This window comes from Puma concolor, chromosome A2 (assembly GCF_028749965.1).
Source record: "Puma concolor isolate L17-30 chromosome A2, mPumCon1.1.hap2, whole genome shotgun sequence".
NCBI lineage: Eukaryota > Metazoa > Chordata > Mammalia > Carnivora > Felidae > Puma > Puma concolor.
The window spans coordinates 113,794,465-113,903,162 of NC_141668.1; the positions used below are offsets into that span (position 1 = coordinate 113,794,465).

The 108,698-nt window shown below is 46.4% G+C and overlaps 3 protein-coding genes, 2 long non-coding RNA genes and 1 other non-coding gene across 8 annotated transcripts; 3 read left to right on the top strand and 3 right to left on the bottom strand.

Moving 5' to 3' along the window:
* Nucleotides 1-3,005: 3,005 nt before the first annotated feature.
* H1-10 (H1.10 linker histone) lies at nt 3,006-4,512 on the top strand. Its single transcript, XM_086697298.1, has one exon. It carries the CDS (start codon nt 3,370-3,372, stop codon nt 4,009-4,011), a length of 642 nt encoding a protein of 213 aa, XP_086553424.1. The 5' UTR covers nt 3,006-3,369; the 3' UTR covers nt 4,012-4,512.
* A 10,352-nt stretch (nt 4,513-14,864) lies between these two features.
* On the bottom strand, nt 14,865-33,786 carry HMCES (5-hydroxymethylcytosine binding, ES cell specific). 2 transcript variants are annotated; one of them, XM_086697302.1, is made up of 7 exons: nt 33,680-33,786; nt 32,991-33,196; nt 26,393-26,536; nt 25,776-25,901; nt 19,077-19,258; nt 17,597-17,789; nt 14,865-15,483 (listed from the first exon to the last, which is right to left on the bottom strand). In XM_086697302.1, the coding sequence occupies exons 2-7, from the start codon at nt 33,171-33,173 to the stop codon at nt 15,256-15,258; spliced, it is 1,056 nt and encodes a 351-aa protein (XP_086553428.1). In that variant the 5' UTR covers nt 33,174-33,196; nt 33,680-33,786; the 3' UTR covers nt 14,865-15,255. The 2 variants fall into 2 exon arrangements, with proteins under 2 accessions (XP_086553428.1, XP_086553427.1); XM_086697301.1 differs by having other exon boundaries at nt 33,634-33,782.
* Nucleotides 33,787-34,757: 971 nt separating this feature from the next.
* COPG1 (coat protein complex I subunit gamma 1) lies at nt 34,758-58,472 on the bottom strand. 2 transcript variants are annotated; one of them, XM_086697299.1, is made up of 24 exons: nt 58,317-58,472; nt 57,348-57,400; nt 56,839-56,919; nt 56,506-56,577; nt 56,318-56,397; nt 54,733-54,808; nt 54,366-54,458; nt 53,873-53,959; nt 52,429-52,586; nt 52,204-52,337; nt 51,036-51,103; nt 50,608-50,796; nt 49,579-49,674; nt 48,230-48,473; nt 47,337-47,412; nt 44,831-44,934; nt 44,248-44,373; nt 43,866-43,934; nt 40,778-40,920; nt 40,297-40,468; nt 39,492-39,589; nt 38,373-38,511; nt 37,701-37,799; nt 34,758-35,260 (listed from the first exon to the last, which is right to left on the bottom strand). In XM_086697299.1, exons 1-24 carry the CDS (start codon nt 58,351-58,353, stop codon nt 35,130-35,132), a joined length of 2,625 nt encoding a protein of 874 aa, XP_086553425.1. In that variant the 5' UTR covers nt 58,354-58,472; the 3' UTR covers nt 34,758-35,129. The 2 variants fall into 2 exon arrangements, with proteins under 2 accessions (XP_086553425.1, XP_086553426.1); XM_086697300.1 differs by lacking the exons at nt 57,348-57,400; nt 58,317-58,472 and adding an exon at nt 57,174-57,305.
* LOC112859519 (U6 spliceosomal RNA) lies at nt 55,459-55,565 on the bottom strand. The gene has a single exon (XR_003223524.1). It is a non-coding gene; the product is annotated as a U6 spliceosomal RNA (small nuclear RNA).
* Nucleotides 58,473-58,558: 86 nt separating the features above from the next.
* On the top strand, nt 58,559-61,682 carry LOC147583454 (uncharacterized). Its single transcript, XR_015248216.1, has 2 exons — nt 58,559-58,709; nt 59,031-61,682. It is a non-coding gene; the product is annotated as an uncharacterized LOC147583454 (long non-coding RNA).
* A 243-nt stretch (nt 61,683-61,925) lies between these two features.
* On the top strand, nt 61,926-64,235 carry LOC147583455 (uncharacterized). The gene is made up of 2 exons (XR_015248215.1): nt 61,926-62,141; nt 62,362-64,235. It is a non-coding gene; the product is annotated as an uncharacterized LOC147583455 (long non-coding RNA).
* Nucleotides 64,236-108,698: the final 44,463 nt, after the last annotated feature.

The following is a 108,698-nucleotide window of genomic DNA, read 5'->3' on the forward strand; positions in this document are numbered from 1 at the left end:
GGCTGGCAGCACCACAGGCCTAGAATCCTGGCTAACTGGACATCCAGTTAGCCCCAGGCCTCAGTTTCCTCATCTGTATAACGAGGCCAGTGGGATGAAACCACTTGCGTCTCTGGCAGTTCCCAAAGCCCTAGAATTATTAGTCTCCCAGAGCCCTGGTCTACAGGTCCACAGGCAGTGCTCCCCTCCCCCACACAAGCACCTGCTCCACCAGCAGGCCAAGGAGCCCACTAGGGCCGGTGTGGACTCTGAGCCGCGCCTTCTGCACCCTCCCCACCGCCTGGGCCACACTGCCCTGCCTGTACGAATTCACTCCCTCCACTGGTTCCTTCTCCCCTCCAACCCTGGCCAGGCCTCCCCCAGGGCTGGAGAACCTTCCCTCTGCCCCACACTGGCCACACTCCCTAAACTGACCAGGTGTTGGGGGTCTAGCCCATCTAGCAGAAAAACTGTTAACTCAGGCCCTGTTCTTTCTGCCCCCACCCAGGGTGAGTCCTCAGATTTTTTGAAGGGAAAGCTGAAGTCTGGACACATTTTTACCCGAAATCACCTGATTTTTTTAATCCTGGTGTTTTAAAAACCACGGGGCAAACCAGGCAGATTCCAGCCAGGGGGTCTCAAGGGCCGGAAGCTCGCCCGTCCATTCTGATAGACTGATCCACTTTCTGAAGGGGCTGCACGGTGACCGACCAGCCCTTGTTTCTTGAAACTCTCTCTTCCTTAGCTTCCGTGACACCTGCCGCACCTGGTTTCCTCCTCCCTCTCTGACCGTTCTTCCTCTGTCTCCAGTGGAGCACCCCTCTCTTTCCTACCATTTCCACATCCTCCTTTTCCCTGCGCGATGACCCTAGGGAAGGCACCCCTGACCCAGCCTGCTCCAGATTCACATTTCCAGCAACCTTCTCTCCCGGAATGGCTGGGCAAATTTCAGTCTGAGGATGTCCCTGCGGCCCATGCCGGGGTTCCACCAGGGGCGTCACCCTCTGCTCTTGCTCTGACCTTTAGAGCCCCAAGCTCGAGCCTCTCTAGGCCAGGCACCTGGCTACCCCCCTCCACCTGATTTCCCTGGGCCGGCTCTCTTTCCGGTGTCCCTGTTCCTGCCCCATCTCCATGTACCCTGGGCCACCGGGTAGGGCCGCCATGCCCACCTCCCCCGGCGTGCCCTCTGCTCATTCTTGGATGGCTCCTGTTCCTGGACAGACACTCCTCAGGGGGCCGCAGCAGCTCCGTCTTCCTGCTTCTCGGTCACCACACTGCATCCTCCAAGCAGCCCAGCCTGCACACACTTTGCATTTCCGGAACCTGTGGTTTTTGTGCTCAAGTCACGTGCAGTTTCTGCAAGACATTTGCACGACCACCCCAGCAAGACCTTTCTGCTCCCCAGGGCCACCCCCAGGGCTCTGCTCTGTGGCACTTTCAGAAGCCCCTCTCAGTCAGGAAATTCCTGGGGGTCTTTTCTCACTTTGGCTGAGGTCTCAGGCCCCAAGGTTTTCCTGGCCCTTGACAGACAGTCCACTCAGGGGGCTCCTCATTCCTGGAAGAGGGGCTTGGCCTTCTTTGCGGGGACCTGTGATTATCTCGCCTCCCCTAAGGGCCATACTCACTGCCCTGGGAGTGAAGCCCTTCCTGGCTCCCAGCGACTGACACCCCCCGCCCCCCTCAAAACCACTCCCCGTCTCACCTTTTCCTAGCTTCAATTTCTTCCTCTCCTGGACCTTATTCACTAGCTTGTCAGAGGGCAAACGGGGTCTGTGCTTGGGGGTGCGCGCCAACAAGAGGGGACTCTTGGGGCAGAAGGCCCAGAACACCCCCACCCTGCTTTTCCGGACTTGAGGGCCTCCAGCTCTCTCCACCCTGAAACCCCAATTTTCTACGTCCCGTCCCACCCACCCACCCCTCCATGCTCAGGCCTAAAATCACTTACCCCAAAGGGATCAGCTCTCCTCTCTGGGTGTCTCCCCATGGTCTCAGCTTCCCCAAGCAGAGGCTTCTTTGGCTTCAAGAAAGACCGTCCGGTGCCGCCTCCGCACCCGCGACACTGGACCCCGCCCAGCTCAGGGCCGCCAGACTTGCACGAGCCTCTGCGGAGGACTTCGCCTGTACCAGGAGAAAGGAGCCGGGCGAGCGGTCTCCAGGACCCGCTCTCAATCGCACTCTCCCGACGAGAATGGGAGGGGTGTGGCCGGAGCAACTCCCCTCCCCCATCCTGTCCGAGAACTCCTCCGGGGGTCGCACCCCGACATTTCGGTCAACCTGCTCCACCGTGGAGCCGACATTTGGCTTTGGGGGGGCGGGGGGAACCGTGGCGGCTACTCGCGCACCACAAAATGGGGCACTTGGAGCATCAGCGCCAGTGGGGGTGGGGGGCTAAGAAATGTCCTCAGAGAGACACCTGCGGTCGTCCCCCACGTCCTCCCGGGCGGTGCCCGGGCCCCTTAGGCCTAACAAGACCCCGGGCGCACAGCTGGAGGGCGCCTCCAGCCGCCGTCCCCTCGGACTCGGGTGGAGACCCCCCTCGAAGATGTCCTAGCACACTTCACATTGCCCCAGCCGACCACGTGAGGGCGTGCCCTGTGTTAGTTCGGACAAATTAAAGCTCGTCCTGCGGGCAGGCCTGGGGCCTCCTGGACGCGCTCGGGGCTTAGGTGGCCGCGGCGCACTCTTGGCTGCCGGCCGCAAAGCTCCGCGCCGCGCGGCCTCCCCCGGGGCCCGCGCTATTCGCCTCCAAACCGGGTGCCCCCCTCCACTCGCGCTCCCGCAGCCTAGGGTGCACCCCTCCGTTCCCCTTTGTCGAGCCCTTCCCGGGCGCAGGCCGCTTCTCCGCTGCGCCGCAGGCTCGGGCCCTGTCCGGGGCGCTCGGCGGTGGGCTCGGTGGCGCCCGGGAGGCGCTGCCCGGGAAGCCAGAGGCCGAGGAAGGGGCTCCAAGAAGCACAAGTTGGCGCTGGCTCCAGACCAGGCTGTTGTTGTTCTCAACGTGGTCCGCCACGGAGCTATAAAGGCGGAGCGGAGCGCCCTCCTCACCAGAGCGCAGCGCGCACGCCCAGCGAGCTCCGGCGGCAACGGTGGTAGCGGCAGCAGCGGCGCTTCCTCGGCCGATTTCCTCGTTCCTGCAGGGTCCCGGCTCCGGCCCCCTCCGCCCCAGCCCCTCCGCTCCGGCTCCGGCCCCGGCCCCGGCCCAGGACCCCCGATCCGGCCGGCCCGGCCCCCACCCCAGCCCTGCCGCCCGGCCCCAGGCCCGGCCGCGGCCGCTCCCGCCTGGAGCCGCCGCGCGCCCCCAGTCCCCCGGCGCCCCCTCGGCCCCTCGCCTTCCTCTTCCCGGCGCGGCCCCCGGGCTTCCGCGCCCCGCCCGCCACCAACCCGCTCGCCACCATGTCTGTGGAGCTCGAGGAGGCCCTGCCGCTGACGACCGCCGAGGGGGCGGCCAAGAAGGCGGCCAAGGCTGGCGGCTCGGCAGCGCTGTCCCCGTCCAAGAAGAAGAAGAACAACAAGAAGAAGAACCAGCCGGGCAAGTACAGCCAGCTGGTGGTGGAGACCATCCGCAGGCTGGGCGAGCGCAACGGCTCGTCGCTGGCCAAGATCTACACGGAGGCCAAGAAGGTGGCGTGGTTCGACCAGCAGAACGGGCGCACCTACCTCAAGTACTCCATCAAGGCGCTGGTGCAGAACGACACGCTCCTGCAGGTGAAGGGCACCGGCGCCAACGGCTCCTTCAAGCTCAACCGCAAGAAGCTGGAGGGCGGCGGCGAGCGGCGCGGAGCCACAGCGGCCGCCACCGCCCCGGCGCCCGCCGCGCACAAGGCCAAGAAGGCGGCCCCGGGCGCGGCCGCCCCCCGGCGCGCGGACAAGAAGCCGGCCAAGGGCCAGAAGCCCGAGAAGCGCTCGCACAAGAAGGGCGCCGCCTCCAAGAAGGACAAAGGCAGCAAGGCTAAGAAGGCGGCGGCCGCCGGGGGCAAGAAGGTGAAGAAGGCGGCCAAGCCCAGCGTCCCCAAGGTGCCCAAGGGCCGCAAGTGAGCTCGCCGGCCTGCCGCCGGGTCTTTCCGGTGTTCGGTTTTTCTACCCCAAGTGTATGTAGGTTTTTGTACGGTTGCCCAGCCAGGCCACCGCCGCCCCTGCTCTGAGCCGCACGGAGGGCCCGGGGCTCCCTCCATCCCCTTTCCTGCCCCCCCTCCCCCGCCGCCGTAGCGGTTTTTTGTTGTTGTTTTTGCTTTAGATTTTTGAAACGGCCAGGCGACGCCCCTATTGGCTCTCGCCCTTGGCAACGGCTGTCTCCATGGTAACCGGCCCCTAGGCGCCAATGGCCGAGGCCGCGCCTGCCTGCCAGGGCGGGGGCCGCGGGTTGGCCGGGCCCTGGTGCGCTGAGACGCCGCCGCCGCGCCGCCGTTCCCCACTCCCCACCCTCCGCCTTTGGGTGCGCGACAAACAATCGCTCGGGGCGCGGGGCGCGGGGCCGCGCGGCCTTCCTTTCCTCCCGTTGGCCTTTTTGGGGCACAATAAATTGTTTAAACCTTTGAACCGCTCTCGTTTTCTTCCGAGTGGAGTAGGGATGGGTGCGGTCGGCGAGCAGCTTGGGTTGGATGGTGGGTCCCAAGGGTCTTGGGTACCCCGGATGTTAGCTAGGTAGGCCTGGAGTTCTCCGTGAGGGGTGGAAACTGCGGGGAGGGGGCGCCTGGCTGTTGCCGGAAGGAGCCTCAAGGGACTGATCTCTAGTGTGCGGAGGTGGAAACATGCTGGAGATAGGCTGGTCCGGTCCCCCACAGGGGGTGGGGAGAGGGGGAGGGGACAGCCATGGCTTTTTGGGCTTACTGGTCAGGGCCCCTCAGCACGTACGAGGCCCCACCAGGCTGAGCCTTGGCAGAGGTTAGTTATTCCGAATTCACTGAGACTTTGTGTTGATGTGAGAGGGATATTGGAAATGTGGAGGCCTCGGGCTCTGGCACACTGAGCACAACCCGAGGTGTGGCCTGAGCAAGGCACGGATCCTCAGCTTGTTGGTTCATCTGGAGTGCACACGCGGGACCCCGGAGGATTCCTGGACAAGTTGGAAAGTGTGACCCTGAGCCCTGGGACACTCTGGTGTCCAGCATATGGAATAGGTCTTAAGGCCATTTGAGCCTTTGACAGACGTTCCTATGAGGACAACCCTGCCAAAGGAGGGCTCTGGAAGCTAGGGAATGTTCTAGAACAGTGCGTGTGTACATGTACCAAACTGGGTAAGCCTGGGCTGGGGGTAGGTGAAAGATGGAGATGATCTCTGTGTTAGTGTTAGAGACTAGGAGAGGGGATGGGGCGCCTGGGTGGCGCAGTTGGTTAAGCGTCCTACTTCAGCCAGGTCACGATCTCGCGGTCCGGGAGTTCGAGCCCCGCGTCAGGCTCTGGGCTGATGGCTCAGAGCCTGGAGCCTGTTTCCGATTCTGTGTCTCCCTCTCTCTCTGCCCCTCCCCCGTTCATGCTCTGTCTCTCTCTCTCCCAAAAATAAATAAACGTTGGAAAAAAAAAAAATTAAAAAAAAAAAAAAAGAGACTAGGAGAGGGGAGGGAGCATCACTGGAGAAGCGCCCCTGGCCTGCTGGTATCCCGGAGCAGGGCTTGGCAGCCACTACCCTCCCCTTGCACACAGAGTGGGGGGTCACAGAGCAAACACTTCAGCCATCTGTCACCCTGCAGATCCTTCCACGCAGGGTGAGTGGCCACTCCACTTGCTCTTTCAGTGTCTTAAAGTCGGTGGGGGCTCCTCCCTGCTACCTCCTGCCTCAGGGACAAGTCCCAGACACGTCCCTTGGCACATCATTGCTCTCTAGGCAGAAGGTTTGAGGACAAGGTGCCCCTCCACCTACTAGCCTGGCTGTGACTGTTATGATTCTGGGGAACTGGGGGTGTCCAGGAGGGAGGAAGGAGGCCTGGGTTGGGACCTATGTGGGACTATGGTGGGCCAGGGCTGACCATTCACTCACCCTGCCAGCCCATGCCCTGGCCACTTGCCTTTCAGTAATGGCTTCATCCATTTTGCAGCTTTGACTGGGGGGTGGCACGGCCAGTGCCTTGCTACAGGATCATTGAGCCAGCCCAGCTCCTGTCCCATACTGCCTGCAGGGCCACCTGAGAGGCTGCCAGCAGCTAGAGGCCAGGACAGGCCCCGGCCTACCCAGGATTCTGGGGGGGGGGATGGTTCTCCTGACCAGCTGAATGTGATCTCTGATTCCACACCCATTCCCTAGACCAGAAACCCAAGCCCAGATGCCACCTGGCCTCACCCCAGTTATCCAAGAATCAGTCTGAGGCCAGGGCCTGGGACTTAGCTTTTCGATCAGCTCCCAGGTAACAGGTTCTGAGACGGTTCAGAAGGGCTGCTACAGGGGCCACGGGCAAGGGGACACTGTACCTTCCCGTGCAACAATTCACACTGAGCTCCATCCCTTCTGAGTCCTTCCTAACCAAAGCCCCCCCACCCCCAACAGTCTATCCTTTACAGACATCATGGGAACTCCAGGGCCCCAAAATGCCCTTCAGGTCCTTTTTATTCAACACCTCCTTTCCGTGTTTCCCACCCAAACCCACCCTCTGTTGCTCATACCATCTGGCTCCCCCAGTGGCCTCCTGCTTTGATGCTGCCGCCCCACCTCTGTCCTGTCTCCTGTCTCCATTCCATGAACACTTGGGCCCCTGGCTGTCCTCTCCATCCTAAGGCCTGCCTTATAGCCCATGGACCAGCCCTCCGTGGGGCAGGCCTCCCACTCTATTAAAGGACATTGTAATATTTTTCTGATGACCCAAACCCCCCTACTTTCAGGCCACATGGCTCTGGATTTCTCCATGAGGGTCATGTGACTGAGGACCTGGCCAATGAAGAGCATTCCATTATTCACTTTGCTACAGCCACTGGGTCAGAAATAGTTTCTTGAAGGCAGTGAGTTGAATGAGTGTCAATCCTGGCACTCTTCCCAGAGCTACTGAAAAAGAGGTGCTCCCTCCCCCAGGTAGGGACAGGAGGCCAGAGTTACCAGTAGCCATTTTTGTCAGTACACAGGGAGAGCCCATGTGACAAAGGAACCCCAACTGAGAAAGTTGGAACCACAAGATGGAGACAGATAATCTGAGGACATTAACGGAGCCTCTGGATCCAGCCATGCCTGAAGCTAGTTAGATCTGACTGCCACGTGAACTGATACATTGCTTTCTACGTAAGCTCATTTGAATTGTTTTTTTGTCGCTTGCAATCTGGTCTCTCACTCCTTTGACCCACTTTACCCTCCCATGCTCACATCCTGGACACCTTGTCATCCCTTTAAATTGTTCTTCTGAAAGGACTTTCCCAGTGTCCCACCGTCTACCCACAGGCCCTTCCCCTCCTCTCTTCTCGGGGTGCTCACTCAGACCCTTCAAGCTGAGCTGCACCTTGGGGTGGGGCCCACATCTCTGACCTGCACCCCAAGTTGAAGAATGGATGGCCGTAAGCAGCCCCATGTGAACACTCTGTATGTGGCCAGCACTAAGGCAAGCTGCACAGGTCTCCTCTCAGCCTTGTGACAGCCCCAGCGAGGGGAGTGTTCAAAAGCTTGTCGTGTGGGTTTGGAGCTGAGACTGGGAAGGCTGTATTTCCTGCCCTGACACCACACTCAGCTCCTGCATGGGACTGAGGAGCCCGGGACCCAGCATTTACCTACTGTGTCTTTTAGACCTCACTTCAAAGACTCTCAATTCCAGGTGAACCTTGGAGGCTCATGACACTGGGAGGCTCTGGAGGAGGGCTTCCTGGGGCAAGTGACCCTGGTGCAGTGAGGAAGCAAGGGACCAGGTGTATTTGCTTATCTGCAAAATACGGGCTTAGCAATGGCCCCAGCCTGGTCTCCTCTCTGCACCCTTTGATAGGGATGGGGGTTGGGTGGGACCAGGTCCCTGGAGGCTGAGGCCAGCTTTCTGGATCTGGTCCACCATGTCTTTTGTTCTGGGCAAGACTGTTCTCCCCATTCCTCAGTTTCCTTGTCTCTAAATGGAACCAAGAAAGATTTCTTTTACTCACCCATCTGTTAACCAGGGGGTCCAAACACACTGCCTATGGCCGGGGTCTCCAGGATTTCCCTCCCTTCTTCCTCTCGTGGGGCTGGGACCTGCCTCCCTTTGATCTCCTCAGGCGGAGGGGGTGGTACTCAGGTCTGCCTTCTGGGTCCCTAGATGCAACTTCTCCCTGGGCCCAGGACAGCCTTGAAGACACTGGAAAGGCCCCTTTGCAGGCAGTGCGGGCCTTAGTGACCACAGGATGGGGTCTCCACTGACTGAACAACCTAGCTGAATCTGTCCCTCTGCCAGGGCAAGGCTTAGTACTGAGCACAGAACCTGATGGGGGTGAGGGGCTTGAGCACTCAGCACAAGGTCGGGGGTGGAGGGGTGCTGCCATCCCTCTGTCCCAGGCATCAGACTTTGGGTGATACAGCCAGAGGGCCCATTAGCTGTACTAGCAGCTCCATTAGTCCTGAGGCAACAAAGAGGCCCTGGGGTCTTTCGTATGGCCTAGTCCATGGTCACTCATTGAGCACACACTGGCTGAGGAGGCAGGGATCTGCTTCCTGTTCTTGAGGAGGATGCACAGGACACACAAACCGGCAGCTCTGGGGGATCGACAGTCCAGGCGGGAGCAGCAATGACACAGGCCCCCAGTGTGACAAAAGCTCCTGAGTCTGGGGAACGGTGAAAGCAGCAGGTACACTGACAGGCATGAGGCAGGAGTCAGCAGGGCTTCAGGGTCCCCGCTCAGTCAGAGTTCGGTGGGGAAGCAGAACCGGAGGGCTAGTGGCACTGACACACCCATACACTGGATCGGTTACAGGGAACTGGCTTGCACACTTGCGGGGCCGATGAAACAGTTTCCAGGAGGCTGGATCACTGTGACAGAGGCTGGAGCCGGAGGTGCCCAGGCAGGAGGGGAAGCTCGCGAGCAGGCTGAATCCGCACAAGCTGGAACGCCAGGACAGACCAACTTGTTGTGTTGGTTCCCGGTGCCTCTGACCTTGGCGATGATGGTACCCTGTGGAAGCTGAGACCCTTTGTCAGAGTTAACCATGCACACCCCTGAGTCAGCAAGACCGAAGGAGAATCCAGGGAAAGTCGTCATTGGTGCTGCCTCACACCAAGGAGGTAAATCAGCAGATCGGCAACCACAACGATGGCTTCCTTCCAAATCTGGCCAGAATCCACCTTGCGGCCCACCCTACAGGAAACACACAGAGAAGGGAATTGTGGGAAATGTAGTTCGGCCTAGCCCAGTCGGACACAATACAAAGCCATCGCAGTTCCCCATTACAAACTGGGCATGCATGGAAGGCGGGTGAGGAGGGACGAGACCAGGGGGTCTCTAACACAGATGTGCATGGGCACCAGGCCAGGCAGGGCGGTCTGGCCAACTGGAGGACACAGACCCCACCTGAAGACAGGCAGTGACGACCAGTTCTGCTGACTGCTGCCCATTTTCTCAGACCGTGTTAGAAGCACCTCCTGACAATGTGTCTGAAGATGCGGCTTGGGCCATCCAGGGGGCTTGGGAGGGTGCCTCAACCTGCCAGTGGTCCCACAGGGGGCTAAGTCATCAGAAGCACCTGCTGAGAATTTTTTATGTAGAAACTATGCACTTTTTGGATGTGAAACCTCCCGCTTGTGAAATGTGGTTTTAACCAAAAGAAATACTCCAAATGCCCAACCATCAAGACGACTACTTAAAAAAAAAAAAAAAAAAAAAAAAAAGGTGGGCGAGAATGTGCAGAAATTGGAACCCTTGGACACGGTCAGTGGGATTGTGAGATGGGTGTAGCTGCTGAGGACAACAGTATGGAGGTCCCTCAAAAAAATTACATGTACCATCGTCATATCATCCAGCAATTTTACTTCTGGGTATAGGCCTGAAAGAATTGAAAGTATCAGCTCAAAGAGATGTGTACAGCCACGTTCACAGCATTTTGTCCACCACAGCCAAGAGGTGGAATTCACACAAGCGCCCACCGCCTGGCGAATGGATAAGTAGAATGTGGCGTATCCATCCAACGGAGTGTTACCCCACTTTCGCGAGGGAGGAGATTCTGACACAGGCTACGACGTGGATGAAGCTTGAGGACATTATGCGAAATATAGTAACCCAGTCACAAGAAAGACAAGTTCTGTATGAGTCCACTTACATGAAATATGGTCAAAACCACAGAGACAGGAAATTGAGTGGTGGTTGCCAGGGACCGGACAGTGGACAGAAAAGGGAGTTGTTTACCGGTCACAAAAGTTTAGTTTTGCGAGATGCAAACGTTGCGGAGATCGGTTGCGCGACAACGTGAATACACGTAGTGCTACCAAAATGGTTAAGATGGCAAATTTTATGTTACGTGTATGTTACCACAATTGAGAACAAATAGATGCGAGATGGGCCAAACAAAATCACATGTGAGCTCAGGGGGCCCACGATTCCCCGCCTTTTGAGATCATCCAACTTGATCTTCTGTGAGGGCCCCTTCTGGCTGCTTCACAAGACAAGAAGTAATGAATGGTGGTGCCGTGATGGAAACTAAGCCAAAGGAAGCTATAAAGTGGTGAAAGCCAGAGACCCAGCCTGCCCCCACCGCAAGTCTGCACCAGGGGTTACGCCCTCTCCATACAGGATTGGCATTAGGATTCCAGAGCCTCGTGCAATGCACCGTGCAGACACATGCTTCCAGAGGCCCTTTTTCTTCCCCACCTCCTCTTACCTCTCCCAGTGCCTGTCTTCTGGCTACCTCCATTAGGGGCCAGGAGTGTGGCTTTGGGGCCCTGCCCCAGCTTGACCGCCCTTGAAAACTTTTCGTGTTGTTCAGCTTAATCGTCCAACCCCTTTCACTGATGCCCCAAGCTCCTCCAAATAGTCCTTCCTCTAGCTTCTGCAGCCCACCAGGTGTTGCCTGGGAAGTCTGCAGCATGCCTCTCCTCCCTGGAGTCCTGGATGCAAAGGGAGATTCTCATCTTTCTCTACATGAGGGGCTCCAGCCCAGGGGTAGGTTCTGGTCTCCCAACAAACAGCATCTGTTGCTCTGGGCTCCTAGCAGTTCAACTGTGAGTACCCACTCTCCTGATTCACAGATGGGCAAATGAAGTCTCTGAGGAGCCAAAGGACTTTGTCAATTTTTTAAAACATTTTTTAACGTTTATTTATTTTCAAGAGACAGAGAGACAGAGCGTGAGTGGGGAAGGGGCAGAGGGATGGAGACACAGAATCTGAAGCAGGCTCCAGGCTCCGAGCTGTCAGCACAGAACCTGACGTGGGGCTTGAACTCACAAACTGCAAGATCATGACCTGAGCCAAAGTCGGACGCTCAACCAACGTAGCCACCCGGCGCCACTGTCAATTTTTTTTAAACATCTTTTTTTTTTGTTTACTTATGTTGAGAGAGAGAGAGAGAGAGCGTGTGCGCACAAGTGGGGGAGGGCCAGAGAGAGAGGAGAAAGAATCCCAGGCAGGCTCCATGCCGTCAGCACAGTGCCCAATGTGGGGCTTGAACCCACAAAACTGTGAGACCATGACCTGAGCTGAGACCAAGATTCAGACACTTAACTAAGCTACACAGACACCCCTGGACTTTGTCAATTTTTCACTGGGCCCCCCCCTATACAGCCTAAGGCAAAGTTCCTTTCCCCAAGGAATGACCTCCCACCCTTCCCACCACTTGCTTCTCACTCTGGCTGCGAAGGGGGAGGGAGGGTATACAGGCCGAATGAGGATCTAGGAGTCTGAGGCCACCCATTACTATCTCTGGTTCCCATCACCAATCCATCCTCCGGGTGTTTGCAGCAGCAAACAGGAGCTTGTCCAGACTCTCTAAGTTTGAACACCTCTCCCAGGTCAGGAGCCCCTTGGATATGTCCTCAACTTAACCTATGCCTAGCTATGTGTTCTTGACCAAGCCCTTCCCTTGCCCTAGTCTGTTCTACCTCTACATGAAGCACGTTGGGCTTTAGGAACACAGGCTTTGTACTAGGAGATGGATCTAGATGGATTGCAGATGCGGGCAGATACCTGTCTATTAGGACCTGGAGTACTAGGGACCCTCTGCCTCTTCTAAGGCTACAAGAGGAGGGAAGAATCCCCTAAGGCCCTGACCCAGGCCCGGTCACTGCACAGGTAAAGCAGGGGTAAGGGGAGCTGCCATTGGGGGGCCCAGCCAAGGGGCCAGACAGAATTTAGGGCTGTCCCACCTGCCCCAGGAAACAGCTGGGGCCCTGGCCTGACTTGGCCACATCAACTGGGAGGTGAAGGCTGCCCTCTTTGTCCCTCAGATTTATTCTTTAAAAGCAAAGGACAAGAAGAGGTGTTCCACTGCTGTAAGTAAGCAAGGTAAGTATTGGCAAAAGGTGGGATTCATATGTCCCTGAAATAAGTGAAAATCTGTGGAGAGCAATTTGGCAATACCTATGAAGGCTGTTGACCCAGCCAAGAAAAAAAAAATTTGCAGAACGAAATGCCCAAGAAGATAACCATTTTTGAAAACCTGAAAATCACAAAATATGTTATCAGGTACATGAATGTGCTTTTAACATCACATTTATTTGCAAGTAAACCTGAGTGAAAAGGATACATGCGCCTGAGGACATTCTGTCATCTGACTTCAGCTCTGGTCATGATCTCTGGTGGGTTCAAACCCTGCATTGGGCTCTGTGCTGACAGCTCAGAACCTGGAGCCTGCTTTGGATTCTGTGATTCCATGTCTCTCTCTCTCTCTCGCCCTACCCCGCTCCTTCTCTCTCCCTCAAAACTAAAAATTAAAAAAGAAAAAAGAAAAAAAGAAGAGTCCCCACCACAGTGATTTCCAACACTGACAAGTAGTGGAGATGGTAATAAAAAAGGGAATTTCATTTTTGTTGCTTATTAAATTTGAAGCAAATATGACAAAATAGTCGTAACAGTCAATCTCTGGTTAGTTACATGTATTTTTAAATTTCTTGGTAATACTAACAACCAAAAGCCCACGCAAATCAGCCCAAACAAAACGAGGTCACAGTGAAAACGCCCCCGCCTGCAGGGTGCAGGAAGCCGGAGCGCTAACCACCCAGGGCCAACTCCGCCCCCTCAGCCGGAAGGGAGGCCGCTCCAAAGAGGAATTTGGAGAGCGGGGGAAGGCGGGCCTCCGCTGTTGTCCGGGTTCCGAGACAACCGACTAGCCCGTACCCCGCCCCCGCGCAGCTCCCCGCCCCCACCCCAACTCGAAGGCGTGCCGCGCGCTCTCATTAGCAGGAACAGCGCCGGAGCTCCCCTCTGATTGGTGAGAATTGCGATCCTTGATTTGCATAGGGCTTGGAGCCAGCGCCCCCGCCTCTCGCGGGCTGCGTCTGCGCGGTGGTCCAATCGTACAGGGCAGCCTGCCACCCGCGGAGCGCGATGGGTCCGCCCCGCCCTTCCTCCTCCTCTCGTCGGCCCACTTCCGTGCAAAGCCCAGCGCAGCGTTTTGTGCTCCTGGTCTCCCTGATGCCCCATAGGGGAAGTAGCGGAGCGGCCCTAGCGCTCCTGGAGATTCTTCTGTGCCCCATCCTGTAGGAGGGCCTCTCCTGTCTCACCAGCGCCCCGCGCTTGTTCTCCATGGTCCGTGCACCCTCTTCTTCCCCGGAGGTTTGCTGGAGACCCCACTGACAGTGGCCCTCTGGCTTTTCCAGTCCCTTGGATATAGGCGCTAGGCGCGCGCGCACACCCATACCCACACCCACAATTGCCAGGTGTGGTGGTTATCTAATGCCTGCCGCTTCTTGCCCAGGGTGGGGCATGTAGTAAGTGCTCACATTCACCTAACAAGTACTTAAATACCTACCATTAACACTGGGAGAAAATAACGGTGAAAAAGCGGCCCCTGCTTTCAGAGAACTAATGATCTGGGTGGGGAGAGGTTAATAGATAACCATTCTAAATAATTATAAAGAAGGTTCACTGCCAAGGAGGAGTCTGCAGAGTACATCACAGGGACTCTGACCAGGCCGGGGCGGATGGTCAGCCCGGCTCCGGTCCCCAAGTCCATGTCACCCTCGTACCCTGCTCTGCTCTGAGGCTGGGAATCTGGATAGGGCTTGGTGGGCTGTGATGGGGTATTCTCCTCAACCAGATCCTATGCTCCTTGTGGTTAGGACAGAGTTTTGGCCTCTACAGCATTCTCCCCCTAGTCCCCTGTGTTCGGCAAGCACCCAGGTTGGTTTTAAGCTAAAGGATTCACAGGGGTGCCTGGGTGGCTCAGTTGGTTTAAGCGTCCCAACTCTGGCCCAGGTCATGATCTCACAACTGGTGGGTTTGAGCCCCGCATCAGGTTCTGCTGACAGCTCAGAGCCTGGAGCCTGCTAAGGATTCTGTATCTCCCTCTCTCTCTAACCCTCCCCTGCTCATGCTCGGTCTCAAAAATAAATAAAAAACCATTAAAAATTTTTAAGCTAAAGGATTCACAAAACTTACAAGTATTAAGAATAAACAGACTCGGGGCGCCTGGGTGGCGCAGTCGGTTAAGCGTCCGACTTCAGCCAGGTCACGATCTCGCGGTCCGTGAGTTCGAGCCCCGCGTCGGGCTCTGGGCTGATGGCTCAGAGCCTGGAGCCTGTTTCCGATTCTGTGTCTCCCTCTCTCTCTGCCCCTCCCCTGTTCATGCTCTGTCTCTCTCTGTCCCAAAAAAATAAATAAACGTTGAAAAAAAAAAAAAAAGAATAAACAGACTCAATAAAGAACATTCCCTAACCCCCACTGAACCTTCTTACTATTTCCAAGAAAGCAGTTTTATCCACAGAAAGCCCCAGTGCTCCATATTTGTGACAAAGTCCATTCCCTAGGACTGATCCTAGGAGAAAACAGTAAGATCCAGAACTTCCCCTAACAGCAGCATTTTCTGGAATGTAGACAGTTTATCAAATATAATTTATTCAGAAAAAAAGACAACGTCTTAAGAACTTAATTCCAAAAGCTGGCAGAAAACAGCCTTTTGTAAGCAGTACCAGGTCAGGGCTGAGAATTGCCAGCAGGGTCCACCAGTCAAACCAGCAGAGGGCAACAGCCATAAAGCCCCTTATGCCCTGATGGTGGTGGCCCCTCCTCTTTCTAGGCTGCCCATTTGCCCCCCTGTGGGTTCATGGTGCAGGCAGGATAGCTACTCATTCATAAACCCACAACTGTCAACTACTACTGTGCTACCGCATCCCAAAGCAAATCCACAAACATACAACGCAAGCACCTGTCACTAGCAACAATATTTAATGCAGCAAATTGTGGCAGTAGTCTCTGAAAGTCCTGTTACTGGTTGTGCGGCCGCTTGGCCACGGGCTCCTCTTGCTTCAGCCATCGCTCCAAGAGTCCTGTGGCACCTCTCTTGGTGGGCAGTGGGCTCTTCTGCAGGAACTGGTTGGACCACTGGGGCACATCTGACTCTGTCTTTTGGGGTGTTTTGGGGTCTTCCTTTTTGGGTGACTTTGTGGCCAGCCATTGCATCATCTTCTGGCTACTACGACTTGCCTTGGGCTCCTAGGACAAAGAACACTCAAACCACCCAGCTCTAGCTTTTAGGAAAACACCAACTCCAAGGGAAGAAACAGGGGTAGAGGCATTAGGTACTGACCCAGGCTTAGAAAATGTTATTAAGAGCCAGATGGGGATGACTGGTCAGGAGTGAGGGGAAGGAAGGAGCAACTGAGTATGCTCCAAGGGGTACAAACAGGCAGGGACCAGCTCTCAGAGCAAGCTTCACATATAAGGTGCGTGGGACTGGTCAGAAAAGAGAGTTGATGAGCATTTCAAACAGGTGCAGAGAAAGAAGCTTTCTTAGGGAAGAGGATATAGTTCAGTGAGAGCAGGCTGAGCGCGGGGAAATGACACTGGAGAGGTATGGCTTTGAAGAGTCACCATGAGGGGCGCCTGGGTGGCGCAGTCGGTTAAGCGTCCGACTTCAGCCAGGTCACGATCTCGCGGTCCGTGAGTTCGAGCCCCGCGTCAGGCTCTGGGCTGATGGCTCAGAGCCTGGAGCCGGTTTCCGATTCTGTGTCTCCCTCTCTCTCTGCCCCTCCCCCGTTCATGCTCTGTCTCTCTCTGTCCCAATAAACGTTGAAAAAAAAAAAATTAAAAAAAAAAAAAAAATGAAGAGTCACCATGATTAAGGATTCAGCTAAGGCTGAACAGGCTGACTTGTTTCCCCGCTGGGCAGCCTCTCCTTGACCAGCCTGCTCCCTCCTGCTCTCTCACACCTGCACCCCAACGCTGAACTGAAGGTTCTGAATTTGCATAATGCCACCTCTCCAAAATGGGAGTTCTTCAGGAGTAAAGACCATGACAGAAATGGGGCAGAGTCTAGTACAAAATGAATGCGTATCATTACATTTTTAGAGACAGCTAAGAAATAAAAGATCAGGGTTGCAGGAGTTAGCAAAGAACTGCAACAAACGAAAAAGATGACACAGAGTATGGAAAACGTAGAAACCTGAATAAAAATGGGGGGGGGGGAGCTGTTTTGTAATCATTGTCCTTAACACTTCTCAGGCATTCTAAGATGTCTATTCTTGGAACACTCAGCCATGTCCTACTTTTTTTTTTTTTTACGTTTTTTTTTTAAATTTATTTTTGAGACAGAGAGAGAGCATGAACGGGGGAGGGTCAGAGAGAGAGGGAGACACAGAATCTGAAATGGGCTCCAGGCTCTGAGCCGTCAGCACAGAGCCCGATGCGGGGCTCGAACTCACAGACTGCGAGATCATGACCTGAGCCGAAGTCGGACGCCCAACTGACTGAGCCACCCAGGCACCCAGCCATGTCCTACTTAAGTCCCTCTGTGCCACCTGGAAACAGTTGCTACTCCTAAATCTTCATCACCAAATATTGGCAAAAGCCAGTTTTTTGCTCTGGAACTTCTGTTCCCACTGGAGGCCTTTGGTCTGCTCACCTTCCCTTGAAAATACAACTGGATCCTTGCCAATTCTAAAAAGTTAAAGTTCAGGGCAGGAATGTTCTCAAATCCTCCTAAAGGAGTACAAGGATTGGAACTCCTCCAACTTGTAGTTGGGAAAGCAGATACAGAAAAGAGAAAAAAAACTACACAGCTGGGAGGCAAAGACACAATTATGGACAAGGATTCCTTTGTCTTTCTTATAATCACCCTCTAGATTAGGAATCTTCAAACTTGGCTTATCAGACTTACTTAAGAAGCTTCTTAAAGACACAGAAGCCCAAGCCCAGCCTTGAACACTGACTCAATAGGTCTAGGTAGGATCCAGCATTTACATTTTGAAAGAGCTCTCCTGAGGAGTCTGAGTCACAGCCAGCTTGGAGAATCACTGCTCTGTTCAACCTTGCCATACCCAAGGAAATGTGAGCATTGGGTGTTTTAAATTAGAGCTAATTGTTGTGTGCCTGGGTGGCACAGTCGGTTAAGCATCTGACTTCGGCTTAGGTTTGTGAGTTCGAGCCCTGCTTCGGGTGAGCCCCACTGTTCTCTCTCTCTCTCAAAAAAATAAATAAAAATAAATAAATAAATAAATAAGTTAAAAAAACATAAAGCTAATTGGGAAAGGCCGTATCCTAAAAGAAAAAGATATCTTGACAGAAGACAGAAAGCTCAGAAAGGACTGTCAGAATCACAGGCCCCTACCTTTTTGACCAGTAGGCTGATAGGAGTCACACATTCAGGAGTGTTGTTCCCGGAGTCGTTCACCACGGAAGAGACTGCATGGAAGGTGATATTCTCTGTGGGGTGGATTAACTTCAGAGCTTCCTGAGTTGAGACCTCACCAAAGTCAAGCCATTTAGAGACTTCCTCCTCTCCATCTAATATGGCAGGCATCCTAGCCAGTGAGGTAGAGACATTAGTTGGCAGGTAGAGTAGAGTGAGGGTAGGGACAGAAGGGAGACTTGAGTCAGTACAAATCATCCTAAGGAGAAGCTCGTCCTTCCTCTGCACCTCACATGCTGATTGTTGCCATGTGCTCCTTGACCACAACTTGACAGGGCACGAAATTCACCACGAGGAGAACGAGCTTACACAGTTTTATGGCAAAGACAGTGAACGGTGCTATGACTGGATCCAGAGCACTCCAGTGTACATGCTAACCAACTGGTAAACTTCCCACGATGCCTCAGCCAAGAATTAAAGGGAAATTAAAGGGAAAACTTTTATAATATTAATCTCTAAATTTACAGTAAGAAAGAGTTATTCCCATAATTGTGAACTATGCCTATGCCTCAGAAGGCAAAATGGCTGCCTAAGATGCCTCCTGGGACCCAGAAGATGTTAGGAATAATTTTCTCAGCAGTGATACAGAAGTTAATTGCAGGAGGAGGCTATACGTTGGATCAAATTGTTCAATTCTGATTAAATACATACTTATTATAAATCCATGTCTTGAAGGAACAACACTTCAAAGGCAGAAAGACATGCCCAGGATTTAAGACCGCAAAAGATCATAAATTTTAAATAATCTTCCTTTCATTTCATAATAGCTCATAAGCTACAACTTTTCCAACACTCATTTCCAGAAGCAAATTTTTCTAAGGTAAAGTGCCATATTTAATGTAATATCTACATAGACAACAATAGTACTGTTTTTAATATACAGATCCCTATTATTTCTTCATGTGTTCCTGACCAATTTTTAGGTGTTGCCCCTTAAAACCCCACTTTTCTCATAAGTTCTTGGGTATACACTGTACAGTTTTGCATAGTGTGACTTTTAGGAACACATGTCATAGCGAAACTGACTATAACTGTATTTTGCAAAACAACTGCTACTCTCTAAATTTGTGCATACAGGGGCGCCTGGGTGGCTCAGTCAGTTGGGCGTCCGACTTCGGCTCAGGTCACGATCTCACTGTCTGTGGGTTCGAGCCCCGTGTCGGGCTCTGTGCTGACTGCTCAGAGCCTGGAGCCTGCTTCAGATTCTGTGTCTCCCTCTCTCTCTGACCCTCCCCCGTTCATGCTCTGTCTCTCTCTGTCTCAAAAATAAAGAAATGTTAAAAAAAAAAAAAAAATTTGTGCATACAGAAACACTGAATCCAAAAGCTACCTATCTAAAAGCAGGAAACAAATCTTCCTCTGAATCCTTTTGGACCCAGGGATAAGATCTGTGACTTGCCTAGGGTGAATGTCATTCAAGCTTTTGCAGGAATCTACTGTGATGATGGTGTAGGAATACAGAAGGTCTCCTCCTTCTGGGGGCTCCCAGCAGTCAAAGATCCCCGCCATTGTCAGCAGCCTCCAGTTGTCCCAGACTTTCTTCCAGTGCTCAGGACTCTCTGCAACATCAGTGCTACCTGACTGGAAGCAAAATATGTGGACAGATTAGATATTCAGCAGCCCCCTCCTACACACAGTTGGGTACTACTATAGACTTAACATGACAATGTTTAGAGGTACTTCAGCCCATGTGTTATTAACTGTTCTTGATCCACTGTTGCCAAAAGAAAGAGGTTTGGTGGTAAGTACCCACTGAAGCTATGGATTTATGGCTCCTTAATGCTTTCAGAATACAAACCCATACCATCAGTAGGCATTCAGGTTTTCCAGGATCTAGCCTGTCATTCCCCTCCACCCTAACAATAAGAAAAAAAGCTAGGAGAGGCACCTGGGTGGCTCAGTCAGTGATCTCACGGTTTTGTGAGTTTGAGCCTCATGTTTGGGCTCTGTGCTGACAGATCAGAGCCTGGAGCCTGCTTTGGATTCTGTGTTTTCCTCTCTCTCTGCCCCTCCCCCACTCACACTCTGTCTCTCTTTCTTTCAAAAATAAATAAACATGAAAAAAAAAAAAAAAGCTAGGAGTACCTGGGTGGCTCAGTCAGTTAAGCATCCAACTTTGGCTGAGATCCTGATCTCAGGGCTTGTGAGTTCGAGCCCCACATCAGGCCCTATGCTGACAGCTCAGAGCCTGGAGCCTGCTTCGGATTCTGTGTCTCCCTCTCTCTCTGCCCCTCCCGTTTGTGCGCTTGCTTTCTCTCTCTCTCTCTCTCAAAAATTAACATTAGAAGAAAAAAATATATATAAAAAAAGAAAAAAGCTAGATAATCTACAAAAATCATAACTTCAAAAAAAATTCATCAGAAAACTGAGGTCACTGGGCAACAAACTGGCCTGAACTTTACGGAAAGACAGGGGCCTCCAAGGGAAGACAAGACATAAGTACTGGCTTACTGATGGCAATAGGAGGAAGACAAGGCCTTCATTCAGACAAAATTATCACCAAATTGTTTAAAAGCACTGTGTGGGCTAGCCTGTGAGTCTAGAACCCGTGGGAGCTGCAGACATCAGGGGACTTTGCATCAGCTTGCAGACTCTTCTCCATGAACCTTCCTAGCTGCTCACAAGAAAGATGGAGGCAGAGCAGGAGACTAGAGAAAGCCTTCCTTGCTGGTATGCGCCTAGAGGAGGGGAGCTCTCCTGCATCAGGAAAGGCGTGAAGTCTCACCCAGTCATTTCTCCTCTAAGGAGCAAAAGCCTTAAGGGGCCAGAGTATGGGTTATAAACCCTATTGACCATAAGATACAGGTAAAGACCCACTGAGTCTGGGGAAGGGTGAAAGAAAAATCCCTCTACTCTCCTGGGGAAAGAGCAGGATCCCTGAGAAAGCCTGAGCCTGACAGTTCTGAGATTTGAGGCTGTATGAAGACAATAAAGAATGCTCTCCCACCCTTTAGATCAGCAAGCACCACATGGACAGCAACAGCAGCCTAATTCTGGGGAAGCAGCAAGAGCACAGACAGAGCCTCTCCACAGCACAGGCTCAAAGGGAAGTACTACAGCGGAAGGAAGCAGGGCTACTGAGAAAAACTCTCTGGAAAATCACCTTACCATGAACACAAAACGGCACAGAGAAATTTAAAACCTGTAATAAACAAAGGTAATCGTATCAACGAAACCAGTTCAGCTCCTGATAAGATCAACTCAACCTCACACATTACCCTATTAGAAGGATAAGTGTATACATTTCCAGGCAAAAATTTATCTCAGCCTGTATGTCTGGCAATCAATCAAAAATTACAAGATCGGGGGTGCCTGGGTGGCTCAGTCAGTTGAGCATCTGACTTCGGCTCAGGTCATGATCTCGCCTTTGTGAGTTCGAGTCCCACGTCGGGCTCTGTGCTGACAGTGCACAGCCTGGAGCCTGCTTCAGAATCTGTCTCCCTCTCTCTCTGCCCTTCCCCTGCTCACACTCTGTCTCTCTGCCTCTCAAAAATAAATAAACATTAAAAAAAAATTTTTTTTAATTACAAGATGGGGTGCCTGGGTGGCTCAGTCAGTTGAGCATCCGACTCTTGATTTGGGATCAGATCATGATCCCTGGGGTTGTGAGATCGAGCCCTACACTGGGGTCCGTGCTAAGTGTAGAACCTGCTTAAGATTTTCTCTCTCTCCCTCTGCCCCTCTCCCCTGCTTGAATTCTCTCTCAAATTAAAAAAAAAAAAAAAAAAAAAAAAAAAAGCCAGAAAACAAAATGAACTGTCAAGGGATATAGAGATCAACAGAACCAGACTCAAGATACCACTTTCCCCAAATGCTCAACTATCAGAGGGAATTTAAAATAAGTTTAATTAGGGGCCCCTGGGTGGGCTCAGTCAGCAGGCATCTGACTTCAGCTCAGGTCATGATTTCATGGTTTTTGAGTTCGTGCCCCGTGTCAGGCTCTGTACTGACCGCTCAGAGCCTGGAGCCTGCTTGCTTCAGATTTTGTGTCTCCCTCATCTGCCTCTTCCCTGTTCACGCTTTGTCTGTGTCTCTCTCTCAGAAATAAACATTAAAAAATGTTTAGTTAATATGTTAAAGGTTCTTGGGGCACCTGGGTGGCTTAGGCATCTGACTCTTAATCTCAGCTCAGGTCATGATCTTGGCGTCATGAGCTCACATCCCGTGTTGGGTGTGAAGTCTACTTAAAAAAAAATGTTAAAGGCTCTTATAGAAAAGGTGAACAGCGTACATTAAACAGTTAAGATGGGGCGCCTGGGTGGCGCAGTCGGTTAAGCGTCCGACTTCAGCCAGGTCACGATCTCGCGGTCCGTGAGTTCGAGCCCCGCGTCGGGCTCTGGGCTGATGGCTCAGAGCCTGGAGCCTGTTTCCGATTCTGTGTCTCCCTCTCTCTCTGCCCTTCCCCCGTTCATGCTCTGTCTCTCTCTGTCCCAAAAATAAATAAACGTTGAAAAAAAAAAATTAAAAAAAAAAAACAGTTAAGAAATGTTGGCAAAATAAGAAAATATCAGTGCACTTAAAAACTTGACAGTAAAAACTACCCAAACTAAAACACAGAGATAAAATAAAATACACAGAACACTGAAGAACTATGGGACAATATCAAATGGTCTAACGTGCAATTAGAATCACAGAATGTGAAGAGAAATGAGTAAGAAGAAATATCTGAATATACAATGGCTGAAAATTTACCAAAAATTATGAGAGACATCAAACCACAGACAGGAGGAAGCTCAGTGAACATGCCAAACATACAAATGCACAAAACCACACACATCATATTAAAACTGCTAAAAACCAATGGGAAATGTTGAAGGCATTAGGGAAAGAGGAGTGATAGAAACACATTACAAATGGAAGAAAAAAGACAAAAATTAGAGTAGACTTCTCAAAAAAACCCTAGAAGAGCCAGAGCCTATGGAGTACTTTCTTTAAGTGCTGGAAAAAAACCAAAAGACTGCCAACCCAGAATTCTATACACAGTGAAAACACCGTTCAAAAATGGAAATTAGTGGGGGTACCTGGGTGGCTCAGTCGGTTAAGCATTTGACTCTTGATTTTGGCTCAGGTCATGATCTTACGGTTGGTGGGTTCAAGTTCCGGGTCGGGCTCTGTGCTCATAGCTTAGAGCCTGGAGCCTGCTTCAGATTCTGTGTGTGTGTCTCTCTGCCCATCCCCTACTTGTGCTCTGTCTCTCTCTCTTTCTCTCAAAAAAAATGTAAAAAAAATGTGTATTACAGAATAGCTACCAAAAGCATTTTTATTCTATTTTTGTTTTTTTAACTAAACAAAGCTTCTTTTTATATTTTATCTTATTTATTTATTTTTAAATTTTATTATTTTTTAAATTTTTTTTTTTAACGTTTATTTATTTTTGGGACAGAGAGAGACAGAGCATGAACAGGGAAGGGGCAGAGAGAGAGGGAGACACAGAATCGGAAGCAGGCTCCAGGCTCTGAGCCATCAGCCCAGAGCCGACGCGGGGCTCGAACCCACGGACCGCGAGATCGTGACCTGAGCTGAAGTCGGACGCTTAACCGACTGAGCCACCCAGGCGCCCCTATTATTTTATTTTTGAGAGCGCATGTGTGTAAGCAAGCAGGGGAGGGGCAGGGAGAGAGGGGAAGAAAGAATCTTTTTTTTAATGTTTATTTATTTTGAGAGTGAGAGAGAGCTTAAGTGGGGGAGGAGCAGAGGGAGGGGGAGAGAGAGAGAATCCCAGGCAGACTCTGCATTGTCAGTGAGGAACCCAATGTGGGGCTCGAACCCATGAACCATGAGGTCACGACCTGAGCTGAAGTTGGATGTTTAACCGACTGGACACCCACCCAGGTGACCCACAAAAACTTTACTTATTTATTTAAAATTTTTTTGAGAGAGAGCAGGGGATGGGGTAGAGGGAGAAAGAGAGAGTATCAAGTAGGGTCTGCATTGTTAGCACAGAGCTTGTCACAGGGCTTGATTCCACGACCCTGGGATCATGACCTGAGCTGAATTTTAAGAGTTGTATGCTTGACCAACTGAGCCACCTGGATGCCCTCCAAAAACAATTTTTAAAAAATTTTTAAATATTTATTTAAATTTGAGAGAGAGAGCGAGCGTGTGCACAAGCAGGGGAAGGGCAGAGAGAGAGAGGGAGACAGAATCCAAAGCAGGCTTCAGGGCTCAAAACCACAAACTGTGAGGTCACGACCTGAGCCGAAGTCAGATACCTAACCGACTTAACATTTTTAAAAGTAAAAGTAAGCAGCCAACAGTGGAGACGAAATGGAATCATAAAAAGTACTGAATCCAAAAGCAGCCGGGAAAAACATGAGAAAAGGAAAAACGAGCTAATGAAAACAACTAGCAAACTAGCAGAATGCTGAATTTTTAACCCCACCAGATTGCTAACTACATCAAGTGCAAATCTTCTAAACGTTACAAAGTTCCCTCCTCTGGGAAGCCTTCTGAGTCGCCCCAGTCTCAGTTACGTGCTGTCTTCTGTGCCGCCATAACCTCACAAGCATGCCTTCAGTGAGCATTCACCGCTGACCTGCAACTGTTGACTTGTGTGTGTCTTGGTAATCGAGTATCAAGGACAGAAATCCTGTCTCACTGAACTTCCAGGAGACTAGTAGCAGGACCATATACAATCGTATGTGGTTAATGAAAGTCCAGTGAACAGATACATTTTTATAGGTAAGGAAAACTGTATAGGACTGAAGGAAGTCCCATCCTAATCCACACAAATGCCTCGTAGTCTCTCAAGAAGAGTGTCCGAGGAAATTGCAATTTTAAGATAGGAAATTCCTAAAGATGGAAAAGCTAAGCACTAGGAATCTTTTGGAGTGGATTCCTCTAGAGAGCCCCAGAATTCTGACTTACTAGTAATTCAATTTAATTAATTTATTTATTTATTTTTAAAGGTTTTATTTTTAAGGAATCTCTATACCCAATGTGGGGCTTGAACTCGCAACCCTCAGATTGAGTCACATGCTCCACTGACTGAGCCAGCCAGGCGCCCCCCCATAATTTGCAATTTTAACAAAGCAAACTGCAGTGAGAACGCAAAGGCTTTAGCAGTATTAGAGCAGTAAATCTGATTAAAATGAAAACATGATGTTGGCACATCTGATTTGTTTTCAATCTCCTCATAATGTTATGTGAACAGGCTAAATTTACCATTTGTCTTAAAATGAAAGTTCTAGGGGCGCCTGGGTGGCTCAGTTGGTTAAACGTCCGACTTCAGTCAGGTCATGATCTCAGTTTGTGAGTTCGAGCCCCACATTGGGCTCTGTGCTGTCGGTTCGGAGCCTGGAGCCTGCTTCGGATTCTGTGTCTCCTTCTCTCTCCACCCTTCCCCTGCTCATGCTCCGTCTCTCTCTGCCTCTCAAAAAATGAATAAACATTAAAAAAAAAAAAAAAAAAATGAAAGTTCTACGAGGAAAATGTGAAGTATAGAGTTACCATGTGACCTGGCCAATTCACCCCTAGGTATAAACTTGAGAAATTAAAACATACCCATGTAACAACTTGTACACGAATGTCCATAGCAGCCTTATTTATAACCATGAAAAGTAGAAACAACCCAAGTGTCCATCAACTGGTGAATGAATAAACAAAATGTGGCCTTTCCATATAATGGACTATTACTCAGCCATAAACAAGTAATTAAATAGTGACACATTCTATCACATGGATCAACCTTGAAAACCTTATACTGAGTAAAACAAGCCAGATACAAAAGACCATATATTATACGACTCCAAATATATTAAATGTCCAATTAGGCAAATCTATAGCGACTGAAAGATTCGTGGTTGCCAGGACTGGGAAGAATAGGGAATGGACAGTGACAGATAACAGATATGGAATTTCTTTTGGGGGTAATGAAAATGTAATATTAGACAGCAGTGATGGTTGCACAACTTTGACTATACTACAAAAACCGCTGACTTGCATCCTTTAAAAAGGTGAATTTTATGGTGAATTATAGCTCAATGAAGCAGTTATGTCAAAAAAAATAACCCACAACTCTATGAGGAAAGATACAAAATGTCCTTTTTTGCATCGGTTTCTCTGTCCCTTTCCAAACTGTGAATGCTGTTGACAATACCTCTTCTGTTTTGGCTTGGGGAAAATAGATGAAGTACGGCTGCTTGTGGCTTGTTCCCTGACGTCTCTGCCACTCGTAGAATCCATCTGCTAAGACGACACAGCGTCTTCCCTTTCCAAGAGGGACCTGAGGAAAAACGTGAGCAAGATACAGTCTTGGTGACAGAATGTTTCATGTGCTTGAGCGAAAAATCTCACATCCACCAATGTGTGACCTTAATTATTTAATGTCTGTGTGCCTCACTTTCCTTACGCATAACTTCCTTATGCAGATGTTGAAAAGATTAAATAATGTACTCCAGCCCCAGCTGTCATTTGATTATAAGTGCATGAAAACCTCCAAGTGAAAACTGTCTAGTTGTCATTCTCTCTCTCTCTCTCTCTCTCTCTCAACCTAGTCAACCTACAAAATATGAGAAGTAATAGTTTTGTTTTAAACCACTATGTGTTGGCATGATTTATCATGCAGTAATATGCATAACCACCCTCAACATTATTCGCGACTGGGAACACACTTTCCAGGAGATCCTTATTTTATTTCTCAGGTGTATAAGATACTAACAACTCTGTCGGAAAACAGAACAGAATATGTGCCTTTTCTCTAGACCAGCTACCTACCTTGAAGGACCGTTTCTCCATTATGGTATCACTACGACAGTTGGTAGTGTTGAACTGAAGTTTGGAAGGATCATCCTCTTTGAACCAAGATGGGACCAAGCCCCATCGCATGGGAGCAATGATACGCTCAGATGGGTCTGCACCCTGCCATGGGAAAAGGTTAAGATCCAGTGAGTACAGCATAATGAAATTTACAAAACCAAATTTGGCACATGCATTATGTTACTATTAATATCAAAATACAAAAAGTACAGAGAAGAACACTAAAAGGGAAAGATCTATTTGAAAAACAATTTTAATGATTTATCTATCATGATGTGAGTAACTTGAACTCTTCAGCAATTGATGTTCTTTAGTATTTATTAGAATGTAAGACATACTGCTTGGGTAGGGTGGGGGATACAAAGAAGTTTAGTCCCTGTAAACCTTGAATTAGTGCCTGCTATGAGAGAGAGAGAGTGCTAGGCCTAGCAGTTCATGTGGTTCCAGCTCTTAAAAAGAACATACTACAGAGGAGCTGGGGTGGCTTGGTTGGTTGAGTGTCCAACTCTTGATTTTGGCTCAGATCATGATCCCAGGATTGTGGGATCGAGCCCCACGTTGGGTTCGGCACTGAGCATGGAGCCACTTAAAGCTCCTCACTCTCTCTCTCCTTCTCTACACCATTCACACTCTCTCTCTAAAATAAAAATAAATAAATAAGTCAGCACATGTTACAGACAACGATAATACAATGAGGGACATGCTAGGATGAGGGATGTTCAGGGTGCTGTGGGGGCACATAGAAGAGTGCTTAACTTCAAAGGACTTGCACGATGACATATGAGGCCACAAAGACATAAAAACATTAATAATATAATATACAACAAAACATTAATAATGTAAGATACAATAGGCTAAGGGCCATAGAAGTGGTACATACAAGGGGCGCCTGGGTGGCTCAGTCGGTTGAGCGTCCGACTTCGGCTCAGGTCATGATCTCACAGCTCGTGGGTTCGAGCCCCGTGTCAGGCTCTGTGCTGACAGCTCAGAGCCTGGAGCCTGCTTCCGATTCTGTCTCCCTCTCTCTCTGCCCCTAACCCACTCTCATTCTGTCTCTGTGTCTCTCAAAAATAAATAAACATTTTTTAAAAATTAAAAAAAAAAAAAAAGAAGTGGTACATACAAGGAGTCACAAAGGAGTTCAGCAGAGAGTGATCCGTGAGAGATGGAATGGAAAAGTATCAGCTCCTTAGAGGAGGCAGAAAGGACAGGGGTGGGGTAGTTCTTAAATTGGATCCCACAAGGGGTACAAAATGCAGACAAAGAAGAGAATGGGAGGGAAGACCAGATATGAAATTAAACGAACATGGGTGCCTGGCTGGCTCAGTTGGAGGAGTGTGCAACTCTTGATCTTGGGGTCATGAATTCCAGCCCTACACTGGTTGTAGAGATTACTAAAAAAAGTAACTAAACTTAAAAAAAAATTAAATGAACAAAGAGGCAATGTCAAGAATGTGTAGGAAGTGGTTTTGTGCAGAAAAGTTATAGCAAGTCCAAGGATGCTATTTTCAGGAAGGCCTGCTTACAAGGTTGGCCCTTAGCATCTGGGACCTTGGATTTTGAGTGTTCCCCTTTTCCTAACAGATACAGGATGGTTCACTGTACCTAGTCTGTACAAAAATGAGGTTTATGCTGAACATCTGCTTTCCTTTTGAGACTCTGGAATTTAGGTACTTGCTAGGCAGAGTACCTAATAAAAACCCTGGGCTTTTAGTTTCTAATGGATTGCCCCAGGCAGAAACACCACACATTACTGTATTTTTCATTGCTGGAGAAGGATATTTCCTGGTATATCTCCTCACAGGAAGAAGAGAACCTAAGGAAGCCTATGCATGGATTTTTTTCCAGACTCCTACTTATGTCTCTTTCCCTTGCTAATGCTATTGCATATCTTTTCACTGTAATAAACCTGAGCCTTATACGCTAAGTCCTTCTAACCGAATCTCCAAATGTGGGGGTACTCTTAGGGGCCTCTGACACATAGTCGTTACACTTTATTGGGGTAATTGGCCCCTTGAGACTTTGATGAAATCTACAGATTAAAATGCACGCGCGCGCACACACACACACACACACACACACTATTCTATGTGGTGTGGTACAATACAGGTTGGAAGAGACCATGAGCAGAGAGTGAATTCTATTACTCAGCCATAAACAAGCAATGAAGTAGTGACACATTCTATCAAATGGATCAACCTTGAAAACATTACACTGAGTAAAATAAGCCAGATATCTGACAACTCAAAGCCTGGAGCCTGCTTCAGATCTTGTGTCTCCCTCTCTCTCTGCTCCTCCTGCTCATGCTCTCTTTCTCTCTCTTTCTCAAAAATAAATAAACATTTAAATAAGTAAGTAAGTAAATAAAATACTAGCCAGCACTCTAGCACTACGCTTGGGAGCAATTTTTTTTTAATTTATTTATTTTGAAAGAGAGAGAAAAAGTCCAAGTGGGTGGAGAGAGAGAGAGAGAAAGAGAGAATCCCAAGCAGGCTCTGCACTGTCAGCTCAGAGCCCCATGGGGGACTCAAACTCAGAAACCATGAGATCATGAGATCATAACCTGAGCCAAAGTCAGACACTCTGAGCCACCCAGGTGCCCAGCTTGGGGGCAATTTCAAACCGTGAAATCACCAACGAAATGCAGAGAAATGCAAGAAATAGCACTAAATCAACTCCAAGAAGAGTACTTGTTTACAATGTAAGAGCTGAAACAAGAAGGTAGAGTTTTGCCTTACTCAACCTCAGCTGGGAATGTGTACTTTGGGTAATTCAAAATTTCTTCCTGTCTATATGTCTGTGAAAGACTTCAAAAGCGACATGAGTATTATTTTGGGGAATATACACAATTTTAGCAAGCAGACACATTTGCAAACATGAAATCTACAAATAATGAGTTTCAACTGTGCGTGTGTGTATACATACGCACACGTGTGTATATTTTCCCGCTTAAAGACAGAGGCAGTCTGGGTATATTGTATGCCAAGAGGCAGGAAAAACAAAAGCAACCGATGAGCGTGCAACGTAACTAAGGAAAAGACTACCCTAGAAGAAATGGTAGTATAACTGAACTAACAGTTGACTACGCTCCTTGGTGAGTTCCACATAGAAACTATACCAGGTGGAGTCACACAAAGGAAACTATTTGCAGCAAATAAGACGGGAGGAGGGAGTAAGATGGGGGAAGTGGAGATGGGGGTGGTGGTGACTGGGTTTATTTTAGGGTTAGGATGAACATTCAGAAAGGGGAGCTTTGTCACTGCATGTGAAAGTGGACATAAGGCTGCACAGATGTACTTAGAGCACGTGCCTATACATGCAACCTATATTACATTAAAGAAGCCTGGGCTCCTTATAAGGAAGCAGAGGTAACTGTAGGACAAGGGGAAAGGGGTTAAGGGCAGGCTCAGGGACAGCAGTGTGTGAACTGCATGGGGCTTGGGCTCATTATTTCAGGTAAGGAATGCTGGACCTTGTTTACTTTTGAAACAGCACTGGGAGTTTTACCACTGGTATGGTTAGGCTACTTCCTGGACTGGTAGAGAGTGTTAGTTTTTGCATTCCCTTTTTTCCCTTAAAATCCTTAACTACAGGAGGTTTTTGTATTTCTTTGTAATTCTGACACCTCCTTTTGAAATTCTGCAAGAAGTGTGCTTAAGGCAAGTGGAGCCAGTAGGGCGTAGATCACGGAAAATAGGTGGGGGCCTAAAATGACTTCTCTTGTGTCACCAAAGCTATGTCTCATCTTTCTTTTTCTGGGGGCCCCTCATTCCTTCTGTTTACAGTAGGGTAGACAATGAAAATCTAAGTGTTAATCTCATCTGAGATAGGAAGAGAAAGAAAGTATGAAAACAGAGCTTTTGTAAGTCCTCTTTTCCAGAATCAAACGTGCCTTCCAAGCCCCCTACCCAAAGCATAAATGAGAGAACATTATACAATGGTCAACTAAATGGATTCTCATCAGGAATCTGCAAGACAACAATACTCTAAATTTGAGATTCGCAACATGTGGCAAGTGTGACAATCCTTCCCCACCACCAAGATCTAGGGGGTAGAAATCTGGCGGGTAGAGGCCAGCAAAGCTGCTAAACATTCTGCAGTGCACAGGACAGCTTCCCACCACAAAGAATCTGGTGGTTAGAGGCCAGTAATGCTACTGGCATCTGGTAGGTAGAGGCCAGCAATGCTGATAAACATGCTGCAATGCACAGGACAGCTTTTCACAGCAAAGACTTTTCCCACCCAAAATGTTGATACTGCTTAGGTTGAGAAATCCTACTTTTACAAATCCCACTGATCACCTTTAATGCTAGTGTGTTCACTGGACGATTGAAAACTACACCTAAACATGAGGCTGCCCCCTACTGGGAACAAGAAATAAAAGGTGGCTGAGAAGCCAAAATACTGAAAATATTGCTCAATATTAGTCATCTTTTTCCTCTACCCTTTTGGACTTGTGACCAGAACAGCTGGTAGAGCTGGGGTAGATAAATGAAAGAGGAAGTAATCTGCAAATCAGTGGTTTCAAATGCAAATATTGCAATCTGTACACGTGTTGGCCGTTGATGATAAGGTTTAATGAACAGCTGAAATGATTCTAATTTTGTTTTACAATTTACAGGTTTGAGACAAATGGAACCTCAAATTTTATCAAAATTAGGAAACCCCAGCAATCTTAACAAAATTTATTAGAGATGTGGAATCAAAACACTACATCAGCAAATTCATACCACTGATGGAAAGAGAGGGCTACTTTTGCTAGAGGCTCCACCTTCCCCATTCCTAGTTCCGGGAAGCATCCACTGGAGTGGGGAAAGTGGTCTGGACCTCAGTCCCAGCTCTGTCCCTCATTTGCTGGGTAACCTAGGACAAGTCACAATATGTCTACACTTCTTTACATCTGCTAAAACAAATATTTTCTTCCAGCTGACATTCATTCTATAATTTTAAAGAGGTGATATAAAGAGAACCAAGGCTAAAAAAGAATAAGGACCACACATTTAATCTGTCTCTCTTTTCACTTGAAATTAGGTCTTCCTCTGAGACATGTTTAATTCTTTCCTTTCCAAGTTAAGATCCCCCATGATATTTATTTTGATTTCCTTCTCATAAAAAAAAATTTTTTTTTTTAGTTTCAACAGGGAGGTATGCACCCAGTAAAAATGGCTCAAGAATAAGCCATTTTCTATTTCATTCAACAAAAAAGATCAATGTTATTTAGTATGCTTATTTCTTCTAAATATTATATTTTTGAGAGAGAGAGAGAGAGAGGTGCAACAGAGTGTGAGCAGGCGTGGAGCAGAAAGAGAAGGAGACACAGAATCTGAAGCAGATTCCAGGCTCTAAGCTGTCAGCACAGAGCCCGATGTAGGGCTCGAACTCAAGAACCACGAGATCATGACCTGAGCCAAAGTCGGATGCCTTAACGGACTGAGCCACCTGGGGGCCCACTTATTTCAAGTAATATAGAAATGAATCTTGACTACAATATTATCACAAGAGTTCTGAAGAGTAAGTAGCAAGGGTATAATTGACTTTATAAAGTGATTTAAGCATTATGGATCCAATAGAATAAACACCCATGATGGAAAACAATCATAATTTTTCATAACCTCTCAAGTGCATTTAAAATGCTTAAGACATGGAGAAACCAACCATTCATTTCTAGAATTAAGCATTTTATTTACTACATGCTAGCACTGGCACACAGTTGCACGCACACACCTGAACACACACATTCAGGAAATAAAGCAAAGAACCAAAACATGATTATGAATTATTGGTCACTCCAACACTACATGGATAAATACTGTAGAAACAATGAGGTGGAATTAAACTTCAGATAACCAAACCAAATGCATCTGTTCCTAGTTTCAATAAAAGACAAAACGTAAACCGACTGAAAACACAAGCAGAAAAAAATAGAAACTTCAACATTCAAGAAGCACCACAAGTGTTTCACATTAGCTAGCCTTAATCCTGCCCTAGGCCTAGAGATTCTGGTTCAACTGGGCTGGTAAAGGGGCATGGAAATCTTTTTTTTTTTTTTTTCCAAAGGTACTCAAATGACCTTGATGATCAGTGAGGTTTGAAAGATGTGATCTTAAAAAACCTTCGAGGGGCGCCTGGGTGGCTCAGTCATTAAGCGCGGGGCTCTGGCTCAGGTCACGATCTCAAGGTTAGTGAGTTCCAGCCCCATATTGCGCTCTGCGCTGACGTTCGGAGCCTGCCTGGGATTGTCTCTCTCTCAAAATAAATAAAAACATTAAAAAAAAAAAAAAAGTACTCAAATGGGGGGGGGGCGTGTTCAAATAAATTTGGCATGTATTATGACTAGCCTTCAACTGAGCCTGAAGAATAAATACGGAATCCTCTTCTAAGGTAAGAAGAAAGCGATAAAACTTCTTGCAGTGAGGTCCAGAGTGGTTCTCAACTGGGGATCAGACTATATGAGCAACGGCTGGTTTTCAAGTTCAATGTCAGGGGCTGAGCAGCCGCCAAACCCTACAGAAGCGGATGGGCCGGAAGCTGGTGTGGCGCAGAGACCCGCGGTTACCTTCTCAAAGTGCAGACGTGACAAGAGCACGGGGCTGTTCGACTGAGGGCTCGTGTTGTAAGAGGGGCAGTACTTGTCGGGGTCCTTCCACTCGGGGAGCCGCTCCCGGCCCTGCCGGTCCCGATAGGCACACGCTCTCGCGAGCACCTCTATGGGCAGGTGACAGGAGGTTCGGCCGCACATCCTCCGGCGGGGCCCCGCACACCCTGAAGACGAGAGCACACCGGGGGCGGGTCGCACTCGCGTATTCACGGCCCTCTCTCCACGCCGCGCGGGCACCCATGCGCGGGGAGGCGGCCCGCTCCGAGGTGCTATTCTTGCAGCTCAGCGGTGCGGCCAAGAAACACACGAGGCGGGGGGAGGGGGGGGACGGGTACGGTCACAGCTGGAGCCACTTCCTCTGCGTGACCCTCCCCGGCCCCGCTCCTCCTCTCCCCTCAGGGCACCGACTGGGGCCTCCCGCCCGCTAAAGCTCCAGGACTGCAGCCGGTGCCGCCAGGGGGCCGGCCCTCCCGGAGAAGAGGTCCGGGGCCCCCGCGACCCCGCCCGCTCCACCTCGCGGCTCCGCGCCCGGGCCGCGGGCCGCCTCGGCCGGCCGCCCCGCCTCTCCTCCATTCGGCCCCGCAGTCCCGCCTCGCCTCACCTCGTCTCACTTCGCCTCACGTCCACCTCCGCCCGCCTAGCCTCACCTCACGTTCACCTCCTCTAGGCCGCCCGCGACGCTCTTCCCCCGCGGGCGCTCTGGCTCGGCTGGCCTGCGCTCCCGGTTCCAGGCCCCACCCCCAGCCAGGTCAGCCCCGCCCCCAGCGACGGCGCCTAGCCCCGCCCCCACGCGCCTGGAGGTTCCCGTGGCGTCCAGCTATCTGAAAGTAGGGGGGGGGGGGGGGGGGAAGACTACCACTGGCTTTGGGGACTCCCCGGTTCTCGAAGCTCAGCTCTCCTCCGTAAAGGCCCACTCCCTGCCGTAGGAATGGGGTGGGGCCCAGGGAGCGTGAGGTGTCCTGGTCTGTACAGTGGGAGCCGGAATTAGAGCACTGGGTCGTCGTAGGGATGATAACGGAACATTTGATTTACTTCGCAGTGAAGCTAACTGCCTCAGAGTTTGGGACAAACGTTGAGAAACCATCAGGAAAACTTACGTGAATCATACAAGTCACTCTTAAACTTCAGTGGGCACCAGAATGTGACTTTCCAGGCCTTTGGCTACCTCCCCAACCCCAAATCTGAATTCCTAAGAGTCAGGCCTAGATTTTAGAAAACAGGCTTTGCAGGCCTGTTTCAGCCATGAAATTATCAAAGCCGCCTGGCTTGAGTTTAAAAGGGCAGGCCTCCGAGCCTGCTGCCTTGGGTCGTGAACCAAGGATTTCTGCATCTTCAGCCAATAGAGTGCTCTCTAAGGCCTGTCTGTTCTCTGTGCATTCACTGAACTGGGAGCAGGGAAACCCCAATACACACTCCACCTCAAACCTCATGCTAGGTAATACCCAAGTGATCCACCCAAACCCTCTGCAGCCTCCATTCACCACCTAGAGCAGGAGGGTGGTGGTGAGGATGCCAAGGGCAGGTTCATGACCTCAGTGCCTGCTGTCATACCCTCAGCTCTTGTTCCTGGGGCTTGGATGGGGATGAGTGAGAGCAATCTGGCCTCAAGGTAAGTGCAGCAGCCAAAAGGCTGTGGAAGTGAAGGGGATAGAAGTGTTCTCAGTGGGGAGGCTCAGAAGGGGGAAAAGGGAACCCTTAAGCATGAGTCTACAGAAGTAGTAGTCATTCAATAAATACATGCGGATTTATTTATAGGGATAAGATGGTTTCCTTGGGGATAATTTCAGGAGGAGGTGCGTTTTATTCATCTGCCATGTCCCTACCGTGACAGACAGGGCAGCAGGTTCTAGGACAAGCTAAAATCATCCCCTATTTTAAAAAAGAAAAAAAAGTTACCCCCTAGTCGTCCTGGGGCAGGGGTTAAATTAAAAAAAAATTTTTTTTTCAGTGATTCCTAATTGTTTTTGAATACAGAGACTTAGGATGGAGTTTCCACTGCGTTCAGGATGAAGGTGTGACTTCTGCGTAGTGTTGGCGGGGGGCGGGGGGGGGGGGGGGGAGAAGAGGGTAGGAGTAGGGCCCATGCAGGCTGGCCTCTTAGCCCACAGACGCCAAGATCATGTCTACTGGCAGCTCCTCCGAACTTCTGGCTGTCACCTGCATTGTTACTGTGTCCAAAAGCAGAAGTCGGGAGCGCACCAGGATGTCATGATTTCCCCGGAACACACCTAGAGGGAAGAGAGGAGTACAAGTGTGTAAGGCAGAAGTGAGCTGCAGAGGCTAGGCTGAGGGTGGCAGCTGCAGCAACTGATCAAGGCAGCTGTGGTACAGTGAAATGGAAGGGGTCTGGGAACTGGGGAGCTGGGCTGAAATCCCTCTGAGCCACAGTATTGCCAATTACAAAGTAGAGGAGATACTAACCATTGTTTAAGCTTCTGCCAGGTACAAATGAATTAACGGACACACAAGGCTTCTACCTGGCACGGGAGAGGCTCTCATGCATGTTGGCTAAATCTAAGAGCACTGAAGGAGGGACAGCCCCTCTATGACAAAACCGCACAGCAGGTGTCTGCCAGACCCAGGGGACTGAGTTGCTTCAGTGTGGCCAGAAATTATTTGCTTGGGGTCCATCAGCTGTGAGCAGGGCACTGAAGCGGAGCTGCCTCCCAACCCTGATTATAAATACTCAGAAAGAAAACAAAAAAATCTCTGACTTCCTTTTGTTCACAGTTCTCGGTGTGACGACTGTGTTGCCCCCACCCCTTTAATTAATTAATTAATTAATTAAAATGTTTATCATTTTCGAGAGTGAGCAAGCAAGAGAGCGCATATACACGCACCCTCTAGGGCAGAGGAGGGGCAGAAGGAGAGAGGGAGACAGAGGATCCAAAGTGGCTCCGCACTGACAGCAGGGGAGCCCCATGTGGGGGTTCAAGTTCACAAACCTTGAGATCATGACCTGACCTGAAGTCGGATGTTTAACTAAGTCAAGCAGGCACTCCCTTCCCCACCCCTTTAAACAAAGACTTTAGAGACATCCAGATCTAGAGATATTTACATACAAAATGCTGTATCTGGAATTTTCTTTAAAATAACCCAGGGCGGGGAGTAGAATGAGTGGCGGTATAGATGCTGTTAGTTGTTGAAGCTGGAAGATGAGCACACGAGGGTTCATTATACCATTCAGTTTTTGTGTGTATCTGAAAATTTCCATGTTGACTTAAAATTCCATTCCTGTTAGAGAAGACCAACCAACCCAGTAGAAAAGTAGAGAAAGGATATGGAAATAATTCACAGAAAAAGAAATACAAATGGCACACACGTTTCAGATGCTTAACTTCATCCAATATGTACGAAATGTGAAATAAAAACGACACTAAGATCCCATTTTTCACCCAGACTGTGAAAAATCATTTGCTAATGATTTGATAATATGCTGTGTATATTACTGATAATACATACTGTGTTGTCCACAGTGTGGGAGGAAAGGCAAACAGTTCCTATGGAAGGCAACTAGAAATTTTTACCAAAATGAGAAATGCACTTTAACCTGGTAATGCCTTGGGAAATTTTTCCTATAGACATCCTTAGGGCACACATACAAAATAAAGTATGTGTGAATGTATGTATGTATGTGGTTATTCACTACAGCATTGTTTATAATAGCAAAAGCCTGGAACACTCTAAATGTTCATCAATACAGGCTAATTCTATAAAATATGGCACAACCATAAAATGGAATATGAGGAAGCTACAAAAAAGTGTGAGTATTCACTTTGGGATAATAAAAAAGTCCTGGAGACAGATGGTGTTGATAACCACACAATAATACGGATATACTTAATGCCACTGAACTGCACACCTAAAGTTAAAATGGTAAATTTTACTTTATGTAGATTTTACCACAATTAAAAAAAGAAAAAGAGGAAACTCTATTTTTAATCTAATCTCCACCCCCAACGTGGGGCTCCAACTCATGACCCTGACATAAAGAGTCGCATGCTCTACCAACCAAGCCAGCTAGGCACCCAAGAAAACTCCATGTATTGACAAGATAGATCTGTCAAGTGAAAAGCAAAGTGCAGAACAATGTATATACCATATACACATAAATATCTGAGTTAAAATAGGGAAATGTATACATCCTAGCTTTCATATCCGTAAAATGACTGGAAGGGTATAGTAGCATTGTTTGTAATAACAGTGCTTCGGTGCCTGTTGCAAGGAACTGGATGAGAGGCAGATGAGAGGGTCAGAGGGCATTTCACTACTGGTCTTTTTTTATTATTTAAAAAAATTTTTTTTAAATATCTTTTAAATTTTTTTATGTTTATTTTTGAGAGGGAGAGGGAGAGACAGCATGAGCAGGGGAGGGGCAGAGAGACAGGGAGACAGAATCTGAAGCAGGCTTCAGGCTCTGAGCTGTCAGCACAGAGCCCAACACAGGGCTTGAACCCACAAAGCGTGAGATCGTGACCTGAGCTGAAGTCAGATGCTCAACCGACTTGAGCCTACCCAGGCGCCCCACTGCTGGTCTTTTTAACTCTGTAAATTTTCAATGCTACGAATTTGAATCCTCATGTTCCCAGTGGGAGCCCTCAGCCCAGGATGCAGTGGCATCCAGGCTGTGAGCTACCCAGGCACTTCCCATCTAGAAATGTTGCTTACCAGCCAGGAGCAATGTGTGGGTATTCTTGTTATCTGGCACTTTGTCTGACCTCTCACAAGGGTGCATTCCCAGGAATTTCACAATATTGCCCACAGCCTCTGTAGGGAGAAATCGCAGCATCATTAAGCCACACCTCATTTCCCTTTTGTGTCACCACTACTACTCCATCCCCAAAGCCTGCTCTTAAGGGCTTTTTTTTTTTTTTAAGTTTATTTTTTTATTTTGAAAGAGAGAGAGAATGCGGAGGGGCAGAGAGAGAGGGGGACAGAGGATCTGAAGCAGGCTCTGAGCTGACAGCAGAGACCCTGATGTGGGACTTGAATTCACGAACCATGAGATTATGACTTGAGCTGAAGTCAGATGCTTAACCAACTGAACCACCCACGGGTGCTCCTCCCCGCACCCCCCACCCCCCCAACCCCCACCGCCTTTTTTGAGTTAGTTTGTTTGTTTAGTTAGTAATCTACACCCAACATGGGGCTCAAACTCACAACCCCAGGATTAAGAGATGCATACTCTTCTGACTGAGCCAGCCAGGTGCCCCTCTAAGAGGCTTTTAATGAAGTGGCATCTGAAGTATATGCTCTAGACATGGCCTTGGATCCCTGGGGAACAAAAGTTGGGAGGAGTGAAAGGGGAGGACACATTTCAACAGTAGCCAAGGATTTTACCTTCAAGTGTCTTGATGGTAGACAAGGTGAATGTCTCCTCCTTCTCAAACTCATCTCCTAACTGATCCCAGGCTGCTTCAAAGTTCAGCATCATGACCTTTTGGATGTGATCAGCGACAGTGACTTCCAGATCTTCCAGCTGGGGAGATGGAGGTGGAAGTTAGGCACATACCTCCAGGGGAGTGAGTTCCTGCTCTGTACACCTCTGGGCCCCTGCTCTGAACTCATTCCCCCCCCCCCTTTTTTAATGTTTGTTTATTTTTGGGGTGCCTGGGTGGCTCAGTTGGTGAAGCATCTGACTTCGGCTCAGGTCATGATCTCACGGTTCATGAGTTCGAGCCCCGGGTCGGGCTCTGTGCTGACAGCTCAGAGCCTGGAGACTGCTTTGGATTCTGTGTCTCTCCCGCTCTCTGCTTCTCCCTAACTCGTGCTCTGTCTCTCAAAAATAAATAAACATTAAAAAAAATTTTAAATAAGGGTGGTAGGGGAAAGCTATGTACTAATTCAGAAAGAGCTCTAAAATATAGTACGTGAAAAAATACAACAGCTTTAAAAAATAAAATAAATAATAAATGTTTGTTTATTTTTGAGAGAGAGAGAGAGAGAGAGAACGTAAGCAGGGAAGCAGGAGAGGGGCAGAGAGAGAGAGGATCTGAAGTGGGCTCTGTGCCAACAGGGCTCGAACCCATTAACTGCAAGATCATGACCCGAGCTGAAGGCGGACGCTCAAACCAATTGAGTTCAACCAATGAACTCATGACACCACGATCAAGAGTCACATGCTCCTCAGACTGAGCCAGCCAGGTGCCCCTACACTATGGTTTTAAGTGGAAACTGGAAGGTGTGTGATGTACACAGTGACCTTTATTATGTAACTCCTGCCTACTCCTCCAAATAACTCCCAAGGACCATGAGTAATGTTTTCCTGTTTGTTCATCCTTGGTTTTTACACTTCCCAAGTTTTCTTTTCTTAAAGCATGAATTCTTTTGAATTTAAAAACGGTTTCTTTCAAAGAGCCAAAACAGCAAGAAAAACGTTAAGTCTAGTTGTTAGCTCCTGGACAGGGTTGCTCTGCAGCCTCTGGCACAAAATTGAGCCTCCCGACATTAGCTTCTTACCACATATTCATCTTCATAGCCTTCATCGTCGGTCTCCCCAGTGGTGGGGTCACAATCCTTGACAGTGAACTTCATCATGCAGCTGAATGTGCAGGCCACTGCAAGGAAGAAAGGCTGGATGGTCAGGATGACCCCAACCACAGCGGGGGAGGAGTTCCTCCATAGGGCAGGTGGCCTCACCCTGCTCCCCAGGCCTCTATTACATTATCAGTAGCGGCAACCCCACAGATAGCCATCTGACTCCACAAATCTGGACAGAAGGTACCTTGGGAAAGGGCAAAACAGTCAAGTCATGGGTCTGGGAGTCCCCTCATAGGAAAGGAAGAAAGAGGAAAGCAGGGGTGCTGCAGGATGGCTAAGCCCATGCCACAGTCACGTGTCCATTGTCCACGGCCTGGAAAAAGAAGCTGGTGGGTTCCTTGGAAGGAGTGGAGCTGGGATGTTTCTGTGCTTGTTCATGGTAAAATGAAAGAGTACAGGCTGAGGACCAGATAGGCCCAGGTTCTGCCTCTTACCAGCCCCGTGAACTTAGGGGAGTCATTTAACCTGAGTCTCAGTTTCCTTAGAATTTCCTAGTCCTAGGAGTAAGAGCAGTACTCATCCCCATAGGTCTTCTATGAGGGTGAAATGGGATGACATAGGACAAGTTCCCAGGACTCAGCCTTTCTTCTTTAACCTTTCTCAAGGTTAAAATCAAGGAGTTGAGGCTCTCATAGGAGACAAATGGTTGGTGCACAACTGGCCCACCCCATCTGGATCCCAAGGCCTCCCAGAAGACCAGGGTGGGGTCAGGAGAAGGGCTCACCAGCTGTGGGGTCTTCCTTGGGCAGTGCCACCAGCGTGTAGCAGGTCCCAGGCTGGTTGTAGGGTAGGCTTCGGGCAGGCACGTAACAGAGCACTTCATAAGCTTCAGTGGGCTCCATCTGGACTGTGACATTCTCCAGAGTCTGGTCATTGAGTGTGTTTGTGCAGTCAAACTGGACCAGGGAGGAGAGGGATTGCTTAGACACTGCTCTAGGTCAAAGCCCTGCTGCAAAGGAAGAGCCCAGAGGTCCTAACTCACCCCATGGGCCAAACTGACTCCTATCCCGGGTGCCCCCGCACAGGGTCCCTGACCCCACGTTGACACACAGGAGCCAGAGAGGTCCTGGGTCAAGGCTGCAAGACACATACCAGCCGGTGACAAAACCCAGCATCAAGTTGGGCTCCCGACCTATAAGACCCGTCACACTTGGGACCACTCCCTGGGCCCAAGCCTCAGCAGGGCCTCAGCCCTCCCCACTCACCTGGAACACCATGTGGTCAGTGAAGGTGTGTTTGGTACAGCGGATGACATACTCTGTCTCTGACTCAGTGAGGGCCACAGGCTCAGGCGAGGACTTGAAGAGGAGCCCCAGCCCGTGGAACTCTGGCACTGCCGCCAACTGTTCTGAAAGCCACAGGCCACACGTTTACTCAGCCTTTCAATTCTCAGACCAACCTGTGATGGTTTCTAATAAATGCTCATGGCCAATTCTCCAGGGCTTTTACCCTACTGAGATGGATAGATATGTATATACGATGACAGGTTACTCGCTATATCCCAAATATACCGATCATTTTCTCCTCTCGCTAACTTTCCTCAAGCTGTACCACGCCCCATGAATACTCTCTTCCCCTCTGTCTCACAAAAGACCTCAGCCGCAGAACACTGACTGGGAGATCCCCAATGGCCTAGGCCTAATCCATCTGGAGACTCCCACAACTTTAGAAGCTCAGCAAGGATTCTTAGAAAGTAGAGATTAGGAAGATTCTAAGGATGAGATGAATGCTGTTATCGCCCCAGAATCAGGCAAAAGAACGAACTGATCCTACACATTTGTCAGTTAAGACAAAAGGCCAGTACTAGGAGATGTTTCAGATTCAGACTTGCCAAAAACCCCACTTCAGGTGGTATGTGAGTACCTGGGAAGGCCCATCTGTACACCTCAAAGCCAGGTTCCAGCAGTGGGCTGGATCCAGTAGCCCACAGGCCGCCAACGTGGCCCGTCCAGGTGAAGGAGACATCTGATAGCTGCCTGCACACAATGTCTACCTATGACGGCCTGCGGCTACTGCTCTCTTTCCTATTCTATGGCAGGGGCGGTGTTCCTCAATGGATCACTAGTGTCAGAATTACCTGGGGGTCGGGGCTTATTAAAAACTCAGATTCCGGGCCCATCCTAAATACAGTCTATCAGAATCTTTGGGTTTGGGACTCAGGAATCTGCATTTTTTTTTTTTTTTTTTTTTTTTAGGAATCTACATTCTTAAGAAATTTTGCCAGCTGATTCTGATGTAAGCTGATATCTGAAGACCACTGCTCTAACATTTTTAACTTGTCTTCTCAAATCAATTGAACTCTATAAGGACAGAAAATGTGCCCTGAGACCAGGGATCTGGTATTTTGCCCTGAACTTAGAAGGTACTTCATTCATGTTTCATGGATAGAGACAGAAAGTAGGCATTATTATTATTATTATTTGGCTTTCTCCCCCCACAAAGAGTCAGGCTCTGTGACTGCTTCAGCCCTCTGCCGCCTGAAGGATTATATTTGATGAATGTGCAGGCAGTGAAAAGCCCAGAAAGAGCCAGCTTAGAAATCAGGAGGCACTTTTGGGCCATTGTGATCATCAGCCACCAGAGTGCTTTTCTGTGGGCATTGATTTCACTGGGATATCAAGTTTCTAGACCTGACACTTAACTACCCCGGGGGATTCTGCTAGAAGCTATCAGTTAATGCCTCTGAGTTTCCAACTCTTCACCGATAAAATCGATACAATAATCTTGCTCACAGGATTGTTGTGAAGATAAATGAGGCAAAAAATGTCACGATCTAGCAAACCTTCTAGAACCGAAAAGGTGATCAATAAACGTTAGGTTTCGGAAGACTGCTTAAAGATGAAATTGATACCCTCTAAGAGGCTTAAAAAGAGTCTTCCTTTGAAGCTGGGGCAGAATGGTAGCCTCAAGATACGCACAAGCTAATTCCCAGAACTTTTACCCACATGGTAAAAGGGACTTCGCAGATATGATTAAATTGGATCTTGAGACTGGGAGAGTATCCTGGATTATCCGAATGGGCCCAGTGTCCTTATAAGAAGGAGGCAGAAGGCTCAGAGTCAGATTTGAAGAGGCCATGCTGCTAGCTGTGAAGGCGGAGGAAGGGGTCACCAGGAGAGGAAAGGAGTCCTCCAGAAACTTGAAAAAGCAGAGACCTAATTCTCCCCTGGAGCCTAGAGAGGAAGCTCAGCGCTGCCAATACAATGAAACCCATTTTGGACTTCTACCCTCAGAATTGTAAGATAACTGTGCTGCGCTAAGGCAATAACTTTGTGGTGATTTGCAAGAACAGCAAAGGGGAAGTAATACAGAAGGGAAAGTTTTGGGTGAGGGTGATCCCAGTTACCTCAGGATTCAGATTTTGCTCAATCTGAAAGATGTGTTGATAGAAGACAGGATTCTCAAATGGAATGGGGGCGGGGGAGGATTTAATTAATTAACTAATTTTTATAGTTTATTCTCATGAACCATGAGATCATGACCTGAGCCGAAATCAAGAATCTGATGCTTAACCAACTGAGTCATCCAGGTGCCCCAGCAGGGGTGGTGGTGGAGGATTTAATTTAATTCAACAATCATTGGGAGCTCACTGTGAGAAGGAAGGCACTGTGCTAAGTACTACGATGGAGAATATAAAGGACAGAACCTACAAAGAACCACACAGAACTACTTGAGGGAAGGCGGAAGACTGGGAGTAGAAGTGATGAGCACAGGAGATTCTTCATGAAGGAAGAGGGACACATGTCAGTCCTTCATGGTGGGATTCAGTAGATAATATGGTCTGTCGCTTAGACACACAGCCTCTGCCCTTAAAAAGATGCTAGACCAGAGGGACACCCAAACAAAACCTTACCAAACAATGTGGACTGAAGGCCTCTGGAACCCAAGAAAAAGTCTTAGCGTCTTTGGACCCCAACTGTGCTGAATCTGACATCAGGTACCAGCTTGGACTCCAGGGACCTGAGCCCTCAGAACCAAGGCCAAGGGGCAGCTTTGAGCCAGTTTGATGTGGATCTTAATTCCAGCCCCTGCACTTTCTTGCAGTGCAGCCTTAGGCATATCACTTTCTCTCTCTGAACTTCCAATTCCTCCAATACCAAATGGACCCGATAACTGCCACCTGAGGGTCAAATGTGTTGACTAAAGTACTCTCAGGACCCAGAACTCAAGGGTAAGAACTGTCGTTGATTAGGTCTCTCCTAATTCCCCTGAGGAAAGCAATGACACCCCCCACCCCCAAAGCTGAGGAGACCAAGCCCAGTCCTGAGCGCCCCACCAAGCACCGCTACTCACCCTGGAAGATGTCTTCTCGAGTGGCTGCCACTTTCTCCGCCTGCTTGGCAGCTGTGATGGGGGTGCTTTCTGCAGGAGCAAACACACATGGTGACCAACAACTCCAGTAATGGGGCAAGTGTGGGGCTGACCACAGAGCTGTTCCTTAGGGATTATAACTTCCAACCCCCTGAGAGAGTGTGAGTACATGAGAGAGCAAGTGTTTGTGTGCATGTGTCTCCAATCCTGGAGTCAGCCATAGAAAGGATTAGAAAGGACTGTTCCATCCTCTTGGTACAAGCCCCCCAATCCTGGCTAGGTTTAGTGGCTTCACGGCCCATGCAGACCCTCCAACAGAGGCCTGGACCTGAAAGCCTCTAAAAGGAGCACAGACATTACTTACCTGTTCTCTGCTCTGCCATGGGCGTGGTGGCCAGGGGCACAGACTTGAGGTCAAAAGGTTTTTCCGATGGTTCTAGAGTGTACTGCTGCAGAGCTCTCTCCAGACCAGGGATGGAAACGGTCAGACCTAGAAGCCAGTGGGAGCGAGGCACTGCCTGAAGGCATGACAGAATGAGCAGCCGGAATCCCCCATGGAAGCCTGTGGCCCTGGGGTCTAAGTTGTATGACTGTAGACCACTGAGAAAACCACTTAACACTTTCTGGGCTTCCACTTTCTCATCTGGATCCTCCTTCACAGGGCTGGTATGGTGATAAATGTATACAAGAGTGACTTACATAAAGGACTATGGGAAGAGAGGTTTTTTTCAATGACTAGTGTTTCAGTTCACTGAGCTACTGCCACCCACACTGGTGTGAACTGCAAGATTCGCAGTCTCCTGAGGTCACAGTGATGCCATGAAAGTCCAGCCCAAAGCGTCTTGCCTCAGACTTCCCTACCCAGAGAGGGTGTGCCTGCTCTGGAGTGGGGAGGAGGGCCACAGCTCTGGGAGGGGGCCTAGTCGAAGATAGCCAGGGAGACTCACCATTTAGGATATAGCCTGCGTTGAGGGCCTTCTGCTTCTGCTCCAGGACATTGAGATAGAAAGTGGCTCGGTCCCTTACTTCATTGTCATCGTCCATCACGCACCTGCAGCCAGAAAACATAGTAAGCTGTTTTTTGTTTTGTTTTTTTTTAAATGTTCGTTCATTTTTGGGAGAGAGAGAGGGAGGGAGAGAGCGAGTGCCCACAAGTGGGGGAAGAGCAGAGAGAGACGGGGGACAGAGGATTCCAAGCAGGCTCTGTGCTTTCATCACAGAGCCTGACACAGAGCCTGATGTGGGGCTTGAACCCACGAACTGCAAGATCATGATCTGAGCCAAATCCGGATGCTTAACTGGCTGAGCCACCCAGGCGCCTTGGGAACCCACGGTAGTCTTGACTGTGGCCCCACAGGGGTGGCAGGGGGACACTGCAGGGTTTCATCAGACGGTAGTAAGGGGAAGCAAGTCCCCAGATGAACATGCCTGTGGGATCCAGGCATCAAACACACGGAGGGGCCTATAAAATTCTAGCTCATTACCTAAGAGGTGGCCATATTCATATTCCCCGGGCCCACTCCCTAAAGCCCACCCAGTAAAGGAGGCAATCTCCTACATCCAGCAGCATATGTCAAAGAAGAATTTAATATGACCCAATAATTCAACTCCCAGGCATCTCCTCTTGAGAACTGACAACATACATCACACAAAAACTTGTACGTGAATGTTCATAACAGCATTATTCATGAGAGCCGAAAAGTGGAAACCAACCCAAGTCTGTCAATTGGTGAATAGATAAAATGTGGTGTGCTCATGCAATGAATTATTTGGCCATAAGAAGGAATGAAGTACTGATATATGTTGCAGCATTGATGAATCTTGAAAAAAACATCACAGAGAAGCCAAACACAGGAAAGGTCGCAGATTGTACGACAGCATTTCTAAGAAACGACCATAATGGGCAAATGCATAGGGACATAAAGTAGATTAGTGGTTGCCTAGGGCTGGGGGGGGGGGGGGGGAGTAGGTGTTGGGGAGAGGGCAGTGACTACTAATCAATATAGGGTTTTTCTTTAGTATTTAAAAAAAAGAAGTTTTTAACGTTATTTTTAAGACAGAGATAGAGACAAAGACAGAGCACGAACAGGGGAAGGGGGCAGAGAGAGAGGGAGACAGAATCCGAAGCAGGCTCCAGGCTCCGAGCTGTCAGCACAGAGCCCGATGTGGGGCTTGAACTCACCAGCCAGCCGCGAGATCAGGACCCGAGAGGAAGTCGGACGCTTAACCGACTGAGCCACCCAGGTGCCCCTCTTTCTTTCTTTTTTTTTAACCCCCCCCCCCCCCCCCCCCCCCCCCCCCCCCCCCCGCCGTTAACCAGCAAAACAGGCAAGCAGGCACAGCTGAAAACAGCCTCACCAAACTCCATACACTGCAAAAAACCACAGGGACCAAGGATTCTTAATGCTGGAAACTAACACCCACATTGAAAATACTGTCCTAGCCTAATAGACATTTACTCTGCCCTGTAAACACCATGGATATCAGGTTTCTATTGGCAATGATAGAAATGTTTTAAACTTAGATTATGGTGATGGTCACAACTCTGTGAATATATTAAGAAACATGTTAGGGGCACCTGGGTAGCTCGGTTGGGCGACCAACTTGGACTCAGGTCATGATCTCATGGTTTGTGAGTTTGAGCCCTGCATTAGGCTCTGTGCTGACGGCTCAGAGCCTGGAGCCTGCTTCAGGTTCTATGTCTCCCCCTCTCTCTGCCCCTCCCCTGCTCACGCTCTGTGTCTGTCTCTCAATAATAAATAAACGTTAAAAAAAAAAAAAAGGAAACATCTTGTTATACGTTTTATTTATTTTTTGATGTTTACTGATTTATTTTGAGAGGGAGAGTACAAGTAGGGGGAGGGACAGAGAGAGCCGGAAAGAGAGAATCGAATCCCAAGCAAGGCTAGCACAGAGCCTGACGCAGGCTTAATTAATCTCATGATCTGTGAAATCATGATCTGAGCCAAAGTCAAGAGTCAGACACTTAACCCACAGAGCCACCTACTGCCCCAGAATTTTATTTTTTTATTTTAGAGAGTGAAAGAGTGTGAGTGGGGAAGAGGAGCAGAAGGAGAGGCAGAATTTTAAGCAGGCTCTACGCTCGGCACACAGCCTGACATGGAGCTCAGTCCCATGATCATGACCTGAGCCAAAATTAAGAGTCGGATGTTCAACTGATTGAACTACCCAGGTGCCCTTTATACGTTTTAAATGGGTAAACTGTATGGCTCGCAAACTGTGTATCAATAAAGCCATTTTTTTAAAAAAGAAAGGCATTAAAAAAAAAAAGGAAGAAAAAACTCAACAATAGGCACACCTAGGTGGAGGGATTTTTGCATGATATTTTTCCATGCTTTACAACGCTATTTTTTCCCCCCTACAATCCATTGTTGTATAACCTCTCCCCCAGGGAACACCGTCACCCATCAGAGACCTCTGGCCTATACTCACCTCTTCAGCAACACCAAGATACTGGGTAACATCTCTTCATTCTGGGCTCCAAACTTGGCCAGAGCACTCACAGCGCCTGTGTTTATGAAGCAAATATAATTTACTTAACCCACCTGACGGCTCACGACAGTTCCAGTACTTGGAACGAATCTTTGGGCAGAAGAGGTCCTGAGTGAAGCAGTTCTCAGCCTGGAGGCCCACAACTGCCTGCAGTGCAATGAGTGGCCCTGGGTGGACCTCCTTTGGGCCTCAACTCCCTCAGCTGTTTCAAGGAGAAGACAGTCCCATTCCTGGGTTCCAGGAGCCATTTCAGCACTGACTACGACGTGGCCACAGAAGCTAGCCACACACAGGCTTCTCACCTTCTGTATCCAAATGGCTTCAATTCAGTTAGCCTTTGTATTTATAAATGAGAAAACGATCCATTACTTAATGAATATTAATTGCTGAAAGAGGAAAAATCTGTCCAGTGGGGGCATGAGAAGAATAGTAAATTTAAAGTTAAGAATATGATGGATGCACACTGAATTGCATACTCACACAAAAGAGTAAATTTTACAGTGTGTGAATTATACCTCAATAAAGCTAACCATTGAAAAAATACCTGAACACTTAAAAAAAAAAAAAAAGCAAGCAAGAGAGAAAAAGTTAAACACCAACATATAGTGAAAGTTAAAAACCAAAAATCAAAAACCAACAATACAAGTCAGAGCTAAGGAACCACTGAACTGGGTGACACGCAAGCATCCAAGATCCTGCCCACAATGTTATAAACCACGGAGCTTGTGAGGCTAGAACACAGAGTGCCTGGGGACTGAGGCTCAGGTCCCTCTGACAGGTCATCTGCTCAAGAAGCAGCAAAGAGCCCCAGTTCAGCCCTGGCTCAGACCCACCTGCCCGGACCTCCTCATGCTCCAAGACCACGCGGTTATAGATGAAGCGGATATACTTGGAGGGGTTGTTGGTCTTGGGTCCCTCCTGGCCCAGGAGATGCAGGATGCGGGTGGCCAGGACGGTGAACTCGCAGTCCTCGATGAACTCGCACAGGTGTGACAGCCCGGTCTCCTTGCTCTCTGTGTTTTCCTCAATGATGCTAATGATGCAGTCCACGATGGCCCGCTTGTACTCAAAGCCGCCCTGCAGTGGGAGGGGTCAAGCTGAGCGAGGAGGCTGCTCTCTCCAGAAATGAGCTGGGAGGCCCAACACCTAACCAGGACCAGGGAGGACAGCAGTCCAAACAGAACATGGAGGTAAGGGACCTGGCTACCTGGGCTCTACCTTATTTTTTGTGTAAAATAAAAGGCCTGGACCGAATGCTCGCTGGGGCCCTTCCAGATCTAACAGTGGACTGTTAAATAGAAACATTTTGTGTCTCGTTAAGAATTTTATTTTATTTTAGAGAGAGAAAAGAGCGCGAGCCAGGGAGAGAGCCAGACACGGGGCTTGATCCCAAAACCTTGGGATCATGACCAGGGCAGAAATCAATAGTTGGAGGCTTAACTGAGCCACCCAGATGCCCCTCAGATCCCTGATTTTTACAGGGAGAAATTGATGTCTGTTGACAAGACCTGTTATGAGGATAAGACTGTGTATGCTGTGTAGTATCTCCAAAGTACTGGACCCATTAGCTGAAGGCTTCTTAAGTATTAGTGCCCTCCTCCAATCTCAGGAGACCCAATGACACCCAAGGCAAGGGCTTCTTGGTCCAAGGGCCACTCTGTGCTGGGGCGAAGGGGCAACCAGATATGTAGCGACCAAATCTACTCCAAAAACCCTTTGCTTCTGCTCCTCTGAATTACCTGGTTTCGTTGAGACATTCAAGGAAGGTAGTGTAAGTGAATCACTAAGACACGTGAGAAACAAAAATAGAACCCAATGTCAAATTATTAGCATCAATTGCAGAAGAAACCACGCTGGAGGTCCCAGAATGGCCCAGAAAATTTCTACACTAGGCACCAGTAGAGAACACAGGTTTTCCTGACTCCAGCACAAAGCATCGCCTCAGGGCATCTGCTGTGACTTTAAAGGCAGGGTGGTGAGTCATTACTTATTACTATAATTACTAGGAATTGGTGCATGTTTATATTGTCAGGTCTGTAGGCACCAAGAAATTCACTTGGCCAACGGGTTGATATGCATAACTTCCAAGAAGAGACTCTTGGCTCCAAACTGAGAATGGAGCTTACAGCCAGGTCACTCCCTGCACCAGGAGACCTGGCATGCCCCAAAGGCCTGCTCTTACCTCTTCCCGCAGCATGGTGAACAGGAAATTCATGAGCACGGCGTGTTTTCGAGGATACTTCTGACATAAGGCACTGATGGCCTGGACCACCACCACCTGAGTCAAACAGACGTGTATGAGCAGCGGCCCCTGCCTCCAGGCTTGAGTTACTTAGTTCACTAAGTGCCAACCAAGTCCTTCCTTAGGCCCAGCCAGGCCCTGGACCCAGAGGGCAATGAGGTGAGAGGAACTCCATCTCTACCCTCAGGGAGCACGTGATCCCTGAGCCCATCCAAGTAGGGTAGCAGGCACATCAGTCCCAATAGCCCCAGGTCCAGCCTCTGGGTCCCCTAAACTCTGATTTTCTACTCAGACCTCAGGGTAGGTCCACTGGTCCCTCTCCACCCTGCCTGTTCTGCTTCTCTTCCTACCTCCACCCCCACGATCCCACCTATAGGCTGTTCAGGCTCCTCCCTGGGTACTTTGGCCTGGGCCCTCTCCCCTTTGCACACGGTGTCTTTGGCAGTCCTACCTCCTCCCGTGGTTTTAACCCACTTCTTCCATGCCACTCACTCCCAAACCTTTGTCTGTAGTCTGAGCTCAAGCCCAGTGTTAGCGAATATCTACCAGACAACTCCACCTGGTACCCACCGCACCTCAAACTCAACACGTCCGCGATCACCATCATTACCTTCCTACCTCCCTCACCCAGGACCTGACTCTCCCTCCTTCCCCAAATTGACCAACAGCACCACCATCAGCCCATACCAGAAAACTAGAAATCTCTGACAACATTTGCTCTCAGCCCTCACTCCATGCCCTGCCACTGGCCTTACGAAGGAACCGTATGGACAAAGACCCCAAGGCTGGATGTGCACGTCTCCCAAGGCCAAGACCCGTGAAGAGCGATGTGCCACCTCTTCCACTGAGTCCTCAAGCCCTACCAGGCCCAGGTCAATCCTGGCCTGGGGGCTGGGGAATGTGAGGGAACAGGCACAGAGCATCTTCCTCATTCCAGGAATAGTAGGTGTTGCAGGCATGCCCGGGCACCTTGAACTCATCTGAGATCTCCGACATGAAGGACGAGATCTGCTTCATGAGGCGATCGATGCTGCTCTCGCTGCCAGTCTTGAGGAGCGTGGTGATGGCCAACGTGGCGATGCTGCGATTTGAATCTGTAACCAGGTTCTCTAGGTCCAGATTGCAGGCTGTCACTGCTGACGGATGCTTCATGGCCACCTGTTTTGGGAGGACAGAACAGACATACAAAGGGACTTCCATCATTCCACTGGATGACTCTGGCCTGGTCAGAGGTCTGTGGATGGGCTCATCTCGCCATCTTGTAGAAAGCAACTGTGATCAGTGTTACACCTTCTGCAGCTCCGGTCAGGGGCCACGACACGCCTCCAGCTGGATCAAGCACCTCCCGACCCTCTCAAAAGGCAAAGTGCTCATTCTGCCCACCCCTAAACTCTCACCTTATTGAGGGTACGAACAGCAGCATAGCGGAGAGCGGCCTTGGGCGAGCTGCAGAAAAGCTGGAGCACTGTGGGGAGATACATGCCACATGTCAGGCCTCCCTCGCCGCTCGGCAGCTAGAAAAGCTCAGGCCTCCGGGGAAGGGTCAGGCAGGCCATGGGGGGTACATGAGGGCTATGAAGCTGTTCTGACCCAAACCCTCTGCTCAGCTCATATCCCTGCTGGCACCCTCACCCCAACCAAGGAAAAGAGCTCACGAGCAGAGAGGCTTTAATACGTTTATGAGAGCCCAGTGGGTCTCGTGAATGACGGCCGCTACTTACTGAGCACCTGCTATGTGCCAGATGTTGTGCTAAGGAGCTGCTGTGCCTTGTCTGATTGGTTTCTCACAACCCCACAAAGCAGCTATTATTATTATCCCCATTTAACAGATACAGAGACTGAGGCACACGGGTAAAACAACTCAAGTAACTCTAGGTTAGCTACCAGTAAATGGCAGATCAAGGATTGAAATCCAGGACTACTCACACCTGACGCCTGAGTCTTTTACCCAAAGTAAAACTCCACTCCTCTCTTCTGGGGCATGCATGCAGACCAGCAGAATTACCTCAGTCCTGCCTTAAACAACTGCCCTGGTTCCTATCGTACATGGTTGCATGTCAGGCAGCAAAGCCCTCCGTGTGCTTTGGCTCTAGGGAAGCCAGGACTCCAACCCAGGCTATCGGGCTCCAGTATCCAGGCTTTGAATGACCCCTCTGAATTGCCTTCTCCTTTGCCTGAGATAGCCTGGCCCCTAGCGAGCATTATAAAACCTGGTTTTATAAATTTTGGCTTCTTCCACCAGGGCCTCTTGCCCTCACTAGCCAGCCCAACAGGCTGTAGCGTGGATCTGAACCCCATCTCTGCCTCTTAGTGGCGCCCCAGCCTCTTTAATGGTAAGATGGAACTCAAAGTACCCAAACATGATGAGCGTGAGAGACCCTGGCACAGCGTGCCTGGCACCAAATGGGTACTTACTAGGTCCCAATTCCTCTTCTTAACACCCCAACGTGGCCTATCTGAGGGCATTTTCTTTCTTTCTTTCTTTGTTTCCTCCAACCCCCCAGCCCAGGGCCCAGTTCCCAGCAGGCACGGAAGTGTGGGGCCGGGGCGAAGGAGGTGTGTAACCTGACACAGCGGGGGCCAGCTCTTTGGCGCTGCAGCCTGGCAGGTTGACGATGGCCGAGGCGGCTTCGTACACCACCATCTCGTGCTTGTTGCGCAAGCAGCTCTCAATAAAGTCGAACAGAGGGCTGTCACGGCTACAAAAGGACACGGGTGGCAAGAAGTTGGGGATGGCCCAGCGCGGAATAGGGCACCATCTGGCCAAGGGGGACAAGAGCCATTCGTTACCTGCCATCCTCTTCCTCCAGCTGTTTGCTGGCCACCCGGATCATCATGCAGTAGGCAAAGGGAGACTTGAGGCCATGCCGGGTGAACTTGCTGATCATCTTATTGACAGCCAGGCGGTCGTTCTTCCGCACGTGGTACAGGAGCCCCAGAGCATGGTACTAGAGAGCGGGAGGTCGTGGCAGAGTACAGGTGCGTGAAGCCCAGGTCTACCAGCTGTGTGGCCCGAGAGAGGCCTCTGCATCTCTCTGGGCTTCAGCCTTCTCGTGTCTAAGATGGGCATCACAGTAGCTACCTCGCAGAGTGGCTGTGACAATTTCCCCAGATGCTCTGTACGGATGGCCCCGGGACGATGCTCACCACACCACGTGAGTGTTGTGTGTAGTCTAGCTCCTGCCCTCAAGTTCAGCAAGGGCCCAACAGGCATCATGAGTACAGATGTGGAGGGGACAACAGAGACCACAGTGATGAAAGAATGGAAGACCAGGTGTCCTTCAACAAGAGAAAGTGGGTGCCAGGCCCTGAGCATGGACAGGTGTTATAAGGTGCCATGCAGCACACCTCATACAAGACCTTGTAGAATTAAACCTTACGCCACCCCTGAAGGTAGATACTCTTAGTCTCACTGAGTTGCCCAAGGACACATGGCTGGTACTGGCAAAGCTAGGTCTGGAGGGCCCAAGGTCAAGGGGTTACCCTTCTGGAGATATAAGGTACACAGAGTTATTTCCTGTTCCCTCTGCTCTTTTTTGTTTCTTTACCAGGGTGGCATTCAAGGGCTAAGTCATGCGACTGTGGGTGCCTTGTATGGGAGAGCCTTCTCTGACACTGGGAAAAATCTTGAGGGGCCACGGCTGGCCCTGGAGAGGAGAATCGGCACAAGGGGTGAGGAGAAAGAGAAGAGATAAACACACAGGGGGCGCCTACAGGTATGCACCTGACAAGTCAGATGTTCTAGATGCTCTTTCATATTATCCTCACGGCTTTGTGAGGCAGAAACTTTCATTCCCATTTTATAGACAAGGAAACTTGTCTTACAGAGATAAAAGGAATTTCTGGACTAGGTCACTGAAAAAGTGTTAAGTAGCTGAAAGCCCCACCAAGACATTTACATGCATCACTAAAAAAGCCAGCTCGGCAAAGGCTCTCTGGCTGCCTGGACCAAGTTTGCTATATCCCATATCCCAAAATACAACTCAGCTGGTTGTCAGACACTTGAATATTTTAGTTCCAGCCGGTAAGGAGCTCGTAACTTAAACCATCCCAAGTGGTACCCTGGATCATTTCCCCAAACCCCCAAGTCTCCCCACAATCCAGTGACAAAAGATGAAAGCCTGCTCCTGCTAGAGGACACCAGGATCTCCGGGGTGAGCGTCCATTTCTGAATCACCAGTCCCAGGTCATTTGCCTAAGAATCATCAATATCATTGCTCTGCTCACACCTCACCTGGACCATGATGTTATCACTGGACGCCGCCTCCTGGGCCTCATTCACCCAGCGCTTGACCACGTCAAAGCTGCACTTCAGTAGGTGCTAAGGGCAACAGAGCACATTAAGAGGCGGGCAGACAGGGTGCCCTGCCATCATGCCTCCTGGCCCTGGCTCACAGTTCAGTCCAGCTCTGGGTCTTCCCTCAGACATGGCCCAGAGCCTCTCCGTTGTCCTGGTTCTCTTGACACAGCACACAAGGACGGCTCCCACCCTCACTCTCTGCTCTGGTGGCAGATCTCCCACGAGGCCCAAACTCCCCACAATCTGTCACCCCAAGGGATGGGTCAAGAGTTCCCCAGGCACTCTTCACTGAGAAGGTGGGTGGGACTCTCAGATCTGGGAAGGGATATAGAAACTTTCTTTTTCCTACTGAAAAGCAACTCTGATATTTTCTTCAGTTTCCCAATCTGCTGCCCAGGCCCCAGCCACAGGGTCCCCAGCTACATACCAAGGAAGACACCAGGGCAGAGCTGGAGACACTGGGCACCTTGTCCACGATGGCCTGTTTCATGTAGCGCTCAATAGCCTGTAGCATGGTGCTCTGTGGGGACAATGAGTGGGGCAGAAGGGGACCCAATCAATCCTTGGCAACCGTCAGGAGTGCAGGTGATGGGTGGGGAAGAGTGGGGACAAGAAGGAAGGAAGCAAACCTGTTTCTTGTGTTCCTGCACCCTACCCTCATCCCCACACCACCTGGCTCAGTGCTTTGCTCAGGAGACGTGGGACAACCTAATGCATGCACAGAGGATCATGACTGAGCCTTGCCCAAGAAGCAGGGAAAAAGAGGAACAGCTCAGCAGGGGCAGCAGACTCACATCAGTGATCTGGCAGAGGGCACGCACAGCCGGGCCACGGTAGTTGTCTTCTTTCCCAGTCATGTCCTTTGTCAGGCTGTGGGAGGGGAAGGCATTGTCCGCGCAGGAGCATGGCCTGTCCTCCCCAAGCCCTTGTCCGCACCCGCTCCTCCCTAGCTCTAGTCACATCCCCTTGTCTGGACTACTACACGAGTCTAACTAGCGTTCTTGCTGTATTCTTACTCTTTCCCGGTCAAACTCCAAGCAGCAACAAGAGAGATTTTTTACAAAACTCCAGACTCTGGGGCACCTGGGTGGTTTAGTCATTAAGCATCTGACTTCGGCTCAGGTCATGATCTCGAGTCCCACATGCATGAGTTCGAGTCCCACATCGGGTGAGCTTGAGCCACGCATCGGGTGAGCTCGACCCCCACTTTGGGTGAGTCCCTCTCTGTCCCTCGCTCACTTGCACCCCCCCCCCCCTCAAAAATCAATCAATCAATCTCCAAATGGACCAGGTCACTCCCCTGCTTGGATTAAAACATTCCCAAGGCTTCCTACTGCCCATTACCATCAAGCGTAAACTCCTTAACAGAGACTCTCCTCTCCGGGCCTTGACATCTGCTATTCCCTCAGCCTAGAGTACTCCTGGCCCTCTCCATCTCTGTCCTGCTATTAATAAGCATTTTCGGAAGAGATTAGTTTTCAGTGGCTTCTTTCATTCTTTTCTTTTTTTGGCGGGGTGGGGGGGATATGGAACACTTCCCGAATTTGCCTGTCATCCTTGTGCAAGGGCCATGCTAATCTTCCCTGAGTTGTTCCAATTTTAGTATATGTGCTGCTGAAGTGAGCACTGTCCTGCTATTTCTTGCTCATCCTTCAGTACTTTGCTCAGACAGGTCTAGGGGGCCTTTCCTGATCCAAATTCAAGTTGTATATCCTTCTGATCTGTTCTCACAGCCTATCATACTTCCCCGGATAAACTCTGTTATATATTCTAATGCCTGTCTCCTTGGTTGTTTCTCTGGGACTGCAGAGGCCATGTCTACCTTACTTGCTGCTAGCTTCCCAAAGTTATGCACAGGGACTGGTAGATGTTCAAAAAATGCTTTCTAAACCAACCTACAATGGAATGTATAGCATCTCCCCGCCCCCCATAAACTGTGGCAAGAAGAGAACTGAGCTCCAGTTCTTAAGGACAAGGATTATATTTTAGACACACCTTTCCCCTGAATAACTCAGTCTAACACAGAAACCAGTACTTGGGAAATGAACCTGTTCGTATACCCCCTGCATTCTCTATGTCTGTTTTTCTTGTGTTCTCTCTTGGCACTCACTAAAGTCTTTCGTAAGCTCCAGCCTGGCTCAGTTGACTGAGAGGAATCAAGGCAAGGAAGGGTTTGTGCCTCGGGTAAGGCTAGGGAAACTGCACACTCTAGAGTGCCATGGAGGGGCAGCAGTAACTGAAAAGTGAGGGAAACAGAAGAGGAAGGGGCACCTGACATTATGTCAAACAAAAGTCTCATCACCTGATACACATGAGTAAAAATGGCTTCTGTGTCAATGGCACCCGTCAAAGGAGCCATACACAGACCCGAAGACTCACCTGCTGGTAACAATAATGACATCCTCGGCAATGCAAGACATCTCCTTGATGGTCAAATAGCACATCCGACGGAGTGTGGGCTGGGAAAGAGAGAGGAAAAGCCTATGACCACTGACTCAACATGAAAGCCAAGGTTAGGAAAACTCCAATCCACACAAAGGTACACCATACTGACTGTGGGCACTTACATCATTGGACTGAAAGAGCTTGGTCATGGCAAAGAAGGCCTCGGTTGCTTCGGTGGTCCCTAGGTGCTCCCCCTGTTTTAATAAAAAACGAAGTCTCAGCTTGGGACAGAGAGGCCAGAAGGCTCTTCCTGCCAGATCAGCCCAGGTCACATCCACAGACCCTACAGAGGCTCCATCAAGGACAAACACATCAGAGTTAGACCCTGAGGGAACCCAGAGCTGGGCTATATCCACACAGGAGCTATCAAATACCCTAAGGGCTATGTGACTTACGCTAACGCCCCCAACAACTCCCAGCACCATGTTCCCTGCCCCCAAACTTCACTCTCTTACCTGGTTTATGAGGTAAAGGATCTTGGTGAGGATGTGGGCACATTTTCGAGGGTTGATGGGTGTCTCGTTAAATACACGGGCCTAAAAAGAAGCAACCAAGAACATTACCTTCTGACTTAGTTTATTTCCCTTCCATTGACTGCGTCTCAGGTACATTCAAGCTCTGAGAAGTCCCAGGGTAAATAAATACATTTGCCTGGATAAGCTTATTTTCATAAGGAAAGTTTTGTTTTGCTTTCTCCCTAATTCATCTATTAAGAACTCCTGAAATCTGCCCTAAATATCAGTTAGGGACATGCTGACTTACTAACAGATACTCAATAAACATGTGTTACCTGGAAAGAGAAACACAGAACAAGAACAACTGCAAGCGTATTGAACTCTCTCCAGGAGCAAAGCGTTCCTGTCTTTCCAGGAACAGGTTTTCTCCCCTACTGTTCTTTAAACCATAGTATTTTGAGCACGTTGACTGTGAACACTTGGGATGGCAGATGACAAATGACACTTGCCTCCTGGAGTACTGCACTCTTCTCAAGATGCTGGAATGGGTTGGAGCCTCCACCTAAAGTCAGAGAATGGAGAAGAGTGAGTATAGGTTGTAAGCCTGAATTGCATATACAGAGACATAGAGAAGGGAAAGATGTCATTACCGTCTGCTTAGTCAAGTTCAAACTACTCCAGAATGGCAATCAAAGCTCTACAACCTGCATATAGGTCCTACCACTCTACCTCAAACCACTTCCTTAAGTCACCTAGCAACCCTGATATAGTCCTCTGTGCCTCTCATAGCATCGTGTCTTGCATTCATTTATGCAACTTGTACTTAACTGAATCCCTTACAATATGCGGGAACCATCATCTAGTGAGTAGGATTTCTTCACAGCAAATGTCACATTTGTAATTAATTATATGTGTCATTATCTGGTTGATGTCTATCTTCTCTGACTTCGCCTGTGACCATTTTAATGTTCCCAGCTCAGGCACTGAGTGTCTCATTTGTTCCACTGCAGTATCAGGACACAGTACAGTGCCTGGAATACTGTAAGCGATCAATACATATTTGCTGAGTAGTTACATTAAAGAGGGTTCTCAGCGCAGAACATTGGCTCCACAGATTATGCCCCATTTGGCCAGTAGCAACGCAGCCCAGCGAATCCCAAGAGGTCACCCGGCGAAAGTCACAGTGGTTCACCAGGCCCTGCCCCTTCCCCTGACAACTGGGGAAACCGAGGCCCACAGGACAGTGACCCTCCCAAGGTCACCGAGCGAATCGTGGTCCGAGCTTACGAGTGGGGGCAGCGGAGCATGCTCGGGCACTCCGAGGCCCGCCGCTGACCAGTTGCGGACCTTGGCATAAGCCCCTGCCCCTCACTGGGTCTCGGCTTCAGGTCTAGGCAGAGGCCCCGAAGGAGGCACCCAAGGAGGGTGCAGAGAGCCTGTAAGAGGGTCCAGCCTCCCCCAAGCCTACGCCCTCTCACCCGATTCCTCGTCTTTCTTATCAAATTTCTTCAGCATGGTGGTGCCGGCGGGGCCCAAAGCAGCAGCCCTGCGCTAGCCGGGTTCAGCGAGCAGGGGTTGTCCGGCGGCGGTTCCGCACAGACCACTTCCGGCCGGCCACGTCGCCCGGATCTCCGCGCAAGCGCAATCCGCGCTCTGCGCATGCGCACACTCTCCGTCGCTGCGCCCGGCGTTAACCTTTTCCCTGCCGGGGAGGGGCGGGCCCAGGGCTGGGGGCTCGGGGGGAAGGGCGGAGGCGTTAGACTCGGGCTAACCACCCCAACTCTGCACCTTACGTCCTCCTTATCTGTGCAATGGGAGCGGTCGTTCCTGCCTCACTGCGTTGTGGCGTTATTTTAAAGGGGCTTTCGAAGGTGAGGCCCTCAGTAGACACCCAATTGTTACCTGTTACTATTTTCACCTTTTCTGGGTGGCTTCACTTTGTTTCCTTACCTCGCCTGATTTTTTTTCTCCCTGGCTCGAACCACCATATAACACACTGTATTTTTACACTATCGATTTTATTGTCTTTTATTCACTGTCGTGGTTAGTGTTGGCATACAGTAGGTGCTCTAGTAAATTCCTGTTAACTGAATGAATGCATGAACTTTCTCTTATAATTCCTATCTGCCCACCCCCATCCCCCATCACATCTAATCCTGGTGCAAATTGTTTTGTACTTTATTAACTTTCAGGGATCGAAAGTAAAAAGCCAGCATAGGAACTTCAATATGCTTTTAAAATACTTTGGATACTTATCGAGCGCCTACTAGATGCGCCGCCCTAGCGCAGAAGGCTGGAATGGGCTGAAAGGGGAAAACGAAACGTCACCCACAGTTTAGGTCTTCCTGGGCATCTGCGCGGGACACCCTGAAGCTAAGGTAAGGATGGTGCGTGCCAGCGTGCCAAACTGCATTTGGCTACGGCAAACCCGAGTCAGGGTGGCCGAGAGCTGACGCATGGCAGGCAATCGGCTTGCCTGAGGAGGGGGCTGCCCGAAACCGGGCGGGGGAGAAGGAGACCTGGTGAGCCAGGAGTGGACACGAGCGGCAGGGGTCTGGGGCTGAGGCCCACAAGTGAAAGAGGAGGTAACAGCTTAGCGAGAGGAGGGGACTAAGGGGGAGGGGCCAGCCTCTAGGGTCTGGCTTTGCAGAGACGGAGGCTGGGGACTTGGAGGAAGCAGGGGAGGGGGATCTTGAGCCAAGATGAAATTGTTAAGAGCCAGAAAGATGTTCAAAATCCTTAACCAGTAACCCACCCCTTATCTGGTGGAAATCATCCTCAAGAAAATAAAGTTGCTCACTGCGGCAGTGTGCAGCAAAGTACCTGGAAACATTCTAAATGACCAGCAAAAATGAGATGGTTGAGGGAATTATGGTGTATCTATCCGATGAAATATTCCACACCCTCTCTAAAGGGATATTTCTGATGATTTGGGAGGCGATATGCTAAAATATAATTTTATGTTTTAATATTCTATAAAACCGTATACCGAGGCCAAAATGTACAATTTTTACAAATACCTTTCCGAGAATGAGAATTGTAGGGGGTGGGCTTGTATAGATAATCGTATGGGCTCTAAGGAAGGGCTTATATATATAATTGTACGGTTTTTATTGTTTTTAAATGTTAATATACATTCTTCATGATAATTGCTAAGTCCTTTATAAAGACACAGAATACTGAAAGTACAAGAGAAACAATGAATAACATTGGTAGATTGTACCCATATTCAATACACTGGTTGTGATATTATGTTTTATTAATTTTACTAGTTTAAAAAATTGAGCTGTAACACTACCTAAAATTCACCTTTTTAAATACACAACTCATGGTTCTCAGTGTCTTTGGAATTGTGTACCCATCGCCACTAATTGCAGACCTCACTCCTAAAAGAACCTGGTATCTGTTAGTAGTCAATCTGCATTCCTCACTCCCCTTCCTTCCCCAACCATTAATCTACTTTCTGTCTCAGTGGATTTTCCTCCTCTGGATATTTCATATAAATGGAATCATACAATATGTGGCCTTTTGTGTATCTGGCTTTTTTCACTTAGCATAATGTTTTTGAAGTTCAGCCATGTCATAGCATGAGTGAGTACTTCATTCTTTTTTATTGCTGAATGATATTCCATTTTATGGATATGCCACATTTCATTTATCATGCATTATTGGTTGACAGGCATTTGGGTTGTTTCTACTTTTTGGCTTTCATGAATGATGCTGCTATGAACATTTGTATACCAGTTTTTATGTGACAGGTATTCTCATTTTTCTTGGGTGTATACCTAGGAGTAGAAATGCTAGGTTATATGATAACAGTTTAACATTATAAACAGTTAATTTTCCAAAGCATCAGCACCACTTTATAGTCCCACCAGCAATTTCAATTTCAATTTCAGTTTCTCCACATCCTCACCAACACTTATTGTCTTTTTGATCTTTTGATTGTCTTTTGATTATAGCCATCCTAGTGGGTGTGAAATGGTATCTCATTGTGGTTTTGATGTGCATTTCCTCAATGGTTCATGATATTTTGGGTTCTTACATGCCATTTGTATGCATTCTACTTTGAAGAATTGTCTATTTTAATGCTTTGCTCATTTTAAAATTGTTTTTTTTTTAATTCTAGAGTTGTAAGATATTTTTATATATTCTGGATACTAGATCCTTATCATGTATATGATTTGCAAATATTTTCTTACATTCTGTGGCTTGTCTTTTTGTTACTTGTTTTACAATGTCATTTGAAGATGAAAAGTTTTTTTTTTTTTTTTTTTTTTTTTTTTAATGAGGTCCAGTTTATTTTTTCTTTTGTTGCTTGTTCTTTTGGTGTCATATGTAAGAAATCATTGCTTAAGCCAAGGTCATGAAGATTTATCCTTATGTTTTTTTACCTAAGAATTTTATAGTTTTACCTCTTAAATTTTAGATCTTTGGCTCATTTTAGTTTTTGTATATGGTGTGAGGTAGGGGTCCAACTTCATTTTTGTTTTTTTGTTTTTTTTGTTTTTTGGATATCCAGTTGTTCCAGCACCATTTGTCAAAAAGACTGTTCTTTCACCCATTGAATTGTGTTTGGTCAATTTGACCTTTGGCAATTGTGGTTTTGACCTTTGTCAAAAATCAGTTGACACTTGGGTGCCTGGGTGGCTCAGTTAGTTAAGCGCCCGACTCTTGATTTCGATTCAGGTCATGATCTCACAGTTTGTGGGTTTGAGCCCTGCCTCGGGCTCCGTGCTGACAGTGTGGAGCCTGTTTAGGATTCTGTCTCCCTCTCTCTCTGCCCCTCTCCTGCTCACTCTCTATCTCTCTTTCTCTCTCTCAAAATAAATAAATAAACATTTTGGGGCGCCTGGGTGGCGCAGTCGGTTAAGCGTCCGACTTCAGCCAGGTCACGATCTCACGGTCAGTGAGTTCGAGCCCCGCGTCAGGCTCTGGGCTGATGGCTCAGAGCCTGGAGCCTGTTTCCGATTCTGTGTCTCCCTCTCTCTCTGCCCCTCCCCCGTTCATGCTCTGTCTCTCTCTGTCCCAAAAATAAATAAATGTTGAAAAAAAAAATTAAAATAAATAAATAAATAAATAAATAAACATTAAAAAAAATTAAAAAATCAATTGACAATAATGTACGGCTTTATTTCTGGACTCTAAATTCTGTTCCATTTATCGATACACTGTGGTTTCACAAAATGTTATTATTGGGGGAAACTGGGTAAAGGACACCTGGCATTTCTCTATATCATTTCTTACAACTGCTCATGAATCTACAGTTATCTCAATAACAATTTAATTTTTAAAAAGCACAGGTTATTTTTTTTTTCAACGTTTATTTATTTTTGGGACAGAGAGAGACAGAGCATGAACGGGGGAGGGTCAGAGAGAGGGAGACACAGAATTGGAAACAGGCTCCAGGCTCTGAGCCATCAGCCCAGAGCCTGACGCGGGGCTCGAACTCACGGACCGCAAGATCGTGACCTGGCTGAAGTCGGACGCTTAACCGACTGCGCCACCCAGGCACCCCCACAGGTTATTTTTAAGGTACATTCTTACTACCACCACCCCACCTGTACCCCTGAACTAAAAGACCTGTCTTATTCTAAGAATTTTTCTAGCCTTTGTCTGAGTTGCCTACTCTCACCCTCCAGGTGGCACCAACTCTCTCTTTTTACTTCTAGTTTTTCACAAGCAAGAGCCGGAAAAGGCCCTGCCAGGGTCTTTTGACAAGTGCAAGGCCCCTTGCCAGACTCTGGCTGTTCACCAGAATGACTCAGGGGCTGCTTCAGGGCTCTGGCCTGCCCTGAAGTTCCCCTCAATTTAACAGGGAGATTCAGACCTGCTGCCTACCTTTGCCTTAGAGGCAGCTTCTAGCCTCATAAAATTAATTCTGGGGTGCCTGGGTGGCTCAGTCAGCTAAGCCTCTGACTCTTGATCTCAACTCATGACTTGAGTCCGTGAGATGGAGCCCTGTGTTGGGCTCTGTGCTGACAGCGCAGAGCCTGCTTGTGATTCTTTCTCTCCCTCTCTCTCTCTCTCTGCCCCTTCCCCACTCATGCATGCTTTCTCTCTCTCGCAATATAAATAAATAAAACTTTAAAAAAAGTTTATAAAATGAATTCCCAAAAGGAGCAGTCCACTATTTTTTCTCTTGTTACACCCACCTTTGAAAGCATTCATTCATTTATTCCATCAGCACTTACTGAGCACCCACTATTATATTATTCTTATAAACATAGCAAGTATTCTGTACATGTAAGGTATTATTTTAATAAAGTTAGGCCTTTTTTCAGGATCAGATAATGACTATAATTCCCCACACACTTTTGCAACCTGTAAAGGGCTACACTATAATAAGGTGCGATCGTTACTGGGGCAGGAGGATCACAATATAAGTGCGGGCAGACCAGAAGACAGACACTTCATATACTTTATCCTTAACCCACCCAAGCAAAGCTCAAAGTAAACATCACTGTGCTCTTACAGTCACAAAGAATCCAAATCTCAGAGAAGTTATGTACATTGTCAAAGGACACACAGCTACTGAATGACAGAGCTGGCATTCACAGCTAGGTTCTCAGGTTGCCAAAGACTGATGCTTCTTCTCCTGAACTCTGAGCCATCAACTGAAAGGAAATCTCAGGGTGAAGCCACCATCAGGAAGGTTTGTACTCCACACATAGTTATTAAATGACCAGGGAAATTGGTCAGCCTCTTAGATATGCTTTTCTTACACCATTTCTTCCAAGTATCCTAACACAGTTCTATTTATAAATGATTCCTGAATTTAGCAAGAGACATCTCCCAGATAATGTAATATATTTCTTTTTTTTCTGATTAGGAAAAAAAAGCATATATATTTGGGGGGAAGAAATCATAATACAGAAAAGTAAAATGAAAAGGAGAAAACTATTCCCTTTTTATTACATCTTTATTTACATTTGGTGCATACAAAGGAGTTTATGTAATGCATGTGTAAGTTTGGGGGCATGATAATGCAATGACCCTCCTGAACTCACCTCCCAAATGCAGATCTAGAACATCACCAATAACCAGAATCCCTCTACATTATCATGCCATACCTACCCCCCAGAAGTCACTAACACCCTGAATTTTTAGTGTATTGTTTCCCTGCCTTTTGAAAAAAAAAAATCATCTATGTATGCATGCTTAAAGAATGAACTTTGTAAGTTTTGTTTATTTTTGAGCTTTATAAAAATAGTATCACACCATAAGTAGTATTCCAGGACTTAATGTAGTCAGCATTATCGAAGATTTATCTTAAAGTCATGTAACTGTAGTTTATCCTTTTCACGGCTGTATAATATTCCATTGTGAATATACCATAACATACTTATCTGTTTTCCCAATGCTGGGCATTTAATTTGTTTCCAGGTTTTTTTTTTTTTAATTAAAAAAATTTTAATGTTTATTTATGTTTGAGAGAGAGACAGAGTGCGAGCAGGGGAGGGGCAGAGAGAGAAGGAGACACAGAATCTGAAGCAGGCTCCAGGCTCTGAGCTGTCAGCACAATGAGGGGCTCGAACTCAGGAACTGCAAGATCATGACCTGAGCTGAAGTCAGATGCTTAACCGACTGAGCCACCCAGGCTCCCCTCCAGGTTTTTTTTTTAAGTGTTTATTTATTTATTTTGAGAGAGAGAGAAAGAGAGTGAGAGTGAGTAAGCAGGAGCAGGGGAGGGCCAGAGAGAGAGAGAGAGAGAGAGAGAGAGAGAGAGAGAGGGAGGGAGAATTCCAAGCAGATGTCAGTGCAGAGCCTGATGTGGGGCTTGATCCCACAACACCTGAGATCATGACCTGAGCCAAAATCAAGGGTCAGACCAGACGCTTAACTGACTGAGCCACCCAGGCACCCCTCCGGGTTTTTTTTATTACCCAAAATTGCTGCTATGAACATTCTTGTGCCTGTTTTCTATGCATATATGTAGGAATGCCTCTTACATATATATAAGGAGAGGAATTGCCTAGGATATTAAACCTTGCAAAATAATTTCCAACTGTTTCCCAAAGTTGTTGTACCAATTTATATAGTCACACCATGAATCCACATCCTCTCCAAGTCAGTATTGTTAAAATTAGTTTTTGCCTATCTAGTGGCTATAAATGGAATATGACTGAAGTCTAATTTGATTTTCCCTGAGATTGAAAATCTTTTATCTGTTTATTGGACAATTATGAAACGTCTCTGAAATACCCATTCATGTCTTTTGTTGTTGTTTTTTGGTCGCCAATATGTAGGAGTTCTCTTTATCTTGTGAGCGCTAATCTTTGTCAATTACATTTATTACAGATAATCTTCTCTCGGTTCTTGACATGTCTTTTCTTTTTTTTTAAGTTTCTTTATTTTTTGAGAGAGAGAGAATGTGCGCAGTGGGGGGGGGGGGGGACAGAATGGGAGAGAGAATTCCAAAAATGTTCTGTGCTCTCAATGTAGAGCCTTCACGGGGCTCAATCTCACGAACTGTGAGATCATAAGCTGAGCCAAAACCAAGAGTCAGATGCTTAACCGACTGAGCCACCCAGGTGCCCCATGACTTATCTTTTCATTTGCTTTATGGTATGTTTTGATAAATAGAAGTGTGAATATTTAATGAATTGAATTATCAATATTTCCCTTTGTGGATAGCATTTTTTTGTCTTTTTTGAGAAATATTTCCCTTTCCCAAGGATGGAAAGATATTCTTCTATATCAAATATTGTTCCATAGGACTTTCTGCGGTGATGGATATGTCCTTTATCTGTGATATCCAGGACAGTAGCCACTAACCACATGTGACTACTGAACACTTGAAATGTGGCTAGTGTGACCCAGAGACTAAATTTTACATTTTACTTAATGTTAATTTAAAAATAATTTGAGGGATGCCTGGGTGGCTTAGTCAGTTAAGCATCTGGCTCTCAAATAAATAAATGAACAAAAAAAATAAAAATATAAAAACATTTAAATTAAAAATAAAATAAAAACATTAAAAATAATTTAATGTTTTTAAAGGTGTTCTTTATTTTATTTTATTATTTTTGAGAGAGAGAGAGAGAATGCGAGCAGGGAGGAGCAGAGATACAGAAAGAGAAATCCCAAGCAGGCTCCACGCTGTCAGCACAAAGCCAGATGCAGGGCTTGAACTCACGAACTGTGAGATCATGACCTGAGCCGAAATCAAGAGTCCAACACTTAAACGACTGAGCCACCCAGGTGCCCTCCAAAATAAAAATAATTTAAAATAGCCACGTGTGGTTAGTGCCTGATGTATTAAACAATATAGTTTTATATTTTCTTCTTTAGAAGAAATTTTGCTTTTCACGTTTACTTTCTGACTTCATCTGAAAAATTTGGGTATGGTGTGAGACAAGAAGCCAATTTCGTTTTTTTCCAGTATGGATAATCAGCTGCCCCAGCACAATTGATTGAATAATCCTTTCTTTCCATACTGATCTGGACTGCCACTTTTGTCCTGTATCAGTCTTTCACTTATATTCTATTTATCCGGTCATATATCAAAGCCCCATTTCTATGGGTGTGTTTCTAGGCTCCCTGTTCTCTATCCCTGTCAATCCGTCTATCCCTGTGTCTATTCCACAATGTCTTAGTTATCATAGTCTTAGAATAAGTCTTGATATCAATATCTGGTAGAGCAAGGCTTTCCCTATTATCCTTTTTGGAGAATGCCTTGCCTCTTCTTGGCCTCTTCTCCTCCATAGAAATCCTCCAAATAAAGCTTATGCCATAAACAAACCAAACAAACCTGTGGGATTTTAATTAAAATTGCATTAATCTGTAGGTCAGTTTAAGTAATCTGAGGCACAGCTATCGATTTTATATATGTATGTAGCTTTTGGCTTTTTAAAAGTTGACCTGGGGTCCTTGCATTTTCCCCAAGGGATCCCACATCCTACTGGAGCCCGATGGGTGCCAGGTGCTGAGTGGTGGGTCACATGTGCACTTCCATGTAATCGTATCACAACCCTAGGTGGCAGGGGTGCTATTGTTGTCTCCGTTTTCCAAGTTAACTGAGGTTTACAGGATTTGATGACTTCCCAGAAGTCATCCAGGGAGCGCCCTTGAAGAGCCATGTCTCTGCGACTTCAAAACTCTAGCTTTAATGTACCAAAGTGTCTTTAAACCACCCCTTAGCTCAGACATTTACTTGTTTCTGGTTTTCCTCTATGTAAGTGACGTTGTGATGAACATCTTTGGTATTCATTTTGTCTCTGTTTCTCATTGTTTTCCTGGGCCACATGGGAGGTAGTCCCTTGTTAAAGGATATGGCGATACTGCCTTCCAGAAAGTTCACGTCAGTTCTACTTTCCCGGCTTGTTTTAGTGTCAACATTTACCAGTCACTGCCCCTAGTGAACAACCAGGAAAAGAAACTGACATTTCTACTGCCACTTCTTTGGGTGGGACAGAGTACTAACTTACTCTCTTACGTTATCTCATTTGATCCTCACAATGATGTCAGGAGACTAAAGCTCAGAGAGGAGCATTCATTTGCCCAGGATCATATAGCAAGCTAGAAATGCAAGCAGCCAGAGTGTTACACTTCTTAGAATCTTCCAAAACATTACCCTGTACTAGGAACAAAATCCAAACTCCCCCCTACGGCCTGTGAATCCCTAATGCCTTGCATACTTCCTCCCTCTCCCACCATGCTCCCTTCCAACCATACTGGTATTCTTTCTGTCCCTCCAGCTCTCCAGGATCCTGCCTACCCCAGGGCCTTTGCCCAACCATCTCCTCACATCTTTTACATGGCTGTTGCTCTTTAAGTCTGGTTTAGCTGAAAGGCCACCTCCTCAGAGAGGTGGCCCTGACCTCCATAGCTAAAGTACCACCCTCCTCTTTTTCTCGATCTTGTTTTATTTTCCTCACAGCAGTTTGTCATTGTCAGATCGATCATTGATTTGCTTGCTGTATTTGTCAGGATTCTCCAGAGAAACAGAAACAACAGGGTGTGTGCATGTGGAGAAAGAGAAATTGATTTACTGTAAGGAATTTTCTCATGCATTTATGGAAGTGGGAAGGTCTGACAATCTGCAGGGTGAGCTGAAAATCTGAAGACTCAAGAGAGCCCATGATTTAGTTTCAGTTCGGGTCCAGAGGTCTGAGAACCAGGAGAGCTGATTGCGTTGTTCCCAACCAAAGACTGGTAGCCTCAAGACTTAGGAAGTGCTGATGCCTTGATTCGAATACAAAGGCAGAAGAGAAGCTGATCCCTCAGTTTGAAGGCAATCAGGCAAGTGTAGTTCCCTCTTATTCAGCATTTTTGTTTTATTCAGGTCTTCAACTGATTGGATGAGGCCTACCCACATTGAGGAGGACAATCTGCTTTACTCGGTCTACTGATTTATTTAAAAAAAATTTTTTTTAATGTTTATTTAATTTTGAGACAGAGACAGAGTGTGAGTAGGGGAGGGGCACAGAGCGAAGGAGACACAGAATCTGAAGCAGGCTCCAGGCTCTGAGCTATCAGCACAGAGCCCGACTCTTGGGCTCGAACTCACTGACTGCAAGATCATGACCTGAGCCGAAATTGGACAACTAACCGACTGAGCCACCCAGGCACACCTTGGTCTACTGATTTAAATATTAATCTCATTCCAAAACACCCTCACAGAAATACCCAGAAAAATATTTGACCAGATATCTGGGCACTCCATAACCAAGTCAAGTTGACACAGAATTAACCATCACACTTGTTTATTGTCATCTCTCCACCTTTAGCTGCTAAGGCAGCTCCTTGACTGCCCTGTCCCTGGCATCCGGCCCATAGTAAGAACTCGGCAACAGCAGTCGAATGAATGAATGGCAGAGCCTAGACTCCAGCCCTGGTCTGAGCAATTCCACATTTATTCTTTTTCTGTAGTAAATTACATCACGTTGATCACTGATGGTTTCCTGAAAAGAAAATCATGATGTAACATCTCAAGTCAAATCAATGTCTGTGTGCAAGCACGTGATGTGTGTGTGTGTGTGTGTGTGTGTGAGATGACAGAGCCCCGGATTGGGAGTCTGAGGGCACTACTCAGCTTCTTGGGGACCCTTGGTTCCCAAGCAACAAATTAACACCCATACTGCTCTTCTCTGAGTGTGGGACCCTGAGCCAACTGCAAGCCCAGTAGACCTGTAGCAGAGCTTCAAGGTTACTGAGAGATGATTTCCTGTCACTGTGAGGTAGGAGGAGAAGCATCCACAGGAGGGGTGGAGTAGCTGAATACTTATTAGTGATTCATCAGCGGCTGGTGACAGTGCATAGAAAGGGTTAGAACATCTTCACCCATCAGACGGAAGAATAATGACCTTCCAGTATATCCAAAGGGAATATCTGTGATAAGCTCTGAAGCCCGGCCTTCCCCAAACCCCCCCCCCCCCCCCCCCCCCCCGTGACTGCTTTATGTCAACAATAACACCTGGGCCCAGTAAACATTGGATTGAGCCTGGGTCTGGGGATTCTGTAGTCAGAAGGCCCCCAGAACAAGTCTGTCTTTACTTAAACAGCTAAAATACACATGCATGATGTGGTGGAGTGCACACAAATTACACTTGTGTGAATAAAGCAGGAACACACTTCATGTGCAAGGACTTGGCTCCGGCACCCTCCTGGAGGATGTTTATGGTACAGTTTGTGAAGGACCTTTGACTCAGGAACCCCCAGGAAGTTCAGCCATAGGGGTGATTTTGTTGTCTCTTGCAAAAAATGTCATCCGGGACCTACTATCCATATGCATTGTGCTTTGCTTGGAAGAGACTTGACCAAGACTTGGTGCATTAGGGAAGGAAGGGTAGGGAGCTGGATTGCCCAAGAGACAGATTGAACATGTATTTGCAACCCAGCCAAACGGGCACCAAGAGGAAAGAGAGAGGGAGAATCCTCGAAATAATTAAATCTTTAATATTTACCACCCAAAAAACACTCAAAATAGCCAGTCAAGGGAAATAAAATTAGAACATTGCTGGTTTACATTGTCTTGTTTTTTATTTTGCTTCAGAATTAGGCAAGCAAGCAAAACCTTTTGGTAAATGTGCAAGCTCGATAGCCACTCAGGCTGGGTTCCAGTTCTAGTCCCACCAGAAGTGCCATAGGCATTTAAACATGACCAATTCTTTCCTATTTTAAAAAGGAAAAAAGGATAAAACCCTCCTGACTACTACCATCTTCCCTTTATCTCACCCTGTCTGGAAAGAACATAGACAAGCCATAAAAATTTTACAGACCACGACTTAAAAAGTTGTCCTTATTCTTCTTTGCCTTCAGGCTTGCTGCTGCCCAGCCCCGCCCACCCCACCCCCACCCTTAGAGTGAGTAGAGTCTGCTCTGCCCAAGGTCCCCACCTTTGTTATGTGATGACTGCGGGAGCTTTTGTTTCAGTTCTCTTGCTCAACCTTTCAGCTGCTTTGGAAACCAGACTCCCTTCTTGGAACTCACAGAACGAAATGGTATATTACTTATTTCTTGCTACGTAAAAATCACCCCAAAACTCAGCTGCCGAAAACAACACACGTTTAGTAAGATACCACCTCATGTGCTTTGGGGTGGCCACTATAGAAAAAACAAACAAACAAAAAACCCAAAACAAACAATCCCCCAGAAAAACCAGTGTTGGCACAGATGTGGAGGAATTGAAACGCTTAGGTACTGCTAGCTGGAATATAAAATGGTGCCATCGCTGTAGAAAACAGTGTGGTGATTCCTCAAAAAAATTAGACAGAATTAGGGGCGCCTGGGTCGCGCAGTCGGTTAAGCGTCCGACTTCAGCCAGGTCACGATCTCGCGGTCCGTGAGTTCGAGCCCCGCATCAGGCTCTGGGCTGATGGCCGGAGCCTGGAGCCTGTTTCCCATTCTGTGTCTCCCTTTCTCTCTGCCCCTCCCCCATTCATGCTCTGTCTCTCTCTGTCCCAAAAATAAATAAAAAACATTGAAAAAAAATTAAAAAAAAAATAAACAGAATTACCATATGATCCAGTAATTCTACTTCTGGGGATATATTCGAAAGAACAGAATATAGGATCTAAAAGAGATATTTGTACACAATGTTTATCGCAGCACTAGTCATAATAGCCAAAAGGTGGAAGCAATCCAAGTATCCATTGATGGATGAATGGGTAGACAAAACGTGGTCTGTACGTACAATGGAATATGATTAAGCCTAAAAGAGGAAAGAAATGCTGACACATGCTGCAGCAGGGATGAACCTTGAGGACATTATGCTAAGTGAAGTAAGCCAGTCACAAAAAGACAAATGCTGTATGATTCCTCTTCCATAAGTCATCTAAAGTAGTCAAAATTATCATAAGGACAGAAGGTAGAATGGTGGTTACCAGGGTCTGAGATGAAGGAGAAATGACGTTGTTCCGTGGATATAGAGCTTCAGTTTACAAAACGAAGAAGTTCTAGAGATCTGTCATACAACAATGTGAATATAGCCAATGCTACTGAACTGTACGCTTAAAAATGGTTAAGATGAAAAAAAAATAAATAAAAATAAAAATGGTTAAGATGATAAAGTCTATGTTATGTGCTTTTATCACAATTATACATATATATCTTTATTATCTCATACTTTATATATATATATACATATGTATATATGTGTGTATATTTTATATTATCTCACACTTTAAACATGTATAATATATACATATACTATACATATACCTTTACACCTTAATAAAGGTGTATGTATAATAGATATATATATAAAGATATATATCATATATATACACACACACACATTCATAGGGAGGAGATTAGACAAGGGCATGAGCGCCAGCAGGCAAGGATCCCTGGGGACTATCTTAGAAATCTTGGGGCGCCTGGGTGGCTCAGTCGGTTAAGCATCCAACTTCGGCTCAGGTCATGATCTCACAGTTTGTGAGTTTGAGCCCTGCGTAGGGCCCTGTGCTGACAGCTTAGAGCCTGGAGCCAGCTTCAGATTCTGTGTCTCCTTCTCTCTGTGCACCTCCTCTGATCACACTCTGTCTCTCTCTCTCTCTCTTCAACGTTTTTATTTATTTTTGGGACAGAGAGAGACAGAGCATGAACGGGGGAGGGGCAGAGAGAGAGGGAGACACAGAATCGGAAACAGGCTCCAGGCTCCGAGCCACCAGCCCAGAGCCGGACGCGGGGCTCGAACTCACGGACCGCGAGATCGTGACCTGGCTGAAGTCGGACACTTAACCGACTGCGCCACCCAGGCGCCCCTCTCTCTCTCTCTCAAAAACAAACATTAAAAAATTTTTTTAAGAATTAAAAACAAAAAAATAAATCTCATAGGCAGAGAAGGCATGTCCAATTAGAAATATGTTCCCTCCCATTTTTCAAGAAATGCTTGACTGTCTTAGTCTATATTTTGTTTTCCTACTTTCAGTAGAAACATACATTTAAGATATCCTCTCCTTTCAGGGTGCCTGGCTGGCTCAGTCAGTAGGGCATGAGCTCTCGATCTTGTAGTTGTAGGTTTAAGCCCAACGTTGGGTGTAGAGATTACTTAAAAATAAAATCTTAAAATAAAAAAGAAAACCTCTCCTTTCTTTTAACTCTACTAGAAGAAAAGCAGTAATGCAGTTGAGATGGTGTCATAGGCTGAATGTTTGTGTCCCCCCCAAATTCATATATGGGAACCTTAATCCCAAATGTGATGGTATTAAGAGGTTTAGATGAGGTCATGAGGCTGAGAGCCTCATGATGGGATTAGTGCCCTATAGGAAGAGGAAGAAAGATCTCTCCGTGGATAAGAACCAAGGAAATGCCACGTGAGCACCCAGCAAGAAGGTGTGGCTATTTGCAGGCCAGGAAGCAGGCTTCCACTAGGAACTGAATCCATCAGCACCTTCATCTTAGACTTCTCAGCCTCCAGAACTGTGAGAAATAAATGTCTACAGTGTAAGCCACCCAGTCTATGATATTTTGTTATAGCAGCTCAGGCTGACTAGGACAGAGGGTGAATGACACCTGCCAGGCCTCACACCTCAGCTAATAAGGACAGCCATTTATGACTTATGGCACCTGGCTCTTGGCATACAGGAATTCAGGCCCAGAATGGCCCATATTCCATTTTTTCCCAGGGAAACTAGAATAGAGATTTCAAAAGAAATACTCTTATTTTGGGGCCATCTGGGTGGCTCAGTCGGGTTAGGTGTCTGACTCTTGATTTTAGCTCAGGTCATGATCTCATGTGAGATTGAGCCCAGCTCTGGGCTGACAGTGGAGCCTGCTTGGGATTTTCTCTCTCTCTCTCTCTCTCTCTCTCTCTCTCCCCCTCTCTCCACCCCTCCCACCCCTCAAAAGTAAATAAGTAAACTTAAAAAAAAGTTTAAGGGGCACCTGGGCGGTTCAGTTGGTTAAGCATCCAACTCTTCATTTCAGCTCAAGTCATGATCTCCTGTTTTGTTAGTTCCAGCCCCGCATGTGGCTCTATGCAGACAGCATGGAGCCTGCTTGGGATTCTCCTTCTCTCCCTCTCTCTGTGCCCCTCCCCTGCTCACATTCTCTCTCTGTCTCTAAAAATAAATAAAAATAAACCTTTTTTTAAAAGCATTGGAAAAAAAAAAAAAGAAATACATAGTTGAAATTTTAGCAACTAATTCAAAATGTTTTAAAATATTGTGCAGGCCAAGAAGACAGACCAAAAAAAACATATACGCTCCAGCCCAATGATGCCTGTAGATACCACATTGCACCCCCTTCTCTTTTTCCCTGGCTTCTGTGGGGGAGGGGTCACACTGCCCTGGTTTCCCACTTAATTTTTCAGCTGCTGTTTTGCTAGGTGCTTTCTTCTCACAACATCAGACATTGACGTTGCTTAAGGCTCTGCCCTACGTCTTCTCAAGCGAGAACTCAACATACTTCCGTGGGTTATCTCAGTTACCCCCAGACTCCATTTACTACTTATGTGGCGACCACTCCTAAATCCACATCTTCCACCCAAAAGTGAGCTCCAGAACCAGGGCAACATAATAAGTGTCTTCTCAGTGCCACATTCCCTAATCCAGTCCATCCCCCTGTCTCCAGCCTAACCCATTGGCTGCCCCTTCTTCTTGGTTCCTCACCTGGTCAATGGCACCACCCCAGTTGCCTAACCCAGGAACCATCCTGACGTCTTCTTTCCCCTCATTTGTCACATCCAATCCATCTACATTCTTCCCTGTCTCTTCGGCAAATACATGCAGAGTTCCTTCTTATGGACCAGGCTGTGCGCTTGGCTTTGGGGATCAGCAACAAACAGGACAGGAAAGATCTCTGCTTTCTCAAAGCCCACACTCTAGCTGAGGCAATAGTTTAAAACTTACTTCTTCAGCTTGAGAATTAATGTAAAATAGGACTTAACTGGCACATAGTAAGTATGCTCAACAAATGCTCGTTGTTAGAGAAAGTTCTGGGCTGGGCTGAGGTGGAAGAGGTGGAGAGAGAGAATGGGACCTACATAGGAATGTTCCAGAAGCAGAATCGACATGGTCTGCTGTGGGTGGGTGAGGCAAAGGAAAGGGAGCAATCAGAGAGGATATCTATGTCTGGCTTTCATTTTCCAATATTTTTGGAAAGGGGATTGTCTAGCACACCACCAGTGTAGGGGAGGGGTGGAAAACAAGGCTCCCAGCAGAGAGCTCCAGTAGACTATTTCCTGCATGGTCACTTGAATCCACCCTGTCCCTCCCTCTCCCCTATCACCCCGTAGTCCTGGCCGCCTGCCTGTCTCCCTGACTTCTGCAGTAGCTTCCATCCTGTTTCACTGGTGTCCAGCCCTCCTTCACTGTGCAGCTCAGGAGGCCTCGTCCACACAAACTTTCTCTAGTCACTCACTCCCTGGCAAGCAAATAATTGCTTCATGTAAGAGTTCAATAGGTGTCTGTTAACTTATAGGTTTATAAGCTATTGGAGCCCAAAGGGGCCTTAACACCATCTACTTCAAATATTCAGTCAAGTAGTCTTTCTGCTTCCAGATTTCTCCTCCACTGCTCTGTCCTTATGAGGGGCAGTGTGGCATCGTGACAGAGGTAGGCCTTTGGAATCAAGTAGAACCTGCATTCAGTTCAGGTAAGTTACTTAAATTCTGGGGACTCTAGACATTTTCTTTGTGAAAAAAAGAATTTCCTTTGTAATTGGTATGTTAGGCCCCCAGGACCGCCCTCAGGTTCACGATTTGCTAGAAAGACTCACGCACCTCAGAAAAGCTGTTACACTTGTGGTTACAGTTTATTACAGCAAAAGAATAATGCTTAAAATCGGCAAAGGAAAAAAGTGCATCAGGCAGAGTCCAGCAGAGACCAGATGTGTGGTTCTAGTTGTCCTCACCCAGGGGAGTCCTACAGACAGAGCTTGACTCTCCCAGGGATGATGTATGACAGTGCACACAAATGTTGCTAACCATCTGAGCCTTGGTGTCCAGGGTTTTTACTGAGGGTCAGTTGTATAGGCGTGGAGCACCGGCATGACTGGCCACAGGTATGTAGTCTTCGCTACCACTCCCCCACCCCAGTCAGTCAGACTCAAATAGCGTGGCCAAGGCCCCAGGCAAATGAAAACAGGCATTCATCCCAAGTCACATTGTTAGCATAAGCTATCTGGTGTGACCCAAGGCCCTGAGTATAGAAAGACGTCTTATCAGGCAGGATATTCCAAGGGTTTATAGGTTATCTCCCAGAGCCAACCAAAGGCCAGTCCTTTCTTTGGACTGTGCAGAGTTTGAGGACTCCAGTCCTGCTGATTTAATCCTTTACTGCATAGTTAGTTTAAAAAATTACCGTGCAAGGGGCACCTGGGTAGCTCAGTCGGTTGAGCATCCAATTTTGGCTCAGGTCATGATCTCGCAGTTTGTGGGTTTGAGCCCTGCCTCAGGCTCTGTGCTGACAGCTGAGAGCCTGGAGTTTGCTTCAGATTCTGTGTCTTCCACTCTTTCTGCCCCTCTCCTGCTCGTGCTCTGTCTCTCTTTCTTGCTCAAAAATCAACAAACATTAAAAAAAAAAATAATAAAAAATACTGTGTGTATCAGCCAGACTCCAGGCAGGAAAATCGAAACCACTGTAGTTATTTAAAACAGAATCAAAATGCCTGGATGGCGCAGTTAAGCGTCCGGCTTTGGCTCAGGTCACGATCTCGCAGTTCATTAGTTCAAGCCCCACATCGGGCTCTGTGCTGACAGCACAGAGCCCGGGGCCTGCTGTAGATTCTGTGTGTTCCTCTCTCTCTGCCCCTCTCCTGCTCGCGCTCTGTCTCTCTCTGTCTCTGTCTCTCTCTCTCTCAAAAATAAACATTAAAAAAATAAAAAAATTAATAAAACAGAATTTAGTAGAAGGTGTTGGTTACATAGGTGATGGAGGAGGTGAGAAGCTAGGCAGGAGACAATGAGGGAACCCGGAAATCGGCAGCAACAACAGGAAGCCTCTCCTGCCCCTAGGACTAGAGGTGATACCAGAGCCCAAAGGGTGGGGTCATCTGTGGGAACTGATGGGTGGGGACATCTGGGGGACGCTGGGACCACAGAGGGAGGGGCTATCCTGTAGGGAGCCAGAACTATAGAGGAAGAATCAGCTCCTATCCCACCCCCAAGCAGTGGGAGGTAGGGAGATATACCCTGGCTTCTCCCTTCCTCCCATCTGTTAATCTCCCACTTGCATCTCCTATTGGCTGAACCCAGCCATGAGCTTACTGATAAGGGAGCTTGGGAAATGTAGTTTTCACAAGGGTGGGGGCTTTCCAGGAGATGATTCAGACACCGCTTACTTAGGGCCTGTTGTATTATGACACCACCTACGTAGCCTGCCCGAGAACTGCCCTGCAAGGAGGTATCACTGCTCCATTATACGGATGAGGACATTTAGGGACTCAGATGAAGAAAAATAGTCTGTGGGGGGGTAGAGAGGGAGCAATTGGAGTGGGAGAAAGGAGGCAGGACTGCAGGCTTTATCCCATCATCAATGCACGCAAAGTTTTTCCAAAAACCTTCCAAGTCAGGAAGTATCCCCTGTAGCCAGAGCTGACAGAGGTGGGAAGAGTGAGGTATTAGTTCCACACCTTCTTTTTAATTTTTTTTTTCTTAACGTTTATTTATTTTTGAGACAGAGAGAGACAGAGCATGAATAGGGAAGGGTCAGAGAGAGAGGGAGACACAGAATCTGAAACAGGCTCCAGGCTCTGAGCTGTCAGCACAGAGCACGACGCCGGGCTGGAACTCATAGACCACGAGATCGTGACCTGAGCTGAAGTCAGACGCTCAACTGACTGGGCCACTCAGGCATCCCAGCACCTTCTTTATTAATTTAACCCAGTAAGGAATTTCCTTCCTCAGTCAAATTGCCTGACCCGGGTCTCCCCAGTGAAGACCTGGGTTCATTCACAGCAGAAATTGTTTGCACTGAATCTCTTCTGTCTTTCTTGTTCTCTCTCACGGCTGCAAAGATGACTCGTGGCTACAGGTTTTGTTTCTCCTCTCAGACTTACTCGCTTCTGTTGGTTCCTGTCACTCTCACGCTGCCGATAGGTGAGCTCAGCCTGGGGCTTGCTAGTACACAGGCAGCTGATTACACAGGCTCAGAATCCAGAGGCCAAGGAGCTCCCGCAAATGGTTTGAAACAAACCCTTGAATGATGCCAACTTCACAACGTTTGTCCAGGTCTCAGGATCAGAAAGCCCTCTCGTGCACATCCCCCACATTTGGCTCAGCACGCTGGCCGACTTTCCTGTGCTCCCGGATGAGACGTGGAGATAAAAACCTTATCTCCTTCCTCCAAGCCCTTTGTTCGAAGATTCTGGCTAATTATAGTTAATTTTCTCAGGTGAGACAATGGTTTGGTGCTTATGTAGAACAATCGGACTTACCTCCAAATCTTTGAGGAAAACACATGTACACGTGTGCACACACACAGTGAATATGCAACTTATTTTTTTTTAATGTTTGTTTTATTTTTGAGAGAGACAGAATATGAGCGGGGGGAGGGGCAGAGAGAGAGGGAGACACAGAATCTGGAGCAGGCTCCCGGCTCCAAGCTGTCAACACAGAGCCCCCACGTGGGGCTCGAACTCACAAACCGTGAGATCACAACCTGAGCTGAAGTCAGATGCTCGAAAGACTGAGCCACCCAGGCGCCCCTGAATATGGCAACGTATTAATTGTTGGATCTTTTAACTCTTCTGTATATTTGACCTTTTTGTAATACAAATTTTAGCGGCAAAATAATCCCTACTTCCTCCAAAATTTTTTTACATATTTATTTGTAACTGTAAAATTAATTATTTTTTTACTCTCAGATAACCAATCATCATTTCTTAACCGACTGAGCCACCCAGGTGCCCCAACCAATCACTTCTAATCTCCTTGAGTTGAATTGTGTCATCACTTTGAATTTATTTAATTGCATCCAAGAGGGCAAAAAAAGAGGAAAAAGAAATATTTAGACTTAGGTTTAGAGGCAGTATAGAGTAGGATTTGGTTTGGTGGTTTTTGTTTTGTTTTTTAAACTTTTTTCTTAAGTTTATTTATTTATTTTGAGAGAGAAAGAGAGAGAATGACCAGGGGAAGGGCAAAGAGAGAGGGGAACAGAGGATCCGCAGTGGGCTCTGTGCTGACAACAGAGAACCTGATGCGGGGCTTGAACTCACAAACTATGAGATCACAACCTGAGCTAAATTCGGATGCTTAACTGACTGAGCCACCCAGGGGCCCCCTGGTTTGGCTTGGCTTGGCTTGTGTTGTCTTGATTTGGTTTGGGTTTTATTTATTTATTTTTTATTTATTTATTTTTTTTTAATTTTTTTTTTTTTCAACGTTTTTATTTATTTTTGGGACAGAGAAAGACAGAGCATGAACGGGGGCGGGGCAGAGAGAGAGGGAGACACAGAATCGGAAACAGGCTCCAGGCTCCGAGCCATCAGCCCAGAGCCCGACGCGGGGCTCGAACTCACGGACCGTGAGATCGTGACCTGGCTGAAGTCGGACGCTTAACCGACTGCGCCACCCAGGCGCCCCGATTTGGTTTGGGTTTTAAAGACATGAATGGCTTCAGGGTTAGGTAGACCTGCCCCATTCTCTCTCTCCCTCTCTCTCTCTCTCTCTCTCTCTCTCTTTCAAAGAATAACCAGTGCTGTGGAAACGGGGAAGATAGGATGGGTGTGTGTCTACTGGGGGCCTAGGGAGGGGAAGATGTGGCCCCCAAACCTCAGGAGTCAGAGAGAGAGGAGAGAGTGGCTTGATGTCAGTGCTTCTTGAGCTGTAAAATGACCCTATTACACTTGATGGCCTTGAAGATCATATGAGCAAGGGACTACAATCACCTTGCCAACTTCCCTGCTTTAAGACAGCAGCCTGAACACTGATGCTCAGCTTGAAAGCTGCTCCCTAGGTGGGTAGAGTCTTCCCCCAAGTCTCCGGTGGCAGAGTTAGCCATGCCCTCTCTGGGCCCCCACAGACCTTTCTTTGGCCTCTATGGACACTGGTGTTCAACCTCCTGCACTTGGGCTGCTGTGCTGGGAGTTGACCTCAGGGAACAGCCGTGTGAAGTGTTTGGGAAGTGAATCTTCACTACCTCTTTGTGCACCTTCTGCATCACTGGCACACACACATACACACATACACAACTGTCTGCATGCAGGTGGCACAGAGACTAGCGTGTAGAGGGGCTCAACAAATCTCTGAATGAAGACTCTTGGATTGACTTAACTTGTGCAAGATGCCCGGCAAAGTGGGAAAAACAAAGATAATTATATTGCATCCCTTTGCCTCGGGCTCACAGTCTAGTAGAGGAAGGGTGTAGACGCATACACAACCGCTTGTAATGAGAGAGACACTGGTGTTTCAGCTACCTGTTGCTGTGTCACAAGCCATGCCAAACTTATAAAAAATAATGATTTGTTATTTCTCAGGGTTCTGCTATCTGGGCTGGATTCAGCTAGGTGGCCCTACCTGGTATGTGCTGGGGAGGAATGTCCCAGGGGACTTCTTCACTCACATTTCCAGCACTTCAACAGGAACGGCTGGAATCGTGGGGGCTGGCTGGGCTCATCTGTCTCCGTGTGGTCTCTTCATTAAGGTAACTCTTTACAAGGTAACTCAGGACCTCGAGACAGTGTCCCAAGAGGACAAACAAGCATTGAAGGACTTATCAAGCCTCTGCTTACATCACACTTGCTAACATCCTATTGGAGAAAGCAAGTCACATGACCATGCCTGGAGTTGATATGTGAGGGACTACAAAAGAGCATGGATATTGGATGTTGTGTTTCATTGGAGTCCACCAATGTACCAATCTAGCACGACTGAAATTAGCACTGCATACAGGAGTAAATATACTGCCATGGCTCGCCCAGGAGGAAGCTATCATTCTGCTATGAAGATATCATAGAGCCTTTCACTCATTCATTCGTGTAACAAGCATTTCTTGCGTGTGGGAGTGCCGGGGATTCAGTATGGACAAGACAGATGTGCTCTTGCCCCTGGGAGGTATCAAATAACAAGTACATATGCACATGAGACCATCTCAGGTGATGGTAAGTGCTAAGAAGAAAGTAAAACAGTATAATAGGGTAAAAAGTGAGTAGAGGTTGAGGGACGGCTACTTTAGCTAAGGAGGTCAGGAGAGCCCTTCCTTGGAGGGGTAGCTGCTCGGAGACCTCAATGATGAGAGGAAGCTGGCCATGTGGAGCTCTGAGGAAGAATGTTCTGGAAAGAGGAAACAAGGGTGAAGGAAGGAGGCAGGAATACACCTTGACTAAAACTCGACGTATTTTAGGGACACAAAGAGGTGCCAGAGTGGCTAGCGTGTAAGAAGAGATTGGAGACAATGGGAGCTAAGGTCCAAGGAAGCACGCAGGTGCCCTGCTAGACCTTTGGAGGCAGCCTTGAAGTATTTATTGAATGTCAGGAGCTGTGACCCATAATTCCTTGCCTACAAGCATGGCCTTGAGCATTTCCAGAACCTTTCTGAGAAGCTTGTTAGATGGGGCAACTGCCCAAAGGGGAGGGGCTCAGAAGGAAGTTAAAATAGATCACATTTGAGGCCTAACGTCCCTGTCCTGGAAGTTGGGGAGGCAACACAAAGACCCCCACCACTATCATCTACGATGCAAACAGATATGCTGTCTTGACATAGATTCAAGACACAGGGCCCCTGTTACCCATTTCTAATTATAACCAACATTTGTTTTCACATACATCATCCAATGTAATCCTCACATCCAGCAGGGAGAGGCAGTCTAAGGAAGCAAACATTTGAGCAACCTTGGTGCTAAAGCCCTGTGCTAGGCACCAACCTATGTATTATCTCAGTTATTCTTCCCCACAAGCCTGTGAAGGTTTTATTACTGTCTCCATCTTGCTGTGGAGGACTTAGGTTCAGAGTCAACACAAGGAATGGCAGAACTGCAATTCCAACGTGAGTCCTTTGATTTCCTGCCATAGGTTTGTCTACTCCCTGCAACTCTTGCTGTCTCATAGCAGGGCCTGGCATGGGCAGGTGGCCAGGTTGCGCATTCTCCAAGAGCCTCATCTCTATATAAGGATGTGCATGAGTCAGAGACACCCTGGCAGGATTTAAAGAAGACACTTACCATATTACCTTGAATTTGTCTTCCTTTATCAAATCAGAACACCGGGAGTACACTATGAGTAGATAGATAGATAGATAGATAGATAGATAGATAGATAGATAGATAATTCATATATGTGTAAAAAATTCCCTGTTTATTTACTGTATTTTTTCAAATGAAGAATTGGATCTGTTGCTTTAATTTTAGATGTTTTGTGCCTGAAAAAGTGGCTAGAGATTAAAGAAACAAATTCTGTGGGGCGCCTGGGTGGATCAGTTTGTTAAGTGTCCAACTTCGGCTCAGGTCATGATCTCACTGTCCGTGAGTTCGAGCCCTGAGTTGGGCTCTGTGCTGACCTCTCCGAGCTTGGAGTCTGCTTCAGATTCTGTGTCCCCACCCTCCCTCTCTTTGCCTCACCCCGCTCACACTGTGTCTCGCTCTGTCTCTCAAAAATAAATACATGTGAAAAAAAATTAAAAAGAAGAAACAAATATTGAACATATAATTTGAAAAGATAACTAATATACTATTTAAAAACAAACTTATCCCATGTCTTGACTTTCAAAAATACCTGTACGTTCCAAAAAAGAAATATATGTATCTCCAGACATTCATATAAAACTCTGTAGTTATCTTTAGCACTATTATAAATGCAATGCTTCTGTGTTGAAAGTGTTAAAGTGACATTTAAATATACCACAATTTTTAAACCTGATTTGATATTTCTTCATATTGGAAAAGCAAATGAGAAGTGGCCCAAGCCTCTCTCAACCCCTTAAGGGGCACTCTGCTCCAGCTAATTTGAACCATATCAAATGTAGGATTACTTTGTGTTTTAAGTTGCAGGGAAAAGTGACCTGCTTGGAGTAGTTCAGTTTGCACCCCATGTTCAGATATGGCAAAAACACTTGCTGGTCAATCACATCCCCTCACTTGGCAGAGACTGACAAGGGAATCCTCTGCCTCTCTCTCTCTCTTTCTCTCACCAGCCATTTCAGATCCTCACCACTGTGTCCCTTACACAGGCTGTCACATGTCCTAGTGACAACCTCTGGCCTGGGGTTGTGGCTGTAACTGAGCATGAGCCTGCGTCCTAAATACCTCTTACTGTGGCCAAGCCTGATTACAATTCTTTCTGGATATAGTCTCTGATTTGCTTTCCAAAGGTCAGCAGCTTGAGTTAATGTGTCCCAAGGATGACCCAATCAGCTTGTATTTAAGAAAGACCTTTTCTAACTTGAAAAAGAAGATTGTGCGGTGCCTGGGTGGCTACGTCCGTTGAGCCTCTGACTTCAGCTCAGTCATGATCTCATGGTTCATGAGTTCGAGCCCCACGTTGGGCTCACTGCTGTCAGTGCAGAGCCCATTTGAGATCCTCTGTCGCCCTCTCTCTCTCTGCCCTTCCCCCACTTGCCCTTGTGCACACTCTGTCTCAGAAATAAACATTAAAAACAAAAAATCAGATTGAGCTTCTGGGTCTTGGGGAAGCACACATTAAGTCTTTTTCCTCTATTCTTGATTTGTATTTTTTTGCAATGTAATAATATAGGCAATAAAAATTTGAAAGCCCTCAACAATCTCCACATTTTTCCTGTCCAGCCCTTATCCAAATAGGGGCATATTGTGACAAAGCCGTAGTTGTATCACTGTACAAATTTGTGTTCTAACGTCATTAATTCCAAAAATGAAGAACTTAGCTATCTAGAGGGGAAGGGTTACTTTTTATTCTAAGATGGTGTAATATTACGTAAAGTTTGGGGAAATTGAAAAAAATTTATTCACAAGCCTGCCATCTTTACTAAACAATTTTAATTTTTTCATTTCTATCTATACTTGGCTCACTGCGTCCATATTTTGCATATTTTACATAATGAAACTATTCTGGTTATTGCCCACAAGCATTCACAGGTTTAAAAAAAAGAATGCATATGTCTACACTCTAAAAACTCTAAAAACCTGTTTGAGTTCTCCTTACCAGCCCTTATCCACATGCATATTTCATTTTTACAGTTGTAATCAAAGCATGAATTTAATTTAATGTTTTAATTATGTTATTATATATTCCAAGATATTTACAGTTTTCTTGTAGTCTTTGTCATTCTTTTTTTAAATTTTTTTTAATGTTTATTTTTGAGAGAGAGAGAGAGAGAGAGAGAGAGAGAGAGACAAAGCGTGAGCGGGGGAGGGGCAGAGAGAGAGGGAGACAGAATCCGAAGCAGGCTCCAGCCTCTGAGCTGTCAGCACAGAGCCTGATGCGGGACTCAAACACACAAACGGGGAGATCGTGACCTGAGCCAAAGTCAGACGCCCAATGGACTGAGCCACCCTGGTGCCCCTTTGTCATTCTTAAGTTTTCTTTAAGAATTAAAAGAATTAGGGGCACCTGGGTGGCCCAGTTGGTCTGACTTCACCTCAGGTCATGCTTTCATGGTTCATGGGTTTGAGCCGCACATCGGGCTCCGTGCTGACAGCTCAGAACCTGGGTCTGCTTCCGATTCTGTTTCTCCCCCTCTCTCTGCCCCTCCCCACCGCCGCTCACACTCTGTCTCTCTCTCTCTCAAAAATAAAAATAAACAGGGGCGCCTGGGTGGCGCAGTCGGTTAAGCGTCCGACCTCAGCCAAGTCACGATCTCGCTTCTGTGAGTTCGAGCCCCGCATCGGGCTCTGGGCTGATGGCTCGGAGCCTGGAGCCTGTTTCCGATTCTGTGTCTCCCTCTCTCTCTGCCCCTCCCCCGTTCATGCTCTGTCTCTCTCTGTCCCAAAAATAAATAAAAAACGTTGAAAAAACAATAAAAAATAAAAATAAACAAATAATTAAAAAAAAAAAGACTTTGAAAGAATTACAAAGGCAATTCATACTCATTTATTACAAGGAAAATAATACAGAATTTTGTGAAAAATTATGTCTGCTCCACACCCTACTCTAATTTCATCCCCCAAAGTAATAAATACTAACAGCCTGAAGTGCTCAATGCATATTTTTCTATCTTTCAGATATAAACAATATATACAATATATACTTCTTTTTTTTAACAGAATATGATATTATGCACATTACTTGACAAATCAGTTTTTTTTTTTTAAATCATGGCATGCCTGTTTCTCCAGATCAATAGATACCAATTTAACTTACTCTTTTATTTACTTTTATTATTTTTTCTCTTTTTTTAAGTTTATTTATTTATTTTGAGAGAGAGAGAGAGCATGTGCACAAGTTGGGGGAGGACAGAGAGAGACAGAGAGAGAGAATCCCAAATAGGGTCTGCACTGTCAGCCCAGAGCCCGATGGGGGGCTCAAACTCACAAACCGTGAAATCATGACCTGAGCCGAAGTCAGACGCTTAACTGACTGAGCCACTCAGGTGCTCCTGTTTATTTTTAAAGATTTAGTTTTTAAGTAATTTCTACACCCAATGTGGGGCTTGAGTCCACAACCCCGAGGTCAAGAGTTGCATGCTTCACCAACTGAGCCAGCCAGGTGCCCTTCCAATTTAACTTATTCTTTTAAATGGGTTCATAATATTCTACAGGAAGGACCTACCTTAATGTATTCAGCTATTTTCCTAATGGTAAATATTCCTATCATTTCCAGTTTTTTGCCTCTAAAAACAGTGCTGTAATAAAACACCATTTACATATATTCTTCCATATGTATTCTTCCGTACTTTTATTTCTGCTGGCCTGATTTTCTGAAATGGGATTTACAAGATCAACAAACACATATATTTGTATTCTTAACTTTGAAACAGGCATTGGGGTGCCTGGCTAGCTCAGAAGAGCATGCAACTCTTGACCTCGGGGTTGTGAGTTCCAGACCCACATTGGGTGTTAAAGGTTACTTAAATAAATGAAACTTAAAAAAAAAATCACAAGAAACCAACTCTATTGAGATATAATGTACATACAGTACAATGCTCCCATTTTAAGTGTCTCATTCAATGAGTTTTGACAAATGTATTCAACAAGGTAACTACCGACACAATCCAGGTACGAAACTTTCCATCACCCCACAGGGCCCCTTCTGCTCCTTCACTGAAGAGCCCTGCTCCCACTGCCCATATAGGTTTCAGTTTCCTGGGATTCCATATAAATGACATCATCAATGCATGGACACTTATGTCTAGCTTTTTTTACTTGGCACTCACAGTGCTTTTGAGATTCGTCCATCGTGTTCATATCAGTAGTTCCTCCTTTTTTGCTGCTGAGTGGAATTTTAAGTTTTTTTTTTAATGTTTTATTTATTTTTGAGAGAGAGAGAGAGAGTATGAGCGGGGAAAGGGCAGAGAGAGAGGGAGGCACAGAATCTGAAGCAGGCTCCAAGCTGACAGCACAGAGCCCAATGTGGGGCTCGAACCCACAAACCGTGAGAGCATGACCTGAGCGGAAGTCGATGCTTAACCGATGGAGCCACCCAGGCGCCCCATTGCTGAGTAGAATTTTGAGAATACCTCATTATTTTCCAAAAAAAAAAGGTTATCGTAGGTCACGCTTCTACCAGCAATAAGCAAGAATGTCTTTTTCCCTAATTTTTACAAGGACTGGATGTTCTCATGCTTTCTGGGTTTTGCCAGTCTCACAAAGGAATGTGAGTACCTCATTGTTGCCTGAATTTGCATTGCCCTAACTGTAGAGCTCGTGTTTTGGGATTTCTTCTTATAAATTGTCCGTATGTATCATTTACCCATTTTTCTTTTGGATTTTAATTTTACTAAGTAAACTTACTGTTTACTAAGGATGTCAACCTTTGTTGTACATATTACAGTTTTTTCCCGCTGTGTTCATTGTCCTCTGACTTTTCAATAGTGTTTTTTGTCGTAAAACTTAAAATATTTTAAGTAGCCAAATATGAATATCTTTGTTTTTATAGCTTCGGGATTCCCTGATGAGCATAATGCATATATGCTTTTGTGTTCTCTTTCTTCACTTAAGATGTAAGTATTTCTCATTTGTTACAGCCCTCACAATTATAATTGTTGGTGGCTGTATAATATCCCAGCCAGAGATGATCCATAAATTAATTAAACTTATTCTTCTCTTGGATACATAAGTTGTTTTGATTTTTCATTTTTTAATTTATTTTTTTAAGTAATCTCTACACCTAACGTGGAGCTCGAACTCACAACCCCAAGATCAAGAGTTGTATGCTCTTCTGACTGAGTCAGTAAGGCACCCCAGTTTTTCAGTTTTTATTGAAACATCTTTGTGCTCATGCCCTTTTCTACTTATTCAATTAATTAGTTTCAATAATTTCTCAGGAATAACCCTAGGTTTTGAATATGCCATGTAAATTTATTTATTTTTTAATGCTTATTTATTTTGAGAGAGAGAGAGAAAGAGAGCATGAGCTGGAGAGGGGCAGAGAGAGAGAGGGAGAGAGAGAGAATCCCCAAGCAGGATCCTTGCTGTCAGCACAGAGCCCGACGTGGGGCTCAATCTCATGAACTGAACCATGAGATCATGACCTGAGCTGAAATCAAGATTTGGAGGCTCAATCGACTGAGTCACCCAGGCACCCAGGTAGAGGCAGAGGGAGAGGGAGAGAATTTTAAGCAGCCTCCACACCCAGCACAGAGCCCTACTGGGGCTTGATTTTAAAACTGTAATATTGTGAGCTGAGCAGAAATCAAGAGTCTGACACTTAACTGACTGAGCCACCCAGGTGCCCCTTATCATGTAATTTTAAAAATATATCAGTAATCTCAAGAAAAGCCAGCACAACATCATTAATGCTTTCATTAACTTTTTTGTAATGTTTATTTTTGAGGGAGAGAGAGACAGAGTGTGAGTGGGGGAGGGGCAGTGGGGGAGGACGTGGGGCTCGAACCCAAGAGCCCGGAGATTATGACCTGAGCTGAAGTCGGACCCTCAACCGACTGAGCCACCCAGGTGCCCCAATCATTAATGATTTCATAGTTGAGTGTAAAACAGGGCTAATAAGAGACTTACAGGTTCAAGGGACGACACATCAACCCCAAAAGTGCCTGGAGCTCGCTGCTGTCTGGTTTGTGGTGGAAAAGAAAGAGACACTTAATGCTACTTGCTCTAGGCTTTCCCAGATCTCATTTGACTGTACTATCTCTCCCACCCCCATCTCCTTTTTACCGCCAAGTAAACAATCTCAGAGCCAAGTGGGCACAGCCAGGATTGGATCGCAACCCTGAATCTGACTCCAAAGCCTGGTCTTCATGCTCTATCTGTGAATAAAGTAACATTTGTACAGCACAGAGCCCATCACGGTTTACAAAAGCCCTTTTACATCTTTTTACACTAGGACTCCCTTTCTGCTTTTCTCAGCCCAGTGAATGCCTTCTCTTTCTCGGGATGGTCTTGCCATTCACTACACTGTATTTTAGTCTGTCATTTATGTCAGTCTCCCTGAGCCAACCTGGCCCCTCTGCCCACTTGGGGTCTTTCAGAAGGGCAGCAAGTACCTTCGCAGGCTGAGCATGGTCAGGGGTCCACGTGGTGGGATCCGTGTGAGGGGAGGGTGGAGCTGCTAAGGTTGGCTGGGGCTGGGTCGCCAAGAACCTTGCTTGCCACGCAGGAGACTGGACTTCATCCTATGGTTAGCATGGAGCCGATAGAGGGGCTTAAATCGTGTGCAGGCTGATGACAGAGTCAGGGTCCAGCAAAGACAGCTGGGACAAAAGTCAAGGAAAAATTTGGATTCCAGAGAGAAATTGTACTTTGAAACAATAAGTCTTGGCCGCTGTAGTGTCTGCTGCTATTCAAGAACACCCTGGGTTGATTTCCCCCTTCAGAACTTGACAAGCCAGACAGGTGGGGCGTGGGCATCGGGGTGGATATGACAAAGCAAAATAAGTGACTAAGGGTGTATGCAGGCTCTGGGGCTGGTGTGCCTGAGTTCAAATCCTGATGAGTGAGTGTCCTCACTATGCCCTCTCTAGGCAGCCATTGTTTTCAGCTTTAAGGTGAGAGTACCTATCTCATTGTGTTGTCGGGAAGAGTAAGAGTTAAGGGACGTAAAATGCTTTGCACACAATAAGCATTCAATAAATGTGAACTGTTAATGGCTGTAAGAACATAACAGGTTAGCCCAGAGAAACAGGTTAGCACTCACACAGGCCTGGAACAGCCATAAGACTTTGTGAAAGTGGCTTAGGGGGTGAGTCTGCCAGGAAGCACACCCCAAAGGCACAAGACACAAGGGAATCTAGAGTCTTCCTTGTTGGTGATGGTGGAGGAGTGGAGTGGAGGAAAATGGGTTTCCAAGTGCATTCTGTAAACTCATGGCTTAAAATCTTGTCTCATTCTTCCCCCTTATGTCTGGCACAGGATCAGCTCCCAATACTTAAATGAATGAAATGCTTCCAAAATATTTTTTTTTAATTTTCAAAATTTCATGTAAATTACTTTTATTAAAAAACACTCATAGCAAAAAATTTCACCCGTTCATCAAAGAAACTTCAGAAGACAGACGTTGTCAAAGCTGCTTAATGAATCAAGTTTGCCTGGCTTTTTTTTAAACATTTTTTTTTTTTCAACGTTTATTTATTTTTGGGACAGAGAGAGACAGAGCATGAACGGGGGAGGGGCAGAGAGAGAGGGAGACACAGAATCGGAAACAGGCTCCAGGCTCCGAGCCATCAGCCCAGAGCCCAGAGCCCGACGCGGGGCTCGAACTCACGGACCGCGAGATCGTGACCTGGCTGAAGTCGGACGCCTAACCGACTGCGCCACCCAGGCGCCCCTGCCTGGCTTTGATAGAATGAAGAGGAAGCTTAGGCAGTCTTTTAAAATTACTTACATTTATTATAAAATTTTTTTTTTTTTAATTTTTTTTTTTCAACGTTTATTTATTTTTGGGACAGAGAGACACAGAGCATGAACGGGGGAGGGGCAGAGAGAGAGGGAGACACAGAATCGGAAACAGGCTCCAGGCTCTGAGCCATCAGCCCAGAGCCCGACGCGGGGCTCGAACTCACGGACCGCGAGATCGTGACCTGGCTGAAGTCGGACGCCTAACCGACTGCGCCACCCAGGCGCCCCCATTTATTATAAAATTTTTAAACATAACAGAAGATTGTCCAATATAAAAGTATGTAATCTACCCCAGCTCCCTGTTAGGCAACAGCACAACCAGGCGAGTTTCTTAACTTATAGGTGGATGTCACGTTAGGGACACCCCCTCCTCACAGCTGCTAGACACTTGCTCACTGTGGGTGGGATCCAGGACAAAGGCTTCCCCATCAGAGGGGGGGGCCAGAGCTTTCAGCCAGAGACTCACTCCACCTTCAAGAGTTGGAAGGTGGGAGAACAGCATGCCAACCTGCTGCAGTGCAACACATGACAAGTCCTGCCAGCTCAGGTTTTTGAACTTTGGAGTGGGGAGTGGAGTTCTGAGATTGATTTCCCAGGGGAATCATTGCCCATTGCCTCCTATAGTGTGATCTGCTGGGCTACGTGCAAATGAGCAAACCCTAGCATGTTGTTTCCAGGTACGACTGGTGCACATTTGCCTCTCCTGTAGGTCTTATGAATATGCAAATAGGCAACCCCAATATGTCAATACCAGTATGACGTGTTTACCCTCCCTAGGATAGGGCAGGCCGCATGTGTTGGTAATTGATAAGATACTGTGCCCAGAACTAGGACTTTGAGTCATAGGCACACCCACTCAACATATATAAACAAAAATGAAGAAAATTGTAATTTCTCATAAGCCCACCAGTGATAACATTTTGTTGAGGTTATGTGTGTGTTGTATATGTTGCTATGTTTTATATATCTGTATAGACACATTTTGAAAAAATGAAAACAAAAACTACAGCAATAAAAATGAAATAATACTATACATACAGTTGCATACCTTATTTTTCACTTAAATTAATGGATGTGTGTCTGGGCTTGCCACTTACTAACTAGGTGGTCTTGAACAAGTTACTTAACCCCCATGCTTCAGTGCTCTCGGCTATAAAATTAAAAAATACTAGTATTTTATCATAGGGAGTTATATTGTGAGGATTGAATAAGATAATACATGTGGAATACTTAATTAGGGCCCAGCGTATGTTAGTTACTATTATTAAGTGATTAAATACTCTTCTCCAATATTTAAAAAAAATTTATTTTTATTAATTTTTTTAATGTTTATTTCTTTTTCAGAGAGAGATGGAGACAGAATGCGAGTGGGGAAGGGGCAGAGAGAGAGGGAGACACAGAATCCAAAGCAGGCTTCAGGTTCCGAGCTGTCAGCACAGAGCCCGACATGGGGCTCGAACTCACAAGCTGTGAGATCATGACTTGAGCCGAAGTGGGACGCTCAACTGACTGAGCCACCTAGGTGCCCCTAAAAAAAAATTTTTAATGTTTATTTATTTTTGAGGGACCGAGAGAGACATGGCACGAGTGGGGGAGGGGTAGAGAGAGAGAGGGAGACACAGAATCTGAAGCAGGCTCCAGGTTCTAAGCTGTCAGCACAGAGCCCGATTTCAGGCTCGAACTTATGAGCTGTGACATCATGACCTGAGCCGAAGTCGGACACTCAACTGACTGAACCACTCAGGCACCCCTCCAATATTTTAAATGACTATATAGCATTGATACACTGACATACGTTAAATAAATATATATTTGTAGAATATAAATATATTTACATGTTATTTATATTACCTATTATATATACATATGATATATATCTGGCACATATATTGATATACTGGTGTATGTATACTGGCACATGTTTATTTATACATATGCTATCATATAATATATATGTATATATAACCAATTCCTGGGGCACCTGGGTGGCTCAGTCAGTTAAGCATCTGACTCTTGGTTTTGGCTCAGGTCATTATCTCACTGTTTGGGGGTTCGAGCCTCACACTGTCAGTGCAGAGCCTGCTTGGGATTCTCTCTCTGCCCCACCCCCACCTTCATGCACATGCTCTCTCTCTCTCTCTCTCTCAAAAAAATAAACTTAAAAAAAATAATTCCTGGGGCGCCTGGGTGGCGCAGTCGGTTAAGCGTCCGACTTCAGCCAGGTCATGATCTTGCGGTCCGGGAGTTCGAGCCCCGCGTCAGGCTCTGGGCTGATGGCTCGGAGCCTGGAGCCTGTTTCCGATTCTGTGTCTCCCTCTCTCTCTGCCCCTCCCCCGTTCATGCTCTGTCTCTCTCTGTCCCAAAAATAAACATTGAAAAAAAATTTTTTTTTAAATAAAATAAAAAATAATTCCTTATCTTTAGACATGTAAGTTATTCCTTCTTTTTCAGTATGATAAGCAGTTATCTTAGTCCATTTGTCAGCTGTAACAAATCATCATAGACTGGGGGGCTTAAACAACAAGCATTTGCTTCTTACAGTTCTGGAGGCTGGAAAGCCCAAGATCAAGGTGCTGGCAGACCTGGTGTCTGATGAGAGCCTGCTTCCTAGTTTGCATATAGCTGTCTGCTCATTTTGTCCTCACATGGTAGAAAAGGAGCAAGCTAGCTCTCTAGCCCCTTATAAGGGCACTGATCCTGTTTGTGAGAGCTCCACCCTCCTGAGCTATTTACCTCCTAAAGGCCTCACCTCCAAACACGATCACCCTGGGGATTAGGGTTTCAGCATATGGATTTGGGAGAGACACAAACATTCAGTCCATAACAACAGTCCTTCAGTGAATATTCTTGCAACTAAATATTTGTGCATATCGGGGCGCCTGGGTGGCCCAGTTGTTAAGCATCCAACTTAGGCTCAGGTCATGATCTCACGGTTCATGAGTTTGAGCCCCGTGTCAGGCTCTGTGCTGACAGCCAAGAGACTGCAGCCTGCAGCCTGCAGCCTGCTTCAGATTCTGTGTCTCCCTCTGTCTGTCCCTTAACCCCCCCCCAAAAAAATTAAATAAACATTAAAACAGTTTTTTAATAAATAAATATTTGTGCACATCATTGAACATTTATTTCATTAAGATAAATTTCCAAAAGTGAAAATGATGAGTTAAAATATCTTAAATATTTTTCCCAACTGGTACATATTTTATTTTAAATTTTTTTTTTTCAACGTTTTTATTTATTTTTGGGACAGAGAGAGACAGAGCATGAACAGGGGAGGGGCAGAGAGAGAGAGGGAGACACAGAATCGGAAACAGGCTCCAGGCTCTGAGCCATCAGCCCAGAGCCCGACGCGGGGCTCGAACTCACGGACCGCGAGATCGTGACCTGGCTGAAGTCGGACGCTTAACCGACTGCGCCACCCAGGCGCCCCCATATTTTATTTTAAATACCAGAGTGTTAACTGGAGCTGGAATGCAGTGGAATCACGAGACTCACCATCAGTTAGTTTCACTTACTTCCAAACATTTCATGAGGGGGAGTCCTACAGCATATGAATCTGAGACTCATCCGTGTGGGGGCAGGGAGTCATGCTTAGTTCCTTGTCCAGTGCTGCACAGTATTCCACTGCCACACCCGTTTCACTGCCTCCTTTTACTTCTACATTACTATTCATTGCTTTAAATCTTTGTTTTTTATTTTTTATTTGAGAGAGAGAGAGAGAGAGAGAGAGAGCAAGTGGGGGAGCAGGGCAGAGAGACGCACAGAGAGAATCCCAACGCAGGGCTTGATCCCACAATTTTGGGATCACGACCTGAGCCCAAATAAAGAGTTAGATGCTCAACTGACTAAGCCACTCATTGCTTATATCCCTAAACTCTCATTGCTTATATCCAGGTTCTGCTCAACATCTTAGGCTTACGTTTGTGGGCTAAGCATAGAGAGAATAACTTTTATCTCCTTTGGATAATTTCTTTTGTGAAAATCCTAATACCATTATGAACATTAAAACTATTGGATAAGTCAGCCCCATAACTCTCTAGTTTGTGTGTGTGTGTGTGTGTGTGTGTGTGTGTGTGTGTGTGTGTGTTTTCATTTGTCTCTCAAGGAACCTTTAGAGACTGCCCCAGATGCTCCGATGAGGATAGAATCATCAATTGAAAATTTTAGGAAAGAAGGTTTTTTTCTATCTTGTTGTACTGTGTACCCAATTTGGTCCCCAAACGTTGGAATTAGAAGCATTCTTGGAGATCCCAGTCCAGCCCTCTCATTTTACAGAAGAGAAAGCGGATCCAGAGAGGGGACTGTCTTTCAGGTGGTGGCAGAGATGTACCTGGAACATCTGTCTTCCGACGGCATGTTCCGGTGGCCTTTCTGCTTGAGCACATTGCTTCCTGAGGTGCGACCTTGGCCAGCCCCTGACTGCTTGAACCACTTTTTCTGTTGGTCCATACAACTGCTGAGCAGACAGTCCTATGTGAGCCCAGATGACTCAGAGCTGAGGCCTAGGAGGGGTCAGGGTGGGGTGGTGGGTGGTGTAGGAGAGCCCGGTTACTCACAGGAGGGAACCAGACTCTCAGACCCGGGAATTGGAGAAGGCCTCGTGGAGCTGGGCCAGTAGGATTTGGGCGCAGGCCATGAGCAGCCTAGAAGAGGTAGAAGAAAAACGGCTGGAAAAGAAGTCTGGAAAGGCAGCATGGAGGGTCCTCCCTGCCAGCTGTAGTGGATTTTGAGTTCTGCAAGACTGTGGAGCCACTGAAGGGTTTTTTGGTTTGTTTTTTTGTTTCTTTGTTTTGTTGGGGAAATATATATAAAAGTGGCCATTTCCACTATTTTTAAGTATACACTTCAGTGGCACTAATTACAGTGTTGTGCAACCATCGCCACTACCTATTTCCACAGCTTTCCATCACCCGAAAGAGAAACTCTAAACTCTGTACTTAAGCAACAACTCCCCGCTTTCCCCTCTGCTCCCAGCCCTTGGTAACCTCTAATCTACTTTCTGCTTCTATGAATTTGCCTCTTCTAGCTATTTCATTTAAGTGGAATCATACAGTACTTGTCTTTTTGCATCCAGCTTGTTTCACTTAGAAACGTCTTGGGGCGCCTGGGTGGCGCAGTCGGTTAAGTGTCCGACTTCAGCCAGGTCACGATCTCACGGTCCGTGAGTTCGAGCCCCGCGTCAGGCTATGGGCTGATGGCTCGGAGCCTGGAGCCTGTTTCCGATTCTGTGTCTCCCTCTCTCTCTGCCCCTCCCCCGTTCATGCTCTGTCTCTGTCTGTCCCATAAATAAATAAAAACGTTGAAAAAAAAATTAAAAAAAAAAAAAAAAGAAACGTCTTAAAGATCCATCCATGCTGTAGAATATATCAGAAGTTCACTCCCCTTTTGTGGGGGAGGGGGTCCTAAATATGTCATGTTTTCATTTGCTTTTACCTTATTTTGATAAAATATATGTAACATAAAATTTACCAGTTTAGGGGCGCCCGGGTGGTTCAGTCAGTTAAGTGCCCGACTTGGTCTGGCTCAGGTCACAATCCCACAGCTTCGTGGGTTCAAGCCCTGCATCAGGCTGTGTGCTGGCAGTGTGGAGCCTGCGTGGGTTTCGCTCTCTCTCCCTCTCCCTCTGCTCCTCCCCCACAAAAGGGTGGGGAGCTGTCTCTGTCTCTCTCAAAATAAATAAACTTTAAAAAATCCAGGCTAATAAAAAAATCTTATTTTTTTAAAAATTACCGTTTAACCATTTTTAAATGGATAGCTGAGTGACATTAATACATTCACACTGTTGTGCAGCCATCACCACCATCCATCTCCAGAATGTTTTCATCTTCCCAAACTGAAACTCTGTTCCCATTAAACACTAACTACCATTCCCTCTCCTCCAGCCCCTGGAAGCCACCATCCTATTTTCCATCTCTAGGAAATTGACTATTCTAGACATGTCAAATAAATGGATTTGTACAATATTTGGCCTTGTGTGACTGGCTTATTTAGCTTAGCATGATATTTTCATGGCTCACCCATGTTTAGCATATGTCAGAATTTCATTATTTTTAAAAGACTAAGATATATATTTTTTTATTTTTTATTTTATTTATTTATTTTTTTAACGTTTATTTATTTTTGAGACAGAGAGAGACAGAGCATGAACGGGGGAGGGGCAGAGAGAGAGGGAGACACAGAATCGGAAGCAGGCTCCAGGCTCTGAGCCAACAGCCCAGAGCCCGACGCGGGGCTGGAACTCACGGACCGTGAGATCGTGACCTGAGCTGAAGTCAGACGCTCAACCGACTGAGCCACCCAGGCGCCCCGTATTTTTTTAGTTTTAAATAATCTCTCCACTCAACATGGGGCTCAAGCTCGCAACTCCGAGATCAAGAGTTGCATGCTCTAGGGACTGAGCCAACCAGGCACTCCAGAATTTCATATTTTTTGAGCCTGAATATTTGTTTATGCATTTATGCATTGTTGGACATTTGGGTTGTTTCTACCTTTTAGCTATGGGGACTAATGCTGCTGTGAACACTGGTGTACAAGTCTCTGTTCAACTCTTTGCTTTCAGGTCTTTGGGGTATTTAGCTAGGAGAGGAACTGTTGGATCATATAGTAATTTTATTTTTAATTTTTTAAGGAACTCAAACTGTTTTTCCATAGCAACTGCACCATTTTTCATTCCCATCAGCAAAGAATGAGGATCCCACTTCCTCCACATCCTCGCCACCACTTGTTATTTTCTGTTTTCACTCCTTTTTATGGCAGAATAAGATTCTATTGAATGTATATATCACATTTTTTTTATCCATTCATCTATTGATGGACACTTGGCTTTGTTTTCACCTCGCGGCTATTGTGGTGAATAATGCTTCAATATACACTGGCATACCAGTATCTGTTTGAGTCCCTGTTTTCAAATCTTTTGGTTCTACCCCTAGGAGTGGAATTGCTGAGTCATATGGTAATTCTATGTCTGACCTTTTTTAAAATTTTTATTTATTTATTTATTTTTTGACCTTTAAAAAAATTTTTTTAATGTTTATTTATTTTTGAGAGAGAGGGAGACACAGAATCAGAAGCAGGCCCCAGGCTCTGAGCTGTCAGCACAGAGCCGGACGCGGGGCTTGAATCCACAAGGCGTGAGATCATGACCTGCGCTGAAGTCGGACGCTTAACCAGCTGAGCCACCCAGGCGCCCCTAAGTCTAACTTTTTGAGGAGCCATCAAACTATTTTCCACTGTGGCCACACCGTTTTACATTCCCACCAGTAATGTACAAGGGCCACTAGAGGGGTTTGAGCAAGCCTTCAGAATGAGCAAGCACTTTCCCTCCTGGCCTGCCGCAGTCAGTATTCCTCGGGGATTAGAAAATCACTTCTGTGTAAACTGCCTGCTTCTGGGCTATTCCAGTGCCTCCCCTGAGGCTTTCTTTTCTTTTTGGTGTCAGTATTTTAATTCTGTAGTGATTACCTTTCTCCTTAATCCTACTAGATCCCACTCTATGGAGATAATGAGCGAAACTATTAGATCTCCCTATTCCAGCATATTTCTGCTTTGTTATATGTTTTCTCACCTCCTTAAACACTTTCTTATTAGAGCCTATTGGATTTGGGGAAAGGGTTGTTGTCTTGGCTCTGTGACCGTCAGCAGGTCACTGAAAATTTTCTGGGCATATTGCCTCCTGGAGGATGTTGGAAGATGTGATTTCTGAGTTATTTTTTCAGAAAATTGTCTGTCCTGCTACTTGGAAAAAAAGAACCCAGTTATATAGCATATCTTCATGATACTTCAAATATACCCATGCTTGATGTTAAGATTTTAATTTTTTTTTAATGTTTATTTATTTTTGAGAAAGAGGGAGAAAAAGAGAGAGAGGAAGAGGGGCAGAGAGGGAGAAGGAGAGACAGATTCCGAAGCAGCTCCAGGCTCTGAGCTGTCAGCACAGAGCCCGATGCGGGGCTTGAACTCAAGAACTTCAAGATCATGACCTGAGCTGAAGTCAGACACTTAACTGACTGAGCCACCCAGGCGCCCCAATGTTTTGTTTTTTTATTTAAGAGAGTGAGAAAGACAGAGCGTGAGTGGGGGAGGGGCAAAGAGAGAGGAAGACACAGAATCTGAAGCAGGCTCCAGGCTCTCAGCTGTCAGCACAGACCCCAATGCAGGGCTCAAACTCACAAACTGTGAGTTCATACCCTGAGCCCATGTCGGAGGCTTAACCGACTGAGGCACCCAGGTGCCCCTTGATGTTGAGATTTTAAAACTGAGATCCTAGTTATTTTTAAACTTTTATTTCCAAATCACAGGGGTGGTTTACGCCTTAAAAATCATTTTAACTGAAGTCCCTACAGAATACTTAAAATTCACATTCCACATGCATTTGAAATATTATTATTAAGTTTTTAACATTTTTTTCCATGTTTATTTATTTATTTTGAGAGAGAGAGAGAATCTCAAGCAGGTTCCCAGCCCTCAGCACACAGCCTGACACAGGGATCCATCCCATGAACCATGAGATCATGACCTGAGCTGAAATCAAGAGTCGGACACTTAACTGACTGACCCACCCAGGTGCTGCATGCATGTGTTTTATTCATTTTTATTTTTTTAATTAAAAATTTTTTTTTATTTAATGTTTATTTTTGAGACAGAGAGAGACAGAGCATGAACGGGGGAGGGTCAGAGAGAGAGGGAGACACAGAATCTGAAACAGGATCCAGGTTCTGAGCAGTCAGCACAGAGCCTGATGCAGGGCTCGAACTCACAGACCGTGAGATCCTGACCTGAGCCGAAGTCTGACGCTCAACTGACTGAGCCACCCAGGCACCCCATATGTTTTATTCATTTTTCAATAAAAATATTTATATCATCTTGGATTTTCTTCCTATGGTGGCTACTGATAAAATCATCAAGGCAGCTTTTATTTGTCACAATTTATACGTTAGGGGGAAGTATTTTAAATGTGTTCAAAATCAGTAAGTACCATTAATTTTGCATATATAAAAATACATATCTACATTCTTTATAGTGATATAAATATATAAACATGCTACATTTATGCATATAATTATAAATATGGAATATAACTACTTTCTTAATGGTAAGACAGTGTAAGAAAGCAGTATTTCCTGGTTGGACTGTTTTCTAGATGCACTAGCAGTTACCACTTTGACTTCAGTTTGATAAATTTATGATAGGAAGAGGTGATAAAAATTCCTGTACCTAGAAAATATTATATGAAAAAAGTAGTCAAATACTAAAGTATGAGAATAAGGAATTATTAAATATTTTATAGATTGCCATTATCCTATAGACTAAAGATTTCCTTGCACCAATTAGTGCACACTTTTTGTAAAGATTTATATAAGGCAATACAATCCATGATATATATGAATTGGTTTGTCCTAGATTGGAAAGTTCCTAAGATATTTTGTTTATGGAAACTCATTTGTATCTATTTCTCAGAAACACAGCTCCAGAACACAGGCTGATTATCTCAGAGCCTGCGGATAAAGTGAAATATCTAAAAGCAAACAATGTTTCCAGTTGCTCTGATTCAGCACAATTTAGATTCTCCTTGGCAAAGAAAACTAAATAATGCTCTGCTACTTCTCGGCCTCAGTCAATAGAGAGAACTTGGAGCTCCTTGTCCAAATGATCGTCACTGCAAAGGCAGCCTCAGGAGAGGGCCTGGGGAGCTGGCGTGGACCCATCGCACCGGATGCTCCCTCTTGGCCAGCCCATGTCTTTAGGTTGCCTCTGCTCAGTACATTTGTTTGCAAAATCAGGACTGATTTTTGTTGTTGTAGTTTTAAGGTGAAGCAAAATGAAGAAATAAAAATTCAGATAGAGAACTTATGGACACAGGTTCCAACATAGATGAACCCTGAGGACACGGTGCAAAGTGAAGTAAGCCGGTCACGAAAGGGTAAATATGGTAGGGTTCCACTTATATGCATAATAAATACTCTGCTCTTCTAGTAGAGTCTTCAAACTGATAGAGACAGAAAGTAGAATGGTGGTTTCCAAGGGCTGGGGAGGGGAAGTAGGGGGTTGTTTCATGGGGACAGAGTTTCATTTTAGGAAGACACAGAAGTTCTGGGGCTGGATGGTGGTCATGGTTGTACAACAATATGAATACACTTAATGCTGCTGAGCTGTACAATAAAAAATAGTTGAGGTGGTAAATTTTGTTAGGTATATTTTACCACAATAAAAAAGAAAATTCAGTTGGAGAATCTACCTCAAATCCACATGGTTTTGTACGTTTAGGCTTTGGCCTGTTAAACAGAAATCTGCTTAGTCTTCCTTTACTGAATACTAAACCTTTTTTCTTTAATTTTTTTTTAAAGTTTGTTTATTTGGGGGGGTGGGCAGAGAGAGGGAGAGAGAGAGAATCCCAAGCAGGCTCCACACTGCACATAGCCCGATGCGGGGCTCGAACTCACAAACCTCAAGATCATGACCTGAGCCGAAGTCAAGAGTCAGATGTTCGTTCAACCGACTGAGCCACCCAGGAGCCCCTAAGCCTTTTTTTTAAAAAAAAAAACTTTCATAAATCAGATGAAAACATAGAGAGGTGGAGATTTGGGAGATTTTCTTAAAGAAAGTTAATCCTTCCAGATTAAAATTACAGTCAGTCTTGGCTCAGATACAGCATATTCAGTGGTGCCAATACTCGGGGCCTAACCCTGCCATGTGCCAAGAGGTAACTGGGTGGTCCCAGGCTGCTCACAGACTACATGCAATTGAACTAGAAATCAACCAACAGGAAAGAAAGCTGGAAAGCCTTCAAATACATGGAGATTGAACAACACACTTCAAAATAATACAAGTATCAAAGAAGAAGTCTCAAGAGAAATTTTAAAATATTTTGGATATACAAAGAACACTTAAAATTAAAAACTAAGAAAAGGGACAACCCGAGGATCAGTTGATTAAGCGTCTGAGTCTTGATTTCGGCTCAGGTCGTGATCTCATGGTTTGTGGGATGGAGCCCCTATCGGGCTCTGGGCTGACAGTATGGAGCCTGCTTGGGAGTCTCTCTCTCTCTCCCTCTCTCTGTGCCTCTCCTGCTCACCCACATGCACGTACTCTCTTTCTCTCTCAAAATAAATAAATAAATAAAAAGAAAAAGGAACAACTCAGTCAAAAAATGAGCAGAACACCTGAACAGACATCTCACCAAAGAAGATACGGAGGTGGCAAATAAGGATATGAAAAGATGTTCAATATTGTATGTCATTAGGGAAATGCACATTAAGACAAAAACAAGGGGTGCCTGGCTGGCTCAGTCCATAGAGGATGTGACTCTTGATCTCAGGGTCGTAAGTTGAAGCCCCACAATGGGCATGGAGCATACTTTAAAAAAAAAAAAAAACTAACAAAAAACAACAAACAAAAAAACCAAAATACCACTACACACCCCTATCAGAATGGCCAGAGTTCAATACACTGACAACATCAAATGCTGATGAAGACGTGGAGAAACAGGAACTCTCATTCATTGTTGGCACAGCCACTTTGAAGGACAATTTGGCAATTTCTTATAAAACTAAACGTACTCTTGCTGTAGGATTCGGCAATCGTACTTCCTGATATGTACCCAAACCAAAGGAGTTGAAAAGTTTTGTGCACAAAACACCTGCACACAGATGTTTACAGCAACTTTCTTCATAACTGCCAACACTTAGAAGCAACCAAGATGTCTTTCAGTAGGTGAATGGATACATAAACAGTGGTACCTCTGGGCAATGGGATGTTACTCAGCTCTAAAAAGAAGTGAGCTATCAAGCCACAAAGAGACATGGGAGAAATGTAAATGTATATTACCAAGTGAAAGAAGCCAATTTGAAAAGGCTATATACTGCATGATTCCAACTAACTATACAACATTTTGGAAAAGGCAAAACTGGAGACAGTAAAATGAGCAGTCTTGCCAGGGTTTCCGGGGGAGGGATGTGGGAACTTTCTGTACGCTCTGTTCAATTTTGCTGTGAATCTAAAACTGCTCTTAAAAAACAAAAAAAAAAGTCTGGAATTAGATAGTGGTGATGATTGCATGGCTCTGTGAATGTACTAAAACTCACTGAACTGTACACTATAAAAAGGTGACTTTGGGGCACCTGGGTGGCTCAGTCGGTTGAGCATCCGACTTTGGCTCAGGTCATGATCTCGCGGCTTGTGAGTTCGAGCCCCATATCGGGCTCTGTGCTGAGAGCTCAGAGCCTGGAGCCTGCTTCAGATTCTGCGTCTCCCTCCCTCTGCCCCTACCCCACTTGCACTCTGTCTCTCAAAAATAAATAAACATTAAAAAAAAAAAGTGACTTATGGCATATCCATTATATCCCAATAAAGCTGTTATTAAAAAAAAAAATACCTACTTCATAAGGTTGTACAGATTAAAGAAAGTCAGGAGGGGGGTTCCCCTCCGCTTGCTGGATGGGATGCTCCTAATTCATGAATTACTTAATAAAGCCAATTAGATCTTCAAGTTAAAAAAAAAAAAAGAAGGCGGCCCTGAGGCATTTTACACATGGCTGTTATCACACTTAGCAAATACTGTTTTGGAAATGCTTGTCCCTTTCCACATTTCCCTCCAGAGCCTGCATCTTTCATACTTATATCCTCCGGCACTTAGGGAATGCTAAGTAAAGATTTAAAGAAGGAATTGGAGGTGAGAGATAAAGGAGAGATAAGGCCACTGATGACTCCAGGGCTTCTAATCTCGACAAACAGATGGACTGTGACAGACAGGGACTTCAAGATGGGAGGCAAGTTTCCTTCTATTTATTTGTATGTTGAGTAAAGTTTATTCTAGTTTAAACAAATTGTATTGAGTAGTCTGTGGAATGCCCCAGTTAAAGCATCCAAATTTTCAATGAAAAATACAGGTCTCAAACTCAAGAAAGAAGTGTAGGGTAAAGCTAGTCACAGGTTGCTAACCACAGTCTGTAGGCCAAATCCGTACTACTAATGGGATTCATTTGGCCAGAGTAATTTTTTTTGATAGACACTATTTTTTAGAGTAGTTTTAGGTTCCTGGGAAAACTGAGTGGAAGATACGGAGAGTTCGCTTATACCCTCTGCCTGGACACACACGTACTGTCCCCCACTCTCAACATCCCCCACCAGAATGGTGTATTTGTTATGGTCAGTGAACCTACACTGACACATCATAATCACCTAAAGCCCATAGTTTACATTAGGATTCACTCTTGGCACTGAACATTCTTTGGGTTTGGAGAAATTTATAATGATATGCATTATAGTATCATGGAGAGTCGTTTCAGTCCTATAAAAATCCTCTGCAATTTTTTTTTAGAATAACACCTTTTTTTTAAGTTTATTTATTTATTTTGAGAGAGAAAACGTGTGTATACCACGCACGTGTGAGCAGGGGAAGGGACAGAGAGAGAGAGACGAAAGAGAATCCCAAGCAGGCTCCACGTTGTCAGCCTGGAGTTGGACACAGGGCTTGAACTCATGAACTGTGAGATCATGACCTGAGCCAAAGTCAAGAGTCAGACGTTTAACCAACTGAGCCACGCAGGCATCCCCTCTGCAATTTTGTTAATATTATTTTACTTTATTTTTATTTTTTTAATATTTATTTATTTTTGAGAGAGAGAGAGCAAGCAGGGAGAGGCAGAGACAGAAGGGACAGAGGATCTGAAGTGGGTTCTGTGCTGACAGCAGAGAGCCCAATGTGGGGCTCGAACTCACAAACTGTAAAATCATGACTTGAGCCGAAGTCGGACGCTCAACTGATTGAGCCACCCAGGCACCCCCTCTGCCATTTAAAAAATAAGTCTAGGGGCGCCTGGGTGGCTCAGTCGGTTGGGCGTCCGACTTCAGCTCAGGTCACTATCTCACGGTCCGTGGGTTCGAGCCCCGCGTCGGGCTCTGGGCTGACAGCTCAGAGCCTGGAGCCTGCTCCCGATTCTGTGTCTCCCTCTCTCTCTTCCCCTCCCCTGTTCATGCTCTGTCTCTCTCTGTCTCAAAAATAAATTAAAAATGTTAAAAAAAATTAAAAAAAATAAGTCTAAAGCAATTGAAACTAGGAAATTTGTCATAAGAACCAAGAATTTCAACTTCTGTCAAAAAATGAGACATCTCAGGTGCCTGTGTGGCTCAGTTGATTATGCACCTGGCTCTTGTTTTCCACTTAGCTCATGATCTCACAGTTGTGAGATCGAGTCCCACCTCGGGCTCCCAGCCGAGGGTGGAGACTGCTTAAGATTCTCTCTCCCTCTGCCCCTCCTTCACACTCTCTTTCTCTCTCTTAAGAAAAAAAAAAAAAAAAAGATATCTGGCAACCCTAATCCCATATTCTCCAAAGACAAGTAGCTAGATTTGAATAAGGGCTATCTCCTTTGAGCAGGTGGACTCACATGTGCTCGTTTGTTTTGGTCATTTTCATTCTACCCCTTCCCCAAATTTCACTTAGGTAACTTTCCCCTTGCCTCCTTTCCTCTTCGGTAAATGGCAGTTGAAACAGGGAAATTAGGGAGTGAGGAGAGAAAGCAGCCAAGGACAGAACCTTCAGGAACACCAAGGGTTAAAGATTAAGAGGGGAAAGCAGGCATAATGGGAGGTCTTATGTTCAATGGTCTTTCCACTTCTGAGCCTTTTTCTGTGTTTCTCTAATCTTTTTTTTTTTTTAATGTTTATTTTTGAAGGAGAGAGAGAGACAGAGCGCGAGTGGGGGAGGGGCAGAAAGAGGGAAACACAGAATCCAAAGTGGGCTCCAGGCTCTGAGCTGTCAGCACAGAGCCTGATGAGGGGCTCAAACCCACAAGTTGTGAGATCATGACCTGAGCCAAAGTGACCGACCGACCAAGCCACCCAGGCAGCCTTAGGTTTCTCTAATCTTTTTTTTTTTTTTAACGTTTATTTATTTATTTATAAAATATTTATTTATTTTTGAGACAGGGAGAGACAGCATGAACGGGGGAGGGTCAGAGAGAGAGGGAGACACAGAATCTGAAACAGGCTCCAGGCTCTGAGCTGTCAGCACAGAGCCTGACGTGGGACTCGAACTCGCAGACCCCGAGATCATGACCTGAGCCGAAGTCGGATGCTTAACCGACTGAGCCACCCAGGCTCCCCAACGTTTATTTATTTTTGAGACAATGCGAGAGACAGAGCACAAGCAGCAGAGGGGCAGACAGAGGGAGACACAGAGGGAGCCTGAAGCAGGCTCCAGGCTCTGAGCTGTCAGCCTAGAGCCCCACACGGGGCTCGAACTCACAAACCATGAGATCATGATCTGAGTCGGAGTTGGACACTTAACGACTGAGCCACTCAGGCGCCCCAGGTTTCTCTAATCTTTAGCTTGGCTTCTTGTTGCTTTGTCAAGAATCTAATCCTGGTTGATCTTAGAGGAATTGATGAAGAATCTAACCATAGTTACCTTGTAGTTGGAACCCCTTTCCACAATTCTTTTATCCTGTTTCATCTTTCCTAGCAGAAGGTTATTGGAAACTGGAAATTAAAAGTAGCCTTCTTCTTCCTATTCATTGTGATAAAACACTTGCACTGGATAAGAGTGAATGAGATAGCAAGTCTTGAGGTATTTTGCCAGAATACCATTTCACTGACCAAAAACATTGGAAAACCACTGCTTTGTCATATAGAGTAAAAATGACCTGGAATACTCTTTATAAGGTGCTATTGGTAGTTTTTAAATAATAATAGTAGCTAAAATACGGATAGCACTTTACAGTACTTCTTACAAACATTATTCTACAGTCCTAACCCTTGTTAGGTAAGCATCAACCTTTCCTTTGAATGGTAGTTCCATTTTAAAACTATTTGTGTTAACATCAGTTCTGGTGATTCCAGATTTTGTTACTGTATTATTGCAAAGGCCAGCAAAAAAACACAAGCCAACTGATGTTGTCACCAGAAAATCGAGGTTGGCCAGTACTGAAAAAAAAACAGGAAAAGCCTGTGGAAAATGCCTTGTCTTAGCGACTTTCGACTTTCGAGTGAGATGTAATAAATGCTGGCTCTGAGAACAATGAAGAATCTGGGCAATCTTAGGCGTGCTGCCGAGACAGACAATGAAATCTTCATTCACTCAATAATAATTCATTGAGGATCTATATTCAAGATACTCTGTTAGGTACTGGTATTATAAAAATTAGTCAGACTTTGCCTACCCTTGACCTTGGAGGGCCTACAGTTTAGAATTGTATAGTGAAGTTAAGAGATTTGTGACTTCCTGTGATTTTACTTTTCCGAGTTACTTTTTTCTCCTATTGTGGATCTTAAAAACTACAGTTTCACCTTTAATGTCCCCATATGATAACCTGTCCTTTTATATGGGAACTTATAATGGTCTTAAAAGTAGATAGGATGAACAAATGTGTAAGGGTCTGTGGCTATGATATGGGGAACCTTGAAAGAGCCTATACTTTATTAGCCTCTCTACAAAATCTACCACGAAAGATTTAATGGACTCTTCAAGAAGGACCCATGGAACAAACCCTGGAAAAGCTGAGACCCTTGGCTAACCTCTCAATAGGAAGCTCTTTGTTGGCTCTTACTCAGCTGAGATCACTACCAAGAGTGAAGGAAAGACAATGGTAAGGAGGGGGAAAGTAACTTGTGAAAAGGAAGAGGGACAGAAATCAAAGACAATTGTCACCTTCCAGATGGGTCTTAGGTCCCCCGGAGGGCAAGTCAGTATCCTTGGAGTTATTGGTCTCCAGAGGAGGTTTTACCCTCTTGTGTTATTCTTCCAATCTCCCAATAATCAAGGGCATGTAAGGTTCTGTGGGCAGGTGAGCATGTGTGTGAGCGCAGGTGCTGAAGCTCTCAAACATCTCTTCTAATAGCCCTTCACCCCAGCCAAACAGCTCCATTGATGGTTTCCTGGGAATAGCAAGCCAACAGGAAAAGCTGGTCGAACAGCAGTCAGATACTCAAATGTTCCAGTGCCAGCCCTGGGCTCCAGGTTCTTCTCCGAAAACTCTGCCCACAGAAGGAGTAGAAAACAGGAGATTGGTTCTGCCCTCTTTTTTTTTTTTTTCCTCCCTCCATTTAAAAACACTGTTAATGCTCAAGTATAGCTGGCCAGAGTGTTGTAATTACTCAACAGCATCCTTGCCATATCACAGGGCGAAAATGATCTTGTGTTTTATTTTTAACAGCGACAGTATATTTCTTGAGGATCTTTTCTTCCACCATAATCACCACACATTACTCCAACAGCTGACCCTCAAGGCCTGATCCAAAGGCAGATACTTAAACTGGATTAGGCGAGAGGCTCTGGAAATGCCACCCCCACGTACTTCCCTTCTCCTCTTCCACTGTTCAGGATTCCTTTGAATGTCATCTGATTTCCCACACTCGCTCCCCTTGCAGACCCTCCATTCCCTCTTTGCCCAATCTACCTATCCTTCATGTTGTCTTTGTGATCGATTACATTTTGTTGTACTTCCTCTGCTCTTATTTACTTCATATTTATTCTTAAATTAACTCACGTTTTACTCTTAAGAGGAAACTTGACAAAATTATTTTATTTAAATGTAGTGGAGGGGTGCCTGGGTGGCTCAGTCGGTTAAGCATCCAACTTCGGCTCAGATCATGATCTCACGGTTTGTGAGTTCCAGCCCTGCATCGGGCTCTGGGCTGACAGCTCAGAGCCTGGAACCTGCTTTGGATTCTGTGTCTCCCTCTCTCTGCCCCTCCTCTGCGCGAGCTCGGTCTCTCTGCTTCTCTCTCTCTGAAAAATAAATAAAAATTAAAAAAAATGTTTTAATATGAATGTAGTTGACACACAATGTTCTACTAGTTTCAGGTGTACAACATAGTGATTTGAGAAATTTCTACCTTATGCTGTGCTTACCACAGGTGTAGCTACCAGTTGTTACCAACACTGTTACAATACCATTGACTATATTCCCCGTGTTGTACCTTTCATCCCATGGCTTATTCATTTCATAATTGGAAGCCTGTATCTCTCACTCCCCTCCCCTTCCCCACCCGACCTCCCCTGGCAACCACCGGTTTGTTCTCTGGATTTATGGGTCTGTTTCTGCATTTTATTTGTTGTTATATTTGAGGTTTTTTTGATTTTTGTTTTAGATTCAACATATGACTGAAATCATGTGGTACTTGTGTTTCTCAGTCTGTATAGACTCAGTCTGCTTTAGTATAAAACTCACTAGGTCCATCCCTGTTGTCACAAATGGCACAATCTCATCCTTTTTTATGACTGCATAATATTTTATGTACAGAACCTGACACAGGGCTCAAACCCATGAACTGTGAGATCATGACCTGAACCGAAACCAAGAATCAGATGTTTAACTGACTGAGCCACTCAAGTGTCCCTGTATTTCTTTTTTTTTTTTTTTTTTTAATTTTTTCAATGTTTATTTTTGAGAGACAGAGAGACAGAGCATGAGGGGGATTGGGTAGAGAGAGAGGAAGACACAAAATCTGAAGCAGGCTCCAGGCTCTGAGCTGTCAGCACAGAGCCTGATGCGGGGCTCAAACTCATGAAACGCGTGATCATGACCTGAGCCGAAGTTGGACGCTTAACCAACCGAGCCACCCAGGTGCCCCTGCCCCTGTATTTCTATTTTTAATTTTTTGAGGAAACTCTATACTGTTTTCTACAGTGGCTGTACCAATTTACATTCCTACCAACAGTGTAAGAGGGTTCCCTTTTCTCCACATCCTCACCAAGACTTGTTATTTCTTGTCTTTTTTGTTTTTAGCCATTCTGACGGTGCAAAGTGCTATGTCATTGTGGTTTTGATTTGCATTTCCCTGATGATTAGTATTATTGAGCATCTTTTCATGTGTCTGCTGGTCATCTGTATGTCTTCTTTGGAAAAATGTCCATTCAGGTACTCTGCCTGTTTTTTAATTGGATCATTTGGGGTTTTTTTTGGTGAGGTGTATAAGTTCTTTATAGATTTTGGATATTAAGCCCCTGTCAGATATATCATTTGTAAATATCCTCTCCCATTCAGTAAGTTGTGTTTTTGTTTTGTTGATTGTTTCCTTTACTGTGCAAAACCTTTTTATTTTGACATAGTCCTAATAGTTGAGTTTGCTTTTGTTTCGCTTGGCTCAGAAGACACATCTAGAAAAATGTTGCTATGGCCGATGTCAGAGAAATTACCGCCTATGCTCTCTCCTAGGATTTTTATGGCTTCAGGACTCACATTTAGGTCTTTAATCTATTTTGAGGTTACTTTTGTGTATGTGTTAGAAAATGGTCCAGGGACGCCTGCGTGGCTCAGTTGGTTAAGAAGCCGACCCTTGAGTTCAGTTCAGGTCATGATCTCATAGTTCATGAGTTCAAGCCTCATTTCAGGCTCTGAGCTGAGGGCACAGAGCCTGCTTGGGATTCTCTCTCTCTCTTTCTCTCTCTACCCCTCTCTCTCTCATTGATGCATGTGCTCTTTCTCTCTCTCTCTCAAAATAAATAACTAAACATTAAAAAAAAAAAGAAAAGAAAAGAAAGAAAGAAAAAAGAAAGTGACCCAGTTCAGGGCGCCTGGGTGGCTCAGTCGGTTGAGTGTTTGCCTCCTGATTTCCACTCA

Coding starts and splice junctions, on each gene's coding strand:
- COPG1 (XM_086697299.1), bottom strand. CDS start 58,353: ATGCTGAAGAAATTTGATAAGAAAGACGAGGAATCGG. Junction 56,398..56,505: donor AGCTCTTTCAGTCCAATGAT/GTAAGTGCCCAC, acceptor TCTCTTTCCCAG/CCCACACTCCGTCGGATGTG. Junction 39,590..40,296: donor CAAGGAAGACCCCACAGCTG/GTGAGCCCTTCT, acceptor TCTTCCTTGCAG/TGGCCTGCACATTCAGCTGC.
- H1-10 (XM_086697298.1), top strand. CDS start 3,370: ATGTCTGTGGAGCTCGAGGAGGCCCTGCCGCTGACGACCGCCGAGGGG.
- HMCES (XM_086697302.1), bottom strand. CDS start 33,173: ATGTGCGGCCGAACCTCCTGTCACCTGCCCATAGAGGTGCTCGCGAGA. Junction 26,537..32,990: donor CACGTCTGCACTTTGAGAAG/GTAACCGCGGGT, acceptor TTCCCATGGCAG/GGTGCAGACCCATCTGAGCG. Junction 15,484..17,596: donor TCAGCCTACTGGTCAAAAAG/GTAGGGGCCTGT, acceptor TCTTTGTCCTAG/GAGCCCAAGGCAAGTCGTAG.